This window comes from Oncorhynchus tshawytscha, linkage group LG06, assembly GCF_018296145.1.
Source record: "Oncorhynchus tshawytscha isolate Ot180627B linkage group LG06, Otsh_v2.0, whole genome shotgun sequence".
NCBI lineage: Eukaryota > Metazoa > Chordata > Actinopteri > Salmoniformes > Salmonidae > Oncorhynchus > Oncorhynchus tshawytscha.
Genome location: NC_056434.1, coordinates 76,221,831 through 76,366,009, shown reverse-complemented (window position 1 = coordinate 76,366,009; position 144,179 = coordinate 76,221,831). Strand labels below are relative to the sequence as shown.

Here is a 144,179-nt window from a genome sequence, read left to right as displayed (position 1 = left end):
AATTGTCCGGTGGAAAATTGTATTAATTGTTCAGCAATCTTATGGCTTGGGGGTTGAAGCTGTTGAGGAGCCTTTTGGTCCTAGACTTGACAATTTTATTTTATACAAGCATGGCTGTTTGATCAGTCCTTTCAGTTGTGTGTGCTTTGGGCTGCCCTGCCCAGTGCCCAAATGAAGAGGGTCTAGGATATCACTGTGGTGAGAGACATCCTCTCCTAGGCTTTGTGTTCATATGTACGTCTGTGTGGTGTGTGTCTGTCTGGGACGGACCAGGGAATAAATACAGAGGGTTATGACCTGCGTGTATTTGTTTAAAGATACGTTTTGTGTCACCTCCTGATCCAAAACGCAGCCTAGCAGTGCAAACCAGCAGCAGGCATAACTGGTTCTGGAATGAAAACAAAACTTTAGCTGTTGTTACAGATCATTTCCTCATGTTTTCACCGACTTATCAAAGAATACAGAGTGTTTAACTTGATTAGTGTAGCCTACTGTTCCTCACATACCATGTTGTTCATTGCTGACTCTGTCATATAATAGGCCTTTTCATTTGCTTAAAACCATTATTGTTTTTAAGAGGGCTCATGGTTTATTGCCTTTCCAATAAGCTTTAGAGAGAGAGGAGGAGTCACATAAATGAAGTTGACTATTCTTACTTGTTCAGGCTTTGGTCTGCTTTTTACCAGAAGCCTTAGTCAAGAAGTTGTTTAATGTATTTGGAAAGAAAGCCCGGACTGCTTGCCTTTGAAAGCCTTTAGCATTGACCTGAAAGTGCCCCTGCGTTTTTGCTGTTAGGATAAATATCCCTCTATAAGGAACAAGTGCCTTGAAAGCTGCATTGCTTTCTGGGGAGATCTCTCCTCAGAGCTTTTAAGAAAAGGCGGTGCGCTTGACTGGCAGGTAGGCTCTTTAAGAACCCTGCCCCATCCATCAGGGCACAATACGACGGACACAGTTCTTTTTAGCCGTTGTGGTATGTGAATCTGTGTGTAGGAAGAGTGCTTCCGCAAATTCCACTCTGTGAATAGGCACATTTACTTTTCATAGCATTCGCAGGCAGCCTGATATAACATCGAGAGGGGTGTTTTAAACAGTCTGCTTCCCTCAGTCTGCTCCCATGGTGGGAATTGAACTGTGGCAGCTCTGCACAAGGAGGGAGGGTGACCAGGTCACACAGCGGGCGTGGGGATACGCCTGGGACACTGCAGCGACACTTCATTCACATAAATACAGACAGACAATCTCTGATGCACATACTACACACTTTAATGCACAGGGGACAAACATGAGCAGCCATGTACACATACGTTTTGTAGAGTTTGTTGTGGGTTATTTATATTTATAGGATTTATAGGTCACTACTTTCAGTTTCTTTTTTTACTCATACATTGACGTTCCAAAAGGCTGGAGACTTTAAAAGCATTCACTCCACAGGTTTGGGTAAATCCACTGCACTGTGTTTTCCAGCTTCTCAAGTTCGTCTCATTGCACCTAATTCCAGGTTAATACGTATCATCACAATTCATTAGAGGGAACAGCCGTCTCCTCCAGATTCTGGCCACACATTCATCATCTGATTTCACTTTTTCCAAGGCTGAGCAGCAAGTCATCCATCTTTTTGTCACCCCCAGACAACATGTCTAGCCTCCTCTACATCTGTGAGATAAAGAGAAATCAGCAGCTCAGTGAATATTTGCTATTTGGGTTAATTGGATTTGTTCTAACATTTCAATATTTTTTTTCAAGTATTATTTTTGTACTGTATTGTTGGGTGCTAGTAACATAAGCAGTAACATAAGCATTTCACTGCACCCACTATTTATAAAAATAAAATAAAAGTTTAACCTTTATTTAACTAGGCTATAACATCGGCTCAACTGTGTACGCGACCAATAAACGTTGATTTTATTTTATTTTAATATTGCGCTTCCTTCCATCTTCAACTGTCAGACGGAGTAGTACCACGTTCCAGACCCTTTTGAGGCTCTTGCCAAAAATCAGGAGAATGCACTCAGTTAAACAGGTCATGTTACAGCAAGTAAGGCACTTGGCTTTGGCCTTGTCAGTACAGATCTCATGTTGGCATGAATCAACAGTCAGTGTACTACTGGAGTTTCTTATCTTTACTAAATCAGATAGACAATTATACCTTTAATTAAACATTTTATCAGAAATTTCAGGATGGTACAGTATGTTTGCAAGCAGGGTGGTGTGAGCTGAAACAGGGTAAGTTGATTGATCACTAAAACAGAGTCAAGTCCAAGAAGTTTCTTGGAGTCTATGCGAGAGGCAATATGTTCCCCACACATAATAAAACTGAAACAGAGAAATATGGTATTTAAGAATATGAATGATGCATGTGTCCCATTTCCTCATAGGTCAGACTTACTCTCATCACCTTGGCCTACTGTCATCACCCTGGCCTACTCTCATTACCTTGGCCTACTCTCATCCTTGCTATCTCCATCTGTGGAAAGTTCCCCAACCCCTCCCTCCCTCTCTAACCCCCACCTGCACGTCTCCCTCCCTCCATTCCTCCAGCTCTCTCTCAAAGAGTGGAAAGGCCTCAGTCTCTGAGAGACTCACCGGCAGGAGGCTTTATACACAGTGTAATTACAACCAGAAGCCGCAGCGAGTGTGAAAGCAGCAGATAACATCAGGTCATCCAGCGTGCAGGAGTTCACACAGAGCCCAGTGGAGGGGAGCACAGTGGAGTGGCAGCAGCTGAGTTATGGCTCAATGTTTGAACTGTTTCAGCCTGGCCCAGCCCTATGCTACACGCCCGTTCACTGCTCACACCCACTGTGCTGCAGCAGCCAGGAGTAGGGTTAGAACGGTTACAGTTGCAGATTACAATGTAATAAAGACAGAGGAAATATTCAGGGATTTGGGGATAGAGATTTATGTTTATTCTAAGAAAATAATACACCCGGACACGCACGTACAATATACAATCACATATACACACGTCTAGAGTGTAGCAGGTGTGTATCTGTATGCAGAACTCTGACAAATTAAAAATGTAACTTAAACCTCCTGCTGTGTTCCGGTCAAATTAGACCGATTTACAAGTTTTCTCTCTGAAAAATGTAGTTAATTTATTCTGATTGTCATAAGGTTCCATGACTTTGTCCACATAGGGCATCTGAACACACAAAATACATTTAGATGATTTTCATAACATTTTGGGTTTTATTTAACTTTTGTATACCTGTGGTGTTCCCGGTCAAAAATGACCAGTCATTAGAAATGAATGGGTGAGACTACAATTAGTGTATACAATTGAGGTCAGGCCCATCCCAGACCCCCACATTCATGTGTGTTTGAGGACACACACACACCTCACTCTCTTCTTGGCTTCCATGGCAACCCCCATGGGAACCTTTCCCCCACAGGAACCACACCTGTTGGCATTCTCACAAACAATCTCAACATTGTTTCAATAATATATAGAACTTTCCTCGCAGCTCTGGTACGTATATAAAGCTTTTTTGAGGCCTTGCTCACAATTCATTCTGTGGCAGCACAATGACCAAACGATATACTGTAAGTGAGGCTCTTGATCATATCTTTGATCGTGACACTGATGAGGAAGAAGAGAGTCCTTGATAAACTTTGACTCAAAGTAGTCTGTGATATATAGCACAATATGTTTCATCTGAGTATTTGTTATAGTCAAAATAATCCATACATTATGCTTTTTTTTACCTAAAAAACAAGTTGTATGAGATCAGGTCAATGAGGCCTACAGGCCATACATATCAAATAGAAGTTCACAACTTGTAATGTTCACAAGAACTTGAGTTGATAAAAAGATCTAACACAACATTAGGTAATAATATACAGTATGTGTTATTATGGATTTCCAATCAGCTATAATGGGCCAGTCATTTTGGACCGGGAACACAGAACTAATTAACATGAAACGAACACAACAGGAGGATTAAACTTGTCCCCTCTGGTAGTGCTCAACCCCACTTGTCGTCTGTCCCCCTAGGTGGTTGTAGGTTGAAAATGGTTGGCAGGAGCGATGGCTGTGGAGAGCAGTGACCCTGCATTGTTCCCTGTTAGACTGCTGGGTATATGGCCCGTCCTCTCACTGTTGAGAGCAGTGACCCTGCATTGTTCCCTGTTAGACTGCTGAGTTTATGGCCCATCCTCTCACTGTGGAGAGCAGTGACCCTGCATTGTTCCCTGTTAGACTGCTGAGTTTATGGCCCATCCTCTCACTGTGGAGAGCAGTGACCCTGCATTGTTCCCTGTTAGACTGCTGGGTTTATGGCCCATCCTCTCACTGTGTAGAGGAACTGTTTTTTTAGCCACCACAAATCTTTCAAAATGTTCACTTCTGACACGAGCTCACTGACAATCACAACAATTCAGAGTCAGAGTTGTTATACCCATGTTAGACAAAAAGAAGGGGAATCTACTAGTAATGATTTGACTCCTCTCTGAAGTACTTCAGAATAATTTATTTGCCCTTTAACTTATTGTCTGAGAAAAGATAGCAAGGAACCAGCAGAAAATACTATACTGGCTGTTAGATTATTCTTGAGTTGACCATAAAGCATACAAAAAAAATCTGTGTGCTACTATTAGCATTTTACTTGGATAATTTTGTGGGTAAAAGACTATTAACATTAACATATTAACAATAAAAAATGTAACACTGATAAAATCTTATTATACACTGGGTGGTTCGAGCCCTGAATGCTGATTGGCTGTCAGCCGTGGTATATCAGACCGTATACGACTGGTATGACAAAACATTTATTTGAACTGCTCTAATTACGTTGATAACCAGCTTATAATAGCAATAAGGCACCTTGGGGGTTTGTGGTATATGGCCAATATACCATGGCTAAGGGCTGTATCCAGGCACTCTGTGTTGTGTCGTGGATAAGAACAGCCCTTAGCCGTGGTATATTGGCCATATACCACACCCCTGCGTGCCTTATTGCTTAAATAAACACATAAATATGGACTAGTGAAAGCACATTTACTATTAGCAACCCACACAATAGGCTACCACAAGCACAAATACACACTCTCCTGCATGCTCTCAAGAACACGCACACACTCCAACCCCTGCACTCCCACACACACTCTCTCTAGAGATCTGACAGCGTTGTTCCTGGAAAGTTCAGCAGTGGGTCAGTGTCAACATTACTCACCTGGCCACAAGCTCAGTGCTCCCACACCCACTCAAACCCATAACCACACTTCCATTACCCTCCTTATGCCTCATCAACTTAATGGAGATGACTGGAGGCAGTATTCAGACCCCTTGACTGTTACGTTACATCCTTATTCTAATACTCCATAATGACAAAGAGAAAACAGGATTTTAGAAATGTTTGCAAATGTATCAAAAAATAAGAAACAGAAATACCTTATTTACATAAGTATTCAGACCCTTTGCTATGAGACTCGAAATTGAAGGGTCTTGGTCAGGGAGGTGACCAAAACCAAGTGACCAAGTTCTTCTGTGGAGATGGGAGAACATTCCAGAATGACAACCATCTCTGCAGCACTCCACCAATCAGGCCTTTATGATAGAGTGGCCAGACAGAACCCACTCCTCAGTAAAAGACACATGACAGCCCACTTGGAGTCTGCCAAAAGGCACCTAAAAGATTCTCAGACCATGAGAAACAATATTCTCTGGTCTGATGAAACCAAGATTGAACTCTTTGGCCTGAATGCCAAGCTTCACATCCAGAGGAAACTTGGTGCCATCCATACGGTGAAGCATGGTGGTGGCAGCATCATGCTGTGGGGATGTTTTTCAGCGCCAGGGACTGTGAGACTAGTCAGGATTGAGGCAAAGATGAACGGAGCAAAGCACACAGAGATCCTTGATGAAAACCTGCACCAGAGCGCTGATAACCAGTTTATAACCTCAGACTGGGGCCAAGCTTCACCTTCCAACAGGACAACGACCCTAAGCATACAGCCAAGACAATGCAGGAAGGGCTTCGGGACAAGTCTCTGAATATCCTTGAGTGGCCCAGCCAGAGCCCGAACTTGACCCCGATCTAACATCTCTGAAGAGACCTGAAAATAGTTGTGTAGCGACGCTCGAGAGGAGAGGATCTGCTAAGAAGAATGGGAGAAACTCCACAAATACAGGTGTTCCAAGCTTGTAGCGTCATACCCAAGAAGACAAGAAGGCTGTAATCGCTGTCAAAGGTGCTTCAACAAAGTACTGAGTAATTGGTCTGAATAGTTATGTACATGTGATATTTCAGTTTTCTATTTTTAATACATTTGCAAAACTTTAAAAAAAAACTGTTATAGCTTTGTTGATATGGGGTCTTGTGTGTTGATTGATGAGGGAAAAAATGTTTTAATCCATTTTAGAATAAGGCTGTAATGTATGGAAAAAGTTAAGTGGTCTGAATACTTTCCGAATGCACTGTAACTATAAATAACAAGATACAGTATTTGTACTGTTGGAAAATGCTTATTTTTGAGTGTTAAGTGACGAATTGGGGTTTGGGTTAGTTATCTGACCAGTTCCTTAACTTTTTATTTGAGTGTGTATGTGGGCAAGTGTGTGAACAATATTTTGTGTGTTTACCCAGTCTCCAGTGCCAGTTTGAATAATGAAATCACCTTGCGGCTTCAGACTTTCCTGTTTGTTATTTAGTTTATACAACCATTCAGCTGAATCATCTGACATGCCTTTAAATTGGCTTCTAATTAGACAGGGAATGGAATTAACCTCACCCAGCCACATCATGTGTGCTATCTACCTCTCTGCTTCGCGTTCTTTCACCCATCCACAAAAATATGCTGCAGCAAGAGCAATTGTGTGACAAATCTTTTTTGTCACACAATATGCTGTTCAGTGTAAGGTGCAGCAATTCCATGACCTCAAATCAGTGGTGGGCAGTAACCTCAAGCACAATCATAAAATAATGATGGTAGCAGACCACAAGAGTTACTTTATGTAAGTAGAATAAGCACTTGAGCTTGCAACCTTTGTGGTTGTGAGCTTGATATTAAGCTGACCTCACATCATTTATAATCATATATACAGTATATACAGTATATATTCTATATACAGTATATTCAAGATATTTCCAACAAACTTTTGTTGAAGACTGTTTATTTACTTCAAAAGGGGATTTCTGTGCTGGCAAGCAGTGTCAGAGGTATATAATGAAAACAATGATTACAGTTTAAACTCTTCAACTCGCTCCAACTACTTGTTGAACCGGTGGTATGGGCCAACTCTGCCATAAGGCATAATTATAAATGATGGGGAAAAGCATTATGCGGTTACTTCTCAGTCTTTGATGAGACAGCTTCTGGGCGATATGGTTGAACTGGGCCTCTCCTGTCTGCGTCAATGGTGACACAAACCCCTGACAATAGCAGTGACTGTTACTAGAGCGCCCTCTGGTATCGATATATCACTTTTATTCAACATCATTTATATAGCTATAAAACATTACAATGCCCCCCCCCTCAAAATAAAAAAAATAATAATTTAGTGACCATTAACATTACAATACACCCTGTTACAGTGTAACACATTTTGCTTTAATAGAAGAGAAATTTCATTGCGTAATTTTGAAGGGCATAAACACTGTGCATCTTTGTGTAATTTATGATCGTGTTCAAGTCATTCTCATAAATATATAGGTAACTTCCAAATGAATAGAAACACGAGTAAATGAAGGATACAAAGTATATAGAAAGCAGGTGCTTCCACACAGATGTGGTTCCTGAGTTAATTAACCAATTATCATCCCATCATGCTTAGGGTCATGTACTGTATATAAACGCTGGGCAGGCCATTATTTTGGCTACCATGGCTAGGCCCCAATAGGATGGCAATAACCCCATCCACAGGGCGCGAGTGGTCAGATGAGCATGAAAACGATGTAAACCATATGCCATCCCAATGGGAGATTCTGGAGCGACACCTGAGACAGCGTTTTCCACCATCATTAACAAAACACTAAATGATAGAATTTATCATGGAAGAACGATGTCGCATCCCTCCAATTGAGTTCCAGACACTTGTACTGGTGTTTTGAAGATGTTCTGGCTCTTGGTGGCCCATGTCCCATGAAGACACTTTGTCAGTGTTCCCTATATTTTGGCAGTTACCCGTATTACACACCACTGTACTACTTGCTGTCATGTTAACAATCACAATTATAGCTCTGGCATCACCTTGGAGCACAACGTAAACCAATGACTTGGGGGAGGGGGGGAATTAGAATACTGCACAAACCATTCACATTTTTGCTGTGTTTAGACAGGCAGCCCAATTCCAATATTTTTTCCCACTAATTGGTGTTTTGACCAATCAGATCAGCTCTGAAAAAGATCTGATGTGATTGTTCAAAATACCAGAATTGGGCTGCCTGTGTGAAAATATATATACACACTTACTACATAATCTGTATTCTCAATGCAAATAGCAGCAGCTACAGAATACAATCACATTCTAGACAATTCTGTGCATCCAACTTTGTGGCAACAGTTTGGGGAAGGCCCTTTCCTGCTCCAGCATGACAATGCCCCCTGTGCACAAAGCGAGGTCCATACTGAAATGGTTTGTCGAGATCGGTGTGGAAGAACTTGACTGACCTGCACAGAGCCCTGACCTCAACTCTATCGAACACCTTTGGGATGAATTGAAACTGACCGCGAGCCAGGCTTAATCACCCAACATCATGAAACAAACCATTTAAATTACAGGCTTCAAATTGTTAGAAACGGAGAACCTTTGACAGTAATTGTAATTCTCTTCCATTTGATATCACATGATTAATTGTTGCTTTATAATCCCATTTGACATTATCGACATTGCTAAACAGCGATTTTAGAAGGCACTTCACATTTCATTGTACAGTACAAAACGTATCACACAACCCCCACACAGAAACAAAATAACATGAAAAGATTCAAAACATGTATGCTGTTCCCTGTAAAATGGTCCACCATCCATCACGGGCATGTAGCTAGCCCTGTCCTTGCTTCACCATGGAAACAAGAGGACATCTGATTTGATGTGAGAAAGCACTCGTGTGTGAACAGGCTTCGATAGTCCCTCTCGTCAGATTGTTTTCTCGTTCATAGTCACTGATTTAGTTTGTGGCTCGTTTTCAATTGGTCCTCTTCAAACAAAGTGTCTGTAAAAGGGAACACAAACCAACCCCCCCAAGATACAGAATGTTAAGCATTGTCCTTTTTAAGAGCATTGTAAATGTACATTTGGATAGGGCCTAACTAGTCATGCATGACCATCCTTCTCGTCCCGTCTTGACTATTGGAATTCTGGAGAACTTCAGTATTGTTTTCAGCGCTTGTATTTGATTGGCTCGGAGTAGAAATTACATTCCCCATCAGGAGAGGCATTTCCTTTTTTTTCGTCTTTGTTTTTCTCTTGATTTTGTCTGTGTCTCTTTTCCTACCGTGTCAGCCAAAGTTTTTGTAGTCTTTGCGACATTAGTTTTGTCTCTTATGCTTGCTAGCCTGTTGAAAATCAGAAATAATTTCAGAAACACAAACACCCTGTTCGGTGTTTCACCGATACAAAATATGTGATTGGTTTTGTGTGGCAAGCCCTGCCATACTCCACTCCTTTTTATCTTCTTCCTGAGGAGAACTTCCCCAGGTCTTCAAACTACGTGAGAAGCCCGGCATCCGAGGTTAGGGCGTAACTAACCCAATATGGTTCGGGGATTCGAACCGGAGACCTTTCGGTTACTGTCCCTACGCTCTTAACCGCTAGGCTATCTACTGCCCGCAAACCAAGTGCAGCACGAGCTTCAGGGGCTCAAGTGAATACCATACAATCTGACAGAAGGCAAAACAAAACTTCTATATACCACAATTTGAACCCTTACAGAAAGCCCAAAGTGGTCCTTGTACTTGATAAACTACAATCCTGATGATTTCTTTGTCCATCATATTCATTCTATTCTGCCGACGTACCGTAGAGGGCAAAAAAGGTCCAGGATCCCTCCGACTCAGCAGGACATTGAGCAGACCCCAAGACCAGCGTTCCTGACATCAAGAAAAAGCACAGAAAGTTTTCTTAAGTACCTCTTCAACATACTGTACAAAAACATATTGCATTTCGAGAACATGAAATGCAGAAGTTCATTGAAGACAACATTTAAAAACAGCGCCCTCTACTGTACTATATAAAAGTAATTTTGTGGGATCTGTTAGTGGGCTCTGTCTGCACTGCACTCACCTTATAACAGTGGGTTACAGTTCAGTAGTGTAGACGCACACTGACGCACTGACCAACAGCTTTCCTAATAAAACATCTAAAGAGGTAGCATTGAACCACAGTCCCTAAATAATAAAGACAGGGTAACAAAGCTTTTAAAAAAACACATTATGAATAAAAATGTATGTAATATATTCTGTCAGACTGTAGATGGGATGCCCTTACCAGCATTTACTGGGATTAACATAGTGCATAGATATAACCCCAGAAAGCTAGCCATGTTTTCCTTCTCCCAGACCTAAAAACAAGCATACATTCCAACTGTCTAGCACAGGTGTGATGAGAATAACAGTCTTGTGAAACTATTACAATTAAACTTTTTATTTTTAACCACAAAACAAGACATTTATTCAGTGCACCACTGACAGACTTCAATTCATAGGATATCATGACAGGTGGTGAGAATCTTACCACTGCTTGTTTATGAAATAGATACAGAGAGGGTAGGCCGGGAGCTCCACCAATCCATACATGGCAACACTGAAGTAGCGGTTCCCATCATCCTCACTGGCATTCATGATGAGCCCATTGTACACCAGGCTGCAGGAATACCTAGAGCACATCCAGAGACAGCGTCAATTTATGGTCATTCGTGTTTGCCGTCTTCAGTGTGAAAGGTCTTTAAACCGATGTATACTGAACTGAAAAGCATCATTGTGAGCTGTTGACACTGTCCATGTTAATGACATGGTAAAAAGCGAGTCCCTTTGTGGTTTCCCAGTGGTTCAGGTTATGGTCTGTATGCTCACCAGACATACATGACACCACGGTCCTCCAGCGGAGCACTAGGTGGGTGACGAGACCGAGGAGACCAGGGCCATCGTTGTCCTAGTTACATCTTGACGAAGCCAGGACACCTGCGGAGCTTCACTTTGGCTGTAGCGTTGCCGTTCCCATTCCGCACGGCCATGTAGTGCAGAACCTCCTCCGCCTGCTCCGTGTAATCACGGGAATACAGCCAGCGGGGAGACTCCGGGAGAGTCCTGCCTCAGCCCGAAAAACAGGAACAAGACAAAGACAGGTGACAAAAAGGGCATCTTGCCATTTGTTCTATCAGCAAACTGCAGTCTCACATATGGGGTCAAATGTATTGGGAAAGGTGTCAGTCAAGCCTTTAATGCAAAGGTCATATTAGCAAGGTCCCTGAAAAACACAAACACCAAAAACTACATTGAAATAGTTGGGACAAAACACTTTCCAATAGTGCCAGACCACCATCTTATTTCACTTTGTTCCTACTGACTCTTCTTGACTACAATTTACCCTTTGTCGAATCCTAGTCCCACCCTCCTCAGTTACTGTAGCTGTGTCTGACAAACATCTGTCAGTGTCATGATTATTTGTACCCGTCATGGCCCAGTAGGCCTTGCCCACATACTCCTGAGTAAGCACGAAACAGACGAGGGACATTCCCCCATTCATTTGACCCATTAGCAGGCAGGACAACGCAAACGCCTCATAGCTGGGAGCAAAGGCTGTGGCATAACCAAAACAAAACATCGAAGAACAGAGCTGGGAGAGAGAGAGGCCGAGAGAGAAGCAGAGAGAGAGAAACAGTGGGTCAATCAAACAGAAAGTCAGTAGAAGAGCATATTATCAATGCACTAGCAGTCTACGGCCAATTGTTGTTTTTTTTAATGATGAATGATGAGCCCTAACCATATCTCTGAGATTTTTACTATTAGCTGGGCTGAAAAGCAGACTACATCATATTAGCCTGTCAACTACTTCATAGGATATGGATTATGATCATAATATGTAAAGTTGTGAGCTTCATTCTCCTCACCTGTTAGGAAGACTGGTTTCCTTTCAATCTTGTCAGAGAGGGGTCCAAACAAACATTACCAACCAAGACCCCAGCAAAGAACAAAGAGCCTGCCAAACTGACCTCGTAAGCCTGTTGGTTTATAAGGAACCACTAAGAGAAAGGAAGGACAGAGACTGGAAGATATCATTCATATATTTTCCAGCATCTAGAGTATTTGGAAATATGTTCAATTCCATACAAGTGTGAATGACACTACATTCTCAAGCACAGTACAGTTCCCATTGAATCATGAACAGTGGCCCCTCTCACCTCCGTCACGATAGAGTTGATGTCCTCTGTAAATGTAACGCGTTTGATGAGCTCCTCATGGTTGGTGTAGTCACCTTGTTCAATGTGGTATTCTGGTACAGCTCCAACACAAGCAATGAGCATGCACTGGCATGCCATACACACCTGGAAAACAAAACCAAGCCGAGTGTCAAGCAAGTAATACAGGCATAGCTAGCCAAGTGATCTATCCATCACTGGTATTTAGTTATCTGGTGCTTGCATTTACCTTTCACATATTCAGCAATTCGACAGCTTGAGCTGCCACTTTGTGGGGTTAACTAAGGGATGGGCTCAAATCCTCTGAACAGACTGACAGTCTATGAATTTGGCATGGTGGTTTTAAAAACATTTTAGATCCGCAGCACACATTGTTTGTTTACAAACACTTAGATTGACAACAAAAACAAACTACAATCTTAGAGTTTGGGTTTTGATAGGATCAGCCCTTGATCATGAGTCATGACTCGCAATTCCATTACAATTTCATTGCAATTCACACATAAGAGTCATTGGACAAAGGCGTCTTCTGTACGGGGGAGTTTTGTTAAGAGCCCCATAGGCTCGGCCTGAACATTGACATGCATCACGGTTTTGGAAACATAAAGACCTTGTCTTTCATATCAGCGAGAAATCTTTTTTTTAATACATACGGTTAAACTGATACACACCTTTATAGGGTTAGTGTTCCCTCGCGGCCATATCTCCATGTTACAGTGCATGCTTACAGAAGACAGACTAAAGACAGAGGAACCACTTGTGCTAATTAGCCATCTAGAATGCTCCGAACACCTGCGTGTAGCGGAATAAAGCTGCCAGAAACGTGTTGTCACTGAAAACTGTCGGCTGTAACTGTGATAAAGCCAGTTGAAACAGTGGACAGTAAGTGTGTACTTTGCATTTGTGAAATTATTTTGATGGGATATGAAAGTAAAGGGCTTTATGAATCTGTTGCAATTGAGAATTGATTTGTTTAGATGGAGTACTTCGCTGTTTTGGCTGCCAGAGCCAGTATACCTGAAAATAACATACAATGCTTTAGAAAGTATTCATACCCCTTGACTTATTACACATATTGTTGTGTTACAGCCTGAATTCAAAATGGATTAAACTATATTTTTTCTCTCACCCATCTACACACAATACTGCATAATGAAAGTGAAAACATGTTTTTAGAAGTTTGTACAAATTTATTGTAAAATGAAATATAGAAGTCTAATTTACGAAACTATTCACACCCGAGTCAATACTTTGTAGAAGCACCTTTGGCGGCGATTACAGCTGTGAGTCTTTTGGGGGTAAGTCTCTTAGAGCCTTGCACACTTGGATTGTATAATATTTGCCCATTATTATATAAAAAAAATTCTTCAAGCACTGTCAAGTTAATTGTTGATCATTGGAAGACTGCCATTTTGAAGCCTTGTCATAGATTTTCAAGCCAATTTAAGTCAAAACTGTAACTAGACCACTCGGGAACGTTCAGGTGTAGATTTGGCCTTGTGTTTTAGGTTATTGTCCTGTTGAAAGGTGAATTAATCTCCCTGTGTCTGTTGGAAAGCAGACTGTACCAGGTTTTCCTCTAGGATTGTGCATGTGCGTATAGCTGTATTCCGTGTATTTTATTTTATTTTTTAAACTCCCTAGACCTTGCCGATGACAAGAATACCCATAACATGATGCAGCCACAACCAAAATATGAAGTGTGGTACTCAGGGATGTGTTTGGTTGGATTCAGGACAAAAAGTTAATGTCCTTTTTTTGCAGTATTAACAAAGTGCCTTTGCAAACAGGATTCATGTTTTGGAATATTGTTATAACTCTGTACAAGCTTCTTTCTTTGTAGGTTAGTATTGTGAAGTAACTACAATGTTGTTGATCCATCCTCAGTTCTCTCATATCACAACCATTAAACTCTTTAACTGTTTTAAAATCACCATTGGACTCATGGTGAAATCCCTGAGCAGTTTCTTCCTGTCCAGCAACTGAGTTAGGAAGGATGTAAAGTACTTAAGTACTTTACACCCTACTTAAGTAAAATACTTTAAAGTACTACTCAATTAGTTTTCTGTACTTTAGTATTTATATTTTGACTACTTTTACTTCAATACATTCTGAAAGAAAATGTACTTCTCACTACATACAATTTCCCTGACACCCAAAAATACTTGTTACATTTTGAATGCTTATCAACATAAATTCCCTGGTCATCTCTACTGCCTCTGATCTGGCGGACTCATTAAACACATGACTTCTTTGTTAATTATGTATGCGTTTTGAAGTGTACCCCTGGCTATCTGTAAATAAATACGTTTTTTTAAACAATTAAATAGTGCTTGAGTATATTTTAGCAATTACATAAACATTTGTATTTATTTGACCTTTATTTAAATAGGCAAGTCAGTTAAGAACAAATTTTTATTTACAATGACGGCCTACCCCAACAAAACCCTAAAACAGACGACACTTGGCCAATTGTGCGCTGCCCTATGGGACTCCCAATCACGGCTGGTTGTGATACAGACCAGGATCGAACCAGGGTCTGTAGTGACGCATCTAGCACTGCTGCGCCACTCTGGAGCTGATACTTAAGTATATTTTAACCCAAATATTTTTAGACTTGTAGTAGCATTTTTTAAAAAAGTGTTATTTTTACCCCCTTTTCGTGGTATCCAATTATTAGTAGTTACTATCTTGTCTCATCGCTACAACTCCCGTACCGGCTCGGGAGATACGAAGGTTGAAAGCCATGCGTCGTCCGAAACACAACCCAACCAAGCCGCACTGACAAGGATACTTTTTCCACCAATGATTAATACACCATCCAAAGCCAAATTAACAACTTCACCATGCTCAGAATTATTCAGTCTGCTTAAAAAAATTTTTTTTTACGCATCTACCAATCAGTGCCTTTCTTTGCGAAACCTCCCTAGTCTTTGTGGTTGAAATTCACTACGCGATTGAGAGACCTTACAATTATCTGTATGTGTGGGGTACAGAGAGGTAGTTATTCAAAAAGTATGTTAACCACTATTATTGGACCCGGAATGAGTCCGTGCAACTTTTGATTTGTTAAGCACATTTTTTACTCCTGAACTTATTTACGCTTCCCATAAGGAGATTGAATTTATTTTACCTTTATTTAACCAGGTAGGCTAGCTGAGAACAAGTTCTCATTTACAACTGCGACCTGGCCAAGATAAACCATAGCAGTGTGAACAGACAGCAACAGAGTTACACATGGAGTAAACAATTAACAAGTCAATAACACAGTAGGGGGAAAAAAAGAGTCTATTTACATTGTGTGCAAAAGGCATGGAGGTAAACAATTAATTACAATTTTGCAGATTAACACTGGAGTGATAAATGAACAGATGGTCATGTACAGGTAGAGATACTGGTGTGCAAAAGAGCAGAAAAGTAAATAAATAAACAGTATGGGGATGAGGTAGGTAAATTGGGTGGGCTATTTACGATCGGTTAGCTGCTCAGATAGCAGATGTTTGCAGTTGGTGAGGGAGATAAGTCTCCAACTTCAGCGATTTTTGCAATTCGTTCCAGTCACAGGCAGCAGAGAACTGGAACGAAAGGCAGCCAAATGAGGTGTTGGCTTTAGGGATGATCAGTGAGATACACCTGCTGGAGTACGTGCTATGGGTGTTGCCATCGTGACCAGTGAACTGAGATAAGGCGGAGCTTTACCTAGCATGGACTTGTAGATGACCTGGAGCCAGTGGGTCTGGCGACCAATATGTAGCGAGGGCCAGCCGACTAGAGCATACAGGTCGCAGTTTGTGGTATAAGGTGCTTTAGTAACAAAACGGATGGCACTGTGATAAACTGCATCCAGTTTGCTGAGTAGAGTATTGGAAGCCATTTTGTAAATGACATCGAAGTCGAGGATCGGTAGGATAGTCAGTTTTACTAGGGTAAGTTTGGCGGCATAAGTGAAGGAGGCTTTGTTGCAGAATAGAAAGCCGACTCTAGATTTGATTTTAGATTGGAGATGTTTGATATGAGTCTGGAAGGAGAGTTTACAGTCTAGCCAGACACCTAGGTACTTATAGATGTCCACATATTCTAGGTCGGAACCATCCAGGGTGGTGATGCTAGTCGGGCGTGCGGGTGCAGGCAGCGAACGGTTGAAAAGCATGCATTTGGTTTTACTAGCATTTAAGAGCAGTTGGGGGCCACGGAAGGAGTATTGTATGGCGTTGAAGCTCGTTTGGAGGTTAGATAGCAGTGTCCAAGGAAGGGCCGGAAGTATACAGAATGGTGTCGTCTGCGTAGAGGTGGATCAGGGAATCGCCCGCAGCAAGAGCAACATCATTGATATATACAGAGAAAAGAGTTGGCCGAGAATTGAACCCTGTGGCACCCCCATAGACTGCCAGAGGACCGGACATCATGCCCTCCGATTTGACACACTGAACTGTGACTGCAAAGTAGTTGGTGAACCAGGCAAGACAGTCATTAGAAAAACCGAGGCTACTGAGTCTGCCGATAAGAATATGGTGATTGACAGAGTCGAAAGCCTTGGCCAGGTCGATGAAGACGGCTGCACAGTACTGTCTTTTATCGATGGCGGTGATATCGTTTAGTACCTTGAACGTGGCTGAGGTGCACCCGTGACCGGCTCAGAAACCAGATTGCACAGTGGAGAAGGTACGGTGGGATTCGAGATGGTCAGTGATCTGTTTGTTGACTTGGCTTTCGAAGACCTTAGGCAGGGCAGGGTGGATATAGGTCTGTAACAGTTTGGGTCCAGGGTGTCTCCCCCTTTGAAGAGGGGGATGACTGCGGCAGCTTTCCAGTCCTTGGGGATCTCAGACGATATGAGAGGTTGAACAGGCTGGTAATAAGGGTTGCGACAATGGTGGCGGATAGCTTCAGAAATAGAGGGTCCAGATTGTCAAGCCCAGCTGACTTGTACGGGTCCAGGTTTTGCAGCTCTTTCAGAACATCTATCTGGATTTGGGTAAAGGAGAACCTGGAGAGGATTGGGCGCAGAGCTGTTGGCCGAGGTTAGAGTAGCCAGGAGGAAGGCATGGCCAGCCGTTGAGAAATGCTTGTTGAAGTTTATCACGGATTTATCGGTGATGCCCATGTTACCTAGCCTCAGTGCAGTGGGCAGCTGGGAGGGGGTGCTCTTGTTCTCCATGGACTTTACAGTGTCCCAGAACTTTTGAGTTAGAGCTACAGGATGCAAATTTATACGTGAATATGTGTTGTCTAAAGACATTTCAGCTTTTTATTCTTGCAAATACATTTCTAAAAATGTTCTACAAACAAAATTCCACTTTACATTGAGATGTGTAGATCAGTGACAAATTATCCATTTTAAATTCAGGCGGTAACACAACAAAATGTAAAAGGGGTGTGAATACTTTCTGAAGGCACTGTAAGGTCCTTGGAGTAATGGTAGGTTCATTAGGAGTACATATTGGGCTATGGTAGGATGAGTTATATTCTTCAAAAATAAATTAGTGTAATTAATTGAAATGGCCATTGAACAGCGGGAAATTGTGCAGACTGGTGTAGCTTTAATGCTTATGCAAATGACTGGAGAGTTAACTAGTTAGCTAAAATTCAACAAGATACTTCAAAGCTTCTGGGATTTCATCACCTCTGGCAGAATAACATTAGCAGCGACGGATATACTACTATATGTAAACTGTTCAAAATGAACTAAAGATAGCTAGCTAATACAGCTAGATTTAACTTCAGGACAAAATTGAATGGTCTAAAACAGGTTTCTCCAACCTTGTTCCTGGAGAGCTACCGAGCTGTATATTCATTCCAATCCTAATCTAACACATTCTTCTAATAATTATCTGGTTGATAAACTAAATCAACCCCAGTTGTAACTAACCTGGAGCGAAAACCTACAGGAGGGTAACTCCAGGAACAGGGTTGGAGCGTCATTTTCTAAAATAAGCCAATTCCGCCTATACAGGCGATGCTAAACAAACGCGCCAAATCAAAGCGCATTTGTCTGAAAAACGTAGATATATTAGTCGGAACTAGGAAACTCAGAAATGTCCACCTTACTACCTGGGTGTAGTTACACCAGTTTCTAAACCCAAAGGCGCAACATCTTGATACTTCCGGGAACGCTTACGAAGCAGACCTGGCCGATGTTTGGGTTTAGAATAGTCAAAGAGAAGTGAAACATTCTTCCTTATTTGCGGATTTTCTCGAAATCTCAAGGCACAACCTAGAGTCGAGACAATATGTTTAAGTAATTAAACATGTTTTTACGCCAACCCCGTGAGTGACAAAATGACACGTTTACATTTGTCAAAACTTTAATAAAATCGAAGGTTTGAACCAATGAATAGTAAATGACAGAAAAGGGCAGTTCCACAAATAACTTTGCACCCCTTTGTTTTAAGTAAAAATTGTGCACAAATCCTCATTTTAAAAGCATGTTATATTAGAATGAAGTGCTTTTAATATAGAACACAAAATATTTTATATGAATAAATATCAATGCTGATTATTGGCACTTTAGCATCTCCCTAGAAGTCAGAGTATACAAAGGACATTTTAACCAACATCTCATGTTTACCACCTTTAGAAAGCCTTATTTATTGTTGCTTTGAAAGTCATTTCTGAATGTAATTACTTATACATTAAGGTATTTTTTAAAAAGTCCCTGATTTGAAGGTCAACCCTTTTACGTGAATCACTTGTTTTAATATGGTGAAACTACTCCTTTAAAAAAGGTGCAGTATGCAGAAATCTGCCATTTCCTGGTTGCGAAAATTCTTAGTTTACCCAATTTCAGTTTGCGACAAAACAAGCAATGTATAGTGTACAGAATCATTGTACCATCTAAACCACTGTGAAATAGATTTCAATAACCAAAAATATTGTATTTTCAGTTTGAAGCTGGTGTACAAAATCAAAATACCCCCCCAAAAAACAGGTAGCATAGAACAGATTTAGCACTTTTGACTTGCTTTCATTTTGAATGACAGATCTATAACATTTCTATTGGACTTTGGTCAGGTCCATATTGCAGCCTAAAAAAAATTCTCTAAATAAACACTGAACATCTAATGGTTAAATCATGGTGTAAAAACAGGTGAGCTGGTTCTACCCTTTTTGGACATTGACTGATTTGTGGTGGATAACGGAGCGGATGGAGCATAAACATCAACCGTGAAACTCAGAGGGGCTAGAAATGTTGAAAATCTAGAACTAGTTCTACTAGTTCTGACACCTGAGTGGTAACTTTGACCTGACCGGCGTTGCCTGAGTATCATTATCTACCATCTTGGAACGATTAACAGATTTTTCTTTCTTGCCGGCCTTCTTTTGCTGAAAGGAAAGAGAACATTACAATCAAACAATGCCATCTATAGCTGGGACTGGGAGATGAGAACTTAACCAAACAGAAACACCAAAGTAATCTTACCTTGAAGAACGGTACTCTCCCGCTCTCGTAGCACATGAGGTTTTCGTCTATGTAAGGCGGCTCAGTGACGTAGCCATAGCCGCTCACCTCATCCTCCAGAGAGTCCTATGGCAAGTCAGGTTAGAGCTACTCTGTACTCTGAAAGTCACCCTTTTCATTGTCATTACATGTCATGCATGCTGAACGGTCAAGATCAGTCGAAGTTCATAGTCTGTACAGTTGACTTCATGTAATCATGTCAACGTAATCTGCCATACAGCCCCAAACCCACATGACCCAACCAGGAAATACTGGGCTCTAATTTTCTGAAGTGTACCTGATCAACCTGCTTCTCCTCCTCCAATGCGTCACACTGGAACAGGGCCGTCTGCAGCTCCTCCTGCTTGTGGCAGAGGTTCTCCAGCAGTTCTGCTCTGCTCTTCGACTTGGCCAAGAGACGAGGGTACACAAAGTCCCTTCTCCGAGGAGTTGCACCTACCAGAACAAATTGAAGGAAACATGACAGGTCAGTGACTCAGACAAATATGTAGAAAAGAAAAAAGCCAGATTAACATTACATCCATGTCAGGCTCACCAGTTGGGACATCCTGTAGGAGTTCATCGCTGAGGAAGCTGTGGACACGGGCCAGGCCATCCTCCAAGTGGGCCTTGAGTTCCGTCTGGTGGTGTTCCAGGGTGTTCTGGTCCAGTGACGTCTGCTCCTTCATGGACCCCAGACCCTCCTTCACCATCTCCTGCTGCTGCTTCAGCTGCCCACTCACTTCCTGGACTCTCTCCTCACAGCTCTGCTCCACTCTCTGAATCACACCAGAGAAACACAGGTTGAGATTTCAGTCATAATGATTACAGCCTTGTAAGAAGCTGCGCAGGGATTTCAAAGCTAACCAATTTTGCAAAACAAAAATTGCAGTGCAAGAAAAACTGTCAAGGGCTAAAAAAAATACTTAGTACTCCATTTCATGCACCAACAAGTATCCGTTTGAAGTAAAACTGCCTAACAATCTATCCGAGTGTATAGTTTACCGTTAGCAGGGTCTGCGCAGAGGCGGTTTGGTCTCTGATCAGGGTGAGCTGAGCCTGGGCCTGGGAGTCAATGCCATCTTCGGTAGAGGCACACCACTGCAGACTCTTCTCACCTAGCTGGGTCAGAGAGCTGTGCAGGTGGCTGCAGTAGCAGGAAGACTCGTCCACTGTGCGCATGGCCTCCTGGGCAGTCTGTTGGACCTCAGAGATCAAGCTGGCAGTGGTAGACTCTAGACGTTCCTTTTGGGTGGCGGTCTGGTTCTCAGACACACTGCATCTCCTGGAGAAGGGCATCAAAGTTAGTGGCTCTGCCCTGGCAAACATATCAGGTGAAAAATATGCAGATTCAAATGAACAAAGCCTACACTATGGACAGAAATCATTAGACATGTCAATGGCCCAGTTAAGATGGCCCAGTTGCACTCACGTTTGAAGGGTCTGCTGAAGGGACTGAATAGGGACCTGCAGGGCGTCGGAGGCATTCATCAGGCCGGCATAGTTATTCTGGGTCTCCATGGCCAGGAGGTTGAGCTGGTTCTGCAGACACTGGATCACCTGGGTCATGCCCTGTACGATCAGAAACAGAAGGGATGTCACAAGGTCAGATAGAAAAGCACACTTGTTGACCATACAGCCTTGATAGTGAGAATGACAGGGGTTTTCATCAACATTTAGTTGAACAGGGACTGGATCAATGGCATCAAAGCAGAGTAGACACCACTGCAAGAGCAACACTATTGTGAATCTCAAGGTGTAGTATTACTTTGCAATGATCTGAAAAAGAAAACAAGATAAGTAAGAGGATGATAAGGGAACACTTTAAACTAGGGGTGTCAGACAAATTTAGTCCCGGGGGCCACATTGAAACACTGCTGTCAACATTTGCCCAAAACAACAGTCCATCGTTTTTGTAATTTCATGCTCTCTCGCTGTCTAGGTTTCATTTGTGATGATGATTAGCGAACTGGACACAGTGAAGAAACTGAACGTTCGTCCATTATTTTGACAGTTGACATTTTAGTCATTTTAAAGTATATTGATATTTTCCCATGGCCTACAAGCCATAGGTTTGACACCCCTGCTTTAGACTACACAACCCCAAGCAGATCCCAGGCCGTACCGTCTGGTGCTCCTTGTCTGCTCTGCTGATCTGTTCCTTCAGGTTGTCGTGCTCAGTCTTTAGGGAGCCGAGACCTTCTGTTGCAGTCTCCCTCAGGGTAGCCAGGTCCTGGGCATGGCCACTGAAGAACGACGCCATCTCCACCTTCATGGACTCCATCTGGAGAAAAGGAATACATTCACGAAGTTGTCCATCATGTATACTCAAAAGTATTTTGAGAACAGTATTGTGCATTATTTCAGCCAGCTTCCCTTACCTTAGCTGCCAGGGCATGGTGGGTCTCCAGTGTCTTCCTCAGGCTGTCATTCATGGCCATGACAGCACTCAGACCAGGCAACACCTGGGCCACCAGGACCTCCTCAAGGTCCAGCTTATGCTCCTCCTGTTAACCCAGGATTGCATTTACCATGAAACCTCTCCCACCTCTATTCATACAGATTCATGCAACAAAAAAATAGAAAAGATCAGACAAGAGATCTTCATTTCTTACCAAAACCTGGTGCAGACTGTTTTTAGCCTCCACACACAGCGTCTCCTGCTCCATCATCTTAGCCTGACACTTGGTCATGCCATCAGCAACCAGGTCTTTGATGCTGCAGAAGGACGTGGCTACAGTAGCCATGGCTCCTTTGAAAGCTTTGTCGTTGACTGCGAGAAGACCCTCTGAGGGGGGAGAGTAAGACACTAAATTAGATATCAAATTCTATGATGCTCTCATATCACTCAAAGTACTGAACCATTTCAAGCATCTCACCAACTGAGGTTTTGTAGGAGTCCAGCATGCCCTGGTGTTTGCTGTGCTGGTCTTCTACAGATTTCTGCATCTGGCTGAACATAGCATCCATGCAGTCTGCGAAACTCATCTGGATCTCAGAGTTGTGCTCCTCAACCTTTTTCTTCCTCTCCAGCTTCGCATGCAGGCCAGACACGTCTTTGGTGCTTTCGTCAACAGTTGACAGCAACTGGGATAACATTAACTCATAACTTTAGACTAAAACAGTTCTGAATATCCTGTACATACTCAAAAGTGTAATTTTAGTCATTTAGTAGAAGCCCTTATACATTGTCCTAACTGGTCGTAATGATGTCACCCTAACCTTGTCTGCAGTGGTGTACAGTTTCTCCTCGGTGGTGGCCAGCTCAGACACTATAAACTCCTCCTCAGTGAGCTTCTGCTTGGTCTGCTGCAGGTCCCTGTGAGTCTCCTGCAGCTTCTGGTTCTTCTCCTCTAGGTCATTGGTGCACTTGTCCAGCTTCTCCTTGCGATCCTCAAACAGCTCTGTAACCTGGGGAGGAGGGATGGTTACACATGTTTGATGAGTCAAGTGGAGCCGGTAACCATGGTGCTGCTCATCCAAAAACAGGAAGTAAAATATGAGAGTACTTTCTAAATAAGCTTACGCTCTTCAGTTCCTCCTCCACTGCAGCAATCTTCTCTGTGTATTCAGTTATGTGATCCTCTTGGGAAGATATCGCAGCTGCCATGCTCCTAAGGGGATTAATGAAATTTACTTACTCCTTTTGAAGGGATTCAGACTTTAGAAATAAACATTTGATTCATACACAACATTTGTGTGTTGTACAACGGCCATTTACTCGTAGTTCTCAGATGACAGATACACTCCATTCTTGTCACGAGTGGCAGCCAAATCCCGTTTTAGACGCTCAATTTCCTCTGTGTATTCCTGATGAAATTCAATATTTTCAGTCCAGATGTTTTACCACAAATAAAATACACATGCTTAAAGTAAACAGAGCATGCATACTCAAATTGAGAGGTTTTGTTCTGTGCTTATATACCTTGATAAGAGTTCTCTTTGTCAACTTCTGGTTCACCTCAGGCTTGTTCATGATGTTCTTGGCCCTGTTGGCATAATCCAGTGTGCTCAGAGTTTCCTGGGGATTTCATGAAACGAAAAGTTGAGGATTGATCAAATTAGATATCAATCTAGACATTGGTGCCAAGAGAAAATAACAAAGCCAGACAAACACACCTCCAAGTTGATGGAGGCTGGTGAAACTGTGGCAATGATGGAAGTCTTAGTGCGGCCTCCCAATGAGTCCTGGAGGATGCGGGTGAGTTTGGACTCTCTATAGGGCACATGGGGCCTCTTCTCCACCAGTGCAGTGATCACCCTGCCCAGTGTCAGCAGAGACTGGTTGATGTTGCCAGCCTCACGCGCCCGCTTGTCCACAGCCCCGGACCGACCGATGTTCTCACTGCCAGCAAGGTCAACCTACAAGGTGAGGGTCAGGTTAGCTAGAATTCCTGATGGCAACACAAGCAGGTGCACATACAGGTCAAATGTGCTATCCATCTTTGTATGTCACTGGTAAAGCGTGCATGACAATGCATTTGTAGGTAATACCAGTTAACCATACCAAGTTCAGTTTTCCAATCTTGACCAGTTCCTCTCCATCAACAGTTATCTCCTTCATATGAATCGTGACGGAGAACACTGAGTGAGAGCGGCTGAAAAACAAAAAGGGGCAGATAAATACAAACAAACACCCAACTAAACATTTACACATTGTGGTTTAGTATGAGAAAAGTTTATTTGGTCAGACATGCAGGTTTACCTGGAGTAGGCATTCATGAGAGTAGAGGCAGTTTTCCTCTTGGCAGATCCACGCTCCAAAATTTGGTAAACCTCATTTTTGTTGTGTACTGTGATTTCTTCCAGGCCCTTGATGATAACACCCCTCTGAAGGACAGAAATTAATTATATAGATAGATATAGATATCTGGGAGTTGTAGCAATGAGACAAGATAGTAGCTACTAAACAATTGGATACCACGAATTTAGGGAGGAAAAGGGGTCAAATTAAAATATATATATTTATTTTTTATTTTTACCCCTTTTCCTCCCCAATTTCATGGTATTCAATTGTTTAGTAGCTACTATCTTGTCTCATCGCTACAACTAGCAGGAGAGACGAAGGTTGAAAGTCATGTGTCCTCCGATACACAACCCAACCAAGCCGCACTGCTTCTTAACACAGCGCCATCCAACCCGGAAGCCAGCCGCACCAATGTGTCGGAGGAAACACCGTGCACCTGGCAACCTTGGTTAGCACGCACTGCGCCCAGCCCGCCACAGGAGTCGCTGGTGCACGATGAGACAAGGATTTCACTACCGGCCAAACCCTCCCTAACCCGGACGACGCTAGGCCAATTGTGCGCCGCCCCACGGACCTCCCGGTAGCGGCCGGTTACGACAGAGCCTGGGCGCGAACCCAGAGTCTCTGGTGGCACTGCACCACCCGGGAGGCCCAGAAATTATATTTACCCTTCAAATGCATGTTTTAATATGACCATTAGATTAAGAAGATCACCCTGGGGGGGCAGCAGTGACATGTTGACAGACACATGTAACGCAACCCATTAGGTACGTACATAAGAGACTGGTTAGTACCTTGTTACGTGGATCATCAAACAACTGAAGACGTTCAGTGACGTCAGGAAAAGGGCTCAGCAGGTCAAACAACTCTTCATTGTAGATCTCCAGCAAGGAAACCTTGACAGAAAACTCTGTCCCACTTTCAGACAGCTTCTCAAATATCTGATGAAGTGTCCGGGGAATGATACCAGCAAGAGGATCCTGAAAAAGTCCATTCAAATCACAAATACTGAAAACTATTTTTTTTTTTTAAAAACAAGTTAATTGACAGATCTAATACATGTTATGTTTATACCTCTTCCCATGTAAATTCTTCATTTGGAGATCTTTCTCCTTCCATTGTAAAAGTCTTTCCTGTTCCCGTTTGGCCATACCTAAATGACAGAAAGAAAATATTTAGTCAAAAACATGTACAAAATTGACAATCACCTTCAGTGGCAGGTGTCAGCTTCAAATGGCTAAATGTAACCTTGTGGACATGCCACTTAATCCCTGCTTAGGTAGTACTTACGCAAAAACTGTACAATTGTATCCACCTATCACTTCATCCAAAATAGGGCAGACAACACTCTTGTAGACATCAATTTGCTTGGCAGATGGACCAAACACCTGAGGCGAGGGTTTGATAACATGTAATTTGCACATCAGGAACAAATGACCTTGCAACCCAAGTATAATTGTCCCGTTTAGACAAAGAACGTTACATTAGTTACCATATCAAAGGTGTACGTCTTCCTAGCTGCCTTGTCGCCAATCCCCCCCGTTCGCACATTGATCTCTTTTCGATTTTCTACTGTGTCGATGACTCCATGGGCGGCAGACTTGCGTTCCGCGTTGTTGAAGGGTCTGAAGAAGCATGGGCAGAGAATTTAGCAAGACAACATTAGGCTAACAAGCTACTGTTGCTGTGATAAAGACTGATGTTCTTGTCCATTTAGCTAGCAAGTTAATTAGCTATGATCAAGTTGCTTTTAGTCCCAACTCCCACTGGTTCCATACAAGTCAAGTTTAGTTTACCTGCATCTCACAACGACTTGAATATTTCTCCCCTTCTCATCCTTTTTTGCGACACTGAACGAGTTGTGCGTAGACATGTTTGCAGAACTCTCAACTGTAAACGTCAACTGTAACACACAAACAGTTTCCCCCATTAAAAAAACAAATGTATTAGCTAGCTAACATAGCCCCTACTCTGACTAGTCAACTAACATTAACGTGAGCCAGCTAGCGTTAACCAAGATAACTGCCTACTTTAGAAAGTTAGCTACCGTTAGCAAATATTGTGATATAAAACTACTGGAAACGAGCCCCAAAATTGTCCTTGCCAAGTGATGAAGTCTTACCTCTATTATTTCTTTTGAACAATTATCTTGTAGGTAAGTAATTTTAAACAAATATGACTTCCGTCACCACTGGCGCTCTATCGTGCGGAATTTTCAAACACAAATTTAAATGTTCTTCATCCGAGATGTACAGCCAATGGCTTAAGCGGAATTTCTTAAACGCGATTTTATTGGCAGTGTGGGGTCACATGAAAAATTGAGGTGTGATGCATCACGGGAACTGAGCTTTACATTGGAACACATATCCACTTGATGGCGCTAATGTGCTCTTTTTGGTATGCCCCAAAAAATAAATAATAAATAAAATAAATACATTTACATGACAAACACCAAATGGAAAGTTATTGGATCCTGTCATTTAATTTTCTCCCCACATGTTGTTCATTTTGCATTCACATATTCCGGAATACAGGAATAGTCATATTAATAAAATAAAAACATAATCGTCAGTTCTTTATAGTCAGTTATATGGCTGTTCATTTTGTGGAATTAATCATGTGGAAAATGCCAACATCTATTAAAGGTCCAATGCAACCATTTTTGTCTCAATATCAAATCATGTCTGGGTAACAATTAACTACCTTACTGTAATTGTTTTCCATTAAATTAGAGGGGGAAAAAGTATATATATTCCTAGCAAAGAACAATTTCTAAAGCAAGAATGTTGCTAGGACTGTCTGGGAGTGGTCTCAGTGGGGAGGGGAAGGGAAAACTAGCTGTAATTGGCAGAGAGGTTAGGAACTCTCTTTCTTAACTAATTCACTACCTGGTGAAAACTCCATCCCACCAAAACAGGCTGAAATTTCAGGCAGTCTTTTCAAACAGCTCTTACACTGAAAGGGCATTATCCTAATTTTCACAAGTTCACAGTATTATTCCAACCTCATAGTTTGGCAATATATATAAAACACAAAAAAAATCCTAATTTTTGACTGCACTGGGCCTTTAAATACATAACTTCCTGGGCCTAATAGCCTATGGGAGTAGCATGCATGCTATATACTATTTTCCAATCTAGCCTAAAAGTCAAATTTAACAAATGTATCTTGTGTCGGCTAATAATGTAGTCTACATTATCTATTCATCAGTTCATCAATCACCCTACAGACTTGAAGCTGAACAAACAGCACAGAAACCATTTATGTTTAACTGCGTGGCTTCTGACCACTACTTGATTGACAGGTGGGTGAAATGCCCATGTCATTTTGACACGCAGCTCATTATGCCAATATTGTCTGCCCTCATAGATACACAGTATGAGCCATTTGAGGAGCACACTTTCCCATCCGGCGCCAACATTCAGATATCAGATTGTTGTAGATGAACAACGGTTTGTGTTTGAGATTTGCTTTTGTGTTTGAGATTGCACTGGACTGGTAAGCCCACTGGTGAATACAATAGCCTACTCTCTGTGATTAATTAATACATCAAACAGCAGCAAGAAAATAACACATCCTTCTGTGCTTGCACAATAATTTACTTTCAACTGAGTTTTTCTTAAGTTGGTCATGTCTGACTATTGAAATATAATATGATTCTGAATAATAAATAACGGAGATTGTAACACCCAAATTAAAGAACAGGGGACATTATGTATATATGGCATGTTGATATAATTGTTTCTAATAATCAATTGTTCCAGTATTTCATCATGTTTTCCCAATATAAAGTAAAACAACTAGCAGTGAGTTATTTCCTTTATTTGCCAAGTAAGACCTTTTCTCTTTGTCTCATATTTTAAGACATGACACCACCCATCAACCTTCCAGAGCACAGTCATCCATCTCCTCGTGGGCATCTACCCACTCATCCTAGTGGGGAGGGGGTTATTCCCTTGTGTGCCTCTCTCTCTCGCTCTCTCTCTCTCGCTCTCTCTCTCGCTCTCTCTCTCTCTCTCTCTCTCTCTCTCTCTCTTTCTCTCTCTCTCTCTCTCTCTCACACACACACACACACACAAACAAACACACTCACACACGCACACTCACAGACACACACAATTTCCCTACCCCAGTGTTTTTGAACTGTGGTTCTCAATGGACACACACAGTCCATCGATTCCCTCACTTTTAGAACAAGAATAAACAACTTATCTAGGTAATCAAAAAGTCAAAACAAATAAATGCACATTGCATGCATCTTCTGTGTTTTCCATTTCCAAAATCACATGAGACACCTGATGGAGGATATGAAGCAAATGAGGGTTAACTCATAGGCTACAATGTAGCTCATCCAAATTTGGAGGAATCTAAAACTACATGTTCTTTGGAAATTAATTCTTCATAGATGGTTGTTGGGTCTCTGAGATGACCCTCTCCTGGAGTTCCATCGCCATGAGAGCAGCTGTCACCCAGGCCACGCCCCAGGCATGGGGTTTGAGTGACCCAAACACCTCAGATTCCTCCGATCAAAGAGAGCTTTTCTATTCCAATCTGCTGGGTCTCACAAATCCACTTCATTATCATAACAATTTTAACTGTGAGGGTGGAAGCAAAGTGAAGTGGGAACAATCCTATTGTTTCTTTTTCCATCAGTCGCTCAGAAAAAGAAACATTATATGACCCACTCCATTGGAGGAGTAAGAATCTAGCGGGTAACTGTGGTTGCTCAGATGTTAGGGGACTGCCACCGCAGAAGCATTTGTCTCTATCTGAGGCCCTGCTATCACTGCCTCGGGGCCTGAACGAGGAGACATACCAGTATCTTTGTTATATTACAGGTAAGCAATCCAGGGGCTGTTTCATGTGTGTGTGTGTGTGTGTGTGTGTGTGTGTGTGTGTGTGTGTGTGTGTGTGTTTTCTTTGTCCCCTGCAGTTTTCTTGAACATGCAGAAATCTTAGGGCCCGTTTCCCCAAACACAGCATACCTTTAAGTCTAAGACTAGGCTCATTCTGTGTCCGGGAAACCGGACCAAAGTTACAGTGTTGTTGTTTTAAGCTTGTAAAAAATATGTAGAATAGATCACTTTCTAAATACACATGTTAACAATATATACCCAATATGTTAACTGTTAGGTATGAAATGATTTAAACCTTTACAATATATACCCAATATGTTAACTGTTAGGTATGAAATGATTTAAACCTTTACAATATATACCCAATATGTTAACTGTTAGGTATGAAATGATTTAAACCTTTACAATATATACCCAATATGTTAACTGTTAGGTATGAAATGATTTAAACCTTTACAATATATACCCAATATGTTAACTGTTAGGTATGAAATGTATTAAACCTTTACAATATATACCCAATATGTTAACTGTTAGGTATGAAATGATTAAAACCTTTACAATATATACCCAATATGTTAACTGTTAGGTATGAAATGATTTAAACCTCTTGATGAAGTACAGTATGTCACTGTATACACACACACTACTTCTAACGAGTGCCACTGTGTATTGGTAGGCTGCTACTAGGCTATCATTTGGACATTGTATCTTATTGCTGCTCAAAATACTAGACAAGCAAGCAGGCCTCAATTTCACAATAGAGGGTTTTGAAAGTAAGCACAAAAGAAAGTGATGTACAATAGTGTACTATTAATTATTGATGCTGTAGTGTAAAGTCATTCTTAAAACAGTTTTTTTGTGATTTCAAAAGATGTCTAAGATTCAAGTCAGGGGTGATTTAAACACATCTAGACATACATTCATTCCATTTGCAATACGTGCATTTATGAATGGATATTCTCTGGTCAGTTTTTAATGTATAAGATAGCTTAATGCAAACCTCAAACATGATATATTTGGAATGTATTAACTATTTGACAAAAAAAAACACAACACAATAACAAAGCAAATTCTCCTATATCAGCCTAGTGATAGAAAACAAAGATCCATATTAACAAAAACCACACATGACACTTGATTAATCGTCATGCGGGGCTCTCCAGACCCCTAGGTGACACTGAGACATAGGCAACACAAAATGCCCCCTCCTCTAAATCCCGCTCAATGTGGCGGAGCGTGGGCGAGGGGTGCAAGGAGGGCACCATTCCCCACGGGGGCACGCTGTGCAGCCTATCGGCCGGACACTGGACCTGGAAAAAACCCATCTGCCTGAGGAAGGCGGCGTTCACACAATACACTAACATTTTTGGAACTGTGGGCGTTAAAAAGAGTACTTAAAAAGGGATCCATTTACCCCCCAACAAGGGGAGAGGGGATTGGGAGGGAACACCGTTCCTAAACTTCTCACTAGTCATTCCTCTCTCTCTCTCTTCTCTCTTTCTTCTATCTCCTCTCTCTCTTCTAACTCCTCTCTCTCTTCTCTCCTCTATATCTGCTCTCTCTCTCCTTTCTTCTCTTTCTCTCTCTTCTCTATTTCTTCTCTCTTCTCTCCTCTCTCTGTTCTCTCTATTCTGTCTCTCCTTTCACTCTCCTCTCTCTCTTCTTATCTCTCTCTTCTCTCCTCTCTCTCTGTTCTCTCTTTCTTCTGTCTCTCCTCTCTCTCTCTTCTCTCTCTCCTATTATCTCTCCTCTCTCTTCCATCTCATCTCTCTCTCTCTCCTCTCTTTCTCACCGCTCTCTCTACTCTCTCTTCTCTTTATCTCCTCTCTCTTCTCTTTATCTCCTCTCTCTACTCTTTCTTCTCTCTCTCTGTTCTCTCTTTCTTCTGTCTCTCCTCTCTCTCTTCTCTCTCTCTCCTATTATCTATTCTCTCTCTCCTATTATCTCTCCTCTCTCTCCTCTCTCTCTTCCATCTCATCTCTCTCTCTCCTCTCTCTCCTCTGCCTCTCCTCTCTTTCTCGCTGCTCTCTCTTCTCTTTATCTCCTCTCTCTACTCATTCTTCTCTCTCTCTCTTCTCTTTATCTCCTCTCTCTTGTCTGTCTCTTCTCTCCTCTTTCTTCTCTCCCTTCTCTTTTTCTCTCTTGTCTGTCTCTCCTCTCTTCTCTCCCCCTCTCTCTCTTTCTCTTCTCTTCTCTCTCTCTTCTCTCTCTCCTATTATCTCTCCTCTCTCTCTCTTCTCTCTCTCCTATTATCTCTCCTCTCTCTCCTCTCTCTATCTTCTATCTTCTCTCTCTTCTCTCTCTCTCTTCTCTCTGTCTTCTATCTCCTCTCTCTCTTCCATCTCATCTCTCTCTCTCTCCTCTCTTTCTCACCGCTCTCTCTACTCTCTCTTCTCTTTATCTCCTCTCTCTTCTCTTTATCTCCTCTCTCTACCCTTTCTTCTCTCTCTCTGTTCTCTCTTTCTTCTGTCTCCCCTCTCTCTCTCTTCTCTCTCTCCTATTATCTCTTCTCTCTCTCCTATTATCTCTCCTCTCTCTCCTCTCTCTCTTCCATCTCATCTCTCTCTCTCCTCTCTCTTCTCTCTCTCTCCTCTCTCTTCTCTGCCTCTCCTCTCTTTCTCGCTGCTCTCTCTTCTCTTTATCTCCTCTCTCTACTCTTTCTTCTCTCTCTCTCTTCTCTTTATCTCCTCTCTCTTGTCTGTCTCTTCTCTCCCTTCTCTTTTTCTCTCTTGTCTGTCTCTCCTCTCTTCTCTCCCCCTCTCTCTCTTTCTCTTCTCTTCTCTCTCTCTTCTCTCTCCTCTCTCTCTTCTCTCTCTCCTCTCTCTTCTCTCTCTTATCTCCTCTCTCTCCTCTCTCTTCTCTCTCTTCTCTCCTCTCTCTCTTCTCATCTTATTTAAGTAGGTCTATCATGTTCAATTCCACTTTCTCTCCTCTCTCTCTTCTCTCTCCTCCCTCCTCCCTCTTGTCTCTCTCTTCTCTCTTTTCTCTCCTCTCTCTTTATCTCCTCTCTTTCTTCTCTCTTTCTCTCTTTGTCTCTCCTCTCTTCTCTCCTCTGCTCTCCCACCCCCCCCTCTCTCTCCTCTCTCCTCTCTTTTCTCTCTCTTCTCTCCTCTCTCTTCTCTCTTCTCGTCTTATTTAAGTAGGTCTAGCATGTTCATTTGGACAAGTGTTAAAGTTGTTGCTGGTGTTATAGACAATATAAAAAAGCCTATGGACATTTTTTTGTGTTTCCTACATTGTCATATTGTGTATAGAAAATGACATACATTAGCCTACAGTGGCATATGTGGAAAGTTTCCAGTCTTTTAAGGATTCCTACCTTCGGAAACAAATATGCCAACAACTCCTAGGGAGTATGATGTCATTAGGAACATGTCAGACACATTTTGCATATTTAGACCAAAGATCATCTCCATTATCAGGAGACAGTGTCCCCTGTGACAGAATAGCAATTAGCTCTACTTGCGTGAGGAGCAGTCTCATTACCTGAGTGTCATAGTGGACATGCAGGGCTTGAGACAGTGTTTAAAGGGCTTCCCCTTGCTTTATCACTATCTACCACAGCCCTTGGATCAACAACCCTGTCACATGTAAGCCTACAGACATCAGCCAGGTGTCATTTACACCAACGGAGGGCAGCTTGCTGAGAAGAGAGGAAGGGGTTGCTGTCCCAAGATGATCCCTTCAATACAGTGGGGTCTTGAGTAGGTGGAGAGATATGTCATACATATTTTCAGTCTATACATGTGGGCAACCCATAACTCACGATTCACAAATGATTAATAGCTTATCTAATGAACTTCCTTTACACAGGCTACAAACAGGCTAACTTTAAATGGACAACTCTAAATGGACAACTCTAAATGGACAACTCATGGCACTACATATATAGTGCACAAATCATTTCTAAACAGTCATACTACATAAAGGGTGCTATAGGCTAAGGAATATTCCTTCTAAAGCATCCTGAAGCACATGCCTAATTTAGGGTTTATGAAGGCTTCATAAATGTGCTGTTTACCTAATACAGATTTTTTCAACAACCAATAAATCTGTACGTAGATATAGCTCTTCGATCAATTCAAGTTTCCATTTTTGCAAAATGTTAGCCCAGACTATAAAAGGATATAGAACGACAAAATGAATACACTTGATTTAACCAACTGGTCCAACTTTCCTAAGGAACGCTCCATTCTAAAGCACAGTGCGGGAAGTCGTTCTTCTCGTATGCTTCTGTGTGGGCTTCTTCCTTGGCACGACCCGATATTTCATGAACACCAATTTAGCGGATGGATTCCATATAAGTAAAAAGAGGGTGTCGTCTATTAAACCGGATAAATCCATTTTTGGTGAAGTGTTACCGGAATTCCTGCAGGCTTTTGGAAGCATGCCGATTAATAATAAAATAGGCCATACATGTGTTAATATTTACTCAACTTAAACAGGCTAACAACAACGATGCAAAAATAAAAGTAATTTTGGTTATGTATTTTTTAAATTCATTGACAAGTGTTCATTGATGTCGTCATCAACCCTAGCCCAACCTTTTCCTTTTTTAACCACCAAGTCCTTGTATGGTCAGTGATGTTCCGGGACATTCAGAGACTCCCTTTAAATGCATATTACAATATTGCATCCCCATAATATAACGAGATGAGATGATATTTCCCATGCGTAGGGAACACTATATGATATGGCAGAGAATACAGCATTGGAGAGTTTTTACCATGACAGCTGAAGGTTATATATTGTGTGCGTAAAGGCGCGTAAAGGCTTGAAGCGCACTGTCTTGTCAAAAAAATGACAGCTAAAACTATTGACAAAGTTTGGGTACCCACCAGTAGTTTTATACAAGACATTCAAGAGGTAATCTATTCAATGGAAGAGGAAATATCCGCATCATTGCCAGAGACGGGAACTGGGTTAAAAGTTGAGTCATATTGGAAACAGCACGGCCAATTGGGTGAAACCAAGGGGGGTAAGAATTAATTTAATATATTCTTGTTAAATATTCATTTCTATTTTGCTGTTATGGCCAAAAGAAGCCATATGTCCTCATTAACTTTACAAAAATTTGAGGATTAAAATGCATTATTAGTCATATTTGAGATTATCCTAAATTGAGGATAATCCATATTATTGGTCAATATTAATCAAGTAGATGGTCTGCTATGGTAAGTCAATGTATTTGTTCTCAATCGTTATGTGACTTGAAACCTCCTACATACCCATTACAAAACCACAAAGTGGTGCGCAACCGCGCGAAAAACAAAAAGCGTTAAATTAAACACCCTTGCGTAAAAGCAATAATCAACGTTTTTTGGAGACATAACTAACATTTATTTTTTCTTTGCTTCGCAGGTGATTGTTTTAGTGAAGAAAGGGGCACCCTCGAGTTTATTTACCACGGCAACTTTACGCAGCCACTGCGCACTCAGGCTGTGGCATACACCGGGAAGGTCTCGATCAATTCTAGAGGTGTAGAATACTGGAATCCCGGGGGTACCATTAACGTAGCTAGTGCTGACATAAGGGTGGCAGCTTCGTCCCCGGTGTCTACCTCGCCTTCGCCTGAACCACCAAACCTTTACGCAGGAACTGTGAGCTGCACCATGGCGCAGAGTCAACACGATATAAACCACATGTATGCTACGCCGTCTTACTCTTGTACCGGGGAAATGTACCAGGATCAATCAACCTACCTGGCAACGTCGACCTGCCCCATGTCTTATCCACAGCCGTCGTACTCATCCTATACATCACCAAAGTCGACAGTGGACAGCGCACTCTTAAACATCATGCCTGACTACAGCGGGTTCTTCCAGCCAAACTGCCAACGAGACATCCAGGCATTTCCTGACAGGAAAGCGTTACCATATTCACTGGACTCTCTGAGGGTTCCACCACCTCTGACACCTCTGAACACAATAAGGAATTTTACGATTGGGGGACCTGCGATAGAGGGCTCTTGTCCACCAAATCCCTACAACACTTCGAACTTACCCCTGAGGCCAATATTGAGACCGAGAAAGTATCCAAACCTCCCAAGCAAAACGCCTGTCCATGAGCGACCATACCCTTGCCCAGCAGAGAGCTGCGATAGGAGGTTCTCGCGGTCGGACGAGCTGAGCAGACACGTTAGGATCCACACAGGGCACAAACCCTTCCAGTGTCGGATCTGCATGCGCAGTTTCAGTCGCAGCGACCACCTCACTACGCACATCCGGACACACACTGGTGAAAAACCCTTCTCCTGCGACCACTGTGGAAGAAAGTTTGCCAGGAGTGATGAAAGAAGGAGACACACGAAAATCCACTTAAGACAGAAAGAGAAAAAGTCATCATAATGACCCAGGCAGAATGGTTTTAAACATTCAGATAAATGAGGTTTCCCTGCAGCACCAATTAATGAAATAATATCCAAATCAAACATTCACACTGAATTTAGCAGACTATGGTTAATTAAGGTTGACTAATGCATTTGGATATATGATGCTGAATGAATAACAACATAAACGGACAGAGCTGTCACATTTATATTAGGTATAGAATACATTTTTTCATAACTTAACTGTAAATGTGCACAAACACAAGTGCTCAGTATAGAAAGTGTTTCAATAGAGTAGGTGGGGAAATAGTCAGAGATGCTGAATAGCAAGCAAGGAGCAAGACTCAGCTCCAACACTGAGTGGTATCAGCCAGCAAGTAGCCTCACTTTTGCCAGTGTTGAGAGACTTCCCACAATAGATGAGACCATGATGGGTATTCCTGCATTATAGCTGGGAAAGGAGTGCCATGACCAATATCACAGAGCTGAGTGGTCTGGCCAGGGGCGTGTAGTTCCTGTATATTATCCTCACATCCAGTTTTGAGAGTGGGGGGTTAGAGTCCCATGTGTGTAAAAACTGGAAGCCCGGTACTGTCAAGAGAGACAATTAAGAACTGAATTGCTCAAGTTTTATTTTTAAATCTCCTGTTACTTGTTGGATGAAGATGAAAGTAAAATCTGTGTAAGATCATTACAGAAAGTAACTAAAGAGAAATACGTTCATTTGACATGCGTCATTTGACATGTTTTGACACACTGAGCATTGTTCTTTAACTGACCTGATGCTTCTTGCAATAAATGTAGAATATGTTGTCGTTGGTGACATAGATAACTGCTTGTTTGTGTGTTTGTTCATTGTTTCACTAATGTATTCTTAAACCTAATCCAAATTAAATAACTGGGCAAAGGACATGGTTTATTATTTAAACAACAATGAAATCCACTTTGTGTTGTAGAATGTTTATTTTTTTTGTCTTATTTTGGTAATTTGAAAGTAGACTATAGGCTACTGTATAGGTCAAGGTTTATGCTGTAAAAACTCCAACTGTACCGTGAGCTACTAGTCACATTGTCCTTCTGAGGTAATAACCCAGTATGTCCACAAGAGGCCCCCAGGTCACAAGCAATGAATTAAATAGTGCTCTCCTAAAAGCACAGCACATTGAGGCAAGCTCCCAAAATGATGAAGCAAGCAAGGTTATTATGGGATTTAAGTTTAATTAGGGAAGCTCAATTAATGAAGCAATTTATAAAATGGTCATTCAGTAATCCATGTCCCATGGGATTAACTCAAATAATGTAGTTTGACCCAATCAAAACATGCTGAGCAAATCATGGATTTTGACATTTTAAAGTGCTTGAACACCACCAATTAGCCATTTAGTTTTAATACACCTTTATGTTTTTATTTTGAGTAATGTGTATGGTTTCAGTTCATTTCAAGACATGAAATGCTTATCAAACATTCAAATACATTAGAGCTGATGTGCAAAGATCACAATTTATCAACTGCTTAAGTACTTTCATTACAGGCAGAATGCATAGTCCAACTTAGGATAAGTGCTTTTAGTTCACAAGACATGTTTTCCCATTACACAGCACTGTGACACATCTCATTCCATAATTGTAGGAATCATGATCGTCATACATTTACATATTGTTTTGACATGGTCCTGAGAATCAATTGTTCACAAATCAATTCAGCGTTCATAGCTAGTGCGCTTCAGATCTTCACTTCAGGGCCGGGGTATGGTTCACCACCACACCAGAATTCAGAAGGTTGGGATACTTCCATCAGCCAAACTTCTTTTTGACCGTCAGCCTTTTTGTCCTCAGAATCCGGGGCAGACTGCAGAACTTTATAATAATGACAGTCTCTCCCATCGTCTGGATCATATGGGGGTGCCAAAATATCGAGGAAAGCGGTGGGCCCATCGACTGCATCGATTTGGTGAAGGTTGTTTCGGTCAGGGGTCAAGATACACGGCCCGCTTTCTTCTGTAAACTCCCCGACCGACCCGAGTATCGACCTCCTCAGCGCACCTCTCTGAAAAGGTAGCAGTGGAGGGCTGAATTGCGTGTCACTGGCCACGCTAGTTGATTTGTCCAACCTGTCAAAACAGGTGATCCTGACCTTGCCATACATAACTTTCAACATTCCGTACATTCCCGGGTGGTCGTGCAAGGGGATGGAAGCACCGCTTTTTAGCAGAAACACCCCCATGCTGAATTCGTCTGTCTCGCATATGTGCATGTATGTGACCGGGGGGTTGTGTGGCAAAGGCGTAGAAGCGCTGTCAACTTTCCTTGGAGCGATCTCCAGATCCGCAGCTCTGATTTCGGTCATGAGGCTTTGGAGTTTACATTGATTACCCAAAAACGCTTTATCACCAAATGAAGATGGGTTTCTAAAAGTTACAAGCGCCTGTCTAGCAATTTTCTGTACGATGGAGGTCATGTTGTCTCGAAGCATGATCGCTAACTAGCCCGTGAAGCGCTGTCCTGTAATTCTACACAAGTCTCGCGCTTGCTAGCTTTAGCAGCAGGCTATGGCTCCAAGCACAGCTGCCGATGATTCTGGCTGCCTCTCTCTCCTTGATAATGATTGATTAAACCCAGTGAAATATATATTCCAACTTCACATTCAAATAAAACATAAATAAAGTAGAAGATCTAATACAATTTTAAGTGAGGGGTACACTGCCTGGCACAACCGCAAATGTATCTCCCATCACACCATTCATGGATATCTTTCACACACGTCCGCAAAGAAAACGCTTCGTACGTAAAGCGGGGCATCATGGGAAATGTGATTTAATAATGGACTATTAGTATTTATCTTCCCCTAAAACACATTATTATTAGATAAAAAAATAATGCATATGAAATGTGTATGCTATTTTTTATGATACTGTTTTCAATTACACGTCTTAAATAATACACAATTGTGAGAGATAATACTATTACTTAATTATGTACTACAATAACCAAAATACCATTCCTCACCTCAATAAAGGGGAACAGCTGTGAGGTTGTTGACCTTTCTACATGAGTTGACTGATTCTGGACCATACAGAGAGCAGCAGTGCCAGCAGTTTAGTATGAGTATGCCTACCATATAAGACTAAACTCATTTATTATTCTATCAATGGAAAAAGCTGAGCAGCATTAGACATTGAAAGAATGGTAGAATTTCCTCTGGAAAATAAGAGGGTCTATTAATCTCACCCAGCAGCAAGCCCAATGTAGGTTACAAAAACCAAATTGCCTTTTAACAATTTGGCCACCCAAATGTATTTTATGAATCATGTGTGACCTGTCATGGAAGCTATTTAGCATGTTATCTAAAAAGAGTGACAGATGGTGGCAGATTTGGTAATCGTTCCTCATCGGGTTGTTTTTTGTTCTTTTCCCTCCAGAATTCTCGTTATTCAGAGCACGCACACACATGCACCCATGACAGTCAACTTTAAAATCTAAAAATAGGATACACTCATGTGTAGGAAATGAAACAAACACCCACGTCCATTCCCTTGTTCCTCTTCTTCTTGGCTCCCAGATCCGCATATTGCAGCAACAGATCATTTTATGCATGTATCAACTCGATGGAAGCAGGTGGAAACTCTGGAGAGCTAAATTTAAAGCAAAGCTTAGCAAGAAGCATAGCTAAAGCAAGAGGACTCTGTCATGCCTCCTTGCTTCCATTGTGGTGTTTCTGTCCAAACAAAACAAGTACGATTTATATCTGCAAGAAGCTGTTTATTTGTGGACTTGTTTTGCTAGCAAACCCCATACGCCACTTGTATATTTATCACTGTGTCTTAGAAATTCTGCGAGAGCAGCAGTAGCATCTTTGAAAACAACATCAAGGTTGTGGAGGACTCCACTTGGCTTGATTTGTTGTGAAACAGCAGTATGGTAATAGGGAATTGTTGCAGTTAAATTACATAGGGCTATTTGGGGTTTAATCTTAAACAGATATCCACTGTGCTTTGGCAAGACAAGTCTATTTCCCCAAAAATTCCTCACATCGAATGCTACACTTGGGCAATAAACAAGATTTATGTTTTCCAGAATCACTCTCAAGGTCATGATGGATATAATGTGCTTAGAGCTATTGGGTCTCTCAAACGAGAGTCAATGTGTGCGCTCCCGACACTCCACTGGGTATTTGCAGGAAGCAGGGCTGTTGGACAGTCTCCACACATGCTATCTTATCCCTAAGGATGAATAAGGAGTGGCTAACTGCTAACTGACACAGTTTTATAAACAACTTCTACTTCTACCCCAATCTTTGTTAGTGAACAGTTGGTCCCAACTAGAGCAACAAAAAAAAGATTTAACCTTTATTTTTGCCTATGCAAGTCAGTTAAGAACAAATTCTTATTTTACAATGACGGCCTACGCCGGCCAAACTCTTCCCTAACCCAGACGACGCTGGGCCAATTGTGCGCCACCCTATGGAACTCCCGATCATGGCCGGTTGTGAAACAGCCTGGGATCGAACCAGGGTCTGTAGTGACGCGTCTAGCACTGAGATGTAGTGCCTTAGACTGCTGTGCCAATCGGGAGCCACTTGTCACGACTTCCGCCGAAGTCGCTCCCTCTCCTTGTTCGGGCGGCGTTTGGCGGTCGACGTCACAGGCCTTCTAGCCATCGCCTATCCACTTTTCATTTTCCATTTGTTTTGTCTTTGTTTTACACACCTGGTTTCAATTCCCATATTACATGTTCATTATTTAACCCTCTGTTTTCCCCATGGTTTTTGTGCGTGATTGTTTTATGTATGTTCGGTCCGTTATTGTGGGCTCGGTATTACGACACGTTATTGGAATATTTGAGTAAAGTTACTTGTGTTACTCATCTCTGCTGTCCTGCGCCTGACTCCTCTGCACCAGCTACACCCAGACCATTACAGAATCACACACCCAAAAAATGGAGACAGCAGGAGAAGCGTCCAGCAGCATGCGACCATGTTGCACCGTCTTGGCACCGCCATGGATCGCATGCTGCAGACGATGGACCGATGAGAGAGGAGGAGTTCTTCCAGCATCTCCACCGGCACCACTACAACAGGCACCACTGTTCACCCCTCCTTCACCCGGTCCCAGTGGGATTCGGCTCATGCTCACGAGGGAGTCTGATGGGAAGGCTGCCGGATGCCAGGGGTTCCTACTCCAGCTGGAACTCTACTTGGTGACTGTCCACCCGGCTCCTTCGGGACGTGAGAGCGTGTCCGCCCTCGTCTTCTATCTCTCAGGGAAAGCCCTGGAGTGGGCCAACGCCGTATGGGGGGAAGGAGAAGTGGCGTTGGACCATTATGCAGAGTTCACCCAAAAGTAGTTTTTGACCACCCGTCTGAGGGTAGAGCGGCGGGTGAACGTCTGTTCACCTTAGGCAGGGGACGAGGAGCGCACAGGAGTTCGCCTTGGACTTCTGGACCCTGGCCGCCAGCGCGGGATGGAACGACAGGGCCCTGATGGATCACTACCGATGCAGTCTGCAGGAGCCGATGCAGCCACAGGAGTTGCTGGTGCGCGATGAGACAAGGACATCCCTACCGACCAAGCCCTCCCTAACCCGGACGACGCTAGGCCAATTGTGCGTCGCCCCATGGACCTCCCGGTCGCGGCCGGTTAATGCAGAGCCTGGGCGCGAACCCAGAGTCTCTGATGGCACAGCTGGCGCTGCAGTACAGCGCCCTTAGCCACTGCGCCACCCGGGAGGCCCATTTGCCCATAGTTTAGGGATCCCCATTGTTCCTGTGGATATGCCCTTCCCTGTGCATGCCCTAGATAGTCGACCATTAGGGTCAGGGCTAATTAGGGAGGCCACCGCTCCACTGGGCATGGTTACGCTGGAGGGTCACAAGGAGAGAATCCGTCTTTTCCTTATTGATTCTCCTGCGTTTCCCGTGGTGCTGGACCTACCCTGGTTGGCATGTCATAACCCCACTATTTCGTGGCAACAGAGGGCTCTCAAGGGGTGGTGTTTAGGGGTTTCCGTCAGAAGTCCAGACCAGGTCTCCACTGTGCGCATCCCCTCTGAATATGCCGATTTGGCTCTCGCCTTCTGTAAGAAGAGGGCGACTCAAGTACCACCCCATCGACGGGGGGATTGTGCGATAAATCTCCTGGTAGACGCAGCACTTCCCAGGAGTCACGTGTATCCCCTGTCACAGGAGGAGACAGCGGCTATGGAAACCTATGTCTCCGAATCCCTGGGGCAGGGGTACATTCGGCCCTCCACTTCACCTGCCTCCTCGAGTTTATTTTTTGTGAAGAAGAAGGATGGAGGTCGCGCTTCTTCACAAAATTGGATCTCAGGAGCGCTTACAACCTGGTGCGTATCCGGGAGAGGGACGAGTGGAAGACGGCATTTAGTACCACCTCAGGGCACTATGAGTACATCGTCATGCCGTACGGGTTGATGAATGCTCCATCAGTCTTCCAGGCCTTTGTAGACAAGATTGTCCGGGACCTGCACGGGCAGGGTGTAGTGGTGTATATCCACGCATTCTGATATACTCCGCTACATGCGCCGAGCATGTGTCCCTGGTGCGCAGGGTGCTTGGTCGACTGTTGGAGCATGACCTGTACATCAAGGCTGAGAAATGTCTGTTCTTACAACAGTCTGTCTACTTCCTATGGTACCAGATTTCCACTTCAGGGGTGGAGATTGAGAGTGACCGCATTTCAGCTGTGTGTAATTGGCCAACTCCCACCACGGTAAAGGAAGTGCAGCGGTTTCTAGGGTTTGCCAACTACTACCGGAGGTTTATCCGGGGCTTTGGTCAGGCAGTGGCTTCCATTACCTCACTGCTGAAGGGGGGACCGGTACGACTGCAGTGGTCAGCTGAGGTGGACTGGGCTTTTGGTCACCTGAGGGCTCTGTTTACCTCGGCTCCCGTGTTGGCTCATCCGGATCACTCTTTGGTGTTCATAGTGGAGGTGGACTAGTCCGAGGCTGGGATAGGAGCCGTGCTCTCTCAGCGATCGGGTACGCCACCAAAGCTCCCGGCGGAGCAAAACTATGATGTGGGCGACCGGGAGCTGTTGGCTGTTGTCAAGGCTCTGAAGGCGTGGAGACATTGGCTTGAGGGGGTTAAACACCCTTTTCTCATCTGGACTGACCACCGCATTCTGGAGTACATCCGGGCAGCGAGGAGACTGAACCCTCGCCAGGCAAGGTGGGCCATGTTCTTTACCCGTTTTGTTTTCACCCTGTCCTACAGACCAGGTTCCCAGAACGCTAAGGCAGACGCACTGTCCCGGATGTATGACACAGAGGAGCGGTCCATAGATCACACTCCCATACTTCCGGCCTCTTGTCTGGTGGCACCGGTGGTTTGGGAGCTGGATGTGGACATCGATCGGGCATTACGTACAGAGCCCACTCCCCTCCAGTGTCCAGCGAGGTCAGTACAGGTGCATCAAAGCTGGGACCGAGAGACTGAAAAACAGCTTCTATCTCAAGGCCATCAGACTGTTAAACAGCCACCACTAACATTGAGTGGCTGCTGCCAACACACTGACTCAACTCCAGCCACTTTAATAATGGGAATTGATGGGAAATGATGTAAAATATATCACTAGCCACTTTAAACAATGCTACCTAATATAATGTTTACATACCCTACATTATTCATCTCATATGAATATGTATATACTGTACTCTATATCATCTACTGCATCTTTATGTAATACATGTATCACTAGCCACTTTAACTATGCCACTTTGTTTACATACTCATCTCATATGTATATACTGCACTCAATACCATCTACTGTATCTTGCCTATGCCGCTCTGTACCATCACTCACTCATATATCTTTATGTACATATTCTTTATCCCCTTACACTTGTGTCTATAAGGTAGTAGTTTTGGAATTGTTAGCTAGATTACTTGTTGGTTATTACTGCATTGTCGGAACTAGAAGCACGAGCATTTCGCTACACTCGCATTAACATCTGCTAACCATGTGTATGTGACAAATAAAATTTGATTTGATTTGATTTTGAGCGTCTGCACGTTCCGTCTGCTGTCCGCGACCGTTTGATCTATTGGGCCCACACGTCACCCTCCTCTGGTCATCCTGGCATCGGTCGGAGAGTGCTCTGCCTTAGTGGGAAGTACTGGTGGTCCACCTTGGCCAAGGACGTGAGGATTTATGTTTCCTCCTGCTCGGGGTGCGCCCAGTTCAAGGCCCCTAGGAACCTGCCCGGAGGGAAGTTACAGCCCTTACCCATTCCACAACGGCCGTGGTCGCACCTATCGGTGGACTTCCTCACGGATCTTCCTCCCTCACAGGGTAACACCACGATCCTGGTCGTTGTGGATCGGTTCTCTAAGTCCTGCCGTCTCCTTCCTTTGCCCGGTCTCCCTACTGCCCTACAGACTGCGGAGGCCCTGTTTACACACATCTTCCGGCACTACGGGGTGCCTGAGGATATAGTGTCTGATCGAGGTCCCCAGTTCACGTCAAGGGTCTGGAGGGCGTTCATGGAACATCTGGGGGTCTCGGTCAGCCTTACCTCGGGTTTTCACCCTGAGAGTAATGGGCAGGTAGAGAGAGTAAACCAGGATGTGGGTAGATTTCTGCGGTCTTATTGCCAGGACCGGCCAGGGGAGTGGGCGGCGTTCATCCCCTGGGCAGAGATGGCCCAAAACTCGCTCCACCACTCCTCCACTAACCTCTCCCCCTTCCAGTGCATACTGGGGTATCAGACGGTTCTGGCACCTTGGCATCAGTGCCAGATCGAGGCTCCTGCGGTGCACCTGCAATGGGCCGTCAGGCATCGAAACCTGCCCCTCCGCCTGCCCTGCCGGAAGCTGGGCCCGCGGTTTGTGGGGCCATTCAAAGTCCTGAGGAGACTGAACGAGGTTTGCTTCAAGTTACAGCTCCCCCCGATTACCGTATTAACCCCTCGTTCCATGTGTCTCTCCTCAGGCCGGTGGTGGCTGGTCCACTCCAGGAGTCTGAGGTGCGTGAGGTTCCTCTGCCCCCTCTGGACATCGAGGGGGCCCCGGCGTATCCTGTTCGAGCCATACTGGACTTGAGGCGTCGGGCGAGGGGCCTTCAGTACCTCGTGGAGTGGTAAGGGTACAGTCTGGAGGAGAGATTCTGGGTGCCGGTGGAGGACCTTTTGGACCCTTTGTTGCTGCGGGAGTTCCACCGTCTCCATCCGGATTGCCCTGTGCCTCGTCCTCAGGGTCGTGGGGGACATATCAATTGTAGATACAATGCCTCCGGAAAGTATTCAGACCCCTTGACTTTTTACACATTTTGTTATGTTATAGCCTTATTCTAATATGTATTAAATAAACAAAACATCTGAGCAATCTTTACACAATACCCCATAATGAAAAAGGGAAAACACGGTTTTGGAAAAAACAAGAATACCTTGTTATTCAGACCCTTTGCAATGAGACTCAAAATTGATCTCAGGTACATCCTGTTTCCATTGAATATCCTTGAGATGTTTCTACAACTTGATTGGAGTCCACCTGGGGTAAATTCAATTGATTGGACATGATTTGGAAAGGCACACACCTGTCTATATAAGGTCCCACAGATGACAGTGCATGTCAGAGCAAAAACCAAGCCATGAGGTCGAAGGAATTGTCCGTAGAGCTCCGAAACAGGATTGTGTCGGGGCCCAGATCTGGGGAAGGGTTAGGGTTAGGGTTAGGGTTAGGGTTAGGCTAACCCTAACCCTAACCCTACCAAAAAATGCTGCAGCATTGAAGATCCCGAAGAACACAGTGGCCTCCATCATTCTTAAATGGAAGACGTTAGGAACCACCAAGACTCTTCCTAGAGCTGGCCGCCCAGCAAAACTGAGCAATCGGGGGAGAAGGGCCTTGGTCAGGGAGGTGACCAAGAACCCCATGGTCACTGACAGAGCTCTAGATTCCTCTGTGGAGATGGGAAAACCTTCCAGAAGGACAATCCTCTCTACAGGACTCCACCAATCAGGCCCTTATGGTAGAGTGGCCAGACAAATCAAAATCAAATCAAATCAAATCAAATTTTATTTGTCACATACACATGGTTAGCAGATGTTAATGCGAGTGTAGCGAAATGCTTGTGCTTCTAGTTCCGACAATGCAGTAATAACGAACAAGTAATCTAACTAACAATTCCAAAAAAACTACTGTCTTATACACAGTGTAAGGGGATAAAGAATATGTACATAAGGATATATGAATGAGTGATGGTACAGAGCAGCATAGGCAAGATACAGTAGATGATATCGAGTACAGTATATACATATGAGATAAGTATGTAAACCAAGTGGCATAGTTAAAGTGGCTAGTGATACATGTATTACATAAGGATGCAATCGATGATATAGAGTACAGTATCAACGTATGCATATGAGATGAATAATGTAGGGTAAGTAACATTATATAAGGTAGCATTGTTTAAAGTGGCTAGTAATATATTTACATCATTTCCCAACAATTCCCATGATTAAAGTGGCTGGAGTAGAGTCAGTGTCATTGACAGTGTGTTGGCAGTAGCCACTCAATGTTAGTGGTGGCTGTTTAACAGTCTGATGGCCTTGAGATAGAAGCTGTTTTTCAGTCTCTCGGTCCCAGCTTTGATGCACCTGTACTGACCTCGCCTTCTGGATGACAGCGGGGTGAACAGGCAGTGGCTCGGGTGGTTGATGTCCTTGATGATCTTTATGGCCTTCCTGTAGCATCGGGTGGTGTAGGTGTCCTGGAGGGCAGGTAGTTTGCCCCCGGTGATGCGTTGTGCAGACCTCACTACCCTCTGGAGAGCCTTACGGTTGAGGGCGGTGCAGTTGCCATACCAGGCGGTGATACAGCCCGCCAGGATGCTCTCGATTGTGCATCTGTAGAAGTTTGTGAGTGCTTTTGGTGACAAGCCGAATTTCTTCAGCCTCCTGAGGTTGAAGAGGCGCTGCTGCGCCTTCCTCACGATGCTGTCTGTGTGAGTGGACCAATTCAGTTTGTCTGTGATGTGTATGCCGAGGAACTTAAAACTTGCTACCCTCTCCACTACTGTTCCATCGATGTGGATGGGGGGTGTTCCCTCTGCTGTTTCCTGAAGTCCACAATCATCTCCTTAGTTTTGTTGACGTTGAGTGTGAGGTTATTTTCCTGACACCACACTCCGAGGGCCCTCACCTCCTCCCTGTAGGCCGTCTCGTCGTTGTTGGTAATCAAGCCTACCACTGTTGTGTCGTCCGCAAACTTGATGATTGAGTTGGAGGCGTGCATGGCCACGCAGTCGTGGGTGAACAGGGAGTACAGGAGAGGGCTCAGAACGCACCCTTGTGGGGCCCCAGTGTTGAGGATCAGCGGGGAGGAGATGTTGTTGCCTACCCTCACCACCTGGGGGCGGCCCGTCAGGAAGTCCAGTACCCAGTTGCACAGGGCGGGGTCGAGACCCAGGGTCTCGAGCTTGATGACGAGCTTGGAGGGTACTATGGTGTTGAATGCCGAGCTGTAGTCGATGAACAGCATTCTCACATAGGTATTCCTCTTGTCCAGATGGGTTAGGGCAGTGTGCAGTGTGGTTGAGATTGCATCGTCTGTGGACCTATTTGGGCGGTAAGCAAATTGGAGTGGGTCAAGGGTGTCAGGTAGGGTGGAGGTGATATGGTCCTTGACTAGTCTCTCAAAGCACTTCATGATGACGGATGTGAGTGCTACGGGCGGTAGTCGTTTAGCTCAGTTACCTTAGCTTTCTTGGGAACAGGAACAATGGTGGCCCTCTTGAAGCATGTGGGAACAGCAGACTGGTATAGGGATTGATTGAATATGTCCGTAAACACACCGGCCAGCTGGTCTGCGCATGCTCTGAGGGCGCGGCTGGGGATGCCGTCTGGGCCTGCAGCCTTGCGAGGGTTAACACGTTTAAATGTCTTACTCACTTCGGCTGCAGTGAAGGAGAGACCGCATGTTTCCGTTGCAGGCCGTGTCAGTGGCACTTTAGTCTGCCTGGGAGCAAGACATCCTGGTCCGTGACTGGGCTGGGTTTCTTCCTGTAGTCCGTGATTGACTGTAGACCCTGCCACATGCCTCTTGTGTCTGAGCCGTTGAATTGAGATTCTACTTTGTCTCTGTACTGGCGCTTAGCTTGTTTGATAGCCTTGCGGAGGGAATAGCTGCACTGTTTGTATTCAGTCATGTTACCAGACACCTTGCCCTGATTAAAAGCAGTGGTTCGTGCCTTCAGTTTCACACGAATGCTGCCATCAATCCACGGTTTCTGGTTAGGGAATGTTTTAATCGTTGCTATGGGAACGACATCTTCAACGCACGTTCTAATGAACTCGCACACCGTATCAGCGTATTCGTCAATGTTGTTGTCTGACGCAATACAAAACATCTCCCAGTCCACGTGATGGAAGCAGTCTTGGAGTGTGGAGTCAGCTTGGTTGGACCAGCGTTGGACAGACCTCAGCGTGGGAGCTTCTTGTTTTAGTTTCTGTCTGTAGGCAGGGATCAACAAAATGGAGTCGTGGTCAGCTTTTCCGAAAGGGGGCGGGGCAGGGCCTTATATGCGTCGCGGAAGTTAGAGTAACAATGATCCAGGGTCTTTCCACCCCTGGTTGCGCAATCGATATGCTGATAAAATTTAGGGAGTCTTGTTTTCAGATTAGCCTTGTTAAAATCCCCAGCTACAATGAATGCAGCCTCCGGATAAATCGTTTCCAGTTTGCAGAGAGTTAAATAAAGTTCGTTCAGAGCCATCGATGTGTCTGCTTGGGGGATATATACGGCTGTGATTATAATCAAAGAGAATTCTCTTGGTAGATAATGCGGTCTACATTTGATTGTGAGGAATTCTAAATCAGGTGAACAGAAGGATTTGAGTTCCTGTATGTTTCTTTCATCACACCATGTCACGTTGGCCATAAGGCATACGCCCCCGCCCGTCTTCTTACCAGAAAGATGTTTGTTTCTGTCGGCGCGATGCGTGGAGAAACCCGCTGGCTGCACCGATTCGGATTGCGTCTCTCCAGTTAGCCATGTTTCCGTGAAGCAGAGAACGTTACAGTCTCTGATGTCCCTCTGGAATGCTACCCTTGCTCGGATTTCATCAACCTTGTTGTCAAGAGACTGGACATTGGCAAGAAGAATGCTAGGGAGTGGTGCACGATGTGCCCGTCTCCGGAGTCTGACCAGAAGACCGCTTCGTTTCCCTCTTTTTCTGAGTCGTTTTTTTTTTTTGGTCGCTGCATGTGATCCACTCCGTTACACTGGTTGTAAGGCAGAACACAGGATCCGCATCGCGAAAAACATATTCTTGGTCGTACTGATGGTGAGTTGACGCTGATCTTATATTCAGTAGTTCTTCTCGGCTGTATGTAATGAAACCTAAGATGACCTGGGGTACTAGTGTAAGAAATAACACGTAAAAAAACAAAAAACTGCATAGTTTCCTAGGAACGCGAAGCGAGGCGGCCATCTCTGTCGGCGCCGGAAGTAGCTAGAACCCACTCCTCAGTGAAAGGCACATAACAGCCCGCTTGGAGTTTGCCAAAAGGCACCTAAAGACTCTCAGACCATGAGAAACAATATTATCTGGTCTGATGAAACCAAGATTGAACTCTTTGGCCTGAATGCCAAGCATCACGTCTGGAGGAAACCTGCCACCATCCCTATGGTGAAGCATTGTGGTAGCAGCATCATGCTGTGGGGATGTTTTTCAGCGGCAGGGACTGGGAGACTAGTCAGGATCGAGGCAAAGATGAATGGAGCAGAGCGCTCAGGACCTCAGACTGGGGCGAAGGTTCACCTTCCAAAAGGACAACAACCCTAAGCACACAACCAAGATAACACAGGATAATACAAGTCTTTGAATGTCCTTGACTGGCCCAGCTAGAGCCCAGACTTGAAACCGATCAAACATCTCTGGAGAGACCTGAAAATAGCTGTGCAGAGAAGAATGGGATTAACTCCCCAAATACAAATGTTCCAAGTTTATAGAGTCATACCCAAAAAGACTATACTGTAATCGCTGCCAAAGGTGCTTCAACAAAGTACTGAGTAAAGGGTCTGAATACTTATGGAAACGTGATATTTCATTTTAGAATTTTTTTTCTAAATTAGTAAAACATTTCTAAAAACCTGTTTTTGTTTGTCATTATGGGGTATTGTGTGTACTGTAGATTGATGAGGGAAAAAACTATTTATTACATTTTAGAATACGGCTGTAATGTAACAAAATCTGGAAAAAGTCAAGGGGTCTGAATACTTTCAGAAGGCACTGTAAATCAGATAAAAACAACAACTCATTGACGACAAAGTATTCTAGGGTGAAGGGGGGCAAAATCTTGCATGCACTACATTCTGTCAACAGAGAAACATTTGAAAAACGCTATTGACTGCAAAAAAGTCATATTTGTCATCACTGATTGTCTTTCTGACCTTGTTTCATGCTTAAGAATCCAGCCCACTGGTTTCATAAAGCCCCTTAATGTGTTTACACAGCTTCCAAGGAAAACAAAGGTTCTAGCCTGAGCCTTAGATCCAAGCTGGCCTTTCAGGGAGAAAAGGAGGAAGAGGGATAGAGAGAGGGAGGCGGAGAGAAGATTGAGCATAAGATTTGGTTTGCAAGTGCAGGGCCTCCTGGCTCCAATCCACTAACAGCTCATTCTCTCTGCTTGTTTCCTCTCGACATAGGGTCCCTGCACTGTGACCAAGGGACTCCGAGGACTTGGGGTCTGTTACTAATGGGGCTTGTTTCCCATTTGAGAGGTTTATTATCTCTGGCAGAGGAATAATCAAACATTCTCGCTGGCCAGGCCCACTGACTTCATATGCTCGATTTCATATTGTCCGTTTGAGTTTGTGTTACAGGGTGAAAAGTTATGATTAAGCAGACATTTAGACTTAAGCAAGGTGGCTTTATGAATCCAAGGTGACATGTAAATAAAATGATAAATACAGAGCCAACGAGATACTGATATACACTATACACTATATTACCAAAAGTGTGTAGACACCTGCTCATATACCATGTCATTACAAAATCATAGGAGTTAATATGGAGTTGGTCCCCTTTGCTGTTATAACAGCCTCCACTATTCTAGGAAGGCTTTACACTCGATGTTGGAACATTGCTGTGGGGACTTGCTTCCATTCAGCCACAAGATCATTACTGAGGTCGGGTACTGATGTTGGGCGATTAGGCCTCTGTATTAACTCCCCAAATACTGGAACTAAGGGGCCTAGCCCGTACTATGACAGATATTCCATTTTCATGTACCACCATGTTCTATTTTCTAATAATCAATCCACTAAGCATTGGCTTTCATCTCTGTTCAATTTATACTGAACAAAAATATAAAAGCAACATGCAACAATTTCACATATTTATTAGGCCTCGCTCGCAGTTGGAACGCTCGCAGGCGTTCCAATTCATCCCAAAGGTGTTCGATGAGGTTGAGGTCAGGGATCTGTGCAGGGCAGTCAAGTTCTTCCACATCGATCTCAACAAACTATTTATGTATTGACCTCACTTTGTGCACAGTGACATTTTTATGCTGAAACGGGAAAGGGCCTTCCCAAACTGTTGCCAAAAAGTTGGAATAGAATGCAATTGTATGCTGTAGCGTTAAGATTTCCCTTCACTGGAACTAAGGGGCCTAGCCCGTACTATGATAAACAGCCCCAGACCATTATTCCTCCTCCACCAAACTTTACAGTTGGCACTATGCATCAGGCAGCATACTCTTGGCATCCACCAAACCCAGATTTGACCATCATACTGTCAGATGGTGAAGCGTGATTCATCACTCCAGAGAATGCGTTTCCACTGCTCCAGAATCCTCCAGCCGATGTTTGGCATTGCACATGGTGATCTTAGGCTTGTGTGATCTTAGGCTTGGCCATGTAAACCCGATTCATGAAGCTCCCGACAAACAGTTATTGTACTGACGTTGCTTCCAGAGGCAGTTTGGTAGTCAGTAGCGAGTGTTGCAACTGAGGACAGATGATTTTTACACGCTAGGGGCTTCAGCGTCTCGGTGGTTCAGTTTTGTGAGCTTGTGTGGCCTACCACTTCACGGCTGAACCGTTGCTGCTCCTAGACGTTTCAACTTCACAATAACAGCACTTACAGTTGACCAGGGCAGCTCTAGCAGGGCAGAAATTTGACGAACTAACTTGTTGGAAAGGTGGCATCCTATGACAGTGACACGTTGAAAGTCATTGAGCTCTTCAGTAAGGCCATTCTACTGCCAATGTTTGTCTATGGAGATTGTATGGCTGTGTGCTTGATTTTATATACCTGTCAGCAACGGGTGTGGCTGAAATAGCCAAATCCACTTATTTGAAGGGGTGACCACATACTTTTGTATATATAATGTATGTTTAGAATGTCACTTCCAAATGGACTACATGAGTTTCAGTGCACACAACTCAAGTCCCTGTTAAATGTATGAAGCAGAGTTGAGATGATAATGTCAACAGCTGGCATATGGTAAAGGTCCAGTGAATAATGGTAGCACCACACAATCAACTTACCGTTGCCAAGAAATGTGTAGAAACATAACCTATTTACATCCCATTTCTGTCAATCAACATGATTTGTCATCAGGAATGTTATTATTAGTTACAGTTAGCCAATGTGTTGGTACATAATTTGTGTGTGTCATCTGTGCGTGTGTGAGGGGAGAAGACAGGATTAAAAATAAGTGTTTGATGAGTAATCAGCTAAATGTACCTCATCCGAGCCACACATGACTCTTGGATAGAATGCTAAACATGGTCAGTTCCTTTTTCACATTGGAAAGCAGCAGCGGTATCACTAATACTCCTCATAATAACAAGTTATGTAATTTGTCTGACAGGTATTCCATTTTCATGTACCACCATGTTCTATTTTCTAATAATCAATCCACTAAGCATTGGATTTAATTTCTGTTCAATTTATACTGAACAAAAATATAAAAGCAACATGCAACAATTTCAAATATTTATTAGGCCCTAATCTACGGATTTCACGACTGGAAATACAGATGTGCATCTGTTGGTCTCTGTGCTTTCAAATTGCCATCGATAAAATTGAATTGTGTTTGTTTTCCGTAGCTTATCCCTGCCCATACCATAACCCCACCATGGGGCACTCTGTTCACAATGTTGACATCAGCAAACCGCTCGCCCACACGACGCCATACAAGTGGTCTGCGGTTGTGAGGCCGGTTGGACATACTGCCAAAGTCTCTAAAACAACATTGGAGGCAGCTTACGGTAGAGGTTAATATTAAATTAACAGCTCTACCATTCCTGCAGTCAGCATGCCAATTTCACACTCCCTCAAAACTTGAGACATCTGTGGCATTGTGTAGTGTGACAAAACTGCACCTTTTAGAGCCTTATATTGTCCCTGGCACAAGGTGCACCTGTGTAATGATCATGCTGTTTAATCAGCTTCTTGATATGCCACACCTGTCAGGTGTATGGATTATCTTGGCAAGGATAAATTATCACTAACAGGGACTTAAAGAAATTTGTGCATAACATTTTAGAGAAATAAGCTTTTTGTGTGTATGAAGAATTTTGTGGATCTTTTATTTCAGCTCATGAAACATGGGACCAACACTTGTCCAGTGTAGTTTGAAAGGTCAATCTGATTCATAGAGGTTGACATCAGCAAAGAATCCACTGCATCCATGATGCAACAATTAACAAAATGTCCACATCATTTTAAAGATAACACAAAATGTAAGTATTGCTCATCTCTACCATATCAGTGTTGTGTATTGTGTTGAGAACAAGCCAGTTATGAGCTGTCATTTTCCAAACACTAGTTTTCGATGAGAGATACAGTGTGTAAGTCTAGGAGGATCATATCATTCATTCATTCTGCACCAGGCCTACAGCCATCCCCACAGATTTTAAAGATCTCACCCTGACCTGTGAACTTCCTGCCTGGACAATTGCAAAGTTTTTTTCTTTCTCTTTTCTATGATCCATCCACAACACTTTCATTCATTATGAGATTTTGAACTTGTCAACCTTTTCATGGGAACTGAGAGAAAGGAGAAGGGACTGTCTCACCAATTGCCCCCCCAAAAGGGACAAAGCAGCCCCTCATAAGAATCTCATTCAAAATGCAGTTTTGTGAATGGATCAACAATTATAGGGCATTCAAAGGTTCGTTTGGAAACAGTGTAGAGTAGACAGACATGAATAAAATAGAAAAAGTCTACAAAGGACTTGCCTACCATGAATCCTGTCTTATTATGTTCTCGAAATGTTGACAGTATTGCAATTACAATGTAGCAACTACAGTGCATACTATATGATTTTATGGGCAAAACTCTCTTACTAAAAAGTTCTGTCACTCAAAGAAGGGGGATGGATATATATTTTTATGTAACATTTTGGATATTTAATTTCAAGTTTTCACAATCTACCAAAAATCTTTGTTATACTCGTACCCATACCCTACTAACAATCTTTGCTAGTCAGGTACATTATTATAACTGTAGCAGGGGAGACACTCAGTGGGCACCAGTGAGTATTGCATGTTTATGTGACACATCCAAAAACAGGCATTTGTGTGTGTTACAGGCCAAGGCTTCCCAAACTCGGTCCTGGGTCTCCTAAACTATTTGTTTGCCCTATGCACAGCTGATTCAAATAATCACAGCTCAATGATGAGTTTGAATCAGCTGTGTAGTGTAGGGAAAAAAACTAAACACACCCAGGGGGGGGCTCCAGGACCAGGTTTGGGAAATCCTGTTATAGGATATGTTTTTATATATTCCCAAATAATATGTCCTGATAACTTGACATCAACTTCTAAAAATCATGACTTCCCAATGCCTCTTAATTGCACAGTATTGTGGTCATTTAACAATTAAAACAGCCCATACATTCATTTTTGTTATTTTATGTGACAGCTCATTACACACACACACACACACACACACCTTGGTGTGCATGGATGACCAAAACTCCAACCACTACACACAGAATATGAAAGGGCACTGGACAAAGGGCTGACGTCAAATGAACAGTATTTTGTGACGCACTGCTCATGTGAAATGAGAGCGACCTATTAATTTTCAACAAGACTAGCCTGTTCTCTCCATCTGCAACCTTTAAACTACTCACAGATTTGCATGCCGGATGAAAGATTTCAATTTCCACTCTATACACTTCTGTGAATGATCATGCTTAAGTGCTTTATTGATGTAGAGTAATATGGTGTTTCAAGTACAGTAGTAGCTTAATATCCCACCATCAATACTGCTCTTGAATCTCTAAATGTCACAAAAGATGACTGAAAAGACAGAAATAAATCCACACTACAAAAACTACAGAACATATGGTTGTTCTCCCTATGTACACAGGAAATCAATCATTTTCACATCTGAAAACAACAGTTTGAGGAATTTGTTCTTTAATCTTCATGTCACACATCAAACCATCAAGTTTAAACAAAGGTAGTACAATTGTTCACAGTATTGGATTTTGCAGTGTTAGACTACAGTGTTTCAAGTGAAGGCACAAAACAAAATAATATTCTTGCAAATAAACCCACCTACCTACAAACATAAACCAGGGAGACTAGACTTGAAATATAACAGTAGCACATAATTAAACTAACTTTATCTCTGGTCATATTCAATACCTGAATCCTCCTCTCTCTTTCTGATTGTCCAGTGCTAGCAACAATCTCCTTAGGAGACCCATAAGCCCCAAAGTGCTCTTTACTCAATTGGGCAACTCAGTTGCCATTAAAATACATCTCGTTCTGCTACAAAAGATAAACATAAATATATAAAGATAAAATATAAGGAGCATGCTCTCATAATAGACAATAGCTATGCGCCTAATGCAAATTACTATCAAAAAAGAACGTCTGCTAAATGATGGAAATGTAGCCAAATTGTATCTATGATCCTATGCTATCCATTCATGTTTTTGGTATCTTTATAACTGAGAATTAACCATTGATATCAGGCCACACCCAGCCATGATTATAGACACCTGTGTGTCCTTTGACACTATATAAACTAGTCACACAGCAGTGTTTGTCATTATACCCTGATGAAGACAGCTTGTCTGTCCAAACGTTGGTTATTAGGTTATTATTGCATCCGAGTTCCTAGAGTGTCCTTTAATTTTCAAGTGTTCTACTCTGCTAGCCAGCATCTCGCCTAAATAGGTGTGCGTTTCTTTCGCCTCTAAATGACGTAAATGTAACTATAAAGCTATGTCAATTCAGGAGGTCCATTTTGAAAATAAAACTTTTTTTCTGAATTTAGACTTCAACCGTGGTCTATACAGCAGCACCATGTAAATAACAGTAACTATAAAAAGATTGGCTATATTCATGCATTTGCTACATTGCCTTCATTTCCCCATAAAACTACATTCCCCTTTGAGACATCCAGTAGCTGTATACAAAATATCAACACCATTAACAAAACATACAGTTACAACAAATACCAAAGAGATGTTTTATTTTGATTTATTTCTAATACATTCTCATGGCTTGATGGAGTACAATGACTTGTAAACATAGATACTACATCACAGCCAATTAGGATTCATGATTTCATAAAACAGGATTTCATTCAAATGTACCCTAACATTTTACTTGACACCCAGTGTCATAACACGATCATAACATTGTCATAACACTGTCATTACATATTTAGACCTGTTGTAACATACAGTGCATTCGGAAAGTATTCAGACCCCTCGACTTTTCCCCAAAAAGTTTACGTTACAGCCTTATTCTAAAATTGATTAAATGTTTTCCTCATCTATCAACACACAATACCCCAGAATAAGGCTGTAAAGTAACAAAATGTGGAAAAAGTCAAGGGGTCTGAATAGTTTCTGAATACACTGTATATTGCGTTATTTTATAGCTAGTTATGACACCTACATTAGTTCCAAAACCCACCACATAAGGCAAAACATTCCATTACACCCTAGCATACATGTCAACAGTATATATGTGTGTTTTTTAATTGACCATATCAAAATTATCATTGTAATTGCGCACACATTGATGTCAGACATGCACCTACAACAATGCTCTGTTGATGATGACTGGGATGGATGCAGGAACTGATTTCAGGAGCAGGACAAGACACCCACGTTTTGACTGATGACTGATATAAGGTCATGTACATGATTGGCCTATCTGGCTTATAGGAGTCTGATGGTCATAATGCTTTTTGACAGTGTCATAAAGTGTGTTTTCTTAGTCCAAGTAAAGTGACACAGGATGCCCATAATGCTTCATGAAATTGTCAAAGTGTATTTGATGAAAAAACATGACTAAAGAATTTATAACAACAAAGGATTTACGAAACAAACTTTCAAACTAAAGGAAACTTCTTGGCAGGTTAAAACTAATTTGAATAACGCTATATGTCACAACAGGTGTAAATATATGGGCCATGACAGTGTTATGACCACATTATGACAAGTTATGTCAGCTGTTATGACATTATGACTGTGTTATGACACTGGGTGTCAAGTAAAGTGATACCAAATTTATATTTTGCTTCATTCATCTAGTTTCCATTTATTTTTTACAAGAGAAAGGATGACCCTTCACACCTCAATTTAAATTTGTAATATTTTTTTTAATATGCGTGCTTGTTAGGCCTGAAACAAAAAAAATGCCTCTGACCTACCAGATCAAAGTGTTTTGGTTGATGAAACAAATCTCAGGCCTTTAATTCAAAGTATGCATCTCTGTATATTAAAAAAGAGGAACGTGATATGGAGCCTTAACGCCTGTTATGAAATGGCAAGCATGATCAGCCTGTTGTTGACGACCACAGCTTTAGGCTCTATGCTTGTCAGACACAGCTGCATTCTCAGGCACCAGGATGTTTTAATTCCATAGACTTCTCCTGGAACTCACTACTGTTCCTCAGTTCACAAACCTAGGCCTAATGTACAGTATATGATTTGTGAATAATTGAATTACACTAATATATACGGTTAGGTGCAGAAGCGCAATATAGACCTGTATACCTGGGCTGGAATAAAATACTACTTTGTATCAGCTGTTCTGTGCCCTTGGAGGCCATAGTATGCTGGTTTTAAACAATTCCACCACCTAGTAAAAACATTTTTTAAAACATTGTTTTCTTAGATTGACACTAATCAACAGTATGACATACTGTAATACTAATTAAAATAAAAACAATAAGGATACCTAGAAATACCTATCCATCAAGTTACTATAGTACTTCAAAAGTTGCAACTAGGACAGTAGTAGCCTCTAGGACAGAGACTTCATTGACCGCTGATTTGTAGTCAACACCATAGAACCCTCCAAGCTCATCACTAAGCTCAGGTCCCTGGGACTGAACACCTCCCTCTGCAAATGGATTGACTTCCTGACGGTCCGCCCCCAGGTGGTGAGGGTAGGCAACAACACATCTGCCATGCTGACCCTCAATACAGTGGCAACTCAGGGGTGCATGTTTAGTCCCTTCCTGTACTCCCTGTTCACCCACGACAATGTGTCCGTGCCCAACTCCAATATTAAGTTTGCTGATGACACGACAGTGGTTTGACCTGATCACCGACAACGATGAGACAACCTAGCGGGCCAAGAGCTTCAAGTTCCTCGGTGTCCACATCATTAAGGAATTATCATGGTCCATACACACCAACACAGTCGTGAAGAAGGCAAGACAACACCTCTTCCCCCTCAGGAGGTTGAAAAGATTTGGCAAGGGCCCTCAGACCCTCAAAAAGTTCTACAGCTGCACCATTGACAGCATCTTGACTGGCTGCATCACCACTTGGTATGGCAACTGCTTGGCATCGGACCACAAAGCGATACAGAGGGTAGTGCGTACAGCCCAGTACATCACTGGGGCCGAGCTCCCTGCCATCTAGGATCTCTATACCAGGACATGTCAGAGGAAGGCCCTAAAAATTGTCATAGCCTTCAGTCACCCAAGTCAAATTGTTTTCTCTGCTAACACACGGCAGGTCTGGAACCAACAGGACCCTGAAGAACTTCTAACCCAAACCACAAGACAGCTAAATAGTTAGTCCGGGTAGTTATTGATTATCTGCATTGATCCTATTTGCGCTCATCACATACGCCTCTTCTACCGTTTATCATCTATCCTGTTGCGTAGACACTTTATCCATACCTATATGTACATATCTACATCAATTACATTGTACCCCTGCACATAGACCCAGTACTGGTACCCTGTGTATATAGCCAAGTTATTGTTACTCATTGTGTATTTATTAATTTGTCTATTTTTTCCCCCTCTCTGCATTTTTGGGAAGGGTCCATAAGTAAGCAATGCACTGTTAGCCTACACCTGTTGTTTACAAAGCATGTGACAAAATAAGATTTGAGAATGGAGCAAAAACCAGCGTACACATGGCCATAAAGACTTTGATACAACCCTGCTCAGTATTAGCTATACATTGAGTAAATACATATCATATATACATTCATTTCTCTACCCTGGTCAGGTTACCTAGACCTCAAATCCAACTGATCTGCTGCCCTGGGTCCAGACTTCATCTCTGTGATCAGGTCTGAAGTAGCTAGAGTGACCCACTTTCCGCCCTAATAGGGAGGGGTGCGTTCTACCTTCCTGGGGACAGGACTGTGACAGCTGACAACCCGCTGACCTAGAATCAGAGGACAGCTCAACAAACGTCAGACACGAAACCAATGCTTCAACAAACAGCAGGCAAAGATGACAGACTCAGGATTAGTGGAGAAGATAAAACGTCTCACGTGTAGAATCATTACTAATGAATGAGGTTGACAAAATCTCATTGGCGACAAGGGATCCCTATGCATAATTTATATGTAACCATGTACTAACCTTTGAAACTGGAAATGTAGGATTATAATCAAAGTGAGACACTAAGCCATGGCCAAAAACACATGGGCCTGGTATGGAAAGTGTAGATCATGTATATCAACAGTATAAAGATCTAGTACACAAACTTGCCTGCTTTTGGGGATTCTATGAGGTCTGTTTTCAGCTGTCTGGTGCTGCAAGGGAGATGAAAAGGATGTCAGGTATTTTTACTGTTGACACTCAAGCTCAAAAGCTGATATTATCCCATTCTGAAATGTTTTGTAAATTATCATGTTTCCCTTCTTTTTTTAGATCAGTAGGGAGGGAGGAAGAAAACACATTTGAATAGGCTGTCTGTATATTCTGTTTATTGTGACAGCACCATTTCAAATTCCTGTATAGGCAAATGTATTTGGCAAATAAAGGTGATTCTGATTCTTCTCAATTCCCAAATGGAATCTGGGATGGCAATTAGGATCAACAGTTCTCACAAGGTTTCAAATGTGTAACAATTATGATCTCTTCTACTCTCTCCCTGACAGTCTTTCCATGACCATTCATGACAAGTGTAAAACCAAAAATGTAATAACAGCTACCACAGAAAAGATATCTGCCATTGTAAACATATTGCCATCAGTAGTAAAGAAAAAGGTGTGATATTGTACAGTACCATGTAATCTGTGTAGTTTGGTGGACTGGGGGAGCTCTGATAGTACTCCAGTAGCCTCTCAGCCAGGGCGATGCGTTTGAGCAGGTTCTCAATGAAACATTGGATCCGAACTTTACCACATATCTCATGCTGGGTGGCAGCCTCAAGGAAATTCTGAATGGTGATGACTTCTCTAAATAAATAAAAAACAGATACAAATTGAAAACATGAAGGAAGCATTGAGGAGAGTAGCGAGTAACATACTAACGAATGTTGCTACTGCAATGATTACAGTCTTACTCCACTTGAAACAGCATCAATATAAGGAGTTACCAGATTAGTGTATTGGTAACTGTTGTCCACCATTTGACCTCAGGGTTAAGATTGTGACTAAAAATACAGTAAGGAAAGGTTTAGGTTAAGATTGAGTTACTGGCTCACTCACTGTTCTCGCCTCTCCAGCTCGTACTCTGACTCCTTCAGCTGCTCCTTCAGCGTGGCAATCACCATCACAGCCACGTCCGCCTGCCGGCTCAGCGCCCGCTCCTTCTCCTGTGCCTCCTGCCTCTCCTGCGCCAGGTGCTGGGAGAGGGCACACTCACACAGCAGCTCTGTGTCCGTCTTGGCAAGCTCCGTGGTAACCCTGTGCAGCCTCCTCTGCATGGTGCTGTCCACCACCCGTAGGACCTTGGCCAGCCTGCGCCGGAGCGACATCTCCTCGGTACAGACATTCCGCTCTGGAAACACTACCTCAAGCTTGCTGCTTGGGTCTGGAGGTTCGTCAAATGGAAAGGGGGAAGGGACATGATATGTCCCAGGGCTGGACTTGTGGATTTTGAGACCATCTTTACTGGCCTCTTCCTCCTCCTCCTCCTCTTCATTCTCAGTCTTTATCTCCTCAGCTGCCTGCGTCCCCACACGGGGCATACAACACCTCTCTATGCAGATAGTGACCTCTCGTGTGTCACTCAGGGAGCGTCCGTGCAGGGCTCTCTCTGGGTGGGAATACACCCTGCGGGTCGGAAGGCTCAGCTCGTGCATGGTGTGGTAGTAACTGTGGCTGTATTCCAGGTGGGCTCTCAATGAGGCCAGACTACGGAACCTCTTATGCTCCCCACACCGAGGGCACCTGAATGGGAGCTGGGGGTCAGCAGATGCCCCACGAGCCTGTCCATTCTCAGTGAAGTGAGAGGTCCTCCTGGCACATACCTTCTGCTGCATTTCACCTACGCCAAACACATAATGGCTGATATGACTTATGATAAGGCGAACACCTCATGCTTACAGCACTCAGCTATATTACTGCAAAGGATTAATACTCATATTATAGTAGGCTATGCTATCAAATCAATCCTACATTTGTTTGAATCAAAACCATTGACTATGTTTGTCCCTATAAAAATGCTCCTCAATCAATGTCACCTAACAGACAAATACCTTCGTAAAATAAAAAGGCCTGCAGATCCCCATCAACAACCAGCCAACAATAGATGACAGTGACATGGGTTGCTGTTACCTGGTCTGAGCATTTCATGTTATTCTGTATGTAAATCCGAGACACTCCATTTAGTATATGTTCCGATTTGTATGTGTTAATTTGTGGATGTCCATCACCAATTTCATATATGTTACAAATTACAATTCGTATTATGTTACGAATTTGCAAAACGTATGGTATGTTACAAATTCTAGCTAGGTGACTAGTTGGCTAACGTTAGCTAGCTGGCTAACTTTACCTAGTCTAGGAGTTCGAAATCGGGGTTAAGTTTAGGAGTTAGGTTAAAAGGTTAAGGGAAGGGTTACGGTTAGGAGAAGGGTTAGCTAACATGCTAAGTAAGTGCAAAGTAGATAAAAAAGTAGTAAGTAGTTGAAAAGTTTAAATGTTAAAGTTGTCCTTGATGAGAGTTGAACTCGCAACCATTGGGTTGCTAGACGTTAGCTATATATACACCCACAAATCCATCCTACTTTTGTTTTTGTCTTACTCACCGGGAACATGCCCGATGTTCTCCGCTGGTGCCAATAAAATAATTGAACAAACAGTAGCCTAAGTTAAGAATTTTGCTGAATAGAAAGATTGTCAGAATCAGTCTCAACGTCAACAGTGAAGAGGCGACTCCGGGATGCTGGCCTTCTAGGCAGAGTTGCAAAGAAAAAGCCATATCTCAGACTGGCCAATAAAAATAAAAGATTAAGATGGGCAAAAGAACACAGACATTGGACAGAGGAACTCTGCCTAGAAGGCCAGCATCCCGGAGTCGCCTCTTCACTGTTGACGTTGAGACTGGTGTTTTGCGGGTACTATTTAATGAAGCTGCCAGTTGACGCTGCCAGTTGTTTCTCAAACTAGACACACTAATGTACTTGTCCTCTTGCTCAGTTGTGCACCGGGGGCCTCCCACTCTTTCTATTCAGCTTAGAGACAGTTTGCACTGTTCTATGAAGGGAGTAGTACACAGCATTGTACAAGATCTTCAGTTTCTTGGCAATGTCTCTCACATGGAATAGCCTTCATTTCCCAGAACAAGAGTAGACTGACGAGTTTCAGAAGAAAGCACGTTGTTTCTGGCCATTTTGAGCCTGTAACCAAACCCACAAATGCTGATGCTCCAGATTCTCAACTGGTCTAGAGAAGGCCAGTTTTATTGCTTCTTTAATCAGAATAACAGTTTCAACTGTGCTAACATAACTGCAAAAGGGTTTTCTGATCAATTTGCCTTCTTAAAAATGATAAACTTGGATTAGCTAACACAATATGCCATTGGAACACAGGAGTGATGGTTGCTGATAATGGGCAACTGTACACCTATGTAGATATTCCATAAAACATTTTTTTTAAATGTTACAATAGTCATTTACAAAATTAACAATGTCTACACTGTATTTCTGATCAATTTGATGTTAATTTAATGGACCAATTTTTTTGCTTTTCTTTCAAAAACAAGGACATTTCTAAAGTGACCTCAAACTTTTGAACGGTACTGTAAGTATTCAGACCCTTTCCTATGAGACTTGAAATTGAGATCAGGTGCATCCTGTTTCCAAGGTTCATCATCCTTGAGATGTTCCTACAACTTGATTGGAGTCCACCTGTGGTAAATTCAATTGATTGGACATGATTTGGAAAGGCACAAATCTGTCTAAAGAAAAGGTCTAACAGTTGACAGGGCATGTCAGAGCAAAAACCAAGCCATGAGGTTGAAGGAATTGTCCATAGAGCTCAGAGACAGGACTGTGTCGAGGCACAGATCTGGGGAAGGGTACCAAAACTTTCTCCAGCATTGAAGGTAGCGAAGAACACAGTGGCCTCCATCAGTCTGAAATGGACGGAGTTTGAAACCACCAATGCTGGCCGCCCAGACAAACTGAGCAATTGGGGGAGAAGGGCCTTGGTCAGGGAGGTGACCAAGAACCTGGCCATCACTGAGAGAGCTCCAGAGTTCCTCTGTGGAGATGGGAGAACCTTCCAGAAGGACAACTATCTGCAGCACTCCACCAATCAGGCATTTGTGGTAGAGTGGCCAGACAGAAGCCACTCCCTCAGTAAAAAGGCACGTGACAGCCAAAGGCACCTAAAGGACACTCAGACCATGAGAAACAAGATTCTCTGGTCTGATTAAACCAAGATTGAACTCTTTGGCCTGAATGCCAAGAGTCACATCTGGAGGAAACCTGGCACCATCCCTACGGTGAAGCGTGGTGGTAGCATCATGCTGTGGGGAGGTTTTTTAGCGGAAGGGATTGGGAGACTAGTCAGGATTGAGTGAAAGATGAACGGAGCAAAGTATAGCGATCCTTGATGAAAACCTGCTCCAGAGCGCTCAGGACCTCAGACTGGGGTGAAGGTTCACCTTCCAACAGGACAACGCAGGAGTGGCTTCGGGAAAAGTCTATGAATGTCCTTGAGTGGCCCAGCCAGAGTCCGGACTTGAACCCAATATAACGTCTCTGGTGTGATCTGAAAATAGCTGTGCAGCGACGCTCCCCATCCAACCTGACTGAGCTGGAGAGGAGTTGCAGAGAAGAATGGGAGAAACTCCCCAGATACAGGTGTGCCAATCTTGTAAAGTCATACCCAAGAAGACTCAAGGCTTTAGTTGCTGCCAAAGGTGCTTCAACAAAATACTGAGTAAAGGGTCTGTATACTTATGTAAATGTAATATTTCCATTTAAAAAAATTGTAAAACCTGTTTTTGCTTTGTCATTATGGGGTATTGTGTGTAGATTGTTAGGGAAAAAATAACAATTGAATCAATGTTAGAATAAGGCTGTAACAAAATTTGGAAAGTGAAGGTATGAATACTTTCCGAATGCACTTTCATTTTATTATTTTCTACATTGCAGAATAATAGTGAAGACAAACCATGAAGTAACACATACGGAATAATGTAACCAAAAAGGTGTTAAATAAATCAAAATATATTTGAGATTCTTCAAAGTAGCCTCCCTTTGCCTTGACAGCTTTGCATACGCTTGGCATTCTCTCAACCAGTTTCATGAGGTTGTCACCTGAAATGCATTTCAATTAACAGGTGTGCCTTGTTAAGTTAATTTGTGGAATTTATTTCCTTCTTTATGCGTTTGAGAGCCATATTTGGTTAAAGACGAAGTATATACTATGGCAAGAACAGCTTAAATAAGCAAAGAGAAATGACAGTCCATCATTACTTTAAGCAATGAAGGTCAGTCAATATGGAACATTAAGAACTTTGAACGTTTCTTCAAGTGCAGTCTCATCAAGCTCTATGACGAAACTGGCTCTCATGAGGATAAGTGCCGAGGATAAGTTCATTAGAGTTAGCGGCATCAGAAATTGCAGCCCAAATAAATGCTTCAGAGTTCAAGTAACAGACACATCAACTGTTCAAAGACTGTGTGAATCAGGCCTTCATGGTCAAATTGTTGCAAAGAAACCACTAAAGGACACCAATAAGAAGAGACTTGCCTGGCCCAAGAAACACGAGCAATGGACATTAGACCGGTGGAAATCTTATTTTAGATTTTGGGTTCCAAATGTGAGACGCAGACTTCATGGTTCCCACCATGAAGCTCAGAGGAGGGGCTGTGATGGTACTTTGCTGGTGTGATTTGATTAGAATTCAAGGCACAGCATGCTCTACCACAGCATCTGGTTTGCTATAATTATTATAACTTTATATTATAACTTTTTAACCCCCTTTTTCCCCCTAATTTTGTGGTAGTTACTGCCTTGTTGCTACAACTCTCGCACGGACTTGGGAGAGGCGAAAGTCGAGAGCCCTGCGACCTCTGAAACACAACCCAACCAAGCCAAGCCGCACTGCTTCTTAACACAGCACGCCTCATGGGCCTCCCAGTCGCGGCCAGCTGCGACAGAGCCTGGGCTCGAACCAAGAGTCTCTGGTGGCACAGCCAGCACTGCGATGCAGTGCCTTAGACCACTGCGCCACTCGGGAGGCCCCTATCATTTGTTTTTCAACAGGACAATGACACAAAAACACACCTCCAGGCTGTGTAAGGGATATTTGACCAAGGAGAGTGAAGTGCTGATGAAGTGCTGCATCAGATGAGATGGCCTCCACAATCACCCAACCTCAATCCCAATGGAAATGGTTTGTGATGAGTTGGAGCGCAGCGTGAACTCCTTCAACTGTTGGAAAAACATTCCAGATGAAGCTGGCTGTGTGCAAAGCTGTCAAGGCAAAAGGGTGGCAACTTTGAAGAATCTCAAATATAAATTATATTTTGATTTGTTTAACCCTTTTTTGGTTACTACATGATTTCATGTGTTTCATAGTTTTGACATCCTCACTATTATTCTACAATGTAGAAAATAGTCAAAAATAAAGAAAAAACCTTGAATGAGTAGGTGTGTCCAACATTTTGACTGGTACAGTATATGTGTATTTTAATGACATTCTGCGATTGTCATTAGGCCTACACTTGCAGCCTGAATTGGTGCATCCACTGTTGTCCATAGCACCAAGGTCTCGGACGCTTATCTCCGCTTTGTAAGGTGTGCCCCCACTATTAATTTGTAGGGACATGTACCAGACCACCTTACTTTCACCCCTGGTCTTATGTTAATATACCAAACTTATCATACTAATTTGAATTACCTGGATGTACGTTTACTATGTTACGTCTAGTTTATGAGATCAGGCTGGGTTGACAGCAGACTCAAGCACATGCAATTCAAGTATTTAGCTAAGCAATGATACATAACGGCATTCAATATTAACTGTGTACAACAGATTATGTCGTACATGTAACGGGTAATGTTTTATGTAGGCTAGTTATTAGCTAACGCTGCTAGCATCTCTTCCTACCCCATACATGGCTCACCAGGACTAGCTAGCTAGCCAGGCGGCTGCTATCGATACATAGCGCCATATGGTGTTTAATAAATGTACAACATCATATATTTCAAGCTGTGTATACATGTAATCTCGCGTGCATATAGTTTACCTGTATTTGAATAACAGTGTCATGCCAAAAAAAGAAGAAGAAAAAAAGCTAGAATTCCCCCTGCACACAAATGTCCTGCGAACGCTTTGGAAAATGTTAGTCAGTGAGAGTAGTGAGCACAGCCTCCCCAACCTCCTTTATAGTAGACGCGTCTGGGAAGCTGCGGAGGGAAAGAATACTAGCTAGTGACGATCAGCAACAAATTATCAATGGAATGTTGCTAGTAAATGTCGCGTTTAATGGCTACTGAAACTGAACAGCAGCGTTGCACATGATGGCATATATGACCGCGCAAAATATGTTTTTGTTGAATGGAATAAATAGTCATGTAACTGTACAAATTGCCAACTAAATGAATAAATAACAAATGATAAACTGTTAACTGTCAGGCCATTGAATTATTATTGTTGCTTGCGTCCCATAATGTGCAGCTCAGACAATTCGGCGTGACCACTCTCTGAGACAGACGGGGTATACAATCAGACCATATCTTGGTAAAATGCATGAATCAATGTAATGTTTAACTTATTACTTGGAGATAAAAACACATACAGATAATTTCAAACACACACCACTGCTGTGGTTATCAGACATCCTCGAATCGAATTTGAAATTCAAATTTGAAAATGGTAGAATCCAGTTTTGTTTGGCAGCGGAACGCGTCATCACTGAATTGATAGGAAAAGCACTTGGGGGCTTGTCTGGACGAATGGCGAATATGGACTATCAGCGGGACGTTCAAAATTTCAGGAGAAATGCAAGTGCTCGGTCCTCGTGTTCCTCTCTCGCAATGGAGATAAAAAGAAAGAAGATAAGTGAGAGCACTGTATTCTTGCAATCAGAGGTAATGTGCCAGTTTGTTGTCAACCGATTAGCTAACTTACTATAGGCTAGCAAACTGAAGTTTTTCTGTAACTGATGCCTGTCTAACGAACGCGTCAGCTAGCTAACGTTAGCTAACAACTAACGTATCCAGCTGAGTTTACGATTTATTCTACATTGCGTTACAGTAGTGTTATAATTTGCGCTCTAGCTAGCTAACGTAAATACAGAAATATTAATGGTTTGCTAACTGTTCCAACGCTTTCTTTTATGATCACTGATTTTGTAAAACACTAGCCTCAATTCAATCAATGTGATACGTTACTACATCCACTCTGGCCCTGTCCAGAAACAACCCAGCCTCGCTGTAGCCAAGTTAAGTAAACGTCATCTCCACGATATGTTGAGTTTTACTTGGCTACATAGCCTCTGTCTAGGCACTTATACGGACACTTATGGAGATGTATATTTCCTTCTGATCGTGGCTATTTCTGAATAGAATTTAGCTAGCAGCAGTGGTGTAAAGTACTTAAGTAAAAATACTTAAGTGTTTTTTGTTGTTGATATCTGTACTTTACTATTTTTATTTTTGAGAACTTTTACTTTTATTTCACTACATTCCTGAAGAAAATAATGTACTTTTTACTCCATATATTTCCCTGACAGGCAAAAGTATTCATTACATTTTGAATGCTTAGCAGGACAGGGAAATTGTTCAATTCACACACTTATCAAGAGAACATCCCTGGTCATTAATACTGCCTCTGATCTGGTGGATTCACTAAACACATCATTCATTTGTAAATGATGTCTGAGTGTGCCCCTGTCCATCAGTAAATTAAAAAAGGAAATGGTGCTGTCTGGTTTGCTTAATATAAGGAATTTGAAATGATTTATACTTTTGATACTTAAGTACATTTATCAATTACATTTACTTTTGATACTTAAGTATATTTAAAACCAAATACTTTTAGACTTTTACTTGATTCATTTTCTATTAACGTATCTGTACTTTTACTCAAGTATGACAATTGGGTACTTTTTCCACCACTGGCTAGTAGCTTGTTTCGGGCTATGTAATGTGATACTCCATTAGCGGTTACAGGATAGGTACTGTTTGGCATAGCACATAGACAAGATGATTCTATTTAAAATCTCCTCTCATTGATTGAGACAGATGTACACTTTGTTGGATAACTTCACGGAACAAAAAAAAGATGTATTTTATAACTGAGCATTTTCAAAATGTAAAACGAACCACCTGCAACTGGATACGGACATTTTAGAATGTGCATGTATTGGCCGAATGGGAACGAATATGGCATCGTTGCCAAGATAAGGTTGGTCGAAAAATCTCTGCTATGCCAAATAGCACCTGTCCTGTGACGGCTAATGGAGCGTCACATTAGCCCGTTACAATATGCTAGCTGCGTAGATTGGACCCGTTTCTCTCCTACATAACAACTTTTCAGTGGTCACAAAGAACACTCTTGCTTTACATGTTTATCGAAACGTTAATTTTGTTTGCTCTAGTAACAAACGAATGTTCTTGCAGGCAAAATGCTTGAAAATGTCTACATCTGAATGACACTCATGAAATTAAAGAGGACATGAATTTGTTGTACATAAAACAGATTTCTAAGAAACTAACAGGTGACAAAATAGAGGAGAAAGAGATCCAGGCTAAATAATCAGAAAACGGTACTATTTGTAGCCTATACTTTCTTTAGCCTCTTACACCATCAGATGTCTGTGGTGTAAATAAATGATTTAGTTTTTTAATAAAAGTCATCCCTATGTTAATGGTTTTTGTTGGCTTTCCTCTTGTGTTCTAGCAAAGACCACCCAACATGTCATGCACATCAAACCCTGTCAATCTTTTGTCTGCCCAACCATACATTTGTGTCATGTTTTGAATTTATTTCAGAGGGATTAAATTCTGTTTCAAATGAGTGTTTTCGAACCATTTAACATTCTTCACATTTTGTCTTTGCTCTATTGACTTGCCTTCCAGTATCCCTCGTTCATCAAGATCTGTGTCCTCACCCAGAACCCATCAATGTCTCCTGTCTGTGACATGTCACATCCTTTAGCTAGAGGATATCACCAAACTCCTTAGTTACCTGTCTCATGTGAATCCACACTATTGTAATTCACTCTTTATATTACTATGGTGTTATCTCCCTCCTACAGGACTCTAACATGCAGGAGAAGATAGACTTTGAGATCCGCATGCGGGACGGGACCTACAAGCTCCTGGTGGCCAGCACCAATAGAGAGCAGATCCTGAATGCCTCCAAGAACCTCCTGACCTGCAACACTCGGATCAAGGCCTACATGACAGAAATGCACAAGGAGAACCATGATATGAGAGTTGCATCTCAGAGGTAAAGATAGGCCTCCTATTGTCTGGTTATGTGTGTTTGTTTGTGGAGTCATGCTCCGTAAGTGAAGTTGAATTTCTAATGTGTTTTGTGTGCCATAGACTATCAGATCGAGTTTCAGATGATCGTGTGGCCTGCAGAGGAAGAGTGGCCTTGTCTGGTAAGATCCTTCTCTTTATTTGTCAGAAGGGAACAATGACTGTCCTGTATAATTTTTGATATTCATGAAGATCATTAGATATTTGAGCCGAGCCACTTGTCTTAGCACCGTTTTGTCACAGGTTTGTCTTTGTCCTCCACTGTAGGGCTGCGCATACCGTTGATGTGGAAAGACTCTGACCACTTTAATAACAAAGGAAGTGAGTAGATTGTCATTTCTTGTTTTCAGTGAAGGAAAAGGAAAGCAACAGGAGAAACCGATTCTCTGGAAATTCACTTAATTTCATTAAGACTGAACCTAATCACTAAAGCAATTCTCATATACAAGCCATGTCCTTGCCAATATTCAAAATATGTATTCTGAGTCTGGATGTAGTTATGGTTGTGAATCCTGGTTTTAGGCACGCGGCGGGTTGCCATCTTCTGCCTGATGAGAATTGGATCTGAAGTTTTTGACACTGAGATGGTGGTTGTGGACAGATCGATGACTGATGTTTGTTTTGAGGGTGTAACAGTTTTGTAAGTATTCACCACAAATACAAACTCATATTGTTGAAATGGGATACCTTGGTTCTATGTCTGCAGGACCCTATCATCTTCTCTCCAGTTTCTTGTTAAAGATGCACTCCGGGATCCAAATTTGTAACATATTGGATTCGTAACTTATCAAATTAATTACAAAGCTCGTATGATATCATACAAAATGGATGACGTACTACACAAAAAACAGGGACCACTTTTGGCGTGTGAGCACCACTTTCAAAACTACTGGCTGAAATTATACAAAAGTTTGAGAATGTATCTTTAAGTGTTCTGAATCTGACATTTCCCTCCTGATTGACAGTAACGGTGTTGGGCCTGCCTTCGAGCTGAAAGTGGAGCTGTATAGCTGTGCCATAGAGGAGGAGACCATCCTGGTCAACACCCCAAAGAAACTGGCCAAGAAGTTACGCAGCTCTTTTGGCAGGGCATCTGGGAGGAAACTCTGCCCCCTGCTTGAAGCTGGAGACCCTGACGCTTTCCTGCAGTCCAACCCAATACCGCTGTACGTGAGATGTAGTTAAGGCCCAGAGTTTTCCCTGGTCAGGACTCATGGTCAGGAACAACGTTGGGTGCTGATTATATGTAATGGGTAGGGCCCAGATTTACTGCACTGTAGTCACCCCTTTTGGTTTGGCAGTTGTTGCCTCTTGCCTAGTAAGTCATCTGGTTAGTCTTGTATGTTAAATCACTTTGGGTCTCTGTCTGTCCTTCCTAGGGGGGCAAGGTACAGCCTGCTGGCGTACACCTCTCTGGGCTTGGCCTGGGCCGATGGGGCCTTCCAGTCCCATTCTCTCATAGTCCTCCAGGATGGTAAGAGCAACACTTCATTGGACATTCTTATATACAGCATTGCGTTAAAGATACATTTCATTGCATGTTTTTGGTTTCAGAAATGGTCACAATATGCCTTGTTTGAACTCTTTTCTCTTTAGCTGAGTCATCCTCCTGGCTGCCCCTCTATGGGAACCTCTGCTGTCGTCTAGTTGCCCAGCCCGTCTGTATGACCCAGGACATGATGAATGGCTATCTGATTCAGCAGGTGAGCTAACTGTTATCAACTCTCTGACTGCTCCCTGACAAACTATAGAGTACCATATCTGGCCCTGCCAGTCAAGCCCTGATAAGTAGAGCTAAAACCTTCTTTAGTCATATAACATACCATTCTATGGTGTAGAAAAGTAAACTAATGTCTTACTGTATCACCCTACATATTACCCATAATAATTGTCTTCTATTCCAGCAAAGTGTGGAGGGGCTGTCCCGGTACTGCAGCCTGTACTGTGTGCTCAGGGCTGGGAGGCTGTTCTGCTACTACACCCCTGAGGAGATTACTGCCAAGGTGGATCCCAGCCTCATCATACCCACCAACAAGGTAGACATTGCCATGGTAACCGATCAAAATCATTGTGATAGAACAGCACATAACTGTTAGTTTTCAGTTTTTCATCCCTGGGCTTTCCTGCTGTTTCTCTGTCCAGGACACTAGGATCCGTGTGGTGGATAAGGGCCCTCAGAAGAGGTCCAACAGTCTGACCATCACCAACCCAGTGGTGGGGGGGGCTCTGACCAACATCTTCACAACTGACAGCAGGGAGGAGCTGGAGGACTGGATGGAAGCATTCTGGCAGCACTTCTACGACCAGAGTGAGTGTTTGGAAGAGTTAGCAAAAACCTTAATCTCATGCTCTTTCTTTCACAGATTTAATCCAAATTGTATTTCTCCACCCAACGCTCTGATCTGATTTATCTTCTCTCTCCCAGGTCAGTGGCAGCACTGCTGTAGTGAGCTGATGAAGATTGAGGTTACGTCACCAAAGAAACCCCCACTCTTCCTCACCAAACAGGCTGACTCTGTCTACAATGACCTGAGTAAGTCCAGTGCTCTAAACCTTTGACTACATATTGTCTTAGATGTTTCTGATATGCAGTTTTGGGTGAGAAAATACGACTTACTTATTTTTCAAGTGAGCCCTGCAATACACAAAAATTAAATAGAAAATGCAATCAATCAAATAATAAAGAAATCAAATGAATACAATCCATCAAATAATCAGTCAGATCATGTGAACTCCTCTGAAGAGGTCACTAAGTTTCTGTAAAACTGCCTTACAGAAACCAGTGTTGGGACCTTTTCGCTGTCAGACACTATTTATATACTATATGATTAATTTAGTAAATTTTCCATCTTGTTTTAAAGGTATAAATTCTCCTGGAAAGTTTGAGAGTATCACCGACATCATCCACAGCAAAATTGAGGAAACAGGGGGCCACTTCCTCATTAGTGAGGAGGAGGCAAGGGAGCCTCCTAAATGGTCTGCTCTGTTTGACGGGTCCATCCCCATGGTGGTGCAGAAGAGTGTGTTGTCTCCGGGCAAAGAGAGTCCCTGTCCCAGCCCAACTCCCAGCTCTGTCTCCAACGACAACAAGAAAAGGCGTGCCCCGCCCCCACCTGCTGACAAGCAGCCTTTCAGCCTCCCACCAGCCAGACCCCCTCCTCCATATCAGGAAAAGGAGAGCGTTGGGGCGCGAACCAAGACGGGACGACCTTCGCTGGATGCCAAGTTCTCTGCCATCATCCAGCAGCTGCAGCGGAACCCTGGTGGCCTGTCCAGAAAGAACGCCCCCTTGGGCCAGATAGAGCCTCCCCAGCAGGACTTGGAGTACCCCCAAACTCCTGATGTCCCCCCCAGGCCTGCCCCCGTCCCTGCTCCACGCAACAAACTGAGGAAGTCCTTTAGGGAGAAGATGAACCCTAAAGCCTGGTGACTGACTGAACCTCACCTGGGACTAAAGCCTGAAGCCAGGGTCACCAGTGGCCCAAATATGCCTTTTAACTTTTACTAATAGGACCTATTTGGGTGTTTTTAGGGACATTTCTTAATGACTAAGCAACCTTCCTTTAATGAAACGGTCTTATTCCAATGTGTGTCCAATAACTCACTCTAGGAATATTATCATATATAGACTGCAAATACACTTCTGAATGTGGGACCTTTGGGATAAATAATGTTCTCTTGGTTCTTTTGGCATGGTGTACCTAACCACTATGATAATAGTCCTTAATGCATTGGCCTTTCTAACCAGAATATATCACTGAATCGATATATATTGAACACTTATCAGCAACACAGCGAATAGTGGATCTAATGTAAGCATTGCATGAAATTATCTTATAGGCCAGTAGAGGAAAAAATAATTTCAGTTTTGCGCTGCACTCGATATAAGCAGTGGCCTGAAGATTGAAATGGAACAATTCACTTTCTAGTGGACCAAACTAATGCACAGTACACTGTGGCCTGAGCCAGTTATCACTTTGTTTTCTATTCTTTTTAAAAACGCTTTTTAATAAATAGAGCGACAATGGGTTTTAAGGAACTGTTTTGGAATTGTAGATGGCTAATTATTTGGAACAATAATGATACATTTATTTAGCCGTTAGCACTTGTTTAGTAGTTAGGCTAGCATTTGCTTAAAATACACAGGATTTCAAAGCACAATGCCGTTTGTCATTTTTTAACACATTTAATACATTTTTTTTAATGCGTATTCGTTAACAATATTCTGTGAAATGTCTAAAGTTAATGGTTGTACTAGAGATTTCTGATTTGTTATTGTTAAATGCGTATTGTTGATGGTCTGTGTAGCCCTAACGTATTCGATTATCTTGTTTCCCTCTCGTATACTGTAAGATATCTAACGGTCTTTGATGTTGTGGATTAAAACCCATTTCTACTACTTAAAAAAACTCTTTTTTTTTTTACGTTCTTTGTTGATTTGGTCCAACTAATGCTTAATGTGAGCTTTGACTTTAGCCTGCTGATGGTCTTGTGCCATTTCTAAATGTAAAAACTAGAGGTCAACCGATTATGATTTAACGCCGATACCGATTTATTGGAGGACCAAAAAAGCTGATGCCGATTAATCGGCAATCTTTTTATTTTATTTGTAATAATGACAATTACAACAATACTGAATGAACACTACAGTATAATACATCAATAAAAATCTATTTAGCATGTTCAATTTGGTTTAAATAATGCAAAAACAACGTTGGCACATATCCCACTTACTTCTCCATGTAAAAAAGCTAACGTTTGAGTTCCTTGCTCAGAATATGAGAACATATTAAAGTTGGTTCCTTTTAACATGAGACTTCAATATTCCAAGGTAAGAGGTTTTAGGTTGTAGTTAATATAGTATTTATAGGACTATTTCTCTCTATACCATTTGTATTTCATATACCTCTGACTATTGGATGTTCTAATAGGCACTATAGTATTGCCAGTGTAACTGTATAGCTTCCGTCCCTCTTCTCGCCCCTACCTGGGCTCGAACCAGGAACACATCGACAACAGCCACACCCGAAGCAGCATTACCCATCGCAAGGGGAACAACTACTCCAAGTCTCAGAGCGAGTGACGTTTGAAACGCTATTAGCGCACACCCCGCTAACTAGCTAGCCATTTCACAGCGGTTACACCAGCCATTAGGCTGATAGGCTTGAAGTCATAAACAGCGCTGTGCTTGCGAAGAGAACGCACAAAAGTGCTGTTTGAATGAATGCTTACGAGCCTGCTGCGGCCTACCATCGCTCAGTCAGACTGCTCTATCAAATCAGAGACTTAATTATAACGTAACACACAGAAATACGAGCCTTTGGTCATTAATATGGTTGAATCCGGAAACTATCATTTCGAAAACAAAACGTTTATTTCAGTGAAATACGGAACCGTTAGGGATGCCACCCGTTAGATAAAATACCTAAGTCTAAATATTCTTGTTACATTGCACAACCTTCAATGTTATGTCATAATTACGTAAAATTCTGGCAAATTAGTTCGCAATGAGCCAGGCTGCCCAAACTTGCATATACCCTGATTCTGCATGCAATGAGCAAGAGAAGTGACAATTTCACCTGGTTAATATTGCCTGCTAACCTGGATTTCTTTTAGCTAAATATGCAGGTTTAAAAATATATACTTCTGTGTATTGATTTTAAGAAAGGCATTGGTGTTTATGGTTAGGTACAGTCATCCAACGATTGTGCTTTTTCGCAAATGCGCTTTTGTTAAATCATCCCCCAGCGTTGCATCGATTATATGCAACGCAGGACACGCTAGATAAACTAGTAATATCATCAACCATCTGTAGTTATAACTAGTGATTAATATTGATTGTTTTTTTATAAGATAAGTTTAATGCTAGCTAGCAACTTACCTTGGCTTCTACTGCATTCGCTGAACAGGCAGGCTCCGCGTGGAGTGCAATGAGAGGCAGGTGGTTAGAGCGTTGGACTAGTTAATTGTAAGGTTGCAAGATTGGATCCCCCGAGCTGATAAGGTGAAAATCTGTCGTTCTGCCCCTGAACAAGGCAGTTAACCCACCGTTCCTAGGGCTTCATTGAAAATAAGAATGTTCTTAACTGACTTGGCTAGTTAAATAAAGTTATTTTAAAAATCTGCACCCAAAAATACCGATTTCCGATTGTTATGAAAACTTGAAATCGGCCCTAATTAATCGTCCATTCCGATTAATCGGTTGACCTCTAGTAAAAACTAGTAACCAAAATATCCTCCATCATAGTGCAGTTGTACCAGGAGATGGCGGTAACACCTTAAGCAGGCTAAGCACATCCACATACTGCAGCAAATGCTGTATAATCAGTTGTGGGTAACGTGACTCAAATCACTTTTAGAAAGGGCAGACTCACTGACGTAACATTGCATATAACTATCTGCTATAAATGACCACTGCTGTCCTTATTAATGTGAATAATACTGCTTGTCCTAGATAACAGCATTTGAAGATAACACCCAATATCAGCTAATACCATTATAATATAAGGACACTTCATCACTCCCTAATCAGACCTAGGTACGGTCTGTACTTTTATAAATATCTAAAATATCTCTCAACTGAACGTATTACCAGTCTGCATACAGCCACTATTAATTGGAACACAAAACCTTTCTTTGAATTTTTAGGAACCTTCTGTTCCAGACATACTGTCAGCAAATTGCATTAAGATGTTATGAGTATGACCCAACACTGGTAAAATGCCTTGGAATAGATTTGTAGTTGGGTCTACATGACATTTCAGTATTTCACAATGAATCTTCTTAGGAAATGAGGTCCATTTCCCAATCCCACCCATCTGTGGTATAGTACCACCACAATTAAGGGGAGAAAGACATTCGTAGATAGTAAAATATTTTAATTAAATATACAGAGGATCATATAATACAAAATGTTTTTCTTGTTTGCCAGCTGAATCATTGGTAAACAGATGGCACATAGTATCAAAAACACTTTAAAGAAAAACAACATGGAAACATTGTGGAAAACAAGAACACAAAACAAGCAAATAAAAAATGTCCTAACTTTAGTGTTCAGATCTAAATGTAAGGTGACCTGTGACATCTAGATTGTGTAACCAGCTGTATGCATTTATACTATTTACAGATTATAACATATTACACATGATAACAGACAGTCAAAAGTATTTACATTATTCAAAAATCAGACATAGAAAGATGCCAGAGAATGGATTTGAATGTTAAGGAACTTAAACGTCAGTTACTGACGCTGCTGAGGCAAACATGACATTAAGAGCATGTAATTGTGAATGAATGTTTATCTTAAAGGAAAAGAATTCCACCCAAAAACTATATTTTGCTATTTGTTTCATTAGTCCATTGTTGATATAGTCCCAAAATGTTTTGCATTTCAGCAATCAAGCTTTCAAGATGTATAACATTAAAAATACAGAAATACGCAGCAGCATATGATGCGAAATAGATCGTAACGGCTGTATTTCTGTATCTTGCAAGTTGTATATCTTGAAAACCTGATTGCTGACATGCAAAACATGTATATATCAAAAACTATGTCAACAATTGACTAATGAAACAAATACCAAAATATAGTTTTTGGGTGGAGTTTTCCTATAAGTGTCTGCTCAATCTCAGTCGATTGGCTTTAAAACAAATTTAAACAGCAAATGTGTTACCTATATTTCACATGTTCCAAATACCCATTAAAAGCAGTTATGATGGTTGTTAACCCAGACCAGGTGCTATTATTCCTCGGGCGCTACACGCTGCCTTTTGATCACTATGTCTGGCAGTGGCACATAAATCTATTATAGTAGCCATTCTCTACACCAGTGCTTAACTATCCCTGTGCTAAACGGTAACTATGGTACTATACAATTACAGTCCAATGAGTTTGCACTGCAATGTGATGATAGAATGGAACCTTATAACTGTAATAATAATAGATTTATTTTATATAGCGCTTTCCATTATACAGATAATCTCAAATACGCTTAAAAACAAAAAACTAAAGTACATGCAGTTCTTGGGCTGGACAATGGTCTTCAACTGAGGCTGGCGCGTCCAGGCCACATCCAACTCCGGTGGGCTGCACATACTGTAGGCCAAGCCTACAACAGTCTCCTGAAAGTCAGTCATGATAGAAAACTAGTGCTGCAACCCCTAATCGAAGATTAAGAAAGGCACAGATATTCACAAAGCAATAATCTACAAGACACATTCGTATTTATCATGCATTATGCTGTTGAATGAAGGAGGCGCAGTAAACAGCCTTAGACCAGTGATGTTTCAGAGCTATGTCAAGATAAGAGCTGTCAGATGTCACAGTAGGCAGCATCAGTGACTCATGTTAAGCGCAGTATAAATACCTTCTGTTCAATATATTCATGTATCTGGGTCACTTTCCCACCTCTCAAGGGTCAACAAAACATTTTGAGAGAATGTTCCTGACAAACGATACGACTTGCCTTAAAAACAACTGATGAAAAACGTCAAATGTGGTTTCTTCACAGCTTGGGTGTTCTGATGAAAATGAGCTGTTATCTACATACAATACCTCAGCACCTTGTGGTTTTGTACAGCACCTTGTTTTAACACAGTCATTTCTAAGACGTGTAGTGGTCTAATACATGAACACAAACAGGCCACAGCACCACACTAGAGAGCTGTAAACAGATCCAGAACATTGATTGAAGGTGGAGTAGCCGAATGCTTAACAGTTGCATGAACTTTTCCGATGGTAAATCTTGTGAAAATAGTTTATTTTAGATAGTCCCCTCGTGTTTTTAAGTGTTTCAACCTGATAAAAATCCCCAGAACACATTTGGAGGATGAAGTTGTCGCATTGCAGTGATTTGGAATCCAATCCTTTGGAGTCCCAGCAAATATGATTATCCCCCTGACATGCATGCCAATGGCTTTTCTCTGTCTCCCTCCACACTCAAAGATAATAAGAACCTGACTGTTGAGTGAGAGAAACAACCTGGTTGGTGAACACAAACACTACATAGAGTGCAAATTTATCCAAAGTAACTAAGTGGTGATACAGTGCAAAAAAACACAAAAATACACGAAAATGGAACTGTGTGCCTGACTGAAGAGTTAATCCACCATCTACAGTTAATCAGTGTTGTCATGCTTACTGAAGAATAGAACACTAGATCCACTGTCCCAGGGTGAGACGGTTAAGCTCCACGTGGGTCCGTCTGTTAGAGTCTGGTGCTGGGGTGCATGGAGGACAGCTGTGGGTGGGTGAGGGTGGACAGGGGGTACAGGTGGTGCAGGAGGTCCCCGTACAGGGCCGCCCCCCCAGGGTGCCTGTAGAAGTGGTGGGGGCTGGGCTGGGAGGCCATCAACTGCCTCTGTAGCATCATGGAGTGGAAGGCTAGCGGAGGGACCAGAGGGGACACGGCTGTCTGGCTCTTCAGGTACTGGAGGTTGTGATGGAGGGCGTCCTGCATCCCGGGGTACATCCCTGGGTAGAAGGGCGCGTGGGGAGGGTAGGTGTGGCCCTCAGGAATGTGGCTGTGGAGGTGGAAGTGGACGGCGTGCGCCGGTTCGGCTGGTTTGAGCTCCTCTCCCTGTGGGTCGCCTCGGCGGACAGAGCCGGCGGGGTGCATGGGGGTCACCACTCGCACCTTGCGGTCTGGCACCCCCTCATTCTCTAGTTCCCCCAGGCTTCTCTTACTGGGTCTAGAGGCACCAACTGCCTCAGCGTGGCTTTTAGGGTTGAAGAAGGGCTGAAGGGGTTCCAGGTGTTTGGTGCTAGATATAGTCATCGGAGGGACTCTGCACGCTTTGGGGTGACAGTCTAAACTCTGGTGCATCATGGGATACGGGAGGCCACAGAAAGAGGGCTTTGTGAAAGACATCCTTTGAGAGACAGGCTTGGAAATACTGAAATCTTGAGGTTCCTCTTCCATTGGTCTATCCCCATGTGTTTGTGTCCTCTCAGAGAAGTGGGGAGCTCTGTAAGTCAAATATTCTCTGTCAGAATTGTTTGAGGTGAATACCTCGCTGTTCTGGCGTTCCCTGATAAAATGTCCATGTTTGTCTCTGTTGGGATAACTGTCCATTCGCTCTTGACTCAGACAGTTCTCTGTCTGCCGGTAGAGGTTGTGTAAGTGAGGGGAGGAGTAGCAGTCACCTGCGTAGCCTGGTGGTGCCTGACTGGGCTGCTGCTGCATCCGTGTCTCCCCTGCGTTCTCCTCTCCATCCTGGGTCTCAGTCCTGTGGAGGTAGGGGTGCCAGGGGGGGTGGAGCTGGGGCTGGAAGTGGCTCACTCTGCAAGTGAAAGGCTCAGACAAATCCCCCAGAGGACTCCTCTCTTGATGGGGTTTGATGCTCTGGGCGTGCTGGATGACAGAAGGCCTGAAGACAGGAGCCATCTCTGGGCTATCCGGCAGGGAGTCCTGCCTCAGTTTCACCCCCTCTTCAACACAACTGTCGCTCACATCACCCACGCTGGCTGACGGAGTGGGAGGAGGGAGAGGAAGAGGAGGAGAACTGAATGAGTAATGATTTGTCTCACAGACTTGGGAGAGGAGTTTCTTCTTGGCTAGTGGGGACATGACCCCCAGGTTGTCCTTTGAGTACGCTGTTGGCATGGGCATGTGACACTGATTAATCTCTTTGTTTTTACTGGGGGAGTCCTGTTTGTCTGTGATTAGCTCTGTGGAGTACTGCTGCAGTGGGGGTGGGCTCTGCTTACACATGGGCAGCACCTTTCCCACCCTCCCACCATGTCCATAACTGAGACTGTCTGTGTCTTTAGTTACCGGAATGTCAGGATTGCTTGGGTCAGGTAGACTGCTATACCCAGGCTTACTGTTGTTGTCCCAGTGGTATGGATATGGGGTCTTAGACAGGGTTCCATCAGCTTGGTCCCTTTGCTCAGGGTTGAGTTTGTCTGACTGTGGCTGTTGGGGATGTCTCCACTCAGACAGTGGAGACAGTTCACTGTGGAGGACAGGTGTAGCTCTGTGGCAGTCTGTGTTGGGGGGATTCAGTCGCGAAGGTTCCTCCTCGCTCACTGTCTCCTCTTTCTTCAGGGTGAGTTGTAACTCCTCCTCTTCAGGCTCTTCTCTGGGCAGAGGATCCTGCTTCATGGCTGCTGGCTCCTGGTTGTCCCCTTTCTTCTCAGATACCTTAATGGGAAAACACATGCCATACTGTTATTATTTTTTGTGTGTACTTTTTACTCCTTTTTCTCCTGAATTTCGTGATATCCAATTGGTACAGTCTTGTCCCATCGCTGCAACTCCCGTACGGACTAGGGAGAGGCGAATGTCGAGAGCCATGCTTACTCTGAATCACGATCTTGACACACTGCTCGCTTAACCCGTGTGACACAGCCTGGGATCGATACCGGGGCTATAGTGACAACTCAAGAATTGCAATGCAGTGCCTTAGACAACTGCGCAACTCGGGAGGCCTCCATACTGTTATTCGATACATAGACATGATGCGTGTGATGTTAGCATATGTTATCTTTTCTAAGAAAGAGTGTGTGTGAACCAGTGTTTGTGAGAGCTTGAGGCAGATGGACAGAAAACTAGTGAGACTGACCTGTGAGAGCTCCTGGCTTTTTGCAGTGTCCCCTCTCTCCCTCTTCTTCCTGGCCCCCTGCCTCTGGTGTAGTCCACCTTTAGGTCGTTTCGCTGTGACCCCTTTGTGTTTGGCACCCCCCTCTTGGGCTCCATGCTCCTGTTTTTTGGGTTTTGCTGAGGGGAGGGGTTTGTCTTCCTCTCCTTTGGTGTGCCTCTCATAAGGTAGGAGGAGCCTGGAAAGGTCAGAGTGGAAAAGACTGAGTTAACCTAAATCTGACACAAAGTTAATATGGATTTATCACCTCTTACCCTGCCCATGTAGCTGCAATGTAACATGTCTAAAAATCAACAAGTCTTTAAAGATTCATGTTCTTTTATTATATATGATTTATTTTTACCCCCTTTTTCTCCCCAATTTCGTGATTATGATCTTGTCTCATCGATGCAACTCCCCAACGGGCTCGGGAGAGGCAAAGGTCGAGTCATGCGTGCTCCGAAACATGACCCGCCAAACCGTGCTTCTTAACACCCGCTTGCTTAACCAGGAAGCCAGCCGCACCATTGTGTTGGAGGAAACACCGTTCAACTGACCACCGAAGTCAGCCTGCAGGCACCCAGCCCACCAGAAGGAGTCACTAAAGCGCAATGAGCCAAGTAAAGCCCCCCCGGCCAAACCCTCCCCTAACGACACTGGGCCAATTGTGCGCCGCCCTATGGAACTCCCGGCCACAGCCAGTAACGACTCCCAGGCTGTAGTGACGGCACAACACTGCGTTGCAGTGCCTTAGACCGCTGCGCCACCCGGGAGGCTAAAGATGAATGTTTAAATGCAAACCACCATGGGTCTGGGAATAAGAAAATAAATCAATTTATAAGATAACTCCCCCACACAGTAATGAAAATTTCCAATTTATATTGGAAGAGGACATTTGCTCTAGGAAGTTATATTAAGATTAAATGGATACTTCGGGATTTTGTTAATGAGGCCCTTTATCTACTTCCCCAGAGTCAGATGAACTCGTGGATACCATTTTTATGTCTCTGCGTCCAGTTTGAAGGGAGTTGCTAACTAGTGTTAGCATAATGCTAACAGTTATTACTTCCAGTTATTGCACTAACGCTAGTTAGCATTGGCTTGCGAAACTACCTCAAACTTAATACTGGACACAGAGACATAAAAATGCTATCCATGAGTTCATCTGACTGGAGAAATAGATAAAGGGCCTCATTGACAAAATCCCGAAGTATCCCTTTACCAGAGATGCTAGGCCTACAACTGTGGCGTAGACAAAGACACAACTTTAACTTCAACCTTCATTTTGACACTTGACTGACCAGAGTACACAGTGGTGGTGGATGTGAGTCAGTTAGCATAGACTAGAGAGCATGCTGCAACACAGAGCTGGTATGTGCTGAGAGAGCTGGGGAGCCAACTAACACCTGGCACTGAGCCAGCAGATGAGGCAAGGCAGAGGCCCCCAGTCAGGGCTTGTTAATCTTTACATCACATTACCGTGGAAACGGTTAACACACTACAGCTGCTAGACTAGAGTAACTAAAGAACCATCCATTCTGACTGAGCTGTGCTGTTGATGAGACTAATTACAGGGTGGATTGTGACATGAAGGGGGCTATTATTACCAAGATCTTATCAAATGTGTGAAACAAAATATGGACCAACATAAATACTGAGGAAAAACATGTTGAATAATACTGTACAGGTGGAACACCACAAAACAGAGTATCAAATATTGAAAAGAGGTAGTAGCAACCAGTGATGGAATGTTCAATATTATTTGGAAAGCCTCGCCCATAACTTTAAGGCCAGCTATTATAATAACAATCCAAATGCTATTTGGAAATAACTTCTCAAACCTTCTCAAGGCATAGAATTATTCTCATGTGTGCACATAAAGTTGTTGCTCAATTTCCTCTTTAAGGGACATTGTGGTAGAACAAACCAGGAATCATGCATGAGTGGTTTGCTTCTTCTTCACAAAGAGAAATGCCTTTAAGAGTTGAAGTGGCTCAGTGGGAATTTTGTTATTTTTTCTACAAACCAAACTGCTGGCAGCAGAGGCAGTAAAACTACATTTCATACAGCTGGCACCAGGCCCCAGGCCAAGAAAGGAAATATACAATTAAATGTGACTTATTTGAAAGAGGGAGAGGGAGGAGAGAAGAAAGACAGATGTTAATGTAGTGAAACAATTATTCACCATAAACCACTGCACCGTTGAGAAATAATGTGGTGAACTCGACGTGACTAACTATATAAATAGGGTGAGGAAAATAGTGAGTAATTTCATATACACACTGTCGAGCTGCTCTCACGTTTCCAATCTGTGAGGATACCATCTGCTGTAAGATTGAATACCATGCCATGCTAAGTTTGGCACCTAGCAATACCAATTATAAATCAGTATCTATCGGCAGACATGGATGAGAATTACATAATCCGGCATTTTTGTGTTGGGAGATGAAGACCCATTGTCTTATATCTGGGTAAGAACATGACTGCTTTGCCTATATCACTTCTCAAGAATGCCATTGAGAGGTGAAGGTACCGTCCATACTGGTGTGGTTATCACACCTCGGTTGAACATTCTCCTAAAATCCATGTTACATCACACAAAGTGTTAAACTTAATATTCCAGACACAGTATCTTGTCATTTAAATTTTATTTGGAAATTAACTAAAAATAACAATGTTCTTTTGGCACGACAGGATGCTTGATTCTTTTCTGCTTCTCTGTTGCTGAACAGTTAACTATGAAGAGTCACACTATAAATAGCACCTGCTCTGTAAAAGACTCAATGAGAGAATAAGTACAGGGAGAGCATATAATATTCTCCTGATCACGTAATACAGTAATGGTAATACAATATGACTTATGTAATTTCCTGAAAGCAGGGTGCCTGGGACAGTCTACAATCGAGAGGCCATGAAAGGAATTCAGTCCGCTATGAAGGCTCTTTGGACAGTAATAGGTTACATTTATGTAAATATAGGGATTTCTCTTATATAAATCCTTGGTGGAGTTCAAAGCAGAAAATGCGTCTCCGAGGAACACTTCTAGTAATGAATATGACACACAATATCAAAATCAAATGCAAGGTATTTTCTTGCACACTAGAGGGCAGAAAGAGCACAACATGACAGACATGGAAAAGTCAATGAGGGAATAACTCAATGAGGGAACAAGAGCTTACATTTTGGCGAGGTCAATAAATACTTAACTTCCGGTTGTGGCTATTGAGCCTTTCTTTACATGAGCAGCCATTTTCCATGATGTTCATAGTACATTCCAGTATGCAACCTAACCAGTAATAAAAAATACAAAAGTTAAATAGGCAATAGAGGCAGACAGGTCTTTCTCTTTCATGTTGGAATGTAATTAGGCTACAACTACATTTCTTAATATAATGTAGGCCTATTATTGTAAGATTCTTTGGAAATCAATACAATTGTAATTCAGTGACAAATTCAATTAAGCATGTGCGTCCCATTAAAATAATGGATTTACATGCCAAACAAGCAACTAGCAATAACATTATGTTTTTACTAACAACAAGCTGGTTTTTCATCTGAGTTAAAAGGGGATTGGTTTGTGGAATCCAGGAAAGGCCAAGTCACCAAAGTGGTGGAAAACCCCTGCAGACTATTCCATTAAGTACTTTTCCTGGTGATGAAATTAATTTGAGCTGGCGCTCTGTTTATTTCAGAGGCTTTCTTAAAGGCCCAGAGCAGCCAAAAACATGATTTTTATATGTGTTTTACATATACAGAACAGTCAAAAGTTTGGACACACCTACTCATTCAAGGGTTTTTCATAATTTTTTTACTATTTTCTACAATGTAGAATAACAGTGAAGTCATCAAAACTATGAAATAACACACACAGAATCAAGTAGTAACCAAAAAAGTGTTAACTTCTTGGTGACAGGGGGCAGTATTTTCACGTCAGGATGAAATGCATGCCCAAATTCAACTGCCTGCTACTCATCCCCAGAAGATAAGATATGCATACAATTAGTATATTTGGATAGAAAACACTCTGAAATTTCTTAAACTGTTTGAATCCTGTCTGTGAGTATAACAGAACTTATTTAGCAGGCGAAACCCCGAGGACAAACCATTCAGATTTTTTGTTGTTGTTGAGGTCACTCTCTTTTCAATGAGTTTTCATTGGGAATCCAGATTTCTAAGGAACCTTCTTGCAGTTCCTATCGCTTCCACTCGATCTCAACAGTCTTTAGAAATTGGTTGTGGTTATTCCTTTGTGTAATGAAGAAGTACAGCCATCTTGAACGAGGGTCACTTGAAGTGTACTGTTAGATAGAGGCGCGTGACCAGAAAGCATGCTACAGTTTGTTTTCTTCCTGTATTGAACACAGATCATCCCGTCTTCAATTTTATCGATTATTTACGTTAAAAAATACCTAAAGTTGTATTACAAAAGTAGTTTGAAATGTTTTGGCAAAGTTTACAGGTAACTTTTGAAATATTTTGTAGTCACGTTGCGCAAGTTGGAACCAGTGTTTTTCAGAAATTGCAGCCCATATAAAGTTCAAGTAACATACACATCTCAACATCAACTGTTCAGAGGAGACTGCGTGAATCAGGCCATCATGGTCGAATTTCTGCAACAACAAAAAACACTACTAAAGGACACCAATAAGAAGAAGACACTTACTTGGGCCAAGAAACACAAGCAATGAACATTAGACTAGTGGAAATCTGTCCTTTGGTCTGATGAGTCCAATTTGAGATTTTTGGTTCCAACCACTGAGTTTTGGTAAGACGCAGAGTAGGTGAACGGATGATCTCTGCATGTGTAGTTCCTACCGTGAAGCATGGAGGAGGAGGTGTATTGTTGTGGGGGTGCTTTGCTGGTGACACTGTCTGTGATTTATTTAGAATTCAAGGTACACTTAACCAGCATGGCTACTACAGCATTCTGCAGTGATACGCCATCCCATTTGGTTTGCACATAGTGGGACTATCATTTGTTTTACAACAGGACAATGACCCAACACACCTCCAGGCTGTGTAAGGGCTTATTTGACCAAGAAGGAGAGTGATGGAGTGCTGTATCAGATGACCTGGCCTCCACAATCACCCGACATCAACACAATTGAAATGGTTTGGGATGAGTTGGACCGCAGAGTGATGGAAAAGCAGCCAACAAGGGTTCAGCATTGTGGGAACTCCTTCAAGACGGTTGGAAAAGCATTCCAGGTGAAGCTGGTTGAGAGAATGCCAAGAGTGTGCAAAGCTGTCGTCAAGGCAAAGGTGGCTACTTTGAAGAATCTAAAATCAAAACTATATTTTCATTTGTTTAGCACTGTTTTGGTTACTACATGATTCCATATGTGTTATTTCATAGTTTTGATGTCTTTACTATTATTCTATTCTTGTGTCCAAGCATAGTTTGGGGTCTCTTAGAAATGTCCTTGTTTTTGAAAGAAAAGCAAAAAATGTTGTCTACTAAATTAACATAACATTGATCAGAAATACAGTGTAGGCATTGTTAATGTTGTAAATGACTATTGTAGCTGGAAACGGCTGATCTTTAATGGAATATCTACATAGGCATACAGAGGCCCATTATCAGCAACCATCACTCCTGTGTTCCAATGGCACATTGTGTTAGCTAATCCAAGTTTATCATTTTAAAGGGCTAATTGATCATTAGAAAACCCTTTTGCAATTATGTTAGCAAAGCTGAAACGGTTGTCCTGATTTTAAAGAAGCAATAAAACTGACCTTCTTTAGACTAGTTGAGTATCTGGAGCATCAGCATTTGTGGGTTCGATTACAGGCTCAAAATGGCCAGAAACAAACTACTTTCTTCTGAAACTCATCAGTCTACTCTTGTTCTGAGCAATGAAGGCTATTCCATGCAAGATATTGCCAAAAAACTGAAGATCTCATACAACGCTGTGTACTACTCCCTTCACAGAACAGTGCAAACTGGCTCTAACCAGAATAGAAAGAGGAGTGGGAGGCCCCAGTGCACAACTGTGCAAGAGGAAAAGTACATTAGAGTATCTAGTTTGAGAAACAGACGCCTCACAAGTCCTCAACTGGCAGCTTCATTAAATAGTACCCGCAAAACACCAGTCTCAACATCAACAGTGAAGAGGCGACTCCGGGATGCTGGTCTTCTAGGCAGAGTTCCTCTGTCCAGTGTCTGTGATCTTTTGCCCATCTTAATCTTTTCTTTTTATTGGCCAGTCTGAGATATGGCTTTTTCTTTGGAACCCTTCCTAGAAGGCCAGCATCCTGGAGTCGCCTCTTCACTGTTGACGTTGAGACGGGTGTTTTGCAGGTACTATTTAATGAAGCTGCCAGTTGAGGACTGGCCATTTTGAGTCTGTAATCAAATTAAATCGAACCCACAAATGCTGATGTTCCAGATACTCAACTAGTCTAAAGAAGGCCAGTTTTATTACTTCTTTAATCAGAACAACAGTTTCAGCTGTGCTAACATAATTGAAAAGGGTCTTCTAATGATCAATTAGCCTTTTAAAATGTCATTTACAACATTAACAATGTCTACACTGTATTTCTGATCAATTTGATGTAATTTTAATGGACAAAAAAATGTATTTTCTTTCAAAAACAAGAACATTTCTAAGTGACCCCAAACTTGTGAGAATTCAAAACATTAAGAACACTCTTTCCATGACATAGTCTAACCAGGTGAAAGCTATGATCCCTTATTGATGTCACTTGTTAAATCCACTTCAATCAGTGTAGATGAATGGGAGAAGACAGGTTAAAGAATTATCTTTAAGCCTTGAGATAATTGAGACATGGATTGTGTATGTGTGACATTCAGAGGGTGAATGGGCAAGACAAAATATTTAAGTGCCTTTGAACAGGGTATGGTAGTAAGTGCCAGGCGCACCGGTTAATGTCAAGAACTGCAACGTTGCTGAGTTTTTCATTATCAACATTTTCCCGTGTGTATCAAGAATGGTCCACCATCCAAAAAACATCAAGCCAACTTGACAATACTGTGAAATAAACTGGGTGGTTCGAGCCCTGAATGCTGATGGGCTGATAGCCGTGGTATATCAAACGTATAACAAGGGTATGACAAAACATTTCTGGTTACTGCTCTAATTACATTGGTAAACAGTTTATAATAGCAATATGGCACCTCGGGGGTTTGTGGTATATGGCCAATATACCACGGCTAAGGGCTGTATCCAGGCATTCCGTGTTGTGTCGTGCAGTAAAATAGCCCTTAGCCGTGGTATATTGGCCATATACCACACCACCTCGTGCCTTATTGCTTAATTATACCATGGCATTATTGAATACTCCTTTCTGATTGGCTTGAAGGGCATTCTAGAGTGTGCATTATTTCAATATAATGCACGATAGATTTCAATGGCTATAGTTCATTTTTACAAGTTTTGTTTGTGCTGCTTTTCAAAGCAAAAGTCGAATTGAAAACAGTATTGCGTTTGCTGAATTTGATTTTCATAACAGTTTGGTTAGCTAAACTAGTCTGTTTGTTTGGATACCACGGCAACTACTGTAGCTACACTACATAGCCAAAAGTATGTGGACACCTGCTCGTCAAACATCTCATTCCAAAATCATGGGCATTAATATGGAGTTGGTCCCCCCTTCGCTGTCACAACAGCCTCCACTCTTCTGGGAAGGCTTTCAACTAGATGTTGGAACATTGCTGCAGGGACTTGCTACCATTCAGTCACAAGAGCATTAGTGAGGGGTTGGGCGATTAGGCCTGGCTCGCAGTCGGTGTTCCAATTCATCCCAAAGGTGTTCGATGGGGTTGAGGTCAGGGCTCTGTGCTTCAGAACTCGGTGGTCCTTTTCTGTGAGCTTGTGTGGCCTACCACTTTGCGGCTGAGCCGTTGTTTTCCTAGACGTTTCCACTTCACAAAAACAGCACTTACAGTTGACTGGGGCAGCTCTAGCAGGGAAGACATTTGACGAACTGACTTGTTGGAAAGGTGGCACGTTGAAAGTCACTGAGCTCTTCCTTCTACTGCCAATGTTTTCCTATGGCGATTGCATGGCGGTGTGGTCAATTTTATACACCGATCAGCAACAGGTGTGGCTGAAATAGCCGAATCCACTAATTTGAAGAAGTGTTCACATACTTCACCTGGAATGCTTTTCCAACAATCTTGAAGGAGTTCCCACATATACTGAGCACATGTTAACTGCTTTTCCATCACTCTGCGGTCCAACTCATCCCAAACCATCTCAATTGGGTTGAGGTTTGGTGATTGTGGAGGCTAGGTCATCTGATGCAGCACTCCATCACTCTCCTTCTTGGTCAAATAGCCCTTACACAGCCTAGAGGTGTGTTGGGTCATTGTCCTGTTGAAAACAAATGATAGATCCACTAAGCGCAAACCAAATGGGATGGAGTATCACTGCAGAATGCTATAGTAGCCATGCTGGTTAAGTGTACCTTGAATTCTAAATAAATCACAGACAGTGTCGCCAGCAAAGCACCCCCACACCATCACACCTCCCCCTCTATGCTTCACTGTGGGAACTACCCATGCGGAGATCATTCGTTCACTTACTCTGCGTCTCACAAAGACACAGCGGTTGGGACCAAAAATCTCAAATTTGGACCCCTCAGACCAAAGGACAGATTTCCACCAGTCTAATGTCCATTGTTAGTGTTTCTTGGCCCAAGCAAGTCTCTTCTTCTTATTGGTATCCTTTAGTAGTGATTTTAGTTGTTGCAGCGAAATCGACCATGAAGGCCTGATTCACCATGTCTCCTCTGAACAGTTGATGTTAAGATGTCTGTTACTTGAACTCTGTGAAGCATTTATTTGGGCTGCAATTCCTGATGCTGGTAACTCTAATGAACTTATCCTCTGCAGCAGAGGTAACTCTGGGTATTCCTTTCCTGTGGCAGTCCTCATGAGACCCAGTTTCATCATAGCGCTTGATGGTTTTTGAGACTGTACTTGAAGAAAAGTTCTTGAAATTTTCCTGATTGACTTACCTTCATGTCTTAAAGTAATGATGGACTGTCATTTCTCTTTGCTTATTTGAACTGTTCTTGCCATTATATGTTCTTGGTCTTTTACCAAATAGGGCTATCTTCTATATACCATCCCTACCTTGTCACAACTGATTGGCCTTGACACAACTGATTGGCTCAAATGCATTAAAAAGGAAAGAAATTCCACAAATTAACTTTTAACAAGGCACACCTGCATTTTAAATACATTTCAGGTGACTACCTCATGAAGCTGGTTGAGAGAATGCCAAGAGTGTGCAAAGCTGTCATTGAGGCAAAGGGTGGCTACTTTGAAGAATCTCAAATATAAAACACTTTTTTTGGTTACTACATGATTCCATATGTGTTGTTTCATAGTTTTGATGTCTTCAATGTAATTCTACAATGTAGAAAAATGTTTAAAATTTAAAAAATAAAAAACCTGGAATGAGTAAGTGTGTCCAAACTTTTGACTGGTACTGTAGTTTAGAACATTACCCAAACAAATTGTGAAAAATATGATAATGCCGTTTTAGTGAAAGAGCTATTTGAAAAGACCGCCTGACAGTTCAGCCTGTTTTGGTCGGACGGAGTTTTGGCCTGCCCTGTGACATCACCAGGCGGTAAATTAGTTAATAGATCAATAAGAAAGAGAGTTTCAAACCTCTCTGCCAACAGCAAGTTTTCAGTTTCCCCCTCCCACTCACTCCCAGACAATCCTAGCTAAATAGTTGCTCTTTTCTAAGACACTATTTTTGTTTCTTTTTGAACATTTTAATTAAAAAACGATCACAGTAAGTAAGGTACTTAATTGTTACCAATACATGATTTTGAGATTTTTAAAAAACCGCCTGCATTTGACCTTAAATTCGTTAAAGGAATCATATCTTGAGAGCTGATGGACAGGCCCATAGGCTGCCAAACAATTTATAGGAAATAATGATTTGTATTACAACCTCAGGAAGAGAAGGAGAAGCAAAAAAAAATCTAATCCATATTCATCATCACCGTGTGTTATGATTAGGCTGCTTCAAAGAACTGGCAAAACAATAACTCCTGTCTGTACAAATGCAAATATCGATCTTCAGAGCCAAATCAGAGAGGGATAAACGGTCATTGTTCCCTCAGCTCGGGAAAGATTTGGATCCAAAGCCTCTCTTTTGTCACTTCAAGTGATCCTGATTCACGCCGTTAAACAGGGCAGTGAAGGAATACTAAACTAGGGCCTTTTGTCCGGTCTAGAAATACCAGATCTAAAAGTGACCTTTACCATTCACCTAAGGCTAAACCGCATTAAACTGTACACAGCAAACCTTAATCATGACAGGTGCTGAGCAATGGACTGGTAAGTGTTTGGATTAACTGCTAGATACTGTATCATGTCTGCAGTTCACTATGTGGAATATTATGTTCTTTGATCCAATCTCAACATTAGGACCAGATTTATAATATGGTGAAAAGTCTGTTCATCATTAAGTCCTATATCAAGAAATATCTAATGAACTGTTCCTAAGCCAAAGGCAAGAATGCAACAACAACAAATCCTCTGACTTGTTATCAGTATTTCTGAATGCCGCAAGTATGGCACCATTTGCAAGCCCCTAATTGCAAAAAGCACTAGGTTTAAAAGCCTAGAATATTTAATGTGGGTAAGTTATTTCTTTATTATGGCAGGTGGATGAGGGAGAGCAATCAAACATCATTCATCTGAGTGCTATCACAGCTGTAATCTGTCCCGTAGGTTTCTCCTATAGCTAGAAATTTAATCAGGCTGTTACAGCAATGTGTCTTTTTAAACTCTTGTGGTAAGATTCGTAACTAAATAATATGAACACCATGCATAGCCAAAGAGACCAGTGTGTTGCATAGAGGAACTAGATGCAACGCTGAGCAAGGGCTGTATTTAGGATTGAGTCTACTCTAACATGATCCACGGGGTGGCGACTGGCCAAGTTTTTCCAATTTGTTATGAGCCTATACACTAAGGGATATATTTTCAATCTGAGGTGCAGCTTGAGTGAGTGCAGAGGCACACCAATACCACGAGGAATTCATACAAGAATCAATAATATCGTCTGCAATGTATCCAAAAGAAACAAACCCTGCATCCAACCAAATAAATATTTACAATCTAGTGTGCACATCTGGTATTCATCAGTTAATAACTGAAATTAGCTGCTATATTAAAAAAGAATGAGTGGAATTCCTTGTTCTTTGTTATACTCGGTACAACCTCTGAGAAAATTATTCTCAATTGCCTCCACTGTTGCCATGGATATTTCCCCCCTGCAATTACATAAAAATGCCTATGCACGGCAGGCATTAATTCTGCATTAACACAGGAGCTATTAGAGTAACAACATGTACGGTATAAATGTACTGTTTCTGTAGCAGCAGCAGCAGCAGCTCACATAGAAAGTGAGAGCTTAAATAACTAACGGCAGCTAAAAGGCATTGACCTGTATAATCAAAGAATTAGCATGAAGTGACATGCAGGGAGAGAATGCAGCAGTCTATTTCAAGGTTATTGATGCCATCTTTTCATGACCTCATTTTTAATTCAGGGAGCTGAGCTCTGACAGCTAATCTTCGGAAACGGTTTAAATAAATATCATTAAAGCTTTCCCAGCTGGAGCTTTAGACCTTGGGTTGGATGTTAAATATTGATTTTTCCCTTTAAGCTAATGAACAGTAGAATGGCTGCAATGAGCAACTTTCCAAATGACAAGTACCTCCGGTTATCTTGTGTTCTGTTCGTTTTATGTTCTCTACTGCCCGCTGCTCAACACCATAAATACAATCATTATTTCCATCTTTATCATTCAAAATAATGTCTCCAAGGCAACCGTTTCAGATGACTTCCATTGAAGAGGAAAATGGATAATGTGGATCATTTCAAATTAGAGTCAGGGCTTGGGGACATTCAAAGTCCCAAACAAAAGACCAAGATGAGCGCGTTCAGTTAATCTAGTGCAATTACAACCGAAATGTTCCAATACCAAATCAAAAGACGTTGGGAGAAATGCTGCATGCTCTAGTTTAAATCGCTCATTGTGTTTTCAACGCTGAGTAATCATTAAGAGAAATAAAAGATGCCACCAGGGACCAAACATATACTTCACCAAACCCACAAATGGGGTCATTTATCATATACTTCCAAGGGAGAGAGAATAGCTTTGTTTGCTGAGCTAATACAATGAAGTTAATTGCCCTCCTAGCTACTGGAATAGTGAGCCTCAGCTAAAATTCTCATCCCATGGTCTGTCTGAGTTCAGCTGAGATTTCCCGCTCTCTTTCTGACAGGGTGATATTCTCTGCAGTGGAGATATTATTGGTTTGTATTGATTCAGCACAATTTCCCAGCTTTCTGTGGCTCTATTGAGAAAGGCCAGCAGTAACACCTCACTGGTCCCCTCCAGCCCCCTGTGCTGTGTGCTGTGCTGACACTGTCTATACCAGTCCTCCTAACCATGCAGGGCTGTGAAAGGGCTTTTAATGGCAGAGCAAATACAGTCCCTTCTGGCTGCGCAGGAGGTTTAAAGCTGCAGTGCTATTTGATATCATTCAAATACTGTATTAAATTTTGTATGCACTCGTACATAGAGCATAGATAAACCTACACACATTGACTGAGCAATTCAGCCTGACTTTGTTTGTCATTTGCCTAGGTCTATACACATACTCACCCATATGCATGCGTGATATTGCTCTGCATGCCCCTCTTTTGACAGGTAAATCTGTTCCGTAGCATTGCGGAGGCATGAAAATATCAGCCTGGGGGGGGGTTCAGAGATGACTAGCCGTAAGAGGAAGGCTTTATGAAAGAGAGGTTATCTTGTATTAAGCACACAGCATTTGTTTAACCTTGAGAATGTGTGTGTGCATGCATAATATCCTCCAGTCTCCCCCAGGATCATATCTGTTTGCTGTTTGCTTTGGTTCAGGGACCCTCTCAATAATAAAGGCTGGTTAGAGAGAGATGTGTGACTGGTTTGGTGAATATAGTTGTGCTCTGTGTTAGTATGCATGGAGCAGCAGGGTGAGAGAGTGTCTGTGGGCACGGCTTAGGACATCATGTCGAGATAGGAAGGAAGCCTTACTTCCCTAAGCAAAGTTGACATGCACCTGATACTGAGGCTGAGAGTAGCATTCCTCTTCCTCCACTGCATTAGGAAAATGGGACAGCGCTTTGTTAATAACTCACCTCTCGTAGTGTCTTCGTGTGCATGTGGCGGCACTTGTGCTTCCTGGGTTACCACCCAGCTCATCATATACATTTTTCCACTGTCGGCGAACTGTGATCTGAGAGAGAGAAACAGATTTTTATAACGCTGTATCATATAACATAATAAAATGCTGTAACAACATCGTTATAGATGCTAGTCATTTCCCCTGGATAACACTAACAAAGTTATTCAGTTTGCTACAAAGACTATAACACTACTTTGTAATGCAAAACCATCTCCATAACATGCTACCAGCTGTAGCTGGCAACAACCGTCTGTACCACAGCAAGGGTAAGAGGGAAAAGTACAGTACAGTGGAATATATGCATTAAGATGCCAGAGTGACGAGTTACACCATTAAATATATACTCAAACCAACCACACAACTTCCTGCTCACAAAGACAGCAGCAGGCATGAAAGACTGATAATCATCCTCAGATAAAAAGGCTTTAAAAGGAAAAACATCCCGATTACATGACTAGTTTCCTGTTTATAGTTTGCGGCTCGTCTCTCTGTATGACTATATGTGGCAAATGAACTAACCGGCATTCGCAATGCGTTTACTTTTCACATCAAAAGACTTAAAAATGTTGGAAACACTTCCCACATTAGTACCGAACAAATGTGGGGTAGGCTGCCAAGTGAAATGTCCCTGCTCTGCTGTCTCGCTGTGTATAATAGTGCACTTTATTTTAGAGCCTGAACATGGGAAAAAATGACAGACTTCACCAATTTCCTTGACATGGGAGAGTAACATGTGTTTTCCACTTAGAGGGGGTTTAAAACACCGGCATCATTTTGCAAAATGTGGGCCTGACCAAGATTTTTGGAGAAAAACACGACTGAGGCAGCCTAAAGAAAATAAAAGTTAAGTATGGAGCAGGACATATGTAAACACTTACCAACTCATATCCTCCGAGTTTCTGAGCAGCTTGAAACATAGTCCAAAGGTTTACTGTTAGAGGGACAACAAACAGGGAGATCAATGGTATTCAGCTAGATCATCACATACAAAGATACTGTCACATAGCTACATAAACTACAGGTAGATACAGCCTGACACCTAGCTAGCTCATGTAACAATTCAGCTGAAGGGGATTTGAATAAAGACCATTATGAGCATCTGGTAATACTTAACATTTTAGCACTCATTAACAATGTTGGCACAAATGCAAATGCAATTTTGCATAGAATTTTACATGCAAAGATCCAATAACAGACGATATCAAATTGATTATAGGTATTGTACAAAATAGTGATTATAATCAAAATACAAAGACAGTATATTTCCCTGCAAACAATTAACCCAGGTTATTGTAAGATTTTCCAAACAATGACATTGGTATCTGCTTTCTGTAACATCATTGTTTAACATTTTTATATGAAGACCTATAAATAAGGAAGGCTCGCCTAGGGAGAAATCCATCAAAATTCAATCTCTGCGTACACAAAGGCTTGCATTTGTCAAAATGGCATTTTCCTATCTCCGCATTTGACAGCATTGATTTTTCCTCCCTGCTCTTCCGTGTCTGTTGTCAATACACAGGGAGAATTACAAAGGAAGCTGGTGGGTTCTATTTGAACTGCAGAGAGTAGCATTGTGTTTTGCAACTGGATAGCAGCTATGGCTTATTAATGGGGCTGTTATGCCTCTGCTGTAATTACCACAACAGCGAGCAGAATTAGGAAGGACAGAAAAACGAAAGAAAATGGGAGAATAGTTCTTTCTTAGATGACTTGCTCCCTGTTTTTTCTCTAATTCACTCTATTCAACGGGGCATTATCACAACGATAAGGATGACAAAACACAATGTACACTAAAACAGACATTCAAACAGGCAAATTAGAAACAAGGCATAAAGAACCTCTCTAAAGGCAGCCTGAAATAATGCGCATCACCTCCCCCGCCGCCCCACCCAACAATACGCATACCAATTCCCTAACTCCCCACTCTCCAATTTGTGACCAAGGCCATTCAAAGTGTGCAATGTGATGTCAAACTGTACCAACCTTGACACACACTCCCAGCCCCCTCCCTGTCCCATTTTGTCCTCACACTCACTTCCATCGCACATTCAGAATGTGGTACCAACGCTGGGAATAGCTGTTTACCCAACTGAATGGAAGATAATGAAACCTCTTTTTGTCATGTGACCTTTTCTTCTTCTGAAGTCCATTTATCTTACGTCCTGTGCAGCATCCAGGCAAACTGCTAAAGCTAAATAAAAGAAAATAAGCCTCCTTTCTGGTGGAACAGATAAGAAACTTTGAGCCAGAGCTATAGCCTTGCACTGTGTAGAATATGCCGTTCAAATAAAAGGGGATAGATTGAAAGATTCATTTACAGTATTTTGCCTCTATCTACGCTGCGCTGTCTGCCCTACATTGTGCATTAGACGAAGTGAAATTGGTTGCTCTGTGTGCATTTCAGAGCCAGTGGCTTAGAAAGGAAGATGTAATTGAATGGCTTCTGTTAACAATCACACAAAACGTGTAGGAGGCACATCAAAAGAGGACAGGAATACATGTGTATACCGTTCAACAATCCAGTGCTTTTAAACAGTCCTTATCTTAATTATAAACCACTCATGAAAGAAAATACCAGAAACACAATTTCCATAATAGGAAAGTTTTGCTTTGATAAATGAGGCTATTGCAGTGGCTGAAAGGAATAATGAAAGCTGATTGCGTCTGAGCATATTTTGAATTAGTTATGTTTTTTTTAAACAGTCATGTTGCCAAGGACGAGTTTAAACTGCATTATTGGGGGCTTTAATGAGAAAAGCATTATGATGTTGCTTGGTTTGTAATTCAGAACATGTACTGTATGTAAAACAGTTGGCATTATGCCTCGATACAAATGATGCTATGCTGCAGACTCAGTAACTACCGTATGCATGCATACTGAGCCACTCTCATATCATCTCAACCACAATGACCTACTTAAGAACTGCATCTTTGGTGTGAAGATGACATCTCTTTCTAAATATATACATGGGGTTATTTGTGAACCGGAACTTACATTTATGTAAAAACTTGTATAGAGAGAGTAAAGTACAATACAAATCGCGTCTTTTCGTATAGAGTGAATCCACCACAATGACGCATGGCTGTGCCAAGACAATAATATTGAATGACCATTCTTGTATGGTTCTATATATAAGATATCATCTTCCCTAGCATGTGAAACCTCATTGTTGAAACATCTGAGCGAGATGTCTTGCATGTTCTGACCGTGTGAAGAACCCTTATGAATGCACATATAATGCGTTTGACAGGTGTGTGAAGATCATATATCCTATATTCAAAGCTCATATGAACATAAAATAAATATATTTCACTCACTCTGCTTAAATCCCAGGAAGGGGATCCTCTCAATAGGTGTGTCCCTCTCTTTCATGTACTTGTATAGGGCTACTAGGAAGGCCTGCTCGTCTGCACCACTCTCTTCTGATTGGTTCTCTTCTGGTTCTTCTTTCTCCTCCTCCACCTTCTCCTCCCTCTCCACCTTCTCCTCCCTCTCCACCTTCTCCACCTTCTCCTCCCTCTCCACCTTCTCCTCCCTCTCCACCTTCTCCTCCCTCTCCATCTTCTCCTCCCTCTCCACCTTCTCCTCCACAGATGCCTTTTTACAGATCCTGGGTTTGGTCGTTGTGCCCCTGCTGGTAGGAACTGTTATCTTGCAGTTAGGTTTTACCTGTAGGAAATAAAATAGTGGAAGTTGAAGGGCTTACACTCAACGTGAAGTGTGTGTGTGTAGGGGGGGGGGGACTATTTAATGATTCTGTCAAAATAATTATATCACCCGCTGAAATAAAATTATGTCATTCATACAAATCACGACCTTTAAAAATTGAATTCAATCAATATGAAGTAAACTGAAGTGAATGGCGAAGGTGCATAAAGATGGAGGAATTCAGATATTTGTGGTAAGTACATGGTGGCCGCCATCTTTATGCATGGCCGCAATTGAATCAAATGTTAGGTGAGTGGTATACCTTGGTGGGAGACTTGTTCTCTAGGGTGCTGGGTTCTTGGGGCCCCTGAGGCCCCTGACTGTGGCCCTGGGAATCCCTTCGCTGGGACACTGACAGCTTCTTCTTCCGTGGCCGACCCTTCAGGTTAGGGGCTGAGAAGATGGGGACAAAACACATGCTGGTTAGTATCCTAGAGGCAATGTTTCTGGGGAAAGGAAGGCAACCACACACAGAGCCCAGGGAAGGAAGACAAGCAAGCTGATTCTTCTGAATCATTTGTGTAATAAGCACTTCGTAAATAAACATTTCCTTTCTATGTCACAGGAGTGTAGCGTTAAAACTATATAAACAACTGAATAACAATTCCCATCCTGTAAAGTTAAATCTATGAGAACACTAGGTCATGTTGTTGCACAACACATGCACTGATCTAATCATTATTCCCATTATTAGTTTCCTTGTAACTTGCTGATTTGAGATCTTCAACATTGCTAACGACACATAAACATGTTTGATTGGACTTCTTTGTAGGCAGATAATTCCACAGTACACATTAATTACACCATAAAGTATTTAAAACCTCCAAAGTATTTGAACGCCCACATTTTACATTGAGCAACAACTGTATTGTAACACCTTGGCAGACTGCCTTCCCTGGTAACAAAAACAATGATAAACTCAAAGGAGAGAGGAGGCACTTGATTCGAGCCAGGTTCAGTCAAGTAGTTCAAAGAGGCATTTCGTGTGCAATTACAATTAAATCATGTCCAAGGTTAGAGGCAGCCAAGGGGAATAATTTTTTGCCAGATCAAATTCTCATCAAGGTTTGAAGGGAAAAAAATTAAGCAAAACAAAGCCCAATGAAATCGAGGAGGAAGTAATCACAGGAGGTGAAAGCTATTGTGACTCAATGACCTTTTACTTCACGCTCTTTCCAAAACAGCCAGAGAAAAAGGCAAGGAAAATTACACCAAGATCTGTAATCAGCTTGGTAACTGCAAGTTTTCAGGCTACTTGGCTTTGCTGTACTGTATTTTTCTCTCTCTTTCTTTCTCTATAAAGTTGAAGTCTTATAATAACATGAAATCCAATAGTCTGCATAATGGATGACTCATGAATGGTAATACAAACGAGCTGACCTGAGCTCTACCTCACTTAGATTTGTTTTTCACCATGTATCATCAATTTAAACAAGAGATTTCATATCTAGAATATGCCTATGTAGGAATAACCCACGGCACAGACATCAGTATAACCTCCAGTTTTGATTTACATTTGGTTGAGTTGTCAACTATTGTGAATTCAATGTGAAATCAACAAAAAATATCACCATGTCATTAGATTTGGGTTAAAAGTTGGATGAAAAAAAATAGGAAATGCCTTTACATTGACTACTTTTTGCACGTTGATTCAGTGTCATCACATACATTTGGGGGGTTGAAATATTGACTTTCTACCACAATATTGAATCAACCCGTTTTTGCACAGTGGGATGTGACTAAATAATCCTCTTGATGTGGGCCTTTTTTAGAAACCCAATCCGTAAACTCATGACATTGAGCATGTAACTCAGAGCGTATCGCGTAAAACACTTTATGTGCGGTGCACATTTCACAGGTCAAATGCTGCAGATGTGAAGACTGGGAGTCAAAGGTTACATGCCCATTATGATGACTATGGTTGAGATTCACAGATTTCCAGATAGTGCTTTTAGAAGTATGTTTGATTTACACAGCTGTGTGTCCATGATTGAGGGGGTTGACACTTGATTTAGAAACTGATAATGCAATTCACTCACAATTTATAACGTGTAATTTGGTTATAGTGCAAAATATTTTTCTGAGGCAGAACTAATCGTGTGTGTTAACTCCTCTGACTACATCAGATATTTGTCTTTGAGCTGAAGCCATGGGTTTGACATGGATCTGCGGACATCTGTGCTAGTTAAAAAAAAGAAAACATCAAAAAGCTCCCCTCAGACTTTCAGGATATCGACTTCAAATGAGCCTCAAGGTCAAGTGGAGAAATGTGCGGAATCCTTTTATTATTCTGGTCCTGGATGCCACTGATCATGTTCCTTGATGGCAGTTAAATAAGGCACCCTCCTCACAATAACACACATGCATTAGGTCTGCTCTGGCCTTTTTTGGGTCACTGACCTGACTTAAGGTTGAATATGAAGGTTGCTGGTTTAAACCCCTTGAGGAATACACAGCTGTTTAAATGGCCAGCTGTAAAAAGTGGCAGAGATTTAGAGTGCAGGTCGAATACATAAGTTACCTTGGATAATAGCTTGCTCTCTTGGCATTGGCAGACATAAAATAACCCCTTGGGGCAAATCCATCATTTCTGTCAATGAACAGCACCCCCGAGGCATGAAAGTCACAAGGAATTCAACAGCGATGCAAGCTGACAACTTGATCTTTTGATGCAGTCCAACGCTCCTCTTAACGTCTGACAGTACCTTGTCTAATTTCTCCAATTCAATTAAGGGCTAGAACTTCATTATCATTCTGTGGACGGCACGTTTGCAAAAGCCCTTAGACACCTCCGAATGGTTTCTGAAGTTCCACATAGACAGCGCTGCCACAGGATGTGAAGGACTCGTCAACAGTGGACATTCATCTGACAGATTTCCTGAGATTATGCAGCAATGAATAAAAAGAACACTGTAGAAAAGTGTTGAATAACATTCAATCTAAATACTACCATGATTATGTCTTGATAGCTTGAAATTACAGACTTCATACACATACTGTACGCTCCTGTTTTGAACTACACTATTTAAATCTGAGCTGGCAATGGTAGAGCGATGGTGCAATATAACACTAAAATGCTTCCTCGCTAAAATAGTGCTGCTGCAACAACATCTTGTGAAATGCTGCTGTACTCAGTGAAATAAATCCACAACCACATACAAATGAGTTGCCCTCTTTACTGAAGCAATGCTGACGCAAGTGCCACTTTGACTTTCTTGGTCCAAAATAGCAACTTCTCTTTTTTTATTCCCACATGACTATGAAACTAAATCAGGGGAGGGCCTATATTTCATTGACGTACAAATATGCTTTTGAAAGTCCGACATCTTCCCAACAAAAGGGAGAGATCGTTTCACTACAACCCTGTGACCCAGATGAGGCCAAAGATCATACACAGAGAATGGAGACACAGTAAGAAAGCCTGTTAGTTGCAGAACAACTTCATGTTTTTCCTTCAGGTTGAAAATCCCCTCTGAGCACCAGTGTTGTTTAAAGTACAGGGTATTATTTGAACAACAAAACAAGGCTAATGTCCACATAAAGTCGATTTATTCTTCAGAGAGGACATTAGTATGTGGTGAGCTAACACATTTGATCTGTGTTATTAAGTTATGAACAGCAGTCAGCGTCTGACTTGTCTGACATGCTAATAATTCTCACTCTGGCATTTGACAGGTGATCTACGCCCCTCCTGTAGCCTCAGGCTTATTTCCATGCCTAGTCATTTAGAGAAAATGGTCAGAACATCAGATGCATCAAAATTGAAAAGATACGTTCTATTTACAAAAGAATAGAAATTCTTACAGATGACACAGTTTTCAAAATAAACAGTATACAGGGTTTATTTATTATAATCTTATAGGAATTTAAGGTTTTTAAAAATGTATTTCACCCTATTCATAGATGTTGCATAATAGTCGTGTACACTCGAATATTTGTAAGGTTCCCAGAAAAAAGTATTTGTTAGTGAAGAGGCCATGTAGAATATAAATGCAACCACAGCAGAATACATAATTTAGTTGCTGAGAGCTATTCTAAATTTAATGAAGAATGTGGTTTGCTTATTCTCAGTGAACACTGGGGACGTTGAAACACAACACATAATGCCAAGCATGCAATCACTCGTTAGTGATTACTGTTCTACCTGTTCACTAAACAGAGAGAGAGAGAGACAGAAAGAGATTAGGATGGAGGAAGCGAGAGCTGGTTGAAAGAGACAGGATTTGCATACATATTTTTCCTTTTTCATTTCCATTATTTCCACTTTTAGTGAACACCCATTATTCCTGATTCACCCATTATTCAAGCATATGTACAACTCTACAGCAAAAAAAATATCTTTTTTTAAATAACAGCACATAAAATCCCTACTGGAAGCAAACTTTCTGATTGTGTATGTTTTTCCTGCTGGGTAGCTCCATTGATGTGACATTTTCACAGTCACTGAGTCTGATGTGTTTGAAAGGGGGCTCTAACAGAGGGAAGCTCACTACTCCTGACACAGGTCAAGACACAGTATTACAGGTACTCTAGGATTAAACAGACTTCTAGAAATGAGCTAAATCCCCCAGTAAACAACAGCCTAAGGTGGGACCCACCCAGCCTTAAGGTCTTAACCTAATGTTTACACAAGTATATATCTCTCTTCCATATACACTGAGTGTACAAAGCATTAAGGACACCTGCTCTTTCCATGACAACGATTGACCAGGTGAGTCCAGGTGAAAGCTATGATCCCTTACTGATGTCACCTGTTAAATGTTCAATCAGTGTAGATGAACAAGAGGAGACATGTTAAAGAAGGATTTTGAAGCCTTGAGACAATTTTATGTGTGCCTTTCAGAGGGTGAATGGGCAAGACAAAATATGTAAGTACCTTTGAATGAGGTATGGTAGTAGGTGCCAGGCACATAGGTTTGACTGTGTCAAGAACTACAACTCTGCTGCGGTTTTCAGACTAAACAGTTTCCTGTGTGTATCAAGAATGGTCCACCACCCAATGGACATCCAGCCAACTTGACACAACTGTGGGAAGCATTGTGGTCAACATGGGCCAGAACCTTGTAGAGTCCATGCCCTGACGAATTGGGGGTATTATTAGTATTAGGAAGATGTTCTTAATGTTTTGTACACTCAGTGTATGCAGGTTGCCTTTGATCCTCATTTAGAAATGTCACACAGTGAGGGTAACACAGAGAGGCGAGGAGTAAGGGAGATGGGGGCAGCACTGTGATTTTATAAAAATGTATTTGATCTTTATTTGATCTTCTCTCATCCTCTGGCATTATGTTTAACATGTTATTCCCCAGCCAACCTCCTAATTTCCAACAAATTGTGTATTATGTGGTCCTTTCCATTTTCCTCAAAGACGATTCCTTCAGTACGCTGACTGACAGGGGAGGATGAGGGATCATTATCTCTCTAACAGAACCCGGGCTTTTTTGCATTCCTATAGTCTTTGTAACTCATATAAAGCTTTGCCTTTGGATTTCCTTTCATCTCTGTGGTTTACTTATACTGCAGGAGCTCAGAGATGTGAAATATAGTGTGACAAGTACAGAAGTATGCTAGTAAGTGCACAGTGGGTCATTTAGGTAGTTAAACAACGTGACAGCTTGTTATCCCTTCAGAGCTTAATACTGTATACTGACATGGCTTCCAATTGCCTCTTTATGTAAGCTAACAAGTATCATAATGCTCTTATCATGGAAATTAAAAATACAACAAATTCCTATTTGAATAACAATAAAAGTCAATGCAACAATAGCCATTTTCAAATGCTCAAATTTCAATATGCGACAACTGACAACACCCTCTATCCTTTTGTTTGTCAAAAGAATTTGTAAATTAAATTCTGCCACCATCCTGGATAGGTCACATAAATTCAATGTGAAATCGATTCTATTTCTGGGACTTGTATAACCGCAAATATAATTACATGAGAAAAGTATTTCTATGCCCAACAAACGTCAACTGTGGAACATTAAAAACCTATTATCAAAGGGAACAATTTGCCAGATATAACGTGGAGGGCAAATCTAGCCATATGTTTATGAAGATGGGGACCAAATGCCAGGTAGTAATTATCAATCATCATCAAAATCCAGTCAAAACAGCAGGTTGCCTGGACCCCAGTCCCCATGGCAACAGGCCCACATCGCAGCATGTATGTTTACAGGAAATGAAATAGTCCCTTTTCAGTTCAGCCTCTTTCTTCCCTACCTCACAGGTGAACGCAGCATTTAACTGCCAGCATTTAACTACATTGTCCTTAAAGGAAAAATCCACCCAAAATCAGTAATTCCTATAATGAACCGTGCTAAATAACACTAACATGTGAGAACAATATTTTTTGTGAACAAATGTTTAATTTTGGCATTGTACGGTTGGTAGCAATGTGAAAATCTTTGTGGAAATCTGTTGCAGCTCAAGTTGACTACACAACCCACAATGCAATGCTATCTCTATGCTCTGGCCATTGAGATCCTATAGGTTGTCACAATAAAATGTCACAATAAGGTGTAGAGTGTTCGATTTTCCTGCTGGGGGGACAAGGAGACCCCCAGCTATGCTAAATCCATTGACAACTAGGTGCCGTTCTCAAGGGATTGGCAAATAAATGGTAACTATTTGGTTGTAATGGTAACTATTTGGTTGTAATGGTAACTATTTGGTTGTAATATCATCACCTCGATCTTGAAGAGCAGTCAGAACTACACATTTCTGATTATTCCATGCAAAACATTTGCGCACATTAAGCTCTACCATCAGAGTTAAACAGCAAGTAACTGCATGCACCAAAGTCAACATGATCATTAAACATCAATTGTTCATGTAATTTCAGATATTTGAGGGTTGATTCACGATATCTCTAAATATTGGCCACCATTAATTGGATATTTGAGTGATAGAAAATAAAAGTGAACTATTAAAGTATGAGTGGTTTAGGTTAATTGCTGCTGACAGACATGATAGGCTACATTTTTTTTCACTTTTATTTAACCAGGTAGGCCAGTTGAGAACAAGTTCTCATTTACAACTGCGACCTGGCCAAGATAAAGCAAAGCAGTACGACAAAAACAACAACAGAGTTACACATGGGATAAACAAGGTTACAATCAATAACATAATCGAAAATCTGTATACAGTGTGTGCAAATGAAGTAAGGAGGTAAGGCAATAAATAAAGACGAGTAATTACAATTGAGCAATTAACACTGGAGTGATAGATGTGCAGATGAGGATGTGCAAGTATAAATACTGGTGTGCAAAAGAGCAGAAAAAAACAAAAACAAATATGGGGATGAGGTAGGTAGTTGGTTGGATGGGCTATTTACAGATGGGCTGTGTACAGCTGCAGCTATCGGTTAGCTGTTCTGACAGACGATGCTTGAAGTTAGTGAGGGAGATATAAGTCTACAACATCAGTAATTGTTGCAATTTGTTCCAGTCATTGGCAACAGAGAAGTGGAAGGAAAGGCGGCCAAAGGAGGTGTTGGCTTTGGGGATGACCAGTGAAATATACCTGCCGGAGCACATGCTACGGGTGGGTATTGATATGGTGACCAGTGAGCTGACATAAGGCAGAGCTTTACCTAGCAAAGACTTATAGATGACCTAGAGCCAGTGGGTTTGGCGATAAATATGTAGCAAGGACCAGCCAATGAGAGCATACAGGTCGCAATGGTGGGTAGTATATGGGGCTTTGGTGACTAAATGGACGGTACTTTGATAGACTGCATCCAATTTGCTGTGCAGAGTGTTTGAGGCTATTTTGTAAATGACATCGCCGAAGTCAAGGATCGTCAGGATAGTCCGTTTTACGAGGGTATGTTTGGCAGCATGAGTGAAGGAGGCTTTGTTGCGAAATAGGAAGCCAATTCTAGATTTAACTTCAGATTAGAGATGCTTAACGTGAGTCTGGAAGGAGAGTTTACAGTCTAGCCAGACACCTAGGTATGTATAGTTGCCCCCATATTCTAAGTCAGAACCGTTGTCCAGAGTAGTGATGCTAGGCAGGCGGGTGGGTGCGGGCAGCGATCGGTTGAAGAGCATGCAATTAGTTTTACTAGCATTTAAGAGCAGTTGAAGGCCACGGAAGGAGTGTTGTATGGCATTGAAGCTTGTTTGGAGGTTTGTTAACACAGTGTCCAAAGAAGGGCCAGATGTATACAGAATGGTGTCGTCTGCGTAGAGGTGGATCAAAGAATCACCAGCAGCAAGAGCGACATCATTGATATATACAGAGAAAAAGAGTTGGCCCGAGAATTGAACCCTGTGGCATCCCCATAGAGACTGCCAGAGGTCCGGACAACAGACCCTCAGAGTTCAGTGTGTCAAATCGATCTAAGAAGTAGCTAGTGAACCAGGCGAGGCAGTCATTAGAGAAACCAAGGCTGTTGAGTCTGCCGATAAGAATACAGTGATTGACAGAGTCGAAAGCCTTTTCCAGGTTGATGAAGACGGCTGCACAGTACTGTTTTTTATTGACGGTAGTTATGATATTGTTTAGGACCTTGAGCGTGGCTGAGGTGCACCCGTGACCAGCTCATAAACCAGATTGCACAGCGGAGAAGGTACGGTGGAATTCGAGATGGTCGATGATCTGTTTGTTCACTTGGCTTTCGAAGACTTTAGAAAGGCAGGGCAGGATGGATATAGGTCTGTAACAGTTTGGGTCTAGAGTTTCTCCCCCTTTGAAGAGGGGGATAATCGCGTCCGCTTTCCAATCTTTAGGAATCTCAGACGATACATTGATTGATGGACCACATCACATTGGCTAGCTAGCTAATAACAGATCACGTTAATATGGCTAGTTAACAAGCTAACTTTCAGGGGATAAACCAGATGGCTATATTGTTAGATTTGCTTGCCATTTATAGTGGTGATGACAGAAGTCTGACTGACAACTTTGACAATGTCAGGCTCTTTCCAAAAGCATAATCTCTGATAAAGCAAGCTAAATAACACATATTGCTGTCTAGCTAGCTACATGCCAAATGGATACGCTACCCTCAAGTATCTGAAATGACGTGATTTAATTGATGTTTACTGATCATGAAAAGCATGCAGTTACTTTCTGTTTAACTCTGATGATCAATCTTTTAAATGTGGAATAAACCGAACTGTGTTGTTCTGAGGTGATGATATTAAAACCAAATATAGTTATAACATTTATTTAACAATCCCTTGCCAATGGTTTTGGTGGAGCTGGGTGTCTCCTTGCCTCCCAGCAGCCAAATTGAACACTATGCATCATATAGTGATGTTTTATTGATAACGACATATTAAATTACTAGAGGAGCTATGTCATAAACCAAGGATCATCAACTAGATTCAGCCGCGGGTCATTTTTTTCTTGAGCGGATGGTTGGGGGGCCGGAAAACATAATTGCAAATCATTTGTAGACTGCAAGTTGACGGCAATAATCCCAAACAGACCAAATATTTTACTAAAACATAATCATTTCCAACCTTCCTTACATTTTTGTTTTACACAGAAAACTTGGGGGGGAGACAAATAAAACCGATTAAAGACCGCCAGTTAGGAAACCCTGTCATAAACCCTCAAAGTTCCAGAATGGGGGAAATGGAAGCCTTATTTTGTACTCAGGGCACCATTAGGAATGAAACCCTGGTCTCAATTGGGCTATCCTGAATAAATAAAATGTAATACATTTCTTGGAAAACTGTCCTCTTGTTTACTTTTTGTATTTTTTGTATATATTTCATTTTATTTTCAATCTCTTTTCCATTTCTAAATTAAATATCCCTTCCAGTAACCCGCCTTACTCAATGTGACACGGATACGCTATTTCTTAGACCTTATAGCCAGAACCTCCATCAGAAGCTAACCAGCTAATTAGCTAGTAGCTATTCAGTCATTGTTAGCCACTGCTAGCGGCCTTTACCTTCTGCACAGACACCAGCCGTTTTAGCCTGGATAATACTTGCCAGCCTGCCAGTATCGTACAGTTTTCTCCACTACAACGCTGGATTCCTGCCGTAAACCCTGGACCATTACTCCTGATCATCACAGCTAGCTAGCTGCCACCGAGTGACCCAGCCCCAAAGCTAACCCTGAGCGAGGCCCACCTCCCGGCCTACTCTGTGATCACATGACTAGAATCCACTACTCCACCGGATCCTTGCTGTAAGCTCTGGATCTTTGCATCGGATCATCGCTCCTATCTAGCTGCTACCGAGTGGTTATAGTGGCTAACGCCCTTGCCTCAAAGCTAGCACCAGTTAGCCGCGAGCCAGGCGCTTCTCCCAGCTAGCAAACTCCAATAATTCTTTCACTATCTGGCCCGGACCAGTTGTGGTGGTACGGCAGGGCGCCGTGTCGACAAAGGGTCCGGGCCAGATAGCAAAATAATTACCCCATCCTGTGCCCTCAACCGGGCTTTGCCGGACATCAGACCAGACGCTTCTACTTACCCCGGCCTGCTAACCTTAAACGCTGTGTCTCCCGCGTGCTAGCTTGGTAAGGACTACCCTACTGCTTCCCTGTTCCATCTATTGCTGTTCACTGGACCCTATGATCACCTGCTGGACTGTTCATTAATCACGGTACTCCATTTAGTTTATTTTTTGTTTATCTGTCGGCCCCAGCCTCAAACCCCAGGCCCTGTGTGTAGTTAACCGACCCTCTCTGCCCATTCATCACTATTTTACCTGTTGTTGTTGTCTTAGCTGATTAGGTGTTGTCTTAGCTAGCTCTCCCAATCAACACCTGTGATTGCTTTATGCCTCGCTTTATGTCTCTCTCAAATGTCAATATGTCTTATACACTGTTGTTTAGGATAGTTATCATTGTTTTAGTTTACTGCGGAGCCCCTAGTCCCACTCAACATGCCTCAGATACATCCTTTGTCCCACCTCCCACACATGTGGTGACCTCACCCAGCATAACTAGCCCGTCCAGAGATGCAATCTCTCTTATCTTCACTCGGTTCCTGGGTTTACCTCCACTGTACCCGCACCCCACCATACCCCTGTCTGTACATTATGCCCTGAATCTATTTTACCACGCCCAGAATTCTGCTCCTTTTATTCTCTGTCCCCAACGCACTAGACGACCAGTTTTGATAGTCTTTTGCCGTACCCTCATCCTACTCCTCCTCTGTCCTCGGGTGATGTGGAGGTTAACCCAGGCTCTGCGTGTCCCCAGGCACTCTCATTTGTTGACTTCTGTAAACGAAAAAGCCTTGGTTTCATGCTTGTTAACATCAGAAGCCTCCTCCCTAAGTTTGTTTTACTCACTGCTTTAGCACACTCTGCAAACCCTGATGTCCTTGCCGTGTCTGAATCCTGGTTTAGGAAGGCCACCAAAAATTCTGAGATTTTCATACCCAATTACAACATTTTCCATCAAGATAGAACTGCCAAAGGGGGAGGAGCTGTAATCTACTCCAGAGATAGCCTGCAAAGTTCTGTCATACTATCTAGGTCTATGCCCAAACACTTTGAGCTTCTAATTTTAAAAATGAATCCCTCCAGAAATAAGTCTCTCACTGTTGCCGCCTGTTATAGACACCCCTCAGCTCCCAGCTGTGCCCTTGACACCATATGTGAATTGATTGCCCCCCATCTATCTTCAGAGTTCGTTTTGTTAGGTGACCGAAACTGGGATATGCTTAACACCCCGGCTGTCCTCCAATCTAAACTAGATGCCCTCAATCTCACACAAATTATCAAGGAACCCACCAGGTACAACCCTAAATCCGTAAACATTGGCACCCTCATAGATATTATCCTCACCAACTTGCCCTCCAAATACACCTCTGCTGTTTCCAATCAGGATCTCGGCAAACACTTCCACCATTATCACCCCTCATCACTGTCAAACGCTCCCTAAAACACTTCAGTGAGCAGGCCTTTCTAATCGACCTGGCCCGGGTATCCTGGAAGGATATTGACCTCATCCCGTAAGTCGAGGATGCCTGGTCGTTCTTTAAAAGGAATTTCCTCACCATCTTAAATAAGCATGCCCCTATCAAAAAATGTGGAACTAAGAACAGATATAGCCCTTGGTTGACTCCAGACCTGACTGCCCTCGACCAGCACAAAACCATCCTGTAGCGGACTGCATTAGCATCGAATAGTCCCTGCGATATGCAACTTTTCAGGGAAGTCAGGAACCAATACACGCAGTCAGTCAGGAAAGCAGAGGCTAGCTTTTTAAAACAGAAATGTTCATCCTGTAGCTCTAACTCCAAAAAGTTTTGGGACACTGTAAAGTCCATGGAGAATAAGTTCACCTCCTCCCAGCTGCCCACTGCACTGAGGCTAGGTAACACGGTCACTACCGATAAATCCATGATAATCGAGAATTTCAAAAAGCATTTCTTTACGTCTGGCTATGCTTTCCTCCTGGCTACCCCAACCCCGGCCAACAGCTCCGCACCCCCCGCAGCTACTTGCCCAAGCCTCCCCAGCTTCTCCTTCACCCAAATCCAGATAGCAGATGTTCTGAAAGAGCTGCAAACCTGGACCCGTACAAATCAGCTGGGCTAGACAATCTGGACCCTCTCTTTCTAAAAATTATCCGCCACCATTGTTGCAACTCCTATTACCAGTCTGTTCAACCTCTCTTTCGTATCGTCCGAGATCCCTAAAGACTGGAATGTGAATGCAGTCATCCCCCTCTTCAAAGGGGGTGACACTCTAGACCCAAACTGTTATAGACCCATATCCATCCTGCCCTGCCTTTCTAAAGTCTTCGAAAGCCAAGTTAATAAACAGATCACTGACCATATCGACTCCCACCGTACCTTCTCCGCTGTGCAATCCGGTTTCCGAGCTGGTCACGGGTGCACCTCAGCCACGCTCAAGGTACAAAAATATATCAAAACCTTCATTGATAAAAAACAGTACTGTGCAGCCGTCTTCATCGACCTGGCCAAGGCTTCGACTCTGTCAATCACTGTGTTCTTATCGGCAGACTCAACAGCCTTGGTTCTCAAACAGAGTTCAGTGTGTCAAATCAGAGGGCTTGTTGTCCGGACCGCTGGCAGTCTCTATGGGGGTGCCACAGGGTTATACTCTCGGGCCGACTCTTTTCTCTGTATATATATCAATGATGTCGCTCTTGCTGCGGGTGATTCCCTGATCCACCTCTACGCAGACGACACCATTCTGTATACATCTGGCCCTTCTTTGGACACTGTGTTAACTAACCTCCAAATGACCTTCAATGCCATACAACACTCGTTCCGTGGCCTCCAACTCCAACCGTTCGCTGCCCAACCAGCATCACTACTCTGGAAGGTTCTGACTTAGAATATGTGGACAACTACAAATACCTAGGTGTCTGGCTAGACTGTAAACTCTCCTTCCAGACTCATATTAAGCATCTCCAATCCAAAATTAAATCATAATCGGCTATCTATTTCGCAACAAAGCCTCCTCCACTCATGCTGCCAAACATACCCTCGTAAAACGGACTAACATGCCGATCTTTGACTTCGACGATGTCATTTACAAAATAGCCTCAAAAACTCTACTCAGCAAATTGGATGCAGTCTATCACAGTGCCATCCATTTTGTCACCAAAGCCCCATATACTACCCACCATTGTGACCTGTATGCTCTTGTTGGCTGGTCCTCGCTACATATTTATCGCCAAACCCACTGGCTCCAGGTCATCTATAAGTCTTTGCTCGGTAAAGCTCTGCCTTATCTCAGCTCACTGGTCACCATAGCAACACCCACCCGTAGCATGCAGGTCGCAATGGTGGTATATCCAGCAGGTATATTTCAATGGTCATCCCCAAAGCCAACACCTCCTTTGGCCCCCTTTCCTTCCAGTTCTCTGCTGCCAATGACTGGATCGAATTGCAAAAATCGCTGAAGCTGGAGACTTATACAGTAGTTAGTGAGTTCCCTCACTAACTTCAAACATCAGCTATCTGAGCAGCTAACCGATCGCTGCAGCTGTACATAGCCCATCTGTAAATAGCCCACCCAATCTACCTTCCTCATCCCCATATTGTTTTTATTTACTTTTCTGCTCCTTTGCACACCAGTATTTGTACTTGCACATCACCATCTGCTCATCTATCACTCCAGTGTTAATTTGCTAAATTGTAATTACTTCGCTACTATGGCCTATTTATTGTCTTACATCCTCACGCCATTTGCACACACTGTATATAGACTTTCTTTTTTTCCCTAATGTGTTATTAACTGTACGCTTGTTTAATACATGTGTAACTCTGTGTTGTTGTTTGTGTCGCACTGCTTTGCCGTATCTTGGCCAGGTCGCAGTTGTAAATGAGAACTTGTTCTCAACTAGCTTACCTGGTTAAATAAAGGTGAAATTAAAATAAATTACATTTAAATTAAATGATACAATATAGTACTTGTTGCATTTACAACTTGTCTAAGTCCTGTCATCAACTGATTTCAGCCAGTGTATGGCTGTTGATTGACTGCATTGTAGCAAACTAACAAACATGCATTGCAGATAATTCTCTAAATTCATTATTTTACACTATCTTATCACAGCACTGGCAAACCATGGTTGACCAACTCCCTGACCAAAATGGCTGACCTTTTTCCCATCATATGACGGTTCATATCCATTCTAGTATTCTAATTCCTAACTCTATACTGCAAGTTGATATTCAGTAATAATAAGGAATTCCCCTTGACCGGCCCCCAAATTCGGGAATACAAAGATTCTTTCACATTGACCCCAGTGTAAAAGAGCCAACTTTGTAGTACATTTTTAGTTATACAGAAATAACAAAACAGGGCCTCCCGGGTGGCGCAGTGCCCAGGCTCTGTCGTAACCGGCCGAGACCGGGAGGTCCGTGGGGCGACGCACAATTGGCTTAGCGTCGTCCGGGTTAGGGAGGGCTTGGCCGGTAGGGATATCCTTGTCTCATTGCGCACAAGCAACTCCTGTGGCGGGCCGGGCGCAGTGCGCGCCAACCAAGGTTGCCAGGTGCACAGTGTTTCCTCCGACACATTGGTGTGGCTGGCTTCCGGGTTGGATGTGCGCTGTGTTAAGAAGCAGTGCGGCTTGGTTGGGTTGTGTATCGGAGGACGCATGACCTTCAACCTTCGTCTCTCCCGAGCCCATATGGGAGTTGTAGCGATGAGACAAGATAGTAGCTACTAAACAATTGGATACCACGAAATTGGGGAGAAAAAAGGGGTAAAAAATTGACACACACACAAAAAAAGAAATAACAAAACATGCCGAAAAGCTGATGTGGTGTTCGATGTACATGTAACCAGGTCAGAAATCCCGACCTATGGTTCGCAATGCACCCACGTAGGGAGATATAGATTGCGAGAAGAGCCCTATGGCTTCAGGCTATTTGGTGTGGGTTAGTGGGAAATTGTGGGGAGCCGGTGTCCAAGATGGCTACACGTATCTATAGCTCTATGTGTGTGGAAAACATTTCATCATGGGTAAGGTATTTAACTTGTTTAGTATAGTCCGTTTGTAACTCCATTCACTACTTGAAGCTGTATAGTCTGTTTGTTTGTGTTGGTGGTCTTGGCTAGTTTATTGTTCCGGTTGGTAGCTAGCTAGCAATCACTCACATGGCTGCTATCACCGTCATGAACAGGGGCATGAGGGAAGCCCGACAATATAACGTTTTCCAAGTAGTGAGAATGCTTGGGAGCAGGCCATGTTGAAAAGTCATCTTTAGACATGTTGTACTTTTCTTCAATGTAGTTTTGTAATTGACTAAAAGCAGACAAGAAAATTGCGTTTGAAAAAGGTTACGTTTTTGCTGTGAGCCACTGAGGGAAACCTAGGTAACCACAGGTTGTTTTCCCCACAGGCGGCCTGAGCCGTGACTTTCTATCTAATACCGACTGGGGGTGTGGAGTTTGCTGGCTAGCTAGCAAACGTAGCTACACACAATAATACGAAAGTCAATATCAGCATGTGAAGTAGCTAGTTAGCTGTAAAATCACCTAAACAAACTGCACTATCAATTTAGGAGTCTACAATCTCACCATGTTCAACCTGCAGATTGTGTGCTTCACATTGGAGTCTGACGTTTGCAACAGCACCATGCAATGCACCCTGGATTGAAGAGGACACATCTGGTTCACCCTCTGTTAAATGACACATATCTCGAGGTAGGAATATCTATTAAAAAAAAAATGTATATATGTATATATATATGATCAATGGCTCATTCAAGAGAAGACCTCCTGCATTATGACATCAGACAGTATTGAAATCTGACCTGTATGATTGATGTTTTTGCGATCTAAAAGTAATCTTCCTATTAACTTCCAGTGTAGTGAGAGCATCTTTTACACAATGCTACGTCATACCGACTGTATTTCTGCCTGCACGAACAGCAAGAGCTCAGATACATATGAAAAGATAGTTGACTCGATACACTCTTAGAAAAAAAGAGCTCCAAAAGGGTTACTTCGGCTGTCCCCATAGGAGGACCCTTTTTTGGTTCCAGGTAGAATCCTTTTGGTTCCATGTAGAACCCTTTGTAGAAAGGGATCTTCATGGAACCCAAAAGGGTTCTACCTTGAACCAAAAATTGTTTTTCAAAGGGTTCTCCTAAGGGGGCAGCCGAAGAACCAATTTAGGTTCTAGATAGCACCCTTTTTTCTAAGAGTGTAGAACATCACTCGGAGATGCCCAAAAATTATATAACATTCAAAATGGGTGAACCTTTCCTTTTAAGAGGGCATACACACTTCCTTTATGTCCACTACTATTCCATCTGGTTGGGATACCCTGTAAAACCACACATTTCACTGCACCTATCCAGTGTGTGACAATAAAACATCTTTATTTTATTTAACCACAGAGTTAAAGTTAACAGCCCTCGAAGCTCCTGATACAGCTGAAGACACGTCTGTAATATCTGGATGTTGTTTAATAATGGCCCTAAGGTTTATTATGTTCCCCTGCAAAGACCAATACTCTTTTTTTGTTGTCCATGTCTCTGTCCCTCTGTTTCAGCTTTACATATACTACATGTCTTCGTGTAGACCCACTTTCCAAGTCACAAAGGCTCAAAATACCTTCTTAGATGGCAGTGTCTACTGTATGTAATTTTAAAATGTTGTGTGAAAAGAATATTTGTGTCACATCTTACCCAACAACCCTCTGATACCTCACTTTTACCAAATAACCATGGTCTTTCATCCTCCTGGAATAAATATGAAATTCACTTTAAACAAGATCCGCTAATTAACATGATTAGCTAATAAACAAAAGCAATTTGAGCTAAAATGATCAGAAGTGCGTATGAATTTGCCTTGTTTATTATTGCTGTCATTTGCCACTGCAGCTTTATTTGTGCAGTGTTGTGTATGCACCCCTTGGGAAGGGAACATTACTCTTTCATCAGATCAAATGAAGTGAAACGGAGTGATTCCAGGAAGAGCCAATTAAACTGTTCAAAGACGTTTATTATGGTGAGGATTATGAAATCATTTTCATTGGGTGGAGTGTGTTAGAGGGTGTGAATGTGTGTGATTGTGCTGAGCAAACTCATAAAGTAGCAGTGCTTGAGTGTACACTAATACACTCAAAGTACACTCAAGCATTAAATTGCCCCTATACCATTCTCACATGTACAATACCATACATTTAACTTAAACGTACAGTTCAACGAGCATTCTTTAATCCTGCTCTTTTAAAATTATGCATATATAAATCAGAATTTTACTTAAACACACAATTTTTCCCTCTGCCTTTCATTCTTGCTGTCCACTTTCCTCCTCATGTGATACACTCATGATCTTTGCAGCGTGCCATTGGGACTCATTAACAGACATCATTCTCCAAACTCTGCCAGCTTTAAACCACAACCAAGCTGACAAGCAGAGTAAAGAATGATCTGAACTCTGACCTTGAAAAAACCTGACAACATCCCCGTGCTCCATTTAGATCCAGTCACAGTGTGTGATTTCAACACACCAAATGCTCTGTCCCCACCCCACCATACATCTCCTCTGTCCTGGCCCATTAAGAAAGATACAAGTGTTGCTCTGTTGTCAAAAAGGAGGAAAATATCAAACAAATACATTAATAGTGTCATGTTCTAAAAATATATATCTGAGCAGTTTACATACAGTGGAGTTCAGATTTGCCTTGTGCCTGAGTTGGCAGTGTCACTAAATGGCTATTGTTTAGAGAGAAGAAAATCCCTTTTAAGGATGAAAGTCAAGCCTAACAACACACAGAGGGGCTGTCCCAAATACGGCATGTCTTTCTGTGAGAGCGAATGTAAAACAGACAAAATGACGTAATGTGGGATTTGCTAAAAACGGGCTAACCTTCAAACGTTTCCAGATTATTGATATTGACAGAGTGAAACAAAAACGAAATGGGTCTGGCTGGGGCTTTTAAAAATCAAACAATCTGTTTCATATATAACTAACCAGCAGTGGAGGAGCTCAAGACTTATGCTATTCATTACCGGGAAAGGAGAAATCACAGCGACCTATAAATAAATGAATGCATGAATAAACACACCCATACATCAATAAACCATAATGCATTCCAATAGATTACGCTCCAGTTACATTTGATGGGATTGAGTTAACCAAAGAGCTATTGTGACGACTTTGTCATGTAAAATCTTTGAGCATTAAACTGTGGTGGTGATAAATAATAAATGTATACTCATTTCAAATAGGTCAGGGCATGCTTTTCCACTACCTATTGTCTGTTTGTAGGGTAATTTATTCCTCTGAGAGATAGTGAGATGTTTCCCTCGCTGAATAACACAGATGCCTTCCTTCTTCATTGTACCGTGATGAGGAAGTAGTGTTAGTAAGAGTGATGCTATTTACGATACTCATAAACGATGTTCAAAAATACCAACATTCCTCTACCTGCAAATATGATAGGAGCAAAAGACTGCCCACACAATGCACTTAAAGGGGAAGTTCATCCATTTTTGCATGTGGCCTTATTTTCACTCAAACTTCCCATTTAAAATACAAACTTCAAGGGTGTGTAATATCATCCCTCGTGACTCATTGACTCCAGGCCCCAGCATACTACTCCACAACCTCTATACGATGTGTTGTGTAGGAATTAAGCAACTTCAAGAGCCTGTGAAAGTCCTCTCCTTACTCTCTCTGTCCAGATAAATCATACCTCTCCAGGCTGTTTAATGTACAGACAAAAGTCCTGTAATAATGTACAGACAAAAGGCCTGTAATAATGTACAGACAAAAGGCCTGTAGTAATGTGCATCTGGGCAGCTTGTTTCTGATTAGGATACAAAACAAGGGATATTATGCTTCACCACACAGTCATGCTATCAGTGGACTGAAAATGCTTTTAGTTCAGTACCAATGTGAGGTTCTTCTTAACATGAAAACATTTTTTTTTCACATGCTTAAATCCTTAATCTAATGTTTCATGATATGGCATATGGATGATAAAAAATGCATGACCATGGTTAACACAGTTCCGAATTGATGGGCGGTTCAGAAAGATAAGAAAATTACATCTCTATGATTACCCAAATACATTAAAACAGTGGCAGCTATATAGCCTGATTTTAGCTTTGGAAGAAAGGTTTCAGAGCAGGAATTCTTCCAATCTATAGGGGAGCACATGTTAACAGTTTAGCAGGATAAAAATGGGCCTGTCTTAGGCAATCTCCAGCTCTACTGGGATTCAGTGGAGGGGAGTGACACAGGCACACAAAGGAAATCACTCCTTTATCAGTGTGTTTATATTCTGCTCTCATCCTGGCCATGCTACAGTGCTTTTACAGGAACATTTACAAAGTTTACACTCCAGAGCGAGTGCCCTTCAATTCACAATACGATAAAAATAGAATCTCTTTAGGATCTATGCATCTGGGTAGCATTAATATCCAGCAATAAATCTTTCCCCCCCGAGGATTACTAAAAGGATTCAGATGGATTCCAGAAAATGTTCCACTTTAATAAACATAAAACCCCAAAATCTGAGCGGAAACATTTCAAACAGGCAAACAATAACAACAGTTTTTGCACAAAAACATATAGATTTTATCTCCTTCCCAGACATAGCAGTTTGAATAAAAGACTAAACGAACGAATGAGCCTGTAGTTTCACCTCAAACATAAGTACCTCATCAGCTTTCAAAACACTGTTTATTTAAGCAATGGGTATTATGTTTCTCAGAGGTGGGGGCGGGGAGGGTAAGCAACATTATTACTTTGTTGCAGGAAAATAAGAATAACTTGTCTCACAATATTCTCAAAGCATGGTTCCACTGTTGCCAGGCATGTAATTATACCAATGTTCAAGACAACATGTTCTCTCACAGCATATTCCAACCACAGAATTACAATTTTAGTACGATTACCACAGAGCAAAGTTAATCTTACTGCCTCTAACTATCTCCCAGAGGAAATGTCTTGGAACGCTAACATTTCTTCAAACCTTTCTTTGTAGACTATGTTATGTAATGACTCATTTTTCTTCCGTCATATCTGTGTGGTTGTACAGAAGAGTATGTTCACAGAAAATATGATAATAATATGCAATAGTCACATTGTCATCATCCTCTCCACAGTTTGGTAGAAATGAGGCTACATGAATATGGTAATAGGAAGTAAGTACATGATACTAAGTGACATCATGTCAAGCTGCCCTGCTATTACACGGGCCTTGAGTAACCAAACCAAAATAAACCCTTAACGTTCTCTAAATGACAGTGGCACTCCTTGGTCCTCTCTAGATAGCAGCATTTTAATTATTAGCAGTGTTCCAGTAGTTCTGCAGTGACACAAATGACATTCTGTCCACACACCGTGAGGTGGCTGTCAATTCACTTGAATAAAAAAAGAACGTCTGTTAAATGGGCAATGCTAGAAAAAGACTTGGCCAATGTTAAAGGTCAGGATTAGCATTGGAAAAGCATAAATACAATCGTTTCCAGTCACTTCTAGCTTTAACAACGGCCCATTATTCACTGCCCCTGGCACTTGACCTAATACAAATCTGGATTAAACATGGGTGAATTTAATGTTTCCTAACACGAATGAAACACATATTAATGTGGCGTATTGAAAGAAGTGGTGTTTACGTAATGACACTTCAGTCAGAGAGTGAAAAAGACTTGTGCCTGAATGCGGTGTGACACTTACATGTGCTGGCACAATGAGCCAACAGTATGAGCAGCAGGAGAATGTGAGCTTGCTATTCATTCATACCAGATTTTCCTACGCATAAAACAGTTTCCCCTCACCTCCTCATTTTTCTTTTAAAATTAAATTACCCACACAGACAATCTCTCCAATGTTTTACCTGTTCCACAATTACGGTGAGTTAAGCTATAATTCAAAAGGTCCAAAGAGTTAATCTATAAAAAAAAATGGGTTAAAGCCAGCCGTTTTTATCTCAATATCAAATCAATTATGGATTGTTTTAAATCAAAATGGTGAAAAAGAAACAAAAGCAGCTTTTTAGCAAAGATCAATTTCGCAAGCAAGAATTTAACTAGGAAAATCTGTGAGTGGTCTGAGTGGGGAAGGAAAAACTGAAAACTAGATGATATTGGCAGAGAGGTTTGGAACTCTTTCTTATTGGTCTATAGGTCGTTATCACTAAAACGTCACAATATTGTGCAGAGCGTTAGATTTGGCTGCTGGGGCTTCACTAAAACCATTGACAACTACGTGCCATTTTCAAGGGATTGTTGAATAACTTATAACTACACTACATGACCATGCTTGCCGAACATCTCATTTCAAAATCATGGACCACAAGTGTATTAGTGAGGTCGAGCACTGATGTTGGGCGATTAGGCCTGGCTCGCAGTCAGCGTTCCAATTCATCCCAAAGGTGTTCGATGTGGTTGAGGTCAGGACAATGTGCAGGTCAGTCAAGTTCTTCCACACCAATCTCGACAAACCCTTTTTGTATGGACCTCGCTTTGTGCACGGGGGCATTGTCATGCTGAAACAGAAAAGGGCCTCCCCCAAATTGTTGCCACTAATTTGGAAGCACAGATCATATAGAATGTCATTTTATGCTACAGCGTTAAGATTTCTCTTAACTGGAACTAAGGGGCTTAGCCCAAACTATGAAAAATTGCCCAAGACCATTATTCCTCCTCCACCAAACTTTACAGTTGACACTAGGCATTCGGGCAGGTAGCGTTCTCCTGGCATCCGTCAAACCCAGATTCGACCATCCCTCCAGCCGACGCTTGGCATTGTGCATGGTGATCTTAGGCTTGTGCGCGGCTGCTCGGCCACGGAAACACATTTCATGAAGCTCCCAACGAACAGTTATCGTGCTGACGTTGCTTCCAGAGGCAGTTTGGAACTCGATAGTGAGTATTGCAACGAAGGACAGATGATTTTTATGCTCTGGGCGCTTCAGCAGTCCCATTTTGTGAGCTTGTGTGGCCTACCACTTCACGGTAGGCCACACAGCTCATAGACTGTTCCACTTCACAATAACAACACTTACAGTTAACCAGGGCATCTCTAGCAGGGCAGACATTTTATGAACTGACTTGTTGCAAAGTCACTGAGCTCTTCAGTAAGGCCATTCTACTGCCAATGTTTGTTTATGGAGATTGCATGGCTGTGTGCTCGATATTATACACCTGTCAGCAACAGTGTGGCTGAAATACCTGAATCCACTCATTTGAAGGGGTGTCCATATACTTTTGCGCTAGTGCGCAAAGAGACAAGGTTATCCCTTCCGGCCAAACCCTCCCTAACCCGGACGACGCTAGGCCACTTGTGCGTCACCCCACGGACCTCCCGGTCACGGCCGGCTGCGACAGAGCCTAGGCTCGAACCCACAGTCTCTGGTGGCACAGCTAGCACTGCGATGCAGTGCCTTAGACCACTGCGCCACCCGGGAGGCCCTGACTTACCACTATGTTTAGCCAACTGTGCAAAGTTTCTACCGGTAGCTTGCAAAGTAAACATTACCAGCTAACAGTACATCGGAAAATGCGCCCTTATGCTGCTTGACAGGCAGAACCCACAAAGGATAGGAAATTAACCCAAATCACTCACACTTGACAGGTATAGTTCACTTTGAATTTATATTACACAAATATCAAATTAATGGTGGCCAATATTGAGAGATGATAGAGCTAAATGTGCGCAATTGTTTTTCCTAGAATAATCAGAACTGTGTAGTTCTGACTATTCTCTTCAAGAGCTGATGATATTACAACCAAATAGTTCACTTTTTTTTATATCCTTAAAAATGGCACGCAGTTGTCAATGGTTTTAGCGAAGCTGGGGTTCTCCTTGCAGGCAAATCAAACGCTCTGCGCCATATTGTGACGTGTTATTGATAACGACCTATAAATAATTTACCGCCTGAAGATGTCACTAGGGAGGCCAAAACTCCATTCCACCAAAACAGGCTGAAATTTCAGTAGGTCTTTTCAAACCGCTCTCACACTAAAAGGGAATTATTATAATTTTCACAATTTCACAGGCTTATTCCAATCTCATACTGTAGAAATATATATATAACATAGGAAAATCACTGGGCTGCGCTGGGCCTTTAAACAAAGACTATCTTAAGGACAGATGATAATCATCAGTATGGTGTGTTTTGCAGTGTTGGGGTCAGTTCCATTTCAATTCAGTCCGTTTTGGAAGTGAACTGAATCATCTCAGGTCCACATAGGGAATTTCAATTCAAGGTCACATAGAGACTTTCAATTCAATCCATCCCTCGAAGTGACTTGAATCAAAGTGGAAGTGACCTCAACCCTGTGTGGTGTTCAGTCGGCGCAAAATTGGAGAAAACCTTCTAAAGCGGAACAGGTGCTTCCTGCACCCTAGCATTTTGGAACTTACCGAACTCGTCGCAGACACTCTCGTTCTGCAGCAGGGTGGGGTGTTCGAAGGTGTCCCTGCAGTAGAGGATGCGTGTTGTGCTGTGTAGGGAGGCGATGCCGCCCAGAGCCAGCACGGTGTGGTTCGTCAGCAGGGCCGACGGCTGCTCTCTGAGCCGGGCCAGGACAGAGCGGTAACGGCAGTACTGGGGATAGCTCAGCACCAGAACCTTCCTGCCGTCATCTTCCTGGCCTGGAGCAAAACAATATTTCAAACAAACAGTCAGCCCTAGTTCCAAACAAATATAGTTTAAACCCACCCCCACCCCCTGATAATGACACATTTCACTTGAATACGGGAATGAGTACGACTTTATGTATGACATATACTGATAATAGCAGAGGCAAATGTCAAGACAACTAAAATATCTTCACATCTAGATTGGCAGGTGTTAATAAGCAACTTATAAGTAAATTCAAGCAGCAGTTTTCCCAGGATTTCTCACTTTAGGAAAACAAGCATGTAAGAAATGCCCCTTAACACCTCTTGGGGCTAGGGGGCAGAATTTTCACTTTTGGATAAATAGCGTGCCTAATTTCAATTTTTTTCCCCTCTCTCTGTTCCCTGAGTTGTCCTTGCCCAGGGATATTTCTTAGCAACCTGTTTTCAGTTCCTACCGCTTCCACTGGATGTCACCAGTCTTTGGAATTCGGTTGAGGTTATTCCTTTGTGCAATGAAGAAGTAGGCCAACTAGAAACTGGGTACATTTTTGTGAGTTGCGCAAGATGTGAAAAGTGGCGCTGGTTTGTTTTCATTCCTGTATTGAACACAGATTGCCCCGTCTACAATTTGATTGATTATTAACGTTTAAAAATACCTAAAGTTGTATTACAAAAGTAGTTTGAAATATTTTGGCAAAGTTTATAAGCAACTTTTGAAATATTCTGTAGTGACGTTGCGTTTTTTGTAAGCTGTTTTTTTCTGGATCAAACGTGCTTTATAAATGGACATTTTGGATATATATGGACAGAATTAATCGAACAAAAGGACCAATTGTGATGTTTATGGGACGTATTGGAGTGCCAACAAAAGAAGCTCGTCAAAGGTAATGCATGTTTTATATTTTATTTCAGCGTTTTGTGTAGCGCCTGCAGGGTTGAAATAAGCTAACCCCTTTGTTTACTGCTGGGGCTATCATCAGATAATAGCTTCTTATGCTTTCATCACTACACTACACTGCAGTACACAGATCCTATAGCCTCATATTTATTTTACCTTTATTTAACTAGGCAAGTCAGTTAAGAACAAATTCTTATTTTCAATGACGGCCTAGGAACAGTGGGTTAACTGCCTTGTTCAAGGGCAGAATGACAGATTTTTACCTTGTCAGCTCGGGGATTTGATCTTGCAACGTTTAAGTTACAGGTCCAATGCTCTAACCGCTAGGCTACCTGCCATCCCAATCAATAAGCATATCATGCAATTGTGTGACAGGAAAAACAATATATTTTATAGTGGTGAAATATACTAGTATTGAGCCCAAACAAGTACTGTTAGCCTTGAAAGAATAATATATACCCATTTGTCCATCTAAGCATAAAAATCCACCATGTATGCAACCTTCGTACAGAAGAGTAAGGTTGAGTTGGTCAAATTGGTAGACCAGTACAATGGAAACCTTACACACATAGAAATTAAACACTAATTGACCATCCTCTCTCTCCCTACTCCTCTCTTTCACTCTGCATACAATATAAGTACAGACTGAATATGTTGAATAATCCCTGGATGGCATTTCTTTGCACATATCCAGCCAGAGGTGTAATCCATAATGAGGTTTTGAATGTAGGCATTCTATAGTAGCACCTACTCAAACATTCCACAATATAACAATGAGACTTTTAATATGAAGTACCTGAACTAGGTCCTGGGCGATATGGAGAATAATTCATGATAGTTATCAATATTATTGACTGTTGATGATAATAATTTATATGAAATATGATCTGAATATAAAATTAGCATTTCTATTGAACAAGGATTGGTGGCACACCTTGCTCCAATTTGGTGTCCACAGCCCAGCCCTATTAGATACCATAGTCCAATACAGGTACCTTTCACAGACAACAGAGCCAGATAACTACACATTAATAATACTTCAAAAGGCAGGCAATGAAAGCCCCCATCCTCAAACACACACAGCACAGATGTGTGTTTCTGTGGTCGTATGCAATTACTGCTTGGTGGCACATGGTTTGTTTCCAAATGTCAAGGATTCTATTTGAACTAGCCAACTATGGAACCTGGCAATCTCCTGAGGGCCCTCCCAGCATTCTTTTGATTATATTCAATTTGGGGAAGAAGCCATGGGGGATTTACTGTATAGTAGGACTAAGTGTGTGTGTGTGTTGGTTCTTCTAACATTGTGGGGACCTAAAATTCCCAAAAGTCCCGACAAAGATAGTAAAACAAGAGAAATTCTCCCTCGTGGGGACATTTCCCATGTCCCTATCAGGACAGAGGCTATTGTAAGCTTAGGGGTTAGGTTTAGGGTTAGGGTGACAATTAAGGTTAGAATTAGGGTTAGGATAAGGGGTTAGTGGTTAGGTTTAGGGTTAGGGTTAGGGTTAGGAGTTATGTTTATGGTTTGGGTTAAGGTTAGGGTAAGGGTTATGTTTAGGGGAAAATGGGATTTTGAAAGGAAATTCATTTTAGGTACCGACGAAGATAGAAGAAGAAAACGTGTGGTGTGTGCAAGAGAGTGTGTGTGTGTAATGCAATGTAATGGTATATAATGTAATATAATGGAATGGTAAATAATGTAATGGTATATAATGTAATATAATGGAATGGTAAATAATGTAATGGTATATAATGTAATATAATGGAATGGTATATAATGGAATGGTATATAATGGAATGGAATGGTATGTACACACTTAATGTCCCTTTGTTCATCAAATCTGATCTTTTCAAATAAAGGATCTTTACATACAAATTTGAATTGGCTGGGGCCTTAGCTCTGTCACTAGAGAGTTGAAAGACGGAGAGAAAGAACATTATGCTGTTTCTCTTTCTCTCTCTTTACTAAAGCAGCTGGTTTTGACAAGCAGCCTTTAGTGTAGGACCTAGAGGCCCTTCTGTGATGATTAAACTACCATGTAACGTGTGTGTATGTATGTATGTATGTATGTATGTATGTATGTATGTATGTATGTATGTATGTATGTATGTATGTATGTATGTATGTATGTATGTATGTATGTGTATATATATATATATATATATATATATATATATTTATTTTTTAATGCATTGTCAAGTCATCTCAAAGCTAACATACACAACAGGGTCTGTATCATCAGCATAAACACAATGTGTCAGGATGTCATCATAACCATTCACAAGACGGTTCATTACTATTCATAACCGAGGACATATAAGAGTGTATTACAAAATATGCTATTCAACCATAATTATACAGCAGATGGATTATAGTGCCTGCATAAGCAAGTACAGAACTCCAATTCCAAGACAACTCAAGGTCAAGGTCGGTGATTCTGGGATATAGGCCTACTATTTATAATACTGCTGCTTCCTGCATCACCATTACTCTGAACAACCATAGGCAATGAGAGCTTTTTTGCTTTCCACTTCTCCGGTCAATGCTAGCAACCCTTTCAAACCTACTTCTGGGTTTCCTTCAACAGAGGTTACATGATGAAGAGTAAAGGAACATCTATTTTCCAACACAGACTCCCAAAAAATGTTTTATGCTAGGTAACAGCCCAATGTATTAACGAAATTGGTGTTGTATGGCTTACATTTCAAACAAGCTTAAAATCGTTACACCAGGGGGAAAAACTATTTCAAACACCGTGAGTGAAGTTCTGTTCACTGAGGCAAAAATGCTGAAAAACATTATTCTCATACTATCTTTCAGTCACTAAGTCCTAAATCACTCACTCGGCTGAAATTTGCTGTTGTCAACATTTCCACATCATCTAACCAGACAAGGAATTTACTGGAGCCTAGTCTTATGAGCCAATAGCGACACATTGATATCTGTTCTTACAGTAGGTACCGCACGGATATCAAAACAAAATGTAAAGCTTATCAAAGTACAGGGAATAAACTAGGGAAACTGGACAAGGAGACTATTTTGTATTCTCTCCCCATCCACTGCCTTTTTTTGCTGTTCAGCTCTGTATTGATTTCAGAGGTTGCCCTGTTTCCATTTACCCAAGACTCCTTTCATAATGTATAACACCTCTCTGATTCATCCGCCTCTCTTTCCTGCAGCATCTACGGTTTTCATATAAAGGACGTGACACAGAGAGCTATATGCAGGCTGGCTCTCAAGCTGTTTGTCTTTATTGAACCAAAAAAGCATGGCATCTGCCAGTAATAAATATTGGACGGAATGCAAAAAGACAATCATATTTCAGTAACGACTAGCTTCTCCTCCCTAGGGAGATTTTCTTTTATCCCTTCATATTCATGACGCATAATGTAGCCACCATGATTCAATGGGCTCCAATCAAGTATTGACTCGCCTCTTCACAACAACCCATAATATCACTTGCATCAAAACATTTCCTGGTTTAGATCAGCCTTAAGATAACTATTAGTCGCTGTTATATTCACAAGGCATATCTGTAAAGCCTTCAAAGGGAATGGTATTCTCACAAAAGGGCACAAACGCCCAGAGGAAATGTTCTATTAAAACTGTATGAAGGAAGGACAGCAGAGGGCTGCTCTCTCTGCAAGTTGGTTCCTGTTCTTAATTATCTAATGGCACTAAAGTGCCTCTTTCTGTTCTATTTTTTGGGGGGATTGGGGGGAGGGGAGGGTGTCCCGAAACAAAAAAGAAACATTTATATAATTTTCACCTCAATTTATTCAAGTGTGCTGCGCAAGAATTTAGGCCAGCTATATGCATACAGAAAAAAAACGCAGCACAATTGCTCTGAACACTTCTTAATTTGGTTCCAGATGTTCTCACAGTTTGCATTGAAAAATTGCAATAAACGACATTTTCAAAAACATACCCCCATTTCAAATGGTTTAGAAAAAAAACAAGAGCACTTTCCCTGAGTTGATTTATGTGATTCTATTACATTAAACATTCCTTCCCCTAAGCGGGCTCTGCTCCCTAGCAACAAGCGCTAGCAGCTCTAATGTCATTGGCATGGGGCCAGTGTAAGCTGTCTGTGTTATTGATTGCTAGATTGAAAAGTTTGCATTTAATAGGCTCTGTAATACATGATAAAATTATTCAGAGCTCCTTGTGCCAAATTGGTTCCTTTGACTATCAAAGACTATGGCGGTTACAAACAAGGCAGCATCCCAATGTTCCAGAGGTCTTTTAAGCCTGAACCAAATTATAGCTTCAACCCTGCATCACCACAATCATACTCCAAACATGAGACCCATAATTGTATATACCAGCGAGGTATTACTGGTAGGAACAAGAAAGTCGACTTAGACAAGCAGAAACAGAGATTTTACAGAACTGACAGTCAATAGCTATTGTCTGTGGTAAACAGGCCTCAGCATTGCACCTTGTTCTTTGTTTTATTCATCCAGAGAGATTAATGGCTCTGTTTGCCTTTCCCAATCTAGATACTGCACTGTTGCGCTACTCCTCATTCACAAATTATTAACAGTGGCCAGGCTGTTACATAGAAAACCTTGCCCAAAGGAGATTTTCAGTGTAAATGACTAGTTCTGAGGATGAAAAGAAGGTCAGGGGAAATCTGAGGCATTTAATTCTACTATTTCTATGTCTAAATCTAAAGGCCTTTTCTCCCAGAAGATAATATACAATCTCTTCTGATGGACCGACCTTTCCATTTGTCACGCGGCGTTGTTCGACACAAACTCAATTGAGCAGCTGTGATCTTGGATCATAAAGATTATGACTGAGTTCCTGGCCTGTACATTCTCTGTGCATTCTGGAATAAAATGGATGTGATGTTTCCTTTAAATGTACCTTTAATGGGACACAGAGTTCCCACTTTAGTCGAGGTTTACATGGGAAGGGTAGAAAACTATTCATCTGAAGATTGGGAATTGGGTCAGAGGGAATTACATGTCATTCCTGACGAAACTTGCTGTGTATATTTCCTCAAAGCCCCCCATTGTAAATCATGGCAGACCACTGAGGGGATACAGACATAGAAAGGAACATGATTTAATATGTTTCAGTTAAGGACAGAAAGGAAAGGGGAGAAAACAACAGGCTATTCAGGACATGCATGTTTCCCATTCTAAGGACTATAATGAGAGAGGACTGGGTGGGGGCTGTCACTCAACAGAGCCCATTGTGAATTCCTGTCATTATGTAAGAACCTCTCATGTCAGCAGATCTGTACAGGGAAGCTTAAAATAAACAGTAAATAGGCTAAGCCAACTGGACCTATTTAAATAATTACATCCAGTACAATGAACAATTTACATGGATTAATGTAAGAACAACTACTGGAACATTTATTTCTACTAACGGAATAATGACATTAGCGCCATATTGATGAAACAGGTTTTTTTGTACCCCAAAAACCTTGAAGCGTTACATTTTAAAATATCCTATTAGCCCGTCTGTTCATATTGATGTGTAACAACGCACAAATAAAACTGACAAACTTCCTCAAAAGATCCACTATCTATGCCTCAAAGAAACTGTTAACTTTTTAATGAGTTTTCACAAACATGACTGGGGGAAATGGTGGAGAGTAACAGAGCGGCTGAATAATACGGATTTACCAAGTGGCCAACACACAAAGGACGGAAATGAAATAACTGCCAGGACAACAGGACGGAAAACAGTCTATGAACTAGCCCTATGCCTTTCTTTGTTCTCACGGGGAGAAGTATCATACTTTTTAAGAAACAACAAAACATTTCTCAAACTGTCCAAAAGTACTTCCCGAATTGGGTGATATTTTCCTCATCCAATGTAACACTTGTATGCGAAAACTAACCGTGCCATTTAAAATATGCACATTATTTAAGACGATGTACGAATACTGCAACTTGTGATTTATGTTGAAACTTTTTTGAAACAATGTCAGTGGAAAGGCAATAATTTAACCTGAGTTTGACAGCCCTAATAACCCCCCACTGACAACAATTACATTGTTCCTATGCAGTGAATATGAATGGTAAAGCTGTTTTTGCAGTATGGGTTGCCCGCAGTGCAGATCTGATTGAATTCCAGGCTGTAACTGTAATGTGCACAAAAAGACTGCAACTGGAGCAGCTTGAAATGCATTCATAACACAGATGGACTAATATATGTTCTCATGAAATATTCAAGGACATTATGGTGGGATGATTGGCTGGCAATAAAAACTAAAGGGTAAGGCATACTGACTCAACAAGCCTTGGCAACCTATCTAATAAAAGCCACATTGTTTATTCGCAAGCAAAATGAATGCCCCCAGGTTGAAATTAATAATGTCACTATGATGGCTTTAAGAGAAGGGTATGTGTGTGGGTGGGTGTCTGAGTATTTGGGTCTGTCTGTGCGTCCATGTTGATGTCTATTTTTATCGTTTTTTTCTGTTCAACTTTAACAAAACGAATCCAATCAAGGCAACCAGATTAGGGAATATTTTAATGGAATAATGCTCCCTCTATGTCACTAGCATAGCGTGTGAGTGTTATACTAGCTGTTTGGGATGCCTTTTATGTTCTAGGAGAGGTCACATCAATAACAAGTCTGTTGTTTCAGAGCCAGTTAATGGACAGACAAAACCCTTCACTTCCTCTGTGAGGTCACCCCTGGGATCCAAACTCATTGTTTAACAATCCACCAGCAAAAGCCTCTCACCCCCTGGAGCACACAGGCAAAAAAACAGCTGGAAATTACACAAATATTATCTGACATTTTGAAAGGACTAAATTACTAAACCGTTTTTGCCATCGGAATCCAAATTTGATTACAAAGCACATGCCTGCTAGGACGTGTTTTTCTGGCCCATTCAAATTCCAGGCATGCTCAAACGCTCCCCACATCTAATAGATTTTTCCACCCCGCCACACAATTTACTGCTTACACGTTTAGAATTTTTTGGCTTCCGGCCAAACTTCAGTCAAGGGAATTAATGATATGAGCAGATCAGTGAGGGAAAAACAGCTTGTGATTCTCTCTCCAACAGGTCTGAAAATAATGAAGAGAACATGCCCATAAACCAAAACCCATTGCTATCAGAGTCACACAATCAATAGAACACTCCATTGAATTACTTCAAAAGCTTTGGATAGTTCCAAGAATTAGTTTGAGGAAATTGCATAGGGGAGAGAAAATGACAAAGGGAGCGTACGGCAGCTATCGGATTAATACACAGTTGAATGAAGAATATGCTTTACAACAAGACATTCTTTCATTTCAAATCCATGCCTTTGTCTATCGGATCACAAAATATTTTTCATGGTTGGTTTTCTACCATAGTATAATAGAAAAGCAACATCAACTACAATCATATGTATATTGCCAGGATAACTCAACCCAGTGAAAGAAATCTGTTTTCTATTCTCTTTATCATTCTGTGGGTCTGTGTCAGCATAAATAATTTGGTGAACTCTGAAAGATGCTGCGAAGGTTATAATCCATCGACTGCGTCAATTTAAAATATTCCACTGAAACATTTTCTGAAGATTGCCAGTGGCTGCATCTGGACAGACATAAATAATGTATAATGCGTTATGCACTGGATTCATTATATTTCTATGGGGCACCTGTGAAACATACCATATTCATTCTAGTAGGAATGTATATGTTGGCACAGTGTTGTTAACTAGAAAGCAGCATGGTTTAATTTGCTTCCTGTAAATCATTTCATCATCGACCTCCAGCTAGGTGAGAAGTAAGAGAGGGGGGTAGAGAGAGTCAAAAATGTGACCTTGCACAATCCCTGTCATCATGTCACAGCACAAATCTTGCTGGGGGAAGGAGCGGCAGTTGTGAATGATGAATCATGACTAATGATCCACACATGTTCTCTCTTTCTTCTTGCTCTCTATCTCTCTCTCTCGAAAGCAAGTCTAAAAAGCAGTAGAGATGTTCTATGTGCTATATTCCTATGCTTCCCGTTCTTAAGTTTGGTTTTTGCCGTCTTTTACTTTTGGTTTTGTACACCAGCTTCAAACAGCTGAAAATGCTATATTTTTGTTTATGGAAAATATATTTCACAGCAGTTGAGATGGTACTATGATGCTCTACACCTACACTTTACTTGCTTTATTTGTCACAGAAACTGAAATTAGGCGAACTATTAGAATTTTTTCAACCAGGAAATGGTAGGAACATACAATAGATGGCTTGATGCAGATATTGATGTCACAGTTATATACTGTATGTAAAAAGGTCTAATGTAAAAAGACAACATTTAAAGCCATATGTCTTTTGCCAGATGTCCTTTACGGTAGAGAGCCCATATCACATTATTCTTGTAACAACACATTGAGGTTGCTCCTATGTCTATCTTCCATAGAAAATAGGTCTTGATCAGATAGAACACAGGTGGTCCGTTCAACACCAGATTATATTCTTACAATCTCTGTATTCCGCACTGTATTACACAACATCTCTCCGTTTCCTGTCCTGTCCACTGGAATAGAACAACAAATTTCGACCGGCCAAAAATTGGGACAGTTCTATTAGGGATGGATGGAAATGAATGTAAACTTTCCCTGCTAAAGCGGCATGGTGGAATTGGTTTATTTACAGCTGCAGGTCCAGATAAGTGTAATATTGCTCAGCACTCTAGAATGTGGAGAGCCTTGAAAACAGTTCATTCTTCCTCAAGATGGCACTTGAATTATAACAGCAATCTCAACTCGCTTCACACTGTTAAAAATCACTGGTCGATGCGGCGCTATAGCTAGCAGGCAAGGCAAGGGCAATCTTTCTCTAATTAATGACAGTGGAGACCTCTGTTTCCCTATCCTCTGTGAACAGAGCATGTAGCTTAGTTGCTATAATATCACATCATATAATTCACATAAAGAACAATAGCACTGTGATCCTGCTATTCATGACACATTTGTAGAGAGCATTTTTTATGCTTTCCATGCACTGTACTTCTCATTGGCTGTCTGCCAGGAAACATTAGGAAACGCTCACGTAAAAAAAATGCCTCCCTTAATAACAATAGCACACTGTACTACCCTTTAATGCACAATTGATTTATATGTAACCTCTGACAGTATCCTGTTTTTTTATGAATAAATGGCTCAGATATTCAAGATCCAGAGAGGACATCCTCGTGTTTATAACAACAATTAGCTAACAGATCATTAATGTTATGAGTAGAACTGAGAAGGCAGGAAAGCTCTTCCCGACAATAAGAAACTCATTGGGTTATAAATGATTGTTTCCCAAAAAATGTGAATAATGATTCAGAAGCTCTAACAAAACCTACAAGGAAAGCGTCAGGACACTCAATGAACACTTGCAATATCTCTTTAATTCATATTTAATTTCAATCATCAGTTCATCACAGCTATATTGCTATCCAAACCAACGCTCATTGGAATAGCGTGTCCTTGTTGAATGATCCCTCTCTTATCGTTAGAGAGACAACGGCAAGCTGGCAGGGGTGGGAACACATGCCACAGGGCTAGGGCTGCTGGTGCCCTGCCAGGGGAGTTCTGCTGACAAGGCACATTCAGCAGGCAGCCAGGGAGATACTCCACTGGAGGGACAAGTGCATTTACACACAGCCTGATGGAGTCATTAACGGCCACATCACTCATTAGCATCATACAGCCACAGAGAATATTAGAAGGTGACGAGACTGACTGACATCAAATAAATCTATACAGCTGTTTTTATCCCTCCGTTATTTCCTGTTATGACTAAAACACAATCACTACACACACACACATATACATAGAGAAGCACTGACACACATGCATACACACACACACACTGACACACACTCGCGCACACACACTATTGATTCCTCATGTCGTAGAACGACAAAGCGGCCATTATTGATTCTCCAATCCACTTTCTCTTTAGAATCTAACAATATAGAGTGTATTCAAGGGCAATATAACACTCAAAGGCAAAACCAAGCAAGCTCTCCAGCTACTAAAGGATTTATGAATCATCCACAACCCCCAAACAATAACAACTATCAATAACACATTCTGAAGGGGCCTTTTCTCTATTTTGATGCTTGTTTCAGTTATTCTCTAGTCAAATGTTTTTTTGGTAATGGAAAAATTATTTATTGCAAAACATTACAGCAGTATCTCTAGAAAGTGCCAAAAATATGGTGATGATGTTGGGCCCAATCCCAAATTGATACAACTATGTGTGACTATACGTTATATCTTGTATTGATGTCAATGGGAGATTTTTGCAAAACAGTTGAAGTTATCTGTAGTCAGTAACTACGGATAAAAAGAGAAACCCAAATAGAAAAATATGAAATTGGAGGTAGAGAATGCTGTATGTGTCATTAACATTCTATGACAATGTTGCTGCTTCACTATCATCTGAAGGGGGGGAAACATAGTTATTCAAAGGGAATATTAAGTCCTTCACATTTCTTTTGTTAAATAAACCCTTTTTTTATATCAGCAAGGCTTAGCATGACTCATCAGCCTCCTTCAAATCTTGTGATTCATGTTATTTTCACTGCAGCAGTGAAATACCACAATGCAGCTATCAAATACCTCAAAGACATTAATGGTACAAATTAAGGATGCCAGAGGTTTGAGGCAATTATACAGGAATGTACATGCAATTATAACAGTAACATGAGCAAAAATAAATGCATAATGAAAAATGTTTGATTGGTCATAAATGTGTTAGTGCATTCATGTGGTTCTAACAGTGCTGTGTAATCCAAACTGGTAACTATTTTATACAAAGCCTTCATCTATAAGAGGCTTATAAGTATTAACAAATAGTTAAAATTCCATGTATAACTGAAATGTTATGGTCAGAATTCTAGTACTTATTCTGACTACTCATAGACAGACAAACAAAATAGCTTGAGAGACAGGAAAGCAGTTGCCCTCACCCAATTGAGCCCTCTCCCTTTGGATGTCTCTGAAGTTGAGGCCGCTGGTGAAGGTGCTCTCCCTGTATCTGTGGAGGGCATCTCTGCGCCCATTGGCACCCAGCTCCCTCAGGACAGAGGGCTTCAGAGGCGCTGCCCGCAGTCCGTGGGACCATCCCGAAAACTCTGGGACTGTCCACTTCACCAGGTCTTCCAACCGAACAATCACCTTCTCTGACACAGCAATGACCTCGTGCTATAAGACAGACAAGAGAAGGAGGGCAGGGAGTGTGAGGTCAGGAGGGAAAACAATTACAGGGATATGTCAATTCATAACACCATCTTAAGACTATTATACGAGTTACTATTAGAGATGGGGGTCATACAGGATCTTAATTTGAGCCAGGAACCAGGAGCCAGGAAAATAATCTTGCAGCAACAGGAATGTGAATTATCATTATATTATAATTAATTTACTTTTTTGTAGGTGTTGATACATTTTTAAAAAGGGAAAATCAAGTCTGAAATGTAAAAGTGGAAATTACAAAGCCTTTTGAAACCTCTAATACACTACAAGTTGTACATCTCCTGTGATCAAATTAAGATCCTACATCTGCAGCTTGCCATGGTAACCAGGGTGAACTTTTCTAAGCAACCTTTTGTTCAAATGTAATACTCTAGAGAGTCTACAACCCTTGAACAAGTTGTGTTCCTGGTTCTTTCAACCCTTTGAGGCAAACTAAAATAACTTTTTTTGATCTATCCCTTTTGAGGAATTGCAACTCCAATGGAAAAATTGTGGCATAGAAATGTTGAAATGTGGTTCCATTTTTGGGAGTAATGGGCTTGTTATCCGGCCGGAGTGGTAGGAGATTGTTATTAAGCTGCAGAATCTGGAGGACAGATGTGTCCATCTGGAGAAACACGCTTTTTAACGTTTACCTTGCAACAGTCTGTACACCTCTCCCCTGAAGCAACCTTTAAAGGGATATTTCAGGATTTTGGCAAGGAAGCCCTTTGTCTACTTATCCAGAGTCAGATGATCTTTTGGATACCATTTTTATGTATCTGCGTCCAGTATGAAGGAAGTTAGAGGCAGTTTCGCGAGCCAATCATAACTAGCGGTAACGTAATGACTGGAAGTCTACTGTATTTCCCAAAGATTTTCTGTCATTGCACTAATGATTGTTAGCAATTGCGCTGACGCTAGTTAGCAACTTCATTCAAACTACACGCAGAGACATAAAAATGGTATCCACAAGTTCATCTGACTCAGATAAAGGGCCTCATTGCCAAAATCCCGAACTATCCCTTTAAGCATTCACACGCACACACACACACATACAGTGACTTTATTACGTTTCATATAGAGTAAATTTGCACAATGCCAGTTCCACACCGCTAGTAAAACTGAGTTAATCAAAAACAAAGCTGTAAATAAGAAAAGCTGCGATGGTTAGCTTCTTATATCTGTGTCTTCTTAGTAAACGCAAACATAAACATGGTTATATAAACTCCTATAATGTGCTGTCAAGTGGTGGTGGTTGGTTGGTGGTTGAAACTGTTTGCTGGCATCATGACAGTCTTCTTTTTAAAAGGAAGACATTTAAATAACATTGAACTCCATTTAAGTACCAATCAACAGCAGACAGTAGAAATTGTTAAGCAGTGATGCCTGCAGCCAAAAACATCCTCTGGAATTCTTCTTGTGCTTTGATACAGTTGACTAAGTACACATACTAAACTGGTAACTCATAGGAGTATACATTATATTTAATACTACGTTACTCAGAAGATTTCACAATGGATTTTCGAAAGTTAACATCTTAGGTCTTGAATGAGTGTCTTCATAACATACCGTATAGCAACGGTTCCCAAACTTTTCTGGCCCGCGACCCCATTTTGATATTTTAAAAAGTCTGCAACCCAACCATGTAAAAGTAAGTTATGTAATCAACGGCCAATATTTACTTTGGGCTATGACAGTCTATTACAAATCAGTCTGACAGTATTTTTGACAGGATTTCAACATGAAGACGATATGGTTTGAAGTGACTGAAATACATCAGAAAGGTATTAGGAAGTTCAGAAGATCATCAGGCAAAAATGTATGATCTGTGTAGAAGTCTGATGGTCTGATTTAGTGCCTGGTCTTGTCCACTCGGTTCTAACGGCTTGTGGGCATACTAGAGGGGGAAAGTATGTACATACGTGAGAGTCTTATCTTTCAGTGACGGGGTCATAATATTTTGTAGCTTAAACCATTCAAAAGATAGAGCCACATTTGTAGGAAGAAAACAGAAACCGCTCTGTTTATTACAACCACATCTAGCAGCTACCGTTCTATGAACCAAGCGCAAAATGTATCTCGAAACCCCACTTTCAAATCAGGCGACCCCTAGTTTAGGAAACCCTGCTGTATAGTTTCCTCACAGAAAGAAACATTTAAACTGTATGTTTCCCAAACATCATTCAATTGTATGTGACGTGTGGCTGTCAAACTATCCTGTTTTGTGACGTGTTTTACTGAATGCAACAGGTGATTGTCATTCAACAGCTGTCATGACATTATATTAGGAGTTCAAAAACACAACACCCATTTAAATGCAGTGAAACACCCACACTGAGTTACCATAAAGAGTTAAGGTACTGATAGTGGAAGGAAGTGGAAGATAAAACCACCAAGCTGCATATAGGTCAGAGGTCTCTGTAGGCTACCAATGGGAAGATGTGACACTTCAAATAAAACAATTCACAAGAGAGGTTGTTGCTATATCATTTTTGCAGACTGCAAATAAAGGTTGATGTTGTAAGCCTAGTCACAATAATCTTAGTGGTTTATGGAGCAATAATTTTACAATGTGATTTATTACAGGTTCATGATAGTACAGCAAATAGTACAGCAGATATGACCCCTTTTTTTACTTTTACAACAAATAATGCATGAGGGCTTTATATAACATGTATGGAATGTCAACTGTGTAATTGATAGAAAGGTGTGCTTTTATGACTTAAGATTCAACAATTGTGCTATGATTTCATGATCTCTAAATGTCCATAAAATCCATATTATTGCATATCATTCTGTGAAAAGAGCACCACAGTACTTGAACAGTAAGGGACATTCCTAAATGTCACCATTGTAGGGTAAAGCGGTACATTTGTTGGACAGGCCTTTCAGTTAAGAGTCAGAGTCTCACAGTCAGCCCCTGTCATGCTGCGAAGGTTTCAGTCTGGTGGCTCAGGGGGTCAACCCAGGAATTCCTTGGGCCAAAAGGAGATTAGTAATTGAGTAATGGACATGGTGACATGAACAATGCTCTTTGGTGCACTAGGCTGAGAGAGTGAAACGCAATATGAGTTCATTATCTTTTCTCCTCAACACTGACCTTGGATACAGTGACAAAAATGAAACTCAACCACGTAAAAATGAGCACAGGAGAGGCTAGGGTCTGATGTATTCTACTGAAACTATTTTGAAATAGAACTTGGTTAAATAGTTGTTATATGTTGTCACAATATATATGCCTGCAAGATATTGGCGTTCTGATTTCTGCCATAAACTATAAGCAGCTACTATGTTGTTTTGTACAGTGTGCAATTTCAAAAATACTTTAAACACACACAGAACTGAATACTATTTGACTTATTTTGACTGTGGGGTGTATAACCACAGACTAAATCATATTAGGCTGAAGCAGTGCTATGAGCATTCACTAAAGAATAAAAATATGCTAAGTACATTCTCTGGAAACAGCTCATCTGTGGTTTCAGTCCTCTAAGGTTATAATGATCCACTATAGCTTGGGGCTTTAGAGTCATGCATTATGGGAAATATGTTTGATGTTAAAGTGGTTTGTCAATGACAAGGTGTAAACCAACCCAAAGAGCACCAATTCTTCATGTGTTGAGGGAAAAAACACTGTATATCATTACATATATCACAGAATAGCGGCATATAAGAACACATTTATGTGTATGGAAATAACATAAACCAAAATGATGTGTTTTTTTTACTTTGAAGGGCATGACATTCAGTTTAAATTACATTTTAAATTATCCCCAGTACTGCCCTAAAAACTTGACAATAATTTACATGTATTTTCAAAACGCAAAAGGAATTCACTTGAGGGCAACGTTTCTGACTTAATGGCTTGTTCTGCAGTGGGGGTATAGTTTTCACCCACCCAAGCCTAAATTACTGACATTGTTGGGTGAATAGGGTGATTTGGTATCATGCTCACTGACTATTGAGCTATTGGTTGTATATATGGACTACCAGATAACATAACTGAACAAAAACATTCCTATGGCTAGAATTACTTTTGCAAACATACACCCTCCAGGAAAATCAGAGTAGAAGAAAATAAACAACATATAATCTGATTTCCCTATTTACAGGTCCCCAGCACTCAAACACCACAAGCATGGATTTTTGCCATAAACCAAAGCTGATTCTGGACAGATGCCACCATTTATTTCTACTGCAATCAATACAACTGCTGCAGTCACTGCTCTCATACCTCACTGCTTTGTCATTTACAGGAATAGAGTGGCAAACAAGAAGTGACATCACAGATAATAACAAATTATTAGTGTATGAACAGAAAATACCAGACTACTTGCCAATTGTCTATTGCCACGATGGGTACCTTAAGCAGGACACCAATCAGGCCCAAGCAATTAGCTGTAGCAGCATTGAAATGGTTGTAGCAGTAAGTGTTATCTAAAAAAGCTCTCTTGAAACATGAGCCAAAAAAAGACAGCGTATTGAGCCAACATGTACCGGAGGGGGGCGTTGAGGGTAAGACTTAATACTGTGTCACTGCTTTGCAAGAAGCGGTTCTCAGACCACAGAATGCAGAGACGCAAATAGAGGTTGTATCATAATGGGTGCGCCACATAACACAATGCCTTTATACATAGCATGCGGTCAGTCTTTATGGTGGAGTAGAAGGGTTGTCAGCGAAAGCAAAATGAGCACAGTAGGACATGGGTTTCTCTTGTCCCTGCCTACACTGGGAGGGGCAAAGAGCATACAAATACCCAGGCCTGAGGGGAAATGACATAATATGGTGAGCATTGAACTCAAGAAGGGATATCCAGAGAGATTTATAACCTCCTTTTATCCCACTGAGAAAATGACTTGTTATTGTATTCATGACATGAACACATTTGTGCTGTAGATAAGTAGTCTTACACGTACCCATTAGTCAGAGGCTATAACTACCACGTATATCTTACAAACTGAAAGCTGTCTCGGGCTAAGCAGATTTGCATATTAGGGCAGTCATAAAATAAAGATCATTAACTGACTGGTAATAACTGCAGACAGTTACTTGTTTGAGTGAAATTCCAATGTAATCTTTATAGGGCAATTTGCTGAGAACATCAAGTTTAAAATCACATTTAAGGGGGTCGTTGGCATCAACATCACACTTTTAGATGTCATCATATGTTGTGTCATACTCTACTTCAGCTCTGCTCTAGGCTATTGCTATAACTATCCATTTCCAACTGCCAACACTCTAGAGTCACTCTGTCCTTTGATCTTGGAAGGAGTCAAATAATATTGTCCAGATATCCAATCGTGTGTGATGTTACCACTTTGCAATGCAAATCAGGCTTCTCAAGGGGTGGGGCTGACTTGTCCCTTATTGCACAAGTGTGTTTCTTAATGATGGACTGTGCATGCACTCAAAGTATTTACAAAGTCATTACATTGTGTTAAAGGCTAATGCAAAGTAAGGATTTAGATGATTCTAGTTGAGTGAAGAAAATAAAAGGTTTCAATTACATGTATTCATAGCAGTGTCCACTATAAGGAAATATGATAGCTACTGTATTACACAAGAGGACCATCAGCAGGGGAAAAGTCCGTTTCTATGTTTGCATTGCTAATCAAATACAAACTGGGCTTTGTCCTTCATAAATGACAAATGCAACCGCTGGCATATTTCATATGACCTCAAAATCAAGTAAGAGCATCGTGAAATGTGTTTCGGTAGAATTGACTATTTGGGTAGGCTACAGTAGCATATAGCAAATGTTTGATTGTTTTATATACCCCACAATAAATGAATGTACAAAACCAAGATGTGTCGCTCTATGCGGTTATGAAATGTGATACAGGCGTCATATTTAGCCACTTAACAAAATACCTCAGTTAATCATATTGCCAATGGCAACATATCAGACTACAGTAAATGTTGTTTTATAACGCTTTGTCATTTCGACCTGTCCTAATCTCTGGAAAAAATGGCAGAACGTTTGAGCTGACAACAATATCATATTGTTAGGAATGCGAATGATTTCATGGAAATTATGCAAATTGAGAACAAGTCAGACGTGCTAGCACTCGTCTTCAATAGGTTGTGTGCGCTTATTCAGCAGCCATTCATATGATATGATGAAAGATTATATTTATGGTGTTGTTGAATCGAGGCGTTTTGATCTCATATGCTTTACCATTTCGCAATTTCAGTCAATATCACCGTTTGACACGCATCATGAAGAAATAAAATGACATAGCCTACGCGCTGGATTTGTAGGGGATTTTTCTTCCCCTAATACAATTAACCTTATACAGCACACGAGCGTTATTACGCACAGCTGGATACGGTTGAACTGCACATTCAGCAGTTGACACAATGAGGAACAAATAGGCTAAGCAGTCAATAACACTGTAATAGACAGACACATTATGCAGTTTGCGATGGATCAATGTGGGTATCACATAATGCATGCACGTTATACAACGAATGACCAAAGAATGCAGAAAATGCCACATCGATGTATCAACAGAATGTTTGAAGGTTATTACCTCTCCATGACTAACTGTCCTTCCCAAGAGAGTATCTTCGGGTGAGAAATAAAGTTTTGAGCTTGATAAAAGTTGCTTAGTAGTTCTTTCCTCCCACAACAGCTGTAGCTCCGCTATGCAAATTGGATCCCCGGGTTTACATCTTACGAAGAAAAAGTCTCCGAGGGACAGAATCCTTGGTTTACCGTCCCGGTGAAATTTAAAAGCCTTGTAGAATATATATGGTCCGTGTAAACCGCAAGACGAGCCTACCCACTGTGGAGAAAATAGCAATAAGCAACTTAATGAATGAGTTATTCATATTCAAAAATGTGGAAACATTGAATGGGACGACATGCGCAATGACTATGGCTTGACAAATCATTAAATTACGCACAAAATACCACCTGCATCTGATTTTAGGACTGATTTAGAACCATGTAACTATATATTTACTTATTCTAATATGATGTAAAAACAACAAAAACACCAAAGAATTGTAAATGAGCTGCAAACACAAAGGTTTGTCCTCAAATTGATAATATCATGCGAAAATAGAATATGTTGGTGTATGATTATAATGTTACCTTGAGTGAGTTAGGCTCCATCTCGACGTTCTGAATTGATTAAACTCAACACGCTCTCCAAACTTGTTGGCTTGAATGGATTGCCGAAGGTCCTGTAAGAACCCTGTATTTATTTTAAGTTTAAAAGCTCTTTGTGGATAATATTAAACACTTACAAAAATATTTAGTTGCTCCGCAATCACCAAATGCATGGCTTTTGTTGCTGTGCATACATTAAGCTAATAAGAATCAACATTAGATATTATTGTGCCAATAAATCGTCCCTTTTCAATCAGGAAAACCACATATGTCCATTAATGTCATTTGAATTCGACAAAAATAACTATGAGATTAACACTGCATCAGTCTGATAATTTCCCAATAGTGTATTTAAGTTATGTGCAATGGAAAAATATTGTGTTACCTTATAATTTTTAAGAAATCTATTTGAATGTCTATCTCTTCCAGGACCTGTGTAAAGATCGTTTGTATGAAAGAACATTTCTCACAGTAATGATACAAGGGCGCTCGCTCTGGATTCCTCAAAGAAACACTCTGAACTAGTTAAAAAAGCTATCAAACGTTTTCTCAAAGGTAGTCTAATGTGGGAACAAAGTCGTTCGGTTGTGCTCTCGAACGAAGTAGCCTATAAATAATAAGTGACAAGTGTTCAAAGACAAATTTGGCCGAGTTGGTCAATCCTAGCGTCACGAGTGCCTACGGACATTTATGAAGCATGCCATTATACTGAAATAACAAGCATAGCCTCTCTTATTAGGTTACAGGCTGTGCATAGACTATAGGCTAATCTCAATTGTGCTGAGGACCGATATGCAATAATCGATTAGGAGGACTATTATTATTTGAAATGTGAGACTTGTAAAACATGCCTGCTATTTTTCTACGGTTTTAAAATCAGTTGAACCTTTAAACCGAGAACTGTGTAGGGGAGAGACCGGGGGTAACACTTTTGGGATTCATGTCTTACACTGAGGTAGATATTTCCTACGATTTGTGCAAGTTTCAAACAAATGTAGCTAAAGGCACTCATACTAGAACCGTTTGTTAATTAACACGATTGTCAATGGTGATTTGACTTAAGATCATGAGAAGTGGTTATTGCTGATTGAATGGGTCATTCATTCATCGACTCCAGCTGCCAACTGTTTTTTCATTCGTTATCCACCCTTGCCCCCCTCGCCGGGAATAGGATCAGAGCAACAGCGACATATGACAACGGCTATTTTTAAGCGCAGTTTTATGCAGTAAACTCTTTGAAATGATGGAGGAAGGGCGTATTGATCCCATTCCAGTTATCAGCATTACTTTTGTCCTTCTCAGAAATTGACTGATTTAGGGAAAGTGACTTAAAGCTTTTAGTCAGTGAGTGGATAAAAAAGACCACAACAGATAAAATGACTGACATTATACAGTATGCAGTCCTACTTGTACTGTTGTTGACCCACAATTACATTGTTCCCGTGACACAAAATTCATTTTTTTAAGTGTTGCTGTTAATTAGACAATAATAAACATGTTTATGACTACTTTTGATTTCAATGAAAGTTTGCAACTTCTCTGGGAAGACATAATGTGAGTTTTTTTGCAGTATGTTTTTACTACAGTGTAGGTTTAGATTGAATCATGCCCTCAGTCTCACTATTCACTATTATCTTTCCTGAATCTCCAACCCATTTAAATGACAAAATCAATGGACCTTTATTAACGACAGAGGACATAATGAAGTTCCTGGTCAATCAATGAGACTACTTTGCCCCTTATCTAGTAATTGAATGTGCCTGTTGTCAATAGAGATGACTCAACAGTGATCACCACAGTGTAAGACAAATACCCAGTTTGATTTGCTTTGTAATGAAATTAGTCATAAATGTAAATCTTTAATCACAGTAGTTATGAATAATGACTTGAGGCAAGATACATTGAAGGGTACAATGCTGCCTTATAACACTTTTACTAATAGGATACATTCCAATCTTAATGTATTCACACTGCCAAGGGGTGGCATAGCGTTTAAGACAATCCCCGAGCCGACTAGGTGTAAAATCTTTCGATGTGCCCTTGAGCAAGGCACATAACCCTAATTTCTCCTGTAAGTCGCCCTGGATAAGAACATCTGCTAAATGACTAATGTAAATGTTTTTAAAAATTGTAACATAACACTAATGGTTATAGAGACTAATTGAATTGTGGAATCACCATTAGAGACATTGACTTTTGGACATTTCTACCATGCTGGCAGAACATATGATAGCAATCATACTGTATACACAGTGCATTCAGAAAGTATTCAGATCCCTTGACATTTTCCACATTTTGTTACAATACAGCCTTATTCTAAAAATTTTTTTTTTTTTTAATCCTCATCAATCAACACACAATACCCCATAATGACAAAGTGAAAACAGGTTCTTAGACATTTTTGCAAATGTATTAAAAATGCTAAACATAAGTATTCAGACCCTTTGCTATGAGACTCGAAATTGAGCTCAGGTGCATCCTGTTTCAATTGATCATCCTTGAGATGTTTCTACAACTTTATTGAAGTCCACCTGTGGTAAATTCAATTGATTGGAGATTATCTG

The 144,179-nt window shown here is 41.7% G+C and overlaps 6 protein-coding genes and 1 long non-coding RNA gene across 14 annotated transcripts; 2 read left to right on the top strand and 5 right to left on the bottom strand.

The window, feature by feature from the left end:
- Positions 1–8,600: 8,600 nt before the first annotated feature.
- Positions 8,601–14,248, bottom strand: LOC112253111. 8 transcript variants are annotated; one of them, XR_006083648.1, is made up of 6 exons: positions 11,014–14,248; positions 10,676–10,816; positions 10,430–10,502; positions 10,226–10,329; positions 9,961–10,032; positions 8,601–9,155 (listed from the first exon to the last, which is right to left on the bottom strand). It is a non-coding gene; the product is annotated as an uncharacterized LOC112253111 (long non-coding RNA). The 8 variants fall into 8 exon arrangements; XR_006083647.1 differs by having other exon boundaries at positions 10,226–10,816; positions 11,014–11,247; positions 12,051–12,161; positions 12,342–14,248; XR_006083646.1 differs by having other exon boundaries at positions 10,430–10,816.
- A 4,398-nt stretch (positions 14,249–18,646) lies between these two features.
- Positions 18,647–26,812, bottom strand: LOC112253110 (kinesin-like protein KIF11-B). The gene is made up of 23 exons (XM_024425043.2): positions 26,667–26,812; positions 26,341–26,447; positions 26,037–26,169; positions 25,835–25,932; positions 25,619–25,697; positions 25,339–25,524; positions 24,503–24,627; positions 24,305–24,395; positions 23,917–24,159; positions 23,723–23,818; positions 23,519–23,607; positions 23,324–23,411; positions 23,020–23,208; positions 22,677–22,884; positions 22,413–22,585; positions 22,179–22,304; positions 21,923–22,081; positions 21,230–21,369; positions 20,803–21,082; positions 20,354–20,576; positions 20,096–20,253; positions 19,780–19,884; positions 18,647–19,682 (listed from the first exon to the last, which is right to left on the bottom strand). Exons 2-23 carry the CDS (start codon positions 26,415–26,417, stop codon positions 19,572–19,574), a joined length of 3,177 nt encoding a protein of 1,058 aa, XP_024280811.1. The 5' UTR covers positions 26,418–26,447; positions 26,667–26,812; the 3' UTR covers positions 18,647–19,571.
- Positions 26,813–34,005: 7,193 nt separating this feature from the next.
- On the top strand, positions 34,006–36,635 carry LOC112253108 (early growth response protein 2b-like). Its single transcript, XM_024425041.2, has 2 exons — positions 34,006–34,381; positions 34,765–36,635. Exons 1-2 carry the CDS (start codon positions 34,204–34,206, stop codon positions 35,748–35,750), a joined length of 1,164 nt encoding a protein of 387 aa, XP_024280809.1. The 5' UTR covers positions 34,006–34,203; the 3' UTR covers positions 35,751–36,635.
- A 56-nt stretch (positions 36,636–36,691) lies between these two features.
- LOC112253109 (2-aminoethanethiol dioxygenase) lies at positions 36,692–38,505 on the bottom strand. The gene has a single exon (XM_024425042.2). The coding sequence runs from the start codon at positions 38,202–38,204 to the stop codon at positions 37,455–37,457; it is 750 nt and encodes a 249-aa protein (XP_024280810.1). The 5' UTR covers positions 38,205–38,505; the 3' UTR covers positions 36,692–37,454.
- A 20,057-nt stretch (positions 38,506–58,562) lies between these two features.
- On the bottom strand, positions 58,563–67,087 carry LOC112253107 (protein ZNF365). The gene is made up of 5 exons (XM_024425039.2): positions 66,648–67,087; positions 60,646–61,426; positions 60,222–60,393; positions 59,702–59,745; positions 58,563–59,372 (listed from the first exon to the last, which is right to left on the bottom strand). The coding sequence occupies exons 2-5, from the start codon at positions 61,419–61,421 to the stop codon at positions 59,216–59,218; spliced, it is 1,149 nt and encodes a 382-aa protein (XP_024280807.1). The 5' UTR covers positions 61,422–61,426; positions 66,648–67,087; the 3' UTR covers positions 58,563–59,215.
- A 243-nt stretch (positions 67,088–67,330) lies between these two features.
- Positions 67,331–74,433, top strand: rtkn2 (rhotekin 2). The gene is made up of 12 exons (XM_024425038.2): positions 67,331–67,491; positions 69,663–69,856; positions 69,955–70,013; positions 70,159–70,212; positions 70,414–70,531; positions 70,857–71,057; positions 71,271–71,365; positions 71,488–71,594; positions 71,796–71,927; positions 72,034–72,199; positions 72,317–72,424; positions 72,753–74,433. Exons 1-12 carry the CDS (start codon positions 67,357–67,359, stop codon positions 73,319–73,321), a joined length of 1,938 nt encoding a protein of 645 aa, XP_024280806.1. The 5' UTR covers positions 67,331–67,356; the 3' UTR covers positions 73,322–74,433.
- Positions 74,434–76,752: 2,319 nt separating this feature from the next.
- On the bottom strand, positions 76,753–141,669 carry LOC112253105 (AT-rich interactive domain-containing protein 5B-like). Its single transcript, XM_024425037.2, has 10 exons — positions 141,598–141,669; positions 141,032–141,286; positions 134,230–134,464; positions 122,209–122,439; positions 98,676–98,806; positions 98,023–98,374; positions 95,580–95,632; positions 94,655–94,752; positions 81,457–81,670; positions 76,753–81,035 (listed from the first exon to the last, which is right to left on the bottom strand). The coding sequence occupies exons 1-10, from the start codon at positions 141,616–141,618 to the stop codon at positions 79,098–79,100; spliced, it is 3,528 nt and encodes a 1,175-aa protein (XP_024280805.2). The 5' UTR covers positions 141,619–141,669; the 3' UTR covers positions 76,753–79,097.
- Between the last annotated feature and the right edge of the window lie 2,510 nt (positions 141,670–144,179).

Bases quoted from the DNA above. Each gene is read 5' to 3' on its own strand.
- LOC112253105 (XM_024425037.2), bottom strand. From the start codon at position 141,618: ATGGAGCCTAACTCACTCAAG. The intron at 98,375-98,675 runs GTATACCACTCA...TATTTCCTACAG, and splicing joins AGAACAAGTCTCCCACCAAG to GTAAAACCTAACTGCAAGAT. The intron at 81,036-81,456 runs GTCAGTCTCACT...TTTCCCATTAAG, and splicing joins AAAGCCAGGAGCTCTCACAG to GTATCTGAGAAGAAAGGGGA.
- rtkn2 (XM_024425038.2), top strand. From the start codon at position 67,357: ATGGCGAATATGGACTATCAGCGGGACGTTCAAAATTTCAGGAGAAAT. The intron at 70,532-70,856 runs GTAAGTATTCAC...CCTGATTGACAG, and splicing joins TTTGAGGGTGTAACAGTTTT to TAACGGTGTTGGGCCTGCCT. The intron at 72,200-72,316 runs GTGAGTGTTTGG...TCTCTCTCCCAG, and splicing joins GCAGCACTTCTACGACCAGA to GTCAGTGGCAGCACTGCTGT.
- LOC112253109 (XM_024425042.2), bottom strand. From the start codon at position 38,204: ATGCTTCGAGACAACATGACCTCCATCGTACAGAAAATTGCTAGACAG.
- LOC112253107 (XM_024425039.2), bottom strand. From the start codon at position 61,421: ATGCAGCAGAAGGTATGTGCCAGGAGGACCTCTCACTTCACTGAGAAT. The intron at 59,746-60,221 runs GTACTGTACAAT...TCTCCCTTGCAG, and splicing joins CAAACTACACAGATTACATG to CACCAGACAGCTGAAAACAG. The intron at 59,373-59,701 runs GCAAGTTTGTGT...CTCTGATTCTAG, and splicing joins CATAGAATCCCCAAAAGCAG to GTCAGCGGGTTGTCAGCTGT.
- LOC112253110 (XM_024425043.2), bottom strand. From the start codon at position 26,417: ATGTCTACGCACAACTCGTTCAGTGTCGCAAAAAAGGATGAGAAGGGG. The intron at 24,396-24,502 runs GTAAACCTGCAT...TTTGTTTTTCAG, and splicing joins CTCATGAATGCCTACTCCAG to CCGCTCTCACTCAGTGTTCT. The intron at 20,254-20,353 runs GTGAGCCTGACA...TTGTTCTGGTAG, and splicing joins CCTACAGGATGTCCCAACTG to GTGCAACTCCTCGGAGAAGG.
- LOC112253108 (XM_024425041.2), top strand. From the start codon at position 34,204: ATGACAGCTAAAACTATTGACAAAGTTTGGGTACCCACCAGTAGTTTT. The intron at 34,382-34,764 runs GTAAGAATTAAT...TTTGCTTCGCAG, and splicing joins ATTGGGTGAAACCAAGGGGG to GTGATTGTTTTAGTGAAGAA.